Genomic DNA, 143,167 nt, shown 5'->3' with positions numbered 1-143,167 from the left:
CGAGACACAGCAGTCCCCATTGGATTCGGGTGAAATTTGTATTTTTGGCGAATATTTTAGTGAGAGGGACAATGTTTCATGAGGCTGGCTTAAGGCTGAGGCTAGGGTTAGGGTTAGGGTTATGGGGCTAGGGTTAGGGTTACGGTCGTCTTTTGACCGATTGACTCGAAATTGCACACGCATGTCCTCCTCACTGGTGGAATGAGGCTCGCCGGTTTTGGTTGGATTCCGGTGGAATTTGTATTTTTGGTGAATATTTTAAAGAAAAAAATGGCCTTTTTCATGAAAACGTCGGCCGATTTTTTCAATAGCTTCCAGGTCTTTGGACCGATTGACTCGAAATTTCTCCCAGACGTGGTCCTATGCTGGCTGAACGAGACACAGCAGTCCCCATTGGATTCGGGTGAAATTTGTATTTTTGGCGAATATTTTAAAGAAAAAATGGCCTTTTTCATGAAAACGTCGGCCGATTTTTTCAATAGCTTCCAGGTCTTTGGACCGATTGACTCGAAATTTCTCCCAGACGTGGTCCTATACTGGCTGAACGAGACACAGCAGTCCCCATTGGATTCGGGTGAAATTTGTATTTTTGGCGAATATTTTAAAGAAAAAATGGCCTTTTTCATGAAAACGTCGGCCGATTTTTTCAATAGCTTCCAGGTCTTTGGACCGATTGACTCGAAATTTCTCCCAGACGTGGTCCTATACTGGCTGAACGAGACACAGCAGTCCCCATTGGATTCGGGTGAAATTTGTATTTTTGGCGAATATTTTAGTGAGAGGGACAATGTTTCATGAGGCTGGCTTAAGGCTGAGGCTAGGGTTAGGGTTAGGGTTAGGGTTATGGGGCTAGGGTTAGGGTTACGGTCGTCTTTTGACCGATTGAATCGAAATTGCACACGCATGTCCTCCTCACTGGTGGAATGAGGCTCGCCGGTTTTGGTTGGATTCCGGTGGAATTTGTATTTTTGGTGAATATTTTAAAGAAAAAAATGGCCTTTTTCATGAAAACGTCGGCCGATTTTTTCAATAGCTTCCAGGTCTTTGGACCGATTGACTCGAAATTTCTCCCAGACGTGGTCCTATACTGGCTGAACGAGACACAGCAGTCCCCATTGGATTCGGGTGAAATTTGTATTTTTGGCGAATATTTTAAAGAAAAAATGGCCTTTTTCATGAAAACGTCGGCCGATTTTTTCAATAGCTTCCAGGTCTTTGGACCGATTGACTCGAAATTTCTCCCAGACGTGGTCCTATACTGGCTGAACGAGACACAGCAGTCCCCATTGGATTCGGGTGAAATTTGTATTTTTGGCGAATATTTTAAAGAAAAAATGGCCTTTTTCATGAAAACGTCGGCCGATTTTTTCAATAGCTTCCAGGTCTTTGGACCGATTGACTCGAAATTTCTCCCAGACGTGGTCCTATACTGGCTGAACGAGACACAGCAGTCCCCATTGGATTCGGGTGAAATTTGTATTTTTGGCGAATATTTTAAAGAAAAAATGGCCTTTTTCATGAAAACGTCGGCCGATTTTTTCAATAGCTTCCAGGTCTTTGGACCGATTGACTCGAAATTTCTCCCAGACGTGGTCCTATACTGGCTGAACGAGACACAGCAGTCCCCATTGGATTCGGGTGAAATTTGTATTTTTGGCGAATATTTTAGTGAGAGGGACAATGTTTCATGAGGCTGGCTTAAGGCTGAGGCTAGGGTTAGGGTTAGGGTTAGGGTTATGGGGCTAGGGTTAGGGTTACGGTCGTCTTTTGACCGATTGAATCGAAATTGCACACGCATGTCCTCCTCACTGGTGGAATGAGGCTCGCCGGTTTTGGTTGGATTCCGGTGGAATTTGTATTTTTGGTGAATATTTTAAAGAAAAAAATGGCCTTTTTCATGAAAACGTCGGCCGATTTTTTCAATAGCTTCCAGGTCTTTGGACCGATTGACTCGAAATTTCTCCCAGACGTGGTCCTATACTGGCTGAACGAGACACAGCAGTCCCCATTGGATTCGGGTGAAATTTGTATTTTTGGCGAATATTTTAAAGAAAAAATGGCCTTTTTCATGAAAACGTCGGCCGATTTTTTCAATAGCTTCCAGGTCTTTGGACCGATTGACTCGAAATTTCTCCCAGACGTGGTCCTATACTGGCTGAACGAGACACAGCAGTCCCCATTGGATTCGGGTGAAATTTGTATTTTTGGCGAATATTTTAAAGAAAAAATGGCCTTTTTCATGAAAACGTCGGCCGATTTTTTCAATAGCTTCCAGGTCTTTGGACCGATTGACTCGAAATTTCTCCCAGACGTGGTCCTATACTGGCTGAACGAGACACAGCAGTCCCCATTGGATTCGGGTGAAATTTGTATTTTTGGCGAATATTTTAGTGAAAGGGACAATGTTTCATGAGGCTGGCTTAAGGCTGAGGCTAGGGTTAGGGTTAGGGTTAGGGTTATGGGGCTAGGGTTAGGGTTACGGTCGTCTTTTGACCGATTGAATCGAAATTGCACACGCATGTCCTCCTCACTGGTGGAATGAGGCTCGCCGGTTTTGGTTGGATTCCGGTGGAATTTGTATTTTTGGTTAATATTTTAAAGAAAAAAATGGCCTTTTTCATGAAAACGTCGGCCGATTTTTTCAATAGCTTCCAGGTCTTTGGACCGATTGACTCGAAATTTCTCCCAGACGTGGTCCTATACTGGCTGAACGAGACACAGCAGTCCCCATTGGATTCGGGTGAAATTTGTATTTTTGGCGAATATTTTAAAGAAAAAATGGCCTTTTTCATGAAAACGTCGGCCGATTTTTTCAATAGCTTCCAGGTCTTTGGACCGATTGACTCGAAATTTCTCCCAGACGTGGTCCTATACTGGCTGAACGAGACACAGCAGTCCCCATTGGATTCGGGTGAAATTTGTATTTTTGGCGAATATTTTAAAGAAAAAATGGCCTTTTTCATGAAAACGTCGGCCGATTTTTTCAATAGCTTCCAGGTCTTTGGACCGATTGACTCGAAATTTCTCCCAGACGTGGTCCTATACTGGCTGAACGAGACACAGCAGTCCCCATTGGATTCGGGTGAAATTTGTATTTTTGGCGAATATTTTAGTGAGAGGGACAATGTTTCATGAGGCTGGCTTAAGGCTGAGGCTAGGGTTAGGGTTAGGGTTAGGGTTATGGGGCTAGGGTTAGGGTTACGGTCGTCTTTTGACCGATTGAATCGAAATTGCACACGCATGTCCTCCTCACTGGTGGAATGAGGCTCGCCGGTTTTGGTTGGATTCCGGTGGAATTTGTATTTTTGGTGAATATTTTAAAGAAAAAAATGGCCTTTTTCATGAAAACGTCGGCCGATTTTTTCAATAGCTTCCAGGTCTTTGGACCGATTGACTCGAAATTTCTCCCAGACGTGGTCCTATACTGGCTGAACGAGACACAGCAGTCCCCATTGGATTCGGGTGAAATTTGTATTTTTGGCGAATATTTTAGTGAGAGGGACAATGTTTCATGAGGCTGGCTTAAGGCTGAGGCTAGGGTTAGGGTTAGGGTTAGGGTTATGGGGCTAGGGTTAGGGTTACGGTCGTCTTTTGACCGATTGACTCGAAATTGCACACGCATGTCCTCCTCACTGGTGGAATGAGGCTCGCCGGTTTTGGTTGGATTCCGGTGGAATTTGTATTTTTGGTGAATATTTTAAAGAAAAAAATGGCCTTTTTCATGAAAACGTCGGCCGATTTTTTCAATAGCTTCCAGGTCTTTGGACCGATTGACTCGAAATTTCTCCCAGACGTGGTCCTATACTGGCTGAATGAGACACAGCAGTCCCCATTGGATTCGGGTGAAATTTGTATTTTTGGCGAATATTTTAGTGAGAGGGACAATGTTTCATGAGGCTGGCTTAAGGCTGAGGCTAGTGTTAGGGTTAGGGTTAGGGTTATGGGGCTAGGGTTAGGGTTATGGGGCTAGGGTTAGGGTTACGGTCGTCTTTTGACCGATTGACTCGAAATTGCACACGCATGTCCTCCTCACTGGTGGAATGAGGCTTGCCGGTTTTGGTTGGATTCCGGTGGAATTTGTATTTTTGGTGAATATTTTAAAGAAAAAAATTGCCTTTTTCATGAAAACGTCGGCCGATTTTTTCAATAGCTTCCAGGTCTTTGGACCGATTGACTGGAAATTTCTCCCAGACGTGGTCCTATACTGGCTGAACGAGACACAGCAGTCCCCATTGGATTCGGGTGAAATTTGTATTTTTGGCGAATATTTTAAAGAAAAAATGGCCTTTTTCATGAAAACGTCGGCCGATTTTTTCAATAGCTTCCAGGTCTTTGGACCGATTGACTCGAAATTTCTCCCAGACGTGGTCCTATACTGGCTGAACGAGACACAGCAGTCCCCATTGGATTCGGGTGAAATTTGTATTTTTGGCGAATATTTTAGTGAGAGGTACAATGTTTCATGAGGCTGGCTTAAGGCTGAGGCTAGGGTTAGGGTTAGGGTTAGGGTTATGGGGCTAGGGTTAGGGTTACGGTCGTCTTTTGACCGATTGACTCGAAATTGCACACGCATGTCCTCCTCCCTGGTGGAATGAGGCTTGCCGGTTTTGGTTGGATTCCGGTGGAATTTGTATTTTTGGTGAATATTTTAAAGAAAAAAATGACCTTTTTCATGAAAACGTCGGCCGATTTTTTCAATAGCTTCCAGGTCTTTGGACCGATTGACTCGAAATTTCTCCCAGACGTGGTCCTATACTGGCTGAACGAGACACAGCAGTCCCCATTGGATTCGGGTGAAATTTGTATTTTTGGCGAATATTTTAGTGAGAGGGACAATGTTTCATGAGGCTGGCTTAAGGCTGAGGCTAGGGTTAGGGTTAGGGTTAGGGTTAGGGTTATGGGGCTAGGGTTAGGGTTACGGTCGTCTTTTGACCGATTGACTCGAAATTGCACACGCATGTCCTCCTCACTGGTGGAATGAGGCTCGCCGGTTTTGGTTGGATTCCGGTGGAATTTGTATTTTTGGTGAATATTTTAAAGAAAAAAATGGCCTTTTTCATGAAAACGTCGGCCGATTTTTTCAATAGCTTCCAGGTCTTTGGACCGATTGACTCGAAATTTCTCCCAGACGTGGTCCTATACTGGCTGAACGAGACACAGCAGTCCCCATTGGATTCGGGTGAAATTTGTATTTTTGGCGAATATTTTAGTGAGAGGGACAATGTTTCATGAGGCTGGCTTAAGGCTGAGGTTAGGGTTAGGGTTAGGGTTATGGGGCTAGGGTTAGGGTTACGGTCGTCTTTTGACCGATTGACTCGAAATTGCACACGCATGTCCTCCTCCCTGGTGGAATGAGGCTTGCCGGTTTTGGTTGGATTCCGGTGGAATTTGTATTTTTGGTGAATATTTTAAAGAAAAAAATGGCCTTTTTCATGAAAACGTCGGCCGATTTTTTCAATAGCTTCCAGGTCTTTGGACCGATTGACTCGAAATTTCTCCCAGACGTGGTCCTATACTGGCTGAACGAGACACAGCAGTCCCCATTGGATTCGGGTGAAATTTGTATTTTTGGCGAATATTTTAGTGAGAGGGACAATGTTTCATGAGGCTGGCTTAAGGCTGAGGCTAGGGTTAGGGTTAGGGTTATGGGGCTAGGGTTAGGGTTACGGTCGTCTTTTGACCGATTGACTCGAAATTGCACACGCATGTCCTCCTCACTGGTGGAATGAGGCTCGCCGGTTTTGGTTGGATTCCGGTGGAATTTGTATTTTTGGTGAATATTTTAAAGAAAAAAATGGCCTTTTTCATGAAAACGTCGGCCGATTTTTTCAATAGCTTCCAGGTCTTTGGACCGATTGACTCGAAATTTCTCCCAGACGTGGTCCTATACTGGCTGAACGAGACACAGCAGTCCCCATTGGATTCGGGTGAAATTTGTATTTTTGGCGAATATTTTAAAGAAAAAATGGCCTTTTTCATGAAAACGTCGGCCGATTTTTTCAATAGCTTCCAGGTCTTTGGACCGATTGACTCGAAATTTCTCCCAGACGTGGTCCTATACTGGCTGAACGAGACACAGCAGTCCCCATTGGATTCGGGTGAAATTTGTATTTTTGGCGAATATTTTAAAGAAAAAATGGCCTTTTTCATGAAAACGTCGGCCGATTTTTTCAATAGCTTCCAGGTCTTTGGACCGATTGACTCGAAATTTCTCCCAGACGTGGTCCTATACTGGCTGAACGAGACACAGCAGTCCCCATTGGATTCGGGTGAAATTTGTATTTTTGGCGAATATTTTAGTGAGAGGGACAATGTTTCATGAGGCTGGCTTAAGGCTGAGGCTAGGGTTAGGGTTAGGGTTAGGGTTATGGGGCTAGGGTTAGGGTTACGGTCGTCTTTTGACCGATTGAATCGAAATTGCACACGCATGTCCTCCTCACTGGTGGAATGAGGCTCGCCGGTTTTGGTTGGATTCCGGTGGAATTTGTATTTTTGGTGAATATTTTAAAGAAAAAAATGGCCTTTTTCATGAAAACGTCGGCCGATTTTTTCAATAGCTTCCAGGTCTTTGGACCGATTGACTCGAAATTTCTCCCAGACGTGGTCCTATACTGGCTGAACGAGACACAGCAGTCCCCATTGGATTCGGGTGAAATTTGTATTTTTGGCGAATATTTTAAAGAAAAAATGGCCTTTTTCATGAAAACGTCGGCCGATTTTTTCAATAGCTTCCAGGTCTTTGGACCGATTGACTCGAAATTTCTCCCAGACGTGGTCCTATACTGGCTGAACGAGACACAGCAGTCCCCATTGGATTCGGGTGAAATTTGTATTTTTGGCGAATATTTTAAAGAAAAAATGGCCTTTTTCATGAAAACGTCGGCCGATTTTTTCAATAGCTTCCAGGTCTTTGGACCGATTGACTCGAAATTTCTCCCAGACGTGGTCCTATACTGGCTGAACGAGACACAGCAGTCCCCATTGGATTCGGGTGAAATTTGTATTTTTGGCGAATATTTTAGTGAGAGGGACAATGTTTCATGAGGCTGGCTTAAGGCTGAGGCTAGGGTTAGGGTTAGGGTTAGGGTTATGGGGCTAGGGTTAGGGTTACGGTCGTCTTTTGACCGATTGAATCGAAATTGCACACGCATGTCCTCCTCACTGGTGGAATGAGGCTCGCCGGTTTTGGTTGGATTCCGGTGGAATTTGTATTTTTGGTGAATATTTTAAAGAAAAAAATGGCCTTTTTCATGAAAACGTCGGCCGATTTTTTCAATAGCTTCCAGGTCTTTGGACCGATTGACTCGAAATTTCTCCCAGACGTGGTCCTATACTGGCTGAACGAGACACAGCAGTCCCCATTGGATTCGGGTGAAATTTGTATTTTTGGCGAATATTTTAAAGAAAAAATGGCCTTTTTCATGAAAACGTCGGCCGATTTTTTCAATAGCTTCCAGGTCTTTGGACCGATTGACTCGAAATTTCTCCCAGACGTGGTCCTATACTGGCTGAACGAGACACAGCAGTCCCCATTGGATTCGGGTGAAATTTGTATTTTTGGCGAATATTTTAGTGAAAGGGACAATGTTTCATGAGGCTGGCTTAAGGCTGAGGCTAGGGTTAGGGTTAGGGTTAGGGTTATGGGGCTAGGGTTAGGGTTACGGTCGTCTTTTGACCAATTGAATCGAAATTGCACACGCATGTCCTCCTCACTGGTGGAATGAGGCTCGCCGGTTTTGGTTGGATTCCGGTGGAATTTGTATTTTTGGTGAATATTTTAAAGAAAAAAATGGCCTTTTTCATGAAAACGTCGGCCGATTTTTTCAATAGCTTCCAGGTCTTTGGACCGATTGACTCGAAATTTCTCCCAGACGTGGTCCTATACTGGCTGAACGAGACACAGCAGTCCCCATTGGATTCGGGTGAAATTTGTATTTTTGGCGAATATTTTAAAGAAAAAATGGCCTTTTTCATGAAAACGTCGGCCGATTTTTTCAATAGCTTCCAGGTCTTTGGACCGATTGACTCGAAATTTCTCCCAGACGTGGTCCTATACTGGCTGAACGAGACACAGCAGTCCCCATTGGATTCGGGTGAAATTTGTATTTTTGGCGAATATTTTAAAGAAAAAATGGCCTTTTTCATGAAAACGTCGGCCGATTTTTTCAATAGCTTCCAGGTCTTTGGACCGATTGACTCGAAATTTCTCCCAGACGTGGTCCTATACTGGCTGAACGAGACACAGCAGTCCCCATTGGATTCGGGTGAAATTTGTATTTTTGGCGAATATTTTAGTGAGAGGGACAATGTTTCATGAGGCTGGCTTAAGGCTGAGGCTAGGGTTAGGGTTAGGGTTAGGGTTATGGGGCTAGGGTTAGGGTTACGGTCGTCTTTTGACCGATTGAATCGAAATTGCACACGCATGTCCTCCTCACTGGTGGAATGAGGCTCGCCGGTTTTGGTTGGATTCCGGTGGAATTTGTATTTTTGGTGAATATTTTAAAGAAAAAAATGGCCTTTTTCATGAAAACGTCGGCCGATTTTTTCAATAGCTTCCAGGTCTTTGGACCGATTGACTCGAAATTTCTCCCAGACGTGGTCCTATACTGGCTGAACGAGACACAGCAGTCCCCATTGGATTCGGGTGAAATTTGTATTTTTGGCGAATATTTTAGTGAGAGGGACAATGTTTCATGAGGCTGGCTTAAGGCTGAGGCTAGGGTTAGGGTTAGGGTTAGGGTTATGGGGCTAGGGTTAGGGTTACGGTCGTCTTTTGACCGATTGACTCGAAATTGCACACGCATGTCCTCCTCACTGGTGGAATGAGGCTCGCCGGTTTTGGTTGGATTCCGGTGGAATTTGTATTTTTGGTGAATATTTTAAAGAAAAAAATGGCCTTTTTCATGAAAACGTCGGCCGATTTTTTCAATAGCTTCCAGGTCTTTGGACCGATTGACTCGAAATTTCTCCCAGACGTGGTCCTATACTGGCTGAATGAGACACAGCAGTCCCCATTGGATTCGGGTGAAATTTGTATTTTTGGCGAATATTTTAGTGAGAGGGACAATGTTTCATGAGGCTGGCTTAAGGCTGAGGCTAGTGTTAGGGTTAGGGTTAGGGTTATGGGGCTAGGGTTAGGGTTATGGGGCTAGGGTTAGGGTTACGGTCGTCTTTTGACCGATTGACTCGAAATTGCACACGCATGTCCTCCTCACTGGTGGAATGAGGCTTGCCGGTTTTGGTTGGATTCCGGTGGAATTTGTATTTTTGGTGAATATTTTAAAGAAAAAAATTGCCTTTTTCATGAAAACGTCGGCCGATTTTTTCAATAGCTTCCAGGTCTTTGGACCGATTGACTGGAAATTTCTCCCAGACGTGGTCCTATACTGGCTGAACGAGACACAGCAGTCCCCATTGGATTCGGGTGAAATTTGTATTTTTGGCGAATATTTTAAAGAAAAAATGGCCTTTTTCATGAAAACGTCGGCCGATTTTTTCAATAGCTTCCAGGTCTTTGGACCGATTGACTCGAAATTTCTCCCAGACGTGGTCCTATACTGGCTGAACGAGACACAGCAGTCCCCATTGGATTCGGGTGAAATTTGTATTTTTGGCGAATATTTTAAAGAAAAAATGGCCTTTTTCATGAAAACGTCGGCCGATTTTTTCAATAGCTTCCAGGTCTTTGGACCGATTGACTCGAAATTTCTCCCAGACGTGGTCCTATACTGGCTGAACGAGACACAGCAGTCCCCATTGGATTCGGGTGAAATTTGTATTTTTGGCGAATATTTTAGTGAGAGGGACAATGTTTCATGAGGCTGGCTTAAGGCTGAGGCTAGTGTTAGGGTTAGGGTTAGGGTTATGGGGCTAGGGTTAGGGTTATGGGGCTAGGGTTAGGGTTACGGTCGTCTTTTGACCGATTGACTCGAAATTGCACACGCATGTCCTCCTCACTGGTGGAATGAGGCTTGCCGGTTTTGGTTGGATTCCGGTGGAATTTGTATTTTTGGTGAATATTTTAAAGAAAAAAATTGCCTTTTTCATGAAAACGTCGGCCGATTTTTTCAATAGCTTCCAGGTCTTTGGACCGATTGACTGGAAATTTCTCCCAGACGTGGTCCTATACTGGCTGAACGAGACACAGCAGTCCCCATTGGATTCGGGTGAAATTTGTATTTTTGGCGAATATTTTAAAGAAAAAATGGCCTTTTTCATGAAAACGTCGGCCGATTTTTTCAATAGCTTCCAGGTCTTTGGACCGATTGACTCGAAATTTCTCCCAGACGTGGTCCTATACTGGCTGAACGAGACACAGCAGTCCCCATTGGATTCGGGTGAAATTTGTATTTTTGGCGAATATTTTAAAGAAAAAATGGCCTTTTTCATGAAAACGTTGGCCGATTTTTTCAATAGCTTCCAGGTCTTTGGACCGATTGACTCGAAATTTCTCCCAGACGTGGTCCTATACTGGCTGAACGAGACACAGCAGTCCCCATTGGATTCGGGTGAAATTTGTATTTTTGGCGAATATTTTAGTGAGAGGGACAATGTTTCATGAGGCTGGCTTAAGGCTGAGGCTAGGGTTAGGGTTAGGGTTAGGGTTATGGGGCTAGGGTTAGGGTTACGGTCGTCTTTTGACCGATTGAATCGAAATTGCACACGCATGTCCTCCTCACTGGTGGAATGAGGCTCGCCGGTTTTGGTTGGATTCCGGTGGAATTTGTATTTTTGGTGAATATTTTAAAGAAAAAAATGGCCTTTTTCATGAAAACGTCGGCCGATTTTTTCAATAGCTTCCAGGTCTTTGGACCGATTGACTCGAAATTTCTCCCAGACGTGGTCCTATACTGGCTGAACGAGACACAGCAGTCCCCATTGGATTCGGGTGAAATTTGTATTTTTGGCGAATATTTTAGTGAGAGGGACAATGTTTCATGAGGCTGGCTTAAGGCTGAGGCAAGGGTTAGGGTTAGGGTTAGGGTTATGGGGCTAGGGTTAGGGTTACGGTCGTCTTTTGACCGATTGACTCGAAATTGCACACGCATGTCCTCCTCACTGGTGGAATGAGGCTTGCCGGTTTTGGTTGGATTCCGGTGGAATTTGTATTTTTGGTGAATATTTTAAAGAAAAAAATGGCCTTTTTCATGAAAACGTCGGCCGATTTTTTCAATAGCTTCCAGGTCTTTGGACCGATTGACTCGAAATTTCTCCCAGACGTGGTCCTATACTGGCTGAACGAGACACAGCAGTCCCCATTGGATTCGGGTGAAATTTGTATTTTTGGCGAATATTTTAAAGAAAAAATGGCCTTTTTCATGAAAACGTCGGCCGATTTTTTCAATAGCTTCCAGGTCTTTGGACCGATTGACTCGAAATTTCTCCCAGACGTGGTCCTATACTGGCTGAACGAGACACAGCAGTCCCCATTGGATTCGGGTGAAATTTGTATTTTTGGCGAATATTTTAGTGAGAGGGACAATGTTTCATGAGGCTGGCTTAAGGCTGAGGCTAGGGTTAGGGTTAGGGTTAGGGTTAGGGTTATGGGGCTAGGGTTAGGGTTACGGTCGTCTTTTGACCGATTGACTCGAAATTGCACACGCATGTCCTCCTCACTGGTGGAATGAGGCTCGCCGGTTTTGGTTGGATTCCGGTGGAATTTGTATTTTTGGTGAATATTTTAAAGAAAAAAATGGCCTTTTTCATGAAAACGTCGGCCGATTTTTTCAATAGCTTCCAGGTCTTTGGACCGATTGACTCGAAATTTCTCCCAGACGTGGTCCTATACTGGCTGAATGAGACACAGCAGTCCCCATTGGATTCGGGTGAAATTTGTATTTTTGGCGAATATTTTAGTGAGAGGGACAATGTTTCATGAGGCTGGCTTAAGGCTGAGGCTAGTGTTAGGGTTAGGGTTAGGGTTATGGGGCTAGGGTTAGGGTTATGGGGCTAGGGTTAGGGTTACGGTCGTCTTTTGACCGATTGACTCGAAATTGCACACGCATGTCCTCCTCACTGGTGGAATGAGGCTTGCCGGTTTTGGTTGGATTCCGGTGGAATTTGTATTTTTGGTGAATATTTTAAAGAAAAAAATTGCCTTTTTCATGAAAACGTCGGCCGATTTTTTCAATAGCTTCCAGGTCTTTGGACCGATTGACTGGAAATTTCTCCCAGACGTGGTCCTATACTGGCTGAACGAGACACAGCAGTCCCCATTGGATTCGGGTGAAATTTGTATTTTTGGCGAATATTTTAAAGAAAAAATGGCCTTTTTCATGAAAACGTCGGCCGATTTTTTCAATAGCTTCCAGGTCTTTGGACCGATTGACTCGAAATTTCTCCCAGACGTGGTCCTATACTGGCTGAACGAGACACAGCAGTCCCCATTGGATTCGGGTGAAATTTGTATTTTTGGCGAATATTTTAAAGAAAAAATGGCCTTTTTCATGAAAACGTCGGCCGATTTTTTCAATAGCTTCCAGGTCTTTGGACCGATTGACTCGAAATTTCTCCCAGACGTGGTCCTATACTGGCTGAACGAGACACAGCAGTCCCCATTGGATTCGGGTGAAATTTGTATTTTTGGCGAATATTTTAGTGAGAGGGACAATGTTTCATGAGGCTGGCTTAAGGCTGAGGCTAGGGTTAGGGTTAGGGTTAGGGTTATGGGGCTAGGGTTAGGGTTACGGTCGTCTTTTGACCGATTGAATCGAAATTGCACACGCATGTCCTCCTCACTGGTGGAATGAGGCTCGCCGGTTTTGGTTGGATTCCGGTGGAATTTGTATTTTTGGTGAATATTTTAAAGAAAAAAATGGCCTTTTTCATGAAAACGTCGGCCGATTTTTTCAATAGCTTCCAGGTCTTTGGACCGATTGACTCGAAATTTCTCCCAGACGTGGTCCTATACTGGCTGAACGAGACACAGCAGTCCCCATTGGATTCGGGTGAAATTTGTATTTTTGGCGAATATTTTAGTGAGAGGGACAATGTTTCATGAGGCTGGCTTAAGGCTGAGGCAAGGGTTAGGGTTAGGGTTAGGGTTATGGGGCTAGGGTTAGGGTTACGGTCGTCTTTTGACCGATTGACTCGAAATTGCACACGCATGTCCTCCTCACTGGTGGAATGTGGCTCGCCGGTTTTGGTTGGATTCCGGTGGAATTTGTATTTTTGGTGAATATTTTAAAGAAAAAAAATGGCCTTTTTCATGAAAACGTCGGCCGATTTTTTCAATAGCTTCCAGGTCTTTGGACCGATTGACTCGAAATTTCTCCCAGACGTGGTCCTATACTGGCTGAACGAGACACAGCAGTCCCCATTGGATTCGGGTGAAATTTGTATTTTTGGCGAATATTTTAGTGAGAGGGACAATGTTTCATGAGGCTGGCTTAAGGCTGAGGCTAGGGTTAGGGTTAGGGTTAGGGTTATGGGGCTAGGGTTAGGGTTACGGTCGTCTTTTGACCGATTGACTCGAAATTGCACACGCATGTCCTCCTCACTGGTGGAATGAGGCTCGCCGGTTTTGGTTGGATTCCGGTGGAATTTGTATTTTTGGTGAATATTTTAAAGAAAAAAATGGCCTTTTTCATGAAAACGTCGGCCGATTTTTTCAATAGCTTCCAGGTCTTTGGACCGATTGACTCGAAATTTCTCCCAGACGTGGTCCTATACTGGCTGAATGAGACACAGCAGTCCCCATTGGATTCGGGTGAAATTTGTATTTTTGGCGAATATTTTAGTGAGAGGGACAATGTTTCATGAGGCTGGCTTAAGGCTGAGGCTAGTGTTAGGGTTAGGGTTAGGGTTATGGGGCTAGGGTTAGGGTTATGGGGCTAGGGTTAGGGTTACGGTCGTCTTTTGACCGATTGACTCGAAATTGCACACGCATGTCCTCCTCACTGGTGGAATGAGGCTTGCCGGTTTTGGTTGGATTCCGGTGGAATTTGTATTTTTGGTGAATATTTTAAAGAAAAAAATTGCCTTTTTCATGAAAACGTCGGCCGATTTTTTCAATAGCTTCCAGGTCTTTGGACCGATTGACTGGAAATTTCTCCCAGACGTGGTCCTATACTGGCTGAACGAGACACAGCAGTCCCCATTGGATTCGGGTGAAATTTGTATTTTTGGCGAATATTTTAAAGAAAAAATGGCCTTTTTCATGAAAACGTCGGCCGATTTTTTCAATAGCTTCCAGGTCTTTGGACCGATTGACTCGAAATTTCTCCCAGACGTGGTCCTATACTGGCTGAACGAGACACAGCAGTCCCCATTGGATTCGGGTGAAATTTGTATTTTTGGCGAATATTTTAAAGAAAAAATGGCCTTTTTCATGAAAACGTCGGCCGATTTTTTCAATAGCTTCCAGGTCTTTGGACCGATTGACTCGAAATTTCTCCCAGACGTGGTCCTATACTGGCTGAACGAGACACAGCAGTCCCCATTGGATTCGGGTGAAATTTGTATTTTTGGCGAATATTTTAGTGAGAGGGACAATGTTTCATGAGGCTGGCTTAAGGCTGAGGCTAGGGTTAGGGTTAGGGTTAGGGTTATGGGGCTAGGGTTAGGGTTACGGTCGTCTTTTGACCGATTGAATCGAAATTGCACACGCATGTCCTCCTCACTGGTGGAATGAGGCTCGCCGGTTTTGGTTGGATTCCGGTGGAATTTGTATTTTTGGTGAATATTTTAAAGAAAAAAATGGCCTTTTTCATGAAAACGTCGGCCGATTTTTTCAATAGCTTCCAGGTCTTTGGACCGATTGACTCGAAATTTCTCCCAGACGTGGTCCTATACTGGCTGAACGAGACACAGCAGTCCCCATTGGATTCGGGTGAAATTTGTATTTTTGGCGAATATTTTAGTGAGAGGGACAATGTTTCATGAGGCTGGCTTAAGGCTGAGGCAAGGGTTAGGGTTAGGGTTAGGGTTATGGGGCTAGGGTTAGGGTTACGGTCGTCTTTTGACCGATTGACTCGAAATTGCACACGCATGTCCTCCTCACTGGTGGAATGTGGCTCGCCGGTTTTGGTTGGATTCCGGTGGAATTTGTATTTTTGGTGAATATTTTAAAGAAAAAAAATGGCCTTTTTCATGAAAACGTCGGCCGATTTTTTCAATAGCTTCCAGGTCTTTGGACCGATTGACTCGAAATTTCTCCCAGACGTGGTCCTATACTGGCTGAACGAGACACAGCAGTCCCCATTGGATTCGGGTGAAATTTGTATTTTTGGCGAATATTTTAGTGAGAGGGACAATGTTTCATGAGGCTGGCTTAAGGCTGAGGCTAGGGTTAGGGTTAGGGTTAGGGTTATGGGGCTAGGGTTAGGGTTACGGTCGTCTTTTGACCGATTGAATCGAAATTGCACACGCATGTCCTCCTCACTGGTGGAATGAGGCTCGCCGGTTTTGGTTGGATTCCGGTGGAATTTGTATTTTTGGTGAATATTTTAAAGAAAAAAATGGCCTTTTTCATGAAAACGTCGGCCGATTTTTTCAATAGCTTCCAGGTCTTTGGACCGATTGACTCGAAATTTCTCCCAGACGTGGTCCTATACTGGCTGAACGAGACACAGCAGTCCCCATTGGATTCGGGTGAAATTTGTATTTTTGGCGAATATTTTAGTGAGAGGGACAATGTTTCATGAGGCTGGCTTAAGGCTGAGGCAAGGGTTAGGGTTAGGGTTAGGGTTATGGGGCTAGGGTTAGGGTTACGGTCGTCTTTTGACCGATTGACTCGAAATTGCACACGCATGTCCTCCTCACTGGTGGAATGTGGCTCGCCGGTTTTGGTTGGATTCCGGTGGAATTTGTATTTTTGGTGAATATTTTAAAGAAAAAAAATGGCCTTTTTCATGAAAACGTCGGCCGATTTTTTCAATAGCTTCCAGGTCTTTGGACCGATTGACTCGAAATTTCTCCCAGACGTGGTCCTATACTGGCTGAACGAGACACAGCAGTCCCCATTGGATTCGGGTGAAATTTGTATTTTTGGCGAATATTTTAAAGAAAAAATGGCCTTTTTCATGAAAACGTCGGCCGATTTTTTCAATAGCTTCCAGGTCTTTGGACCGATTGACTCGAAATTTCTCCCAGACGTGGTCCTGTACTGGCTGAACGAGACACAGCAGTCCCCATTTGATTCGGGTGAAATTTGTATTTTTGGCGAATATTTTAAAGAAAAAATGGCCTTTTTCATGAAAACGTCGGCCGATTTTTTCAATAGCTTCCAGGTCTTTGGACCGATTGACTCGAAATTTCTCCCAGACGTGGTCCTGTACTGGCTGAACGAGACACAGCAGTCCCCATTTGATTCGGGTGAAATTTGTATTTTTGGCGAATATTTTAAAGAAAAAATGGCGTTTTTCATGAAAACGTCGGCCGATTTTTTCAATAGCTTCCAGGTCTTTGGACCGATTGACTCGAAATTTCTCCCAGACGTGGTCCTATACTGGCTGAACGAGACACAGCAGTCCCCATAGGATTCGGGTGAAATTTGTATTTTTGGCGAATATTTTAAAGAAAAAATGGCCTTTTTCATGAAAATACGGCCGATTTTTTCAATAGCTTCCAGGTCTTTGGACCGATTGACTCGAAATTTCTCCCAGACGTGGTCCTATACTGGCTGAACGAGACACAGCAGTCCCCATTGGATTCGGGTGAAATTTGTATTTTTGGCGAATATTTTAAAGAAAAAATGGCCTTTTTCATGAAAACGTCGGCCGATTTTTTCAATAGCTTCCAGGTCTTTGGACCGATTGACTCGAAATTTCTCCCAGACGTGGTCCTATACTGGCTGAACGAGACACAGCAGTCCCCATTGGATTCGGGTGAAATTTGTATTTTTGGCGAATATTTTAGTGAGAGGGACAATGTTTCATGAGGCTGGCTTAAGGCTGAGGCTAGGGTTAGGGTTAGGGTTAGGGTTATGGGGCTAGGGTTAGGGTTACGGTCGTCTTTTGACCGATTGAATCGAAATTGCACACGCATGTCCTCCTCACTGGTGGAATGAGGCTCGCCGGTTTTGGTTGGATTCCGGTGGAATTTGTATTTTTGGTGAATATTTTAAAGAAAAAAATGGCCTTTTTCATGAAAACGTCGGCCGATTTTTTCAATAGCTTCCAGGTCTTTGGACCGATTGACTCGAAATTTCTCCCAGACGTGGTCCTATACTGGCTGAACGAGACACAGCAGTCCCCATTGGATTCGGGTGAAATTTGTATTTTTGGCGAATATTTTAAAGAAAAAATGGCCTTTTTCATGAAAACGTCGGCCGATTTTTTCAATAGCTTCCAGGTCTTTGGACCGATTGACTCGAAATTTCTCCCAGACGTGGTCCTATACTGGCTGAACGAGACACAGCAGTCCCCATTGGATTCGGGTGAAATTTGTATTTTTGGCGAATATTTTAGTGAGAGGGACAATGTTTCATGAGGCTGGCTTAAGGCTGAGGCTAGGGTTAGGGTTAGGGTTAGGGTTATGGGGCTAGGGTTAGGGTTACGGTCGTCTTTTGACCGATTGAATCGAAATTGCACACGCATGTCCTCCTCACTGGTGGAATGAGGCTCGCCGGTTTTGGTTGGATTCCGGTGGAATTTGTATTTTTGGTGAATATTTTAAAGAAAAAAATGGCCTTTTTCATGAAAACGTCGGCCGATTTTTTCAATAGCTTCCAGGTCTTTGGACCGATTGACTCGAAATTTCTCCCAGACGTGGTCCTATACTGGCTGAACGAGACACAGCAGTCCCCATTGGATTCGGGTGAAATTTGTATTTTTGGCGAATATTTTAGTGAGAGGGACAATGTTTCATGAGGCTGGCTTAAGGCTGAGGCAAGGGTTAGGGTTAGGGTTAGGGTTATGGGGCTAGGGTTAGGGTTACGGTCGTCTTTTGACCGATTGACTCGAAATTGCACACGCATGTCCTCCTCACTGGTGGAATGTGGCTCGCCGGTTTTGGTTGGATTCCGGTGGAATTTGTATTTTTGGTGAATATTTTAAAGAAAAAAAATGGCCTTTTTCATGAAAACGTCGGCCGATTTTTTCAATAGCTTCCAGGTCTTTGGACCGATTGACTCGAAATTTCTCCCAGACGTGGTCCTATACTGGCTGAACGAGACACAGCAGTCCCCATTGGATTCGGGTGAAATTTGTATTTTTGGCGAATATTTTAAAGAAAAAATGGCCTTTTTCATGAAAACGTCGGCCGATTTTTTCAATAGCTTCCAGGTCTTTGGACCGATTGACTCGAAATTTCTCCCAGACGTGGTCCTGTACTGGCTGAACGAGACACAGCAGTCCCCATTTGATTCGGGTGAAATTTGTATTTTTGGCGAATATTTTAAAGAAAAAATGGCCTTTTTCATGAAAACGTCGGCCGATTTTTTCAATAGCTTCCAGGTCTTTGGACCGATTGACTCGAAATTTCTCCCAGACGTGGTCCTATACTGGCTGAACGAGACACAGCAGTCCCCATTGGATTCGGGTGAAATTTGTATTTTTGGCGAATATTTTAAAGAAAAAATGGCCTTTTTCATGAAAACGTCGGCCGATTTTTTCAATAGCTTCCAGGTCTTTGGACCGATTGACTCGAAATTTCTCCCAGACGTGGTCCTGTACTGGCTGAACGAGACACAGCAGTCCCCATTTGATTCGGGTGAAATTTGTATTTTTGGCGAATATTTTAAAGAAAAAATGGCCTTTTTCATGAAAACGTCGGCCGATTTTTTCAATAGCTTCCAGGTCTTTGGACCGATTGACTCGAAATTTCTCCCAGACGTGGTCCTATACTGGCTGAACGAGACACAGCAGTCCCCATTGGATTCGGGTGAAATTTGTATTTTTGGCGAATATTTTAAAGAAAAAATGGCCTTTTTCATGAAAACGTCGGCCGATTTTTTCAATAGCTTCCAGGTCTTTGGACCGATTGACTCGAAATTTCTCCCAGACGTGGTCCTATACTGGCTGAACGAGACACAGCAGTCCCCATTGGATTCGGGTGAAATTTGTATTTTTGGCGAATATTTTAGTGAGAGGGACAATGTTTCATGAGGCTGGCTTAAGGCTGAGGCTAGGGTTAGGGTTAGGGTTAGGGTTATGGGGCTAGGGTTAGGGTTACGGTCGTCTTTTGACCGATTGAATCGAAATTGCACACGCATGTCCTCCTCACTGGTGGAATGAGGCTCGCCGGTTTTGGTTGGATTCCGGTGGAATTTGTATTTTTGGTGAATATTTTAAAGAAAAAAATGGCCTTTTTCATGAAAACGTCGGCCGATTTTTTCAATAGCTTCCAGGTCTTTGGACCGATTGACTCGAAATTTCTCCCAGACGTGGTCCTATACTGGCTGAACGAGACACAGCAGTCCCCATTGGATTCGGGTGAAATTTGTATTTTTGGCGAATATTTTAAAGAAAAAATGGCCTTTTTCATGAAAACGTCGGCCGATTTTTTCAATAGCTTCCAGGTCTTTGGACCGATTGACTCGAAATTTCTCCCAGACGTGGTCCTATACTGGCTGAACGAGACACAGCAGTCCCCATTGGATTCGGGTGAAATTTGTATTTTTGGCGAATATTTTAGTGAGAGGGACAATGTTTCATGAGGCTGGCTTAAGGCTGAGGCTAGGGTTAGGGTTAGGGTTAGGGTTATGGGGCTAGGGTTAGGGTTACGGTCGTCTTTTGACCGATTGAATCGAAATTGCACACGCATGTCCTCCTCACTGGTGGAATGAGGCTCGCCGGTTTTGGTTGGATTCCGGTGGAATTTGTATTTTTGGTGAATATTTTAAAGAAAAAAATGGCCTTTTTCATGAAAACGTCGGCCGATTTTTTCAATAGCTTCCAGGTCTTTGGACCGATTGACTCGAAATTTCTCCCAGACGTGGTCCTATACTGGCTGAACGAGACACAGCAGTCCCCATTGGATTCGGGTGAAATTTGTATTTTTGGCGAATATTTTAGTGAGAGGGACAATGTTTCATGAGGCTGGCTTAAGGCTGAGGCAAGGGTTAGGGTTAGGGTTAGGGTTATGGGGCTAGGGTTAGGGTTACGGTCGTCTTTTGACCGATTGACTCGAAATTGCACACGCATGTCCTCCTCACTGGTGGAATGAGGCTTGCCGGTTTTGGTTGGATTCCGGTGGAATTTGTATTTTTGGTGAATATTTTAAAGAAAAAAATGGCCTTTTTCATGAAAACGTCGGCCGATTTTTTCAATAGCTTCCAGGTCTTTGGACCGATTGACTCGAAATTTCTCCCAGACGTGGTCCTATACTGGCTGAACGAGACACAGCAGTCCCCATTGGATTCGGGTGAAATTTGTATTTTTGGCGAATATTTTAGTGAGAGGGACAATGTTTCATGAGGCTGGCTTAAGGCTGAGGCTAGGGTTAGGGTTAGGGTTAGGGTTAGGGTTATGGGGCTAGGGTTAGGGTTACGGTCGTCTTTTGACCGATTGACTCGAAATTGCACACGCATGTCCTCCTCACTGGTGGAATGAGGCTCGCCGGTTTTGGTTGGATTCCGGTGGAATTTGTATTTTTGGTGAATATTTTAAAGAAAAAAAATGGCCTTTTTCATGAAAACGTCGGCCGATTTTTTCAATAGCTTCCAGGTCTTTGGACCGATTGACTCGAAATTTCTCCCAGACGTGTTCCTATACTGGCTGAACGAGACACAGCAGTCCCCATTGGATTCGGGTGAAATTTGTATTTTTGGCGAATATTTTAGTGAGAGGGACAATGTTTCATGAGGCTGGCTTAAGGCTGAGGCTAGGGTTAGGGTTAGGGTTAGGGTTATGGGGCTAGGGTTAGGGTTACGGTCGTCTTTTGACCGATTGAATCGAAATTGCACACGCATGTCCTCCTCACTGGTGGAATGAGGCTCGCCGGTTTTGGTTGGATTCCGGTGGAATTTGTATTTTTGGTGAATATTTTAAAGAAAAAAATGGCCTTTTTCATGAAAACGTCGGCCGATTTTTTCAATAGCTTCCAGGTCTTTGGACCGATTGACTCGAAATTTCTCCCAGACGTGGTCCTATACTGGCTGAACGAGACAAAGCAGTCCCCATTGGATTCGGGTGAAATTTGTATTTTTGGCGAATATTTTAGTGAGAAGGACAATGTTTCATGAGGCTGGCTTAAGGCTGAGGCTAGGGTTAGGGTTAGGGTTAGGGTTAGGGTTATGGGGCTAGGGTTAGGGTTACGGTCGTCTTTTGACCGATTGACTCGAAATTGCACACGCATGTCCTCCTCACTGGTGGAATGAGGCTCGCCGGTTTTGGTTGGATTCCGGTGGAATTTGTATTTTTGGTGAATATTTTAGTGAGAGGGACAATGTTTCATGAGGCTGGCTTAAGGCTGAGGCAAGGGTTAGGGTTAGGGTTAGGGTTATGGGGCTAGGGTTAGGGTTACGGTCGTCTTTTGACCGATTGACTCGAAATTGCACACGCATGTCCTCCTCACTGGTGGAATGTGGCTCGCCGGTTTTGGTTGGATTCCGGTGGAATTTGTATTTTTGGCGAATATTTTAAAGAAAAAATGGCCTTTTTCATGAAAACGTCGGCCGATTTTTTCAATAGCTTCCAGGTCTTTGGACCGATTGACTCGAAATTTCTCCCAGACGTGGTCCTGTACTGGCTGAACGAGACACAGCAGTCCCCATTTGATTCGGGTGAAATTTGTATTTTTGGCGAATATTTTAAAGAAAAAATGGCCTTTTTCATGAAAACGTCGGCCGATTTTTTCAATAGCTTCCAGGTCTTTGGACCGATTGACTCGAAATTTCTCCCAGACGTGGTCCTGTACTGGCTGAACGAGACACAGCAGTCCCCATTTGATTCGGGTGAAATTTGTATTTTTGGCGAATATTTTAAAGAAAAAATGGCGTTTTTCATGAAAACGTCGGCCGATTTTTTCAATAGCTTCCAGGTCTTTGGACCGATTGACTCGAAATTTCTCCCAGACGTGGTCCTATACTGGCTGAACGAGACACAGCAGTCCCCATTGGATTCGGGTGAAATTTGTATTTTTGGCGAATATTTTAAAGAAAAAATGGCCTTTTTCATGAAAACGTCGGCCGATTTTTTCAATAGCTTCCAGGTCTTTGGACCGATTGACTCGAAATTTCTCCCAGACGTGGTCCTATACTGGCTGAACGAGACACAGCAGTCCCCATTGGATTCGGGTGAAATTTGTATTTTTGGCGAATATTTTAAAGAAAAAATGGCCTTTTTCATGAAAACGTCGGCCGATTTTTTCAATAGCTTCCAGGTCTTTGGACCGATTGACTCGAAATTTCTCCCAGACGTGGTCCTATACTGGCTGAACGAGACACAGCAGTCCCCATTGGATTCGGGTGAAATTTGTATTTTTGGCGAATATTTTAGTGAGAGGGACAATGTTTCATGAGGCTGGCTTAAGGCTGAGGCTAGGGTTAGGGTTAGGGTTAGGGTTATGGGGCTAGGGTTAGGGTTACGGTCGTCTTTTGACCGATTGAATCGAAATTGCACATGCATGTCCTCCTCACTGGTGGAATGAGGCTCGCCGGTTTTGGTTGGATTCCGGTGGAATTTGTATTTTTGGTGAATATTTTAAAGAAAAAAATGGCCTTTTTCATGAAAACGTCGGCCGATTTTTTCAATAGCTTCCAGGTCTTTGGACCGATTGACTCGAAATTTCTCCCAGACGTGGTCCTGTACTGGCTGAACGAGACACAGCAGTCCCCATTGGATTCGGGTGAAATTTGTATTTTTGGCGAATATTTTAGTGAGAGGGACAATGTTTCATGAGGCTGGCTTAAGGCTGAGGCAAGGGTTAGGGTTAGGGTTAGGGTTATGGGGCTAGGGTTAGGGTTACGGTCGTCTTTTGACCGATTGACTCGAAATTGCACACGCATGTCCTCCTCACTGGTGGAATGTGGCTCGCCGGTTTTGGTTGGATTCCGGTGGAATTTGTATTTTTGGTGAATATTTTAAAGAAAAAAAATGGCCTTTTTCATGAAAACGTCGGCCGATTTTTTCAATAGCTTCCAGGTCTTTGGACCGATTGACTCGAAATTTCTCCCAGACGTGGTCCTATACTGGCTGAACGAGACACAGCAGTCCCCATTGGATTCGGGTGAAATTTGTATTTTTGGCGAATATTTTAAAGAAAAAATGGCCTTTTTCATGAAAACGTCGGCCGATTTTTTCAATAGCTTCCAGGTCTTTGGACCGATTGACTCGAAATTTCTCCCAGACGTGGTCCTGTACTGGCTGAACGAGACACAGCAGTCCCCATTTGATTCGGGTGAAATTTGTATTTTTGGCGAATATTTTAAAGAAAAAATGGCCTTTTTCATGAAAACGTCGGCCGATTTTTTCAATAGCTTCCAGGTCTTTGGACCGATTGACTCGAAATTTCTCCCAGACGTGGTCCTGTACTGGCTGAACGAGACACAGCAGTCCCCATTTGATTCGGGTGAAATTTGTATTTTTGGCGAATATTTTAAAGAAAAAATGGCCTTTTTCATGAAAACGTCGGCCGATTTTTTCAATAGCTTCCAGGTCTTTGGACCGATTGACTCGAAATTTCTCCCAGACGTGGTCCTATACTGGCTGAACGAGACACAGCAGTCCCCATTGGATTCGGGTGAAATTTGTATTTTTGGCGAATATTTTAAAGAAAAAATGGCCTTTTTCATGAAAACGTCGGCCGATTTTTTCAATAGCTTCCAGGTCTTTGGACCGATTGACTCGAAATTTCTCCCAGACGTGGTCCTATACTGGCTGAACGAGACACAGCAGTCCCCATTGGATTCGGGTGAAATTTGTATTTTTGGCGAATATTTTAAAGAAAAAATGGCCTTTTTCATGAAAACGTCGGCCGATTTTTTCAATAGCTTCCAGGTCTTTGGACCGATTGACTCGAAATTTCTCCCAGACGTGGTCCTATACTGGCTGAACGAGACACAGCAGTCCCCATTGGATTCGGGTGAAATTTGTATTTTTGGCGAATATTTTAGTGAGAGGGACAATGTTTCATGAGGCTGGCTTAAGGCTGAGGCTAGGGTTAGGGTTAGGGTTAGGGTTATGGGGCTAGGGTTAGGGTTACGGTCGTCTTTTGACCGATTGAATCGAAATTGCACACGCATGTCCTCCTCACTGGTGGAATGAGGCTCGCCGGTTTTGGTTGGATTCCGGTGGAATTTGTATTTTTGGTGAATATTTTAAAGAAAAAAATGGCCTTTTTCATGAAAACGTCGGCCGATTTTTTCAATAGCTTCCAGGTCTTTGGACCGATTGACTCGAAATTTCTCCCAGACGTGGTCCTATACTGGCTGAACGAGACACAGCAGTCCCCATTGGATTCGGGTGAAATTTGTATTTTTGGCGAATATTTTAAAGAAAAAATGGCCTTTTTCATGAAAACGTCGGCCGATTTTTTCAATAGCTTCCAGGTCTTTGGACCGATTGACTCGAAATTTCTCCCAGACGTGGTCCTATACTGGCTGAACGAGACACAGCAGTCCCCATTGGATTCGGGTGAAATTTGTATTTTTGGCGAATATTTTAGTGAGAGGGACAATGTTTCATGAGGCTGGCTTAAGGCTGAGGCTAGGGTTAGGGTTAGGGTTAGGGTTATGGGGCTAGGGTTAGGGTTACGGTCGTCTTTTGACCGATTGAATCGAAATTGCACACGCATGTCCTCCTCACTGGTGGAATGAGGCTCGCCGGTTTTGGTTGGATTCCGGTGGAATTTGTATTTTTGGTGAATATTTTAAAGAAAAAAATGGCCTTTTTCATGAAAACGTCGGCCGATTTTTTCAATAGCTTCCAGGTCTTTGGACCGATTGACTCGAAATTTCTCCCAGACGTGGTCCTATACTGGCTGAACGAGACACAGCAGTCCCCATTGGATTCGGGTGAAATTTGTATTTTTGGCGAATATTTTAGTGAGAGGGACAATGTTTCATGAGGCTGGCTTAAGGCTGAGGCAAGGGTTAGGGTTAGGGTTAGGGTTATGGGGCTAGGGTTAGGGTTACGGTCGTCTTTCGACCGATTGACTCGAAATTGCACACGCATGTCCTCCTCACTGGTGGAATGAGGCTCGCCGGTTTTGGTTGGATTCCGGTGGAATTTGTATTTTTGGTGAATATTTTAAAGAAAAAAATGGCCTTTTTCATGAAAACGTCGGCCGATTTTTTCAATAGCTTCCAGGTCTTTGGACCGATTGACTCGAAATTTCTCCCAGACGTGGTCCTATACTGGCTGAACGAGACACAGCAGTCCCCATTGGATTCGGGTGAAATTTGTATTTTTGGCGAATATTTTAGTGAGAGGGACAATGTTTCATGAGGCTGGCTTAAGGCTGAGGCTAGGGTTAGGGTTAGGGTTAGGGTTAGGGTTATGGGGCTAGGGTTAGGGTTACGGTCGTCTTTTGACCGATTGACTCGAAATTGCACACGCATGTCCTCCTCACTGGTGGAATGAGGCTCGCCGGTTTTGGTTGGATTCCGGTGGAATTTGTATTTTTGGTGAATATTTTAAAGAAAAAAAATGGCCTTTTTCATGAAAACGTCGGCCGATTTTTTCAATAGCTTCCAGGTCTTTGGACCGATTGACTCGAAATTTCTCCCAGACGTGGTCCTATACTGGCTGAACGAGACACAGCAGTCCCCATTGGATTCGGGTGAAATTTGTATTTTTGGCGAATATTTTAGTGAGAGGGACAATGTTTCATGAGGCTGGCTTAAGGCTGAGGCTAGGGTTAGGGTTAGGGTTAGGGTTATGGGGCTAGGGTTAGGGTTACGGTCGTCTTTTGACCGATTGAATCAAAATTGCACACGCATGTCCTCCTCACTGGTGGAATGAGGCTCGCCGGTTTTGGTTGGATTCCGGTGGAATTTGTATTTTTGGTGAATATTTTAAAGAAAAAAATGGCCTTTTTCATGAAAACGTCGGCCGATTTTTTCAATAGCTTCCAGGTCTTTGGACCGATTGACTCGAAATTTCTCCCAGACGTGGTCCTATACTGGCTGAACGAGACACAGCAGTCCCCATTGGATTCGGGTGAAATTTGTATTTTTGGCGAATATTTTAAAGAAAAAATGGCCTTTTTCATGAAAACGTCGGCCGATTTTTTCAATAGCTTCAAGGTCTTTGGACCGATTGACTCGAAATTTCTCCCAGACGTGGTCCTATACTGGCTGAACGAGACAAAGCAGTCCCCATTGGATTCGGGTGAAATTTGTATTTTTGGCGAATATTTTAGTGAGAGGGACAATGTTTCATGAGGCTGGCTTAAGGCTGAGGTTAGGGTTAGGGTTAGGGTTATGGGGCTAGGGTTAGGGTTACGGTCGTCTTTTGACCGATTGACTAGAAATTGCACACGCATGTCCTCCTCCCTGGTGGAATGAGGCTTGCCGGTTTTGGTTGGATTCCGGTGGAATTTGTATTTTTGGTGAATATTTTAAAGAAAAAAATGGCCTTTTTCATGAAAACGTCGGCCGATTTTTTCAATAGCTTCCAGGTCTTTGGACCGATTGACTCGAAATTTCTCCCAGACGTGGTCCTATACTGGCTGAACGAGACACAGCAGTCCCCATTGGATTCGGGTGAAATTTGTATTTTTGGCGAATATTTTAGTGAGAGGGACAATGTTTCATGAGGCTGGCTTAAGGCTGAGGCTAGGGTTAGGGTTAGGGTTAGGGTTAGGGTTATGGGGCTAGGGTTAGGGTTACGGTCGTCTTTTGACCGATTGACTCGAAATTGCACACGCATGTCCTCCTCACTGGTGGAATGAGGCTCGCCGGTTTTGGTTGGATTCCGGTGGAATTTGAATTTTTGGTGAATATTTTAAAGAAAAAAATGGCCTTTTTCATGAAAACGTCGGCCGATTTTTTCAATAGCTTCCAGGTCTTTGGACCGATTGACTCGAAATTTCTCCCAGACGTGGTCCTATACTGGCTGAATGAGACACAGCAGTCCCCATTGGATTCGGGTGAAATTTGTATTTTTGGCGAATATTTTAAAGAAAAAATGGCCTTTTTCATGAAAACGTCGGCCGATTTTTTCAATAGCTTCCAGGTCTTTGGACCGATTGACTCGAAATTTCTCCCAGACGTGGTCCTATACTGGCTGAACGAGACACAGCAGTCCCCATTGGATTCGGGTGAAATTTGTATTTTTGGCGAATATTTTAAAGAAAAAATGGCCTTTTTCATGAAAACGTCGGCCGATTTTTTCAATAGCTTCCAGGTCTTTGGACCGATTGACTCGAAATTTCTCCCAGACGTGGTCCTATACTGGCTGAACGAGACACAGCAGTCCCCATTGGATTCGGGTGAAATTTGTATTTTTGGCGAATATTTTAGTGAGAGGGACAATGTTTCATGAGGCTGGCTTAAGGCTGAGGCTAGGGTTAGGGTTAGGGTTAGGGTTATGGGGCTAGGGTTAGGGTTACGGTCGTCTTTTGACCGATTGAATCGAAATTGCACACGCATGTCCTCCTCACTGGTGGAATGAGGCTCGCCGGTTTTGGTTGGATTCCGGTGGAATTTGTATTTTTGGTGAATATTTTAAAGAAAAAAATGGCCTTTTTCATGAAAACGTCGGCCGATTTTTTCAATAGCTTCCAGGTCTTTGGACCGATTGACTCGAAATTTCTCCCAGACGTGGTCCTATACTGGCTGAACGAGACACAGCAGTCCCCATTGGATTCGGGTGAAATTTGTATTTTTGGCGAATATTTTAAAGAAAAAATGGCCTTTTTCATGAAAACGTCGGCCGATTTTTTCAATAGCTTCCAGGTCTTTGGACCGATTGACTCGAAATTTCTCCCAGACGTGGTCCTATACTGGCTGAACGAGACACAGCAGTCCCCATTGGATTCGGGTGAAATTTGTATTTTTGGCGAATATTTTAGTGAGAGGGACAATGTTTCATGAGGCTGGCTTAAGGCTGAGGCTAGGGTTAGGGTTAGGGTTAGGGTTATGGGGCTAGGGTTAGGGTTACGGTCGTCTTTTGACCGATTGAATCGAAATTGCACACGCATGTCCTCCTCACTGGTGGAATGAGGCTCGCCGGTTTTGGTTGGATTCCGGTGGAATTTGTATTTTTGGTGAATATTTTAAAGAAAAAAATGGCCTTTTTCATGAAAACGTCGGCCGATTTTTTCAATAGCTTCCAGGTCTTTGGACCGATTGACTCGAAATTTCTCCCAGACGTGGTCCTATACTGGCTGAACGAGACACAGCAGTCCCCATTGGATTCGGGTGAAATTTGTATTTTTGGCGAATATTTTAGTGAGAGGGACAATGTTTCATGAGGCTGGCTTAAGGCTGAGGCAAGGGTTAGGGTTAGGGTTAGGGTTATGGGGCTAGGGTTAGGGTTACGGTCGTCTTTCGACCGATTGACTCGAAATTGCACACGCATGTCCTCCTCACTGGTGGAATGAGGCTTGCCGGTTTTGGTTGGATTCCGGTGGAATTTGTATTTTTGGTGAATATTTTAAAGAAAAAAATGGCCTTTTTCATGAAAACGTCGGCCGATTTTTTCAATAGCTTCCAGGTCTTTGGACCGATTGACTCGAAATTTCTCCCAGACGTGGTCCTATACTGGCTGAACGAGACACAGCAGTCCCCATTGGATTCGGGTGAAATTTGTATTTTTGGCGAATATTTTAGTGAGAGGGACAATGTTTCATGAGGCTGGCTTAAGGCTGAGGCTAGGGTTAGGGTTAGGGTTAGGGTTAGGGTTATGGGGCTAGGGTTAGGGTTACGGTCGTCTTTTGACCGATTGACTCGAAATTGCACACGCATGTCCTCCTCACTGGTGGAATGAGGCTCGCCGGTTTTGGTTGGATTCCGGTGGAATTTGTATTTTTGGTGAATATTTTAAAGAAAAAAAATGGCCTTTTTCATGAAAACGTCGGCCGATTTTTTCAATAGCTTCCAGGTCTTTGGACCGATTGACTCGAAATTTCTCCCAGACGTGGTCCTATACTGGCTGAACGAGACACAGCAGTCCCCATTGGATTCGGGTGAAATTTGTATTTTTGGCGAATATTTTAGTGAGAGGGACAATGTTTCATGAGGCTGGCTTAAGGCTGAGGCTAGGGTTAGGGTTAGGGTTAGGGTTATGGGGCTAGGGTTAGGGTTACGGTCGTCTTTTGACCGATTGAATCAAAATTGCACACGCATGTCCTCCTCACTGGTGGAATGAGGCTCGCCGGTTTTGGTTGGATTCCGGTGGAATTTGTATTTTTGGTGAATATTTTAAAGAAAAAAATGGCCTTTTTCATGAAAACGTCGGCCGATTTTTTCAATAGCTTCCAGGTCTTTGGACCGATTGACTCGAAATTTCTCCCAGACGTGGTCCTATACTGGCTGAACGAGACACAGCAGTCCCCATTGGATTCGGGTGAAATTTGTATTTTTGGCGAATATTTTAAAGAAAAAATGGCCTTTTTCATGAAAACGTCGGCCGATTTTTTCAATAGCTTCAAGGTCTTTGGACCGATTGACTCGAAATTTCTCCCAGACGTGGTCCTATACTGGCTGAACGAGACAAAGCAGTCCCCATTGGATTCGGGTGAAATTTGTATTTTTGGCGAATATTTTAGTGAGAGGGACAATGTTTCATGAGGCTGGCTTAAGGCTGAGGTTAGGGTTAGGGTTAGGGTTATGGGGCTAGGGTTAGGGTTACGGTCGTCTTTTGACCGATTGACTAGAAATTGCACACGCATGTCCTCCTCCCTGGTGGAATGAGGCTTGCCGGTTTTGGTTGGATTCCGGTGGAATTTGTATTTTTGGTGAATATTTTAAAGAAAAAAATGGCCTTTTTCATGAAAACGTCGGCCGATTTTTTCAATAGCTTCCAGGTCTTTGGACCGATTGACTGGAAATTTCTCCCAGACGTGGTCCTATACTGGCTGAACGAGACACAGCAGTCCCCATTGGATTCGGGTGAAATTTGTATTTTTGGCGAATATTTTAAAGAAAAAATGGCCTTTTTCATGAAAACGTCGGCCGATTTTTTCAATAGCTTCCAGGTCTTTGGACCGATTGACTCGAAATTTCTCCCAGACGTGGTCCTATACTGGCTGAACGAGACACAGCAGTCCCCATTGGATTCGGGTGAAATTTGTATTTTTGGCGAATATTTTAGTGAGAGGGACAATGTTTCATGAGGCTGGCTTAAGGCTGAGGCTAGGGTTAGGGTTAGGGTTAGGGTTATGGGGCTAGGGTTAGGGTTACGGTCGTCTTTTGACCGATTGACTCGAAATTGCACACGCATGTCCTCCTCCCTGGTGGAATGAGGCTTGCCGGTTTTGGTTGGATTCCGGTGGAATTTGTATTTTTGGTGAATATTTTAAAGAAAAAAATGGCCTTTTTCATGAAAACGTCGGCCGATTTTTTCAATAGCTTCCAGGTCTTTGGACCGATTGACTCGAAATTTCTCCCAGACGTGGTCCTATACTGGCTGAACGAGACACAGCAGTCCCCATTGGATTCGGGTGAAATTTGTATTTTTGGCGAATATTTTAGTGAGAGGGACAATGTTTCATGAGGCTGGCTTAAGGCTGAGGCTAGGGTTAGGGTTAGGGTTAGGGTTAGGGTTATGGGGCTAGGGTTAGGGTTACGGTCGTCTTTTGACCGATTGACTCGAAATTGCACACGCATGTCCTCCTCACTGGTGGAATGAGGCTCGCCGGTTTTGGTTGGATTCCGGTGGAATTTGAATTTTTGGTGAATATTTTAAAGAAAAAAATGGCCTTTTTCATGAAAACGTCGGCCGATTTTTTCAATAGCTTCCAGGTCTTTGGACCGATTGACTCGAAATTTCTCCCAGACGTGGTCCTATACTGGCTGAATGAGACACAGCAGTCCCCATTGGATTCGGGTGAAATTTGTATTTTTGGCGAATATTTTAGTGAGAGGGACAATGTTTCATGAGGCTGGCTTAAGGCTGAGGCTAGTGTTAGGGTTAGGGTTAGGGTTATGGGGCTAGGGTTAGGGTTATGGGGCTAGGGTTAGGGTTACGGTCGTCTTTTGACCGATTGACTCGAAATTGCACACGCATGTCCTCCTCACTGGTGGAATGAGGCTTGCCGGTTTTGGTTGGATTCCGGTGGAATTTGTATTTTTGGTGAATATTTTAAAGAAAAAAATGGCCTTTTTCATGAAAACGTCGGCCGATTTTTTCAATAGCTTCCAGGTCTTTGGACCGATTGACTCGAAATTTCTCCCAGACGTGGTCCTATACTGGCTGAACGAGACACAGCAGTCCCCATTGGATTCGGGTGAAATTTGTATTTTTGGCGAATATTTTAGTGAGAGGGACAATGTTTCATGAGGCTGGCTTAAGGCTGAGGCTAGGGTTAGGGTTAGGGTTAGGGTTATGGGGCTAGGGTTAGGGTTACGGTCGTCTTTTGACCGATTGACTCGAAATTGCACACGCATGTCCTCCTCACTGGTGGAATGAGGCTCGCCGGTTTTGGTTGGATTCCGGTGGAATTTGTATTTTTGGTGAATATTTTAAAGAAAAAAAATGGCCTTTTTCATGAAAACGTCGGCCGATTTTTTCAATAGCTTCCAGGTCTTTCGACCGATTGACTCGAAATTTCTCCCAGACGTGGTCCTATACTGGCTGAACGAGACACAGCAGTCCCCATTGGATTCGGGTGAAATTTGTATTTTTGGCGAATATTTTAGTGAGAGGGACAATGTTTCATGAGGCTGGCTTAAGGCTGAGGCTAGGGTTAGGGTTAGGGTTAGGGTTATGGGGCTAGGGTTAGGGTTACGGTCGTCTTTTGACCGATTGAATCAAAATTGCACACGCATGTCCTCCTCACTGGTGGAATGAGGCTCGCCGGTTTTGGTTGGATTCCGGTGGAATTTGTATTTTTGGTGAATATTTTAAAGAAAAAAATGGCCTTTTTCATGAAAACGTCGGCCGATTTTTTCAATAGCTTCCAGGTCTTTGGACCGATTGACTCGAAATTTCTCCCAGACGTGGTCCTATACTGGCTGAACGAGACACAGCAGTCCCCATTGGATTCGGGTGAAATTTGTATTTTTGGCGAATATTTTAAAGAAAAAATGGCCTTTTTCATGAAAACGTCGGCCGATTTTTTCAATAGCTTCAAGGTCTTTGGACCGATTGACTCGAAATTTCTCCCAGACGTGGTCCTATACTGGCTGAACGAGACAAAGCAGTCCCCATTGGATTAGGGTGAAATTTGTATTTTTGGCGAATATTTTAGTGAGAGGGACAATGTTTCATGAGGCTGGCTTAAGGCTGAGGTTAGGGTTAGGGTTAGGGTTATGGGGCTAGGGTTAGGGCTACGGTCGTCTTTTGACCGATTGACTAGAAATTGCACACGCATGTCCTCCTCCCTGGTGGAATGAGGCTTGCCGGTTTTGGTTGGATTCCGGTGGAATTTGTATTTTTGGTGAATATTTTAAAGAAAAAAATGGCCTTTTTCATGAAAACGTCGGCCGATTTTTTCAATAGCTTCCAGGTCTTTGGACCGATTGACTGGAAATTTCTCCCAGACGTGGTCCTATACTGGCTGAACGAGACACAGCAGTCCCCATTGGATTCGGGTGAAATTTGTATTTTTGGCGAATATTTTAAAGAAAAAATGGCCTTTTTCATGAAAACGTCGGCCGATTTTTTCAATAGCTTCCAGGTCTTTGGACCGATTGACTCGAAATTTCTCCCAGACGTGGTCCTATACTGGCTGAACGAGACACAGCAGTCCCCATTGGATTCGGGTGAAATTTGTATTTTTGGCGAATATTTTAGTGAGAGGGACAATGTTTCATGAGGCTGGCTTAAGGCTGAGGCTAGGGTTAGGGTTAGGGTTAGGGTTATGGGGCTAGGGTTAGGGTTACGGTCGTCTTTTGACCGATTGACTCGAAATTGCACACGCATGTCCTCCTCCCTGGTGGAATGAGGCTTGCCGGTTTTGGTTGGATTCCGGTGGAATTTGTATTTTTGGTGAATATTTTAAAGAAAAAAATGGCCTTTTTCATGAAAACGTCGGCCGATTTTTTCAATAGCTTCCAGGTCTTTGGACCGATTGACTCGAAATTTCTCCCAGACGTGGTCCTATACTGGCTGAACGAGACACAGCAGTCCCCATTGGATTCGGGTGAAATTTGTATTTTTGGCGAATATTTTAGTGAGAGGGACAATGTTTCATGAGGCTGGCTTAAGGCTGAGGCTAGGGTTAGGGTTAGGGTTAGGGTTAGGGTTATGGGGCTAGGGTTAGGGTTACGGTCGTCTTTTGACCGATTGACTCGAAATTGCACACGCATGTCCTCCTCACTGGTGGAATGAGGCTCGCCGGTTTTGGTTGGATTCCGGTGGAATTTGAATTTTTGGTGAATATTTTAAAGAAAAAAATGGCCTTTTTCATGAAAACGTCGGCCGATTTTTTCAATAGCTTCCAGGTCTTTGGACCGATTGACTCGAAATTTCTCCCAGACGTGGTCCTATACTGGCTGAATGAGACACAGCAGTCCCCATTGGATTCGGGTGAAATTTGTATTTTTGGCGAATATTTTAGTGAGAGGGACAATGTTTCATGAGGCTGGCTTAAGGCTGAGGCTAGTGTTAGGGTTAGGGTTAGGGTTATGGGGCTAGGGTTAGGGTTATGGGGCTAGGGTTAGGGTTACGGTCGTCTTTTGACCGATTGACTCGAAATTGCACACGCATGTCCTCCTCACTGGTGGAATGAGGCTTGCCGGTTTTGGTTGGATTCCGGTGGAATTTGTATTTTTGGTGAATATTTTAAAGAAAAAAATGGCCTTTTTCATGAAAACGTCGGCCGATTTTTTCAATAGCTTCCAGGTCTTTGGACCGATTGACTCGAAATTTCTCCCAGACGTGGTCCTATACTGGCTGAACGAGACACAGCAGTCCCCATTGGATTCGGGTGAAATTTGTATTTTTGGCGAATATTTTAGTGAGAGGGACAATGTTTCATGAGGCTGGCTTAAGGCTGAGGCTAGGGTTAGGGTTAGGGTTAGGGTTAGGGTTATGGGGCTAGGGTTAGGGTTACGGTCGTCTTTTGACCGATTGACTCGAAATTGCACACGCATGTCCTCCTCACTGGTGGAATGAGGCTCGCCGGTTTTGGTTGGATTCCGGTGGAATTTGTATTTTTGGTGAATATTTTAAAGAAAAAAAATGGCCTTTTTCATGAAAACGTCGGCCGATTTTTTCAATAGCTTCCAGGTCTTTGGACCGATTGACTCGAAATTTCTCCCAGACGTGGTCCTATACTGGCTGAACGAGACACAGCAGTCCCCATTGGATTCGGGTGAAATTTGTAATTTTGGCGAATATTTTAGTGAGAGGGACAATGTTTCATGAGGCTGGCTTAAGGCTGAGGCTAGGGTTAGGGTTAGGGTTAGGGTTATGGGGCTAGGGTTAGGGTTACGGTCGTCTTTTGACCGATTGACTCGAAATTGCACACGCATGTCCTCCTCACTGGTGGAATGAGGCTCGCCGGTTTTGGTTGGATTCCGGTGGAATTTGTATTTTTGGTGAATATTTTAAAGAAAAAAATGGCCTTTTTCATGAAAACGTCGGCCGATTTTTTCAATAGCTTCCAGGTCTTTGGACCGATTGACTCGAAATTTCTCCCAGACGTGGTCCTAAACTGGCTGAACGAGACACAGCAGTCCCCATTGGATTCGGGTGAAATTTGTATTTTTGGCGAATATTTTAAAGAAAAAATGGCCTTTTTCATGAAAACGTCGGCCGATTTTTTCAATAGCTTCAAGGTCTTTGGACCGATTGACTCGAAATTTCTCCCAGACGTGGTCCTATACTGGCTGAACGAGACAAAGCAGTCCCCATTGGATTCGGGTGAAATTTGTATTTTTGGCGAATATTTTAGTGAGAGGGACAATGTTTCATGAGGCTGGCTTAAGGCTGAGGTTAGGGTTAGGGTTAGGGTTATGGGGCTAGGGTTAGGGTTACGGTCGTCTTTTGACCGATTGACTCGAAATTGCACACGCATGTCCTCCTCCCTGGTGGAATGAGGCTTGCCGGTTTTGGTTGGATTCCGGTGGAATTTGTATTTTTGGTGAATATTTTAAAGAAAAAAATGGCCTTTTTCATGAAAACGTCGGCCGATTTTTTCAATAGCTTCCAGGTCTTTGGACCGATTGACTCGAAATTTCTCCCAGACGTGGTCCTATACTGGCTGAACGAGACACAGCAGTCCCCATTGGATTCGGGTGAAATTTGTAATTTTGGCGAATATTTTAGTGAGAGGGACAATGTTTCATGAGGCTGGCTTAAGGCTGAGGCTAGGGTTAGGGTTAGGGTTAGGGTTATGGGGCTAGGGTTAGGGTTACGGTCGTCTTTTGACCGATTGACTCGAAATTGCACACGCATGTCCTCCTCACTGGTGGAATGAGGCTCGCCGGTTTTGGTTGGATTCCGGTGGAATTTGAATTTTTGGTGAATATTTTAAAGAAAAAAATGGCCTTTTTCATGAAAACGTCGGCCGATTTTTTCAATAGCTTCCAGGTCTTTGGACCGATTGACTCGAAATTTCTCCCAGACGTGGTCCTATACTGGCTGAATGAGACACAGCAGTCCCCATTGGATTCGGGTGAAATTTGTATTTTTGGCGAATATTTTAGTGAGAGGGACAATGTTTCATGAGGCTGGCTTAAGGCTGAGGCTAGTGTTAGGGTTAGGGTTAGGGTTATGGGGCTAGGGTTAGGGTTATGGGGCTAGGGTTAGGGTTACGGTCGTCTTTTGACCGATTGACTCGAAATTGCACACGCATGTCCTCCTCACTGGTGGAATGAGGCTCGCCGGTTTTGGTTGGATTCCGGTGGAATTTGTATTTTTGGTGAATATTTTAAAGAAAAAAATGGCCTTTTTCATGAAAACGTCGGCCGATTTTTTCAATAGCTTCCAGGTCTTTGGACCGATTGACTCGAAATTTCTCCCAGACGTGGTCCTATACTGGCTGAACGAGACACAGCAGTCCCCATTGGATTCGGGTGAAATTTGTATTTTTGGCGAATATTTTAAAGAAAAAATGGCCTTTTTCATGGCCGATTTTTTCAATAGCTTCAAGGTCTTTGGACCGATTGACTCGAAATTTCTCCCAGACGTGGTCCTATACTGGCTGAACGAGACAAAGCAGTCCCCATTGGATTCGGGTGAAATTTGTATTTTTGGCGAATATTTTAGTGAGAGGGACAATGTTTCATGAGGCTGGCTTAAGGCTGAGGTTAGGGTTAGGGTTAGGGTTATGGGGCTAGGGTTAGGGTTACGGTCGTCTTTTGACCGATTGACTCGAAATTGCACACGCATGTCCTCCTCCCTGGTGGAATGAGGCTTGCCGGTTTTGGTTGGATTCCGGTGGAATTTGTATTTTTGGTGAATATTTTAAAGAAAAAAATGGCCTTTTTCATGAAAACGTCGGCCGATTTTTTCAATAGCTTCCAGGTCTTTGGACCGATTGACTCGAAATTTCTCCCAGACGTGGTCCTATACTGGCTGAACGAGACACAGCAGTCCCCATTGGATTCGGGTGAAATTTGTATTTTTGGCGAATATTTTAGTGAGAGGGACAATGTTTCATGAGGCTGGCTTAAGGCTGAGGCTAGGGTTAGGGTTAGGGTTAGGGTTAGGGTTATGGGGCTAGGGTTAGGGTTACGGTCGTCTTTTGACCGATTGACTCGAAATTGCACACGCATGTCCTCCTCACTGGTGGAATGAGGCTCGCCGGTTTTGGTTGGATTCCGGTGGAATTTGAATTTTTGGTGAATATTTTAAAGAAAAAAATGGCCTTTTTCATGAAAACGTCGGCCGATTTTTTCAATAGCTTCCAGGTTTTTGGACCGATTGACTCGAAATTTCTCCCAGACGTGGTCCTATACTGGCTGAATGAGACACAGCAGTCCCCATTGGATTCGGGTGAAATTTGTATTTTTGGCGAATATTTTAGTGAGAGGGACAATGTTTCATGAGGCTGGCTTAAGGCTGAGGCTAGTGTTAGGGTTAGGGTTAGGGTTATGGGGCTAGGGTTAGGGTTATGGGGCTAGGGTTAGGGTTACGGTCGTCTTTTGACCGATTGACTCGAAATTGCACACGCATGTCCTCCTCACTGGTGGAATGAGGCTTGCCGGTTTTGGTTGGATTCCGGTGGAATTTGTATTTTTGGTGAATATTTTAAAGAAAAAAATTGCCTTTTTCATGAAAACGTCGGCCGATTTTTTCAATAGCTTCCAGGTCTTTGGACCGATTGACTCGAAATTTCTCCCAGACGTGGTCCTATACTGGCTGAACGAGACACAGCAGTCCCCATTGGATTCGGGTGAAATTTGTATTTTTGGCGAATATTTTAAAGAAAAAATGGCCTTTTTCATGAAAACGTCGGCCGATTTTTTCAATAGCTTCCAGGTCTTTGGACCGATTGACTCGAAATTTCTCCCAGACGTGGTCCTATACTGGCTGAACGAGACACAGCAGTCCCCATTGGATTCGGGTGAAATTTGTATTTTTGGCGAATATTTTAAAGAAAAAATGGCCTTTTTCATGAAAACGTCGGCCGATTTTTTCAATAGCTTCCAGGTCTTTGGACCGATTGACTCGAAATTTCTCCCAGACGTGGTCCTATACTGGCTGAACGAGACACAGCAGTCCCCATTGGATTCGGGTGAAATTTGTATTTTTGGCGAATATTTTAGTGAGAGGGACAATGTTTCATGAGGCTGGCTTAAGGCTGAGGCTAGGGTTAGGGTTAGGGTTAGGGTTATGGGGCTAGGGTTAGGGTTATGGGGCTAGGGTTAGGGTTACGGTCGTCTTTTGACCTATTGAATCGAAATTGCACACGCATGTCCTCCTCACTGGTGGAATGAGGCTCGCCGGTTTTGGTTGGATTCCGGTGGAATTTGTATTTTTGGTGAATATTTTAAAGAAAAAAATGGCCTTTTTCATGAAAACGTCGGCCGATTTTTTCAATAGCTTCCAGGTCTTTGGACCGATTGACTGGAAATTTCTCCCAGACGTGGTCCTATACTGGCTGAACGAGACACAGCAGTCCCCATTGGATTCGGGTGAAATTTGTATTTTTGGCGAATATTTTAAAGAAAAAATGGCCTTTTTCATGAAAACGTCGGCCGATTTTTTCAATAGCTTCCAGGTCTTTGGACCGATTGACTCGAAATTTCTCCCAGACGTGGTCCTATACTGGCTGAACGAGACACAGCAGTCCCCATTGGATTCGGGTGAAATTTGTATTTTTGGCGAATATTTTAGTGAGAGGGACAATGTTTCATGAGGCTGGCTTAAGGCTGAGGTTAGGGTTAGGGTTAGGGTTATGGGGCTAGGGTTAGGGTTACGGTCGTCTTTTGACCGATTGACTCGAAATTGCACACGCATGTCCTCCTCCCTGGTGGAATGAGGCTTGCCGGTTTTGGTTGGATTCCGGTGGAATTTGTATTTTTGGTGAATATTTTAAAGAAAAAAATGGCCTTTTTCATGAAAACGTCGGCCGATTTTTTCAATAGCTTCCAGGTCTTTGGACCGATTGACTCGAAATTTCTCCCAGACGTGGTCCTATACTGGCTGAACGAGACACAGCAGTCCCCATTGGATTCGGGTGAAATTTGTATTTTTGGCGAATATTTTAGTGAGAGGGACAATGTTTCATGAGGCTGGCTTAAGGCTGAGGCTAGGGTTAGGGTTAGGGTTAGGGTTAGGGTTATGGGGCTAGGGTTAGGGTTACGGTCGTCTTTTGACCGATTGACTCGAAATTGCACACGCATGTCCTCCTCACTGGTGGAATGAGGCTCGCCGGTTTTGGTTGGATTCCGGTGGAATTTGTATTTTTGGTGAATATTTTAAAGAAAAAAATGGCCTTTTTCATGAAAACGTCGGCCGATTTTTTCAATAGCTTCCAGGTCTTTGGACCGATTGACTCGAAATTTCTCCCAGACGTGGTCCTATACTGGCTGAATGAGACACAGCAGTCCCCATTGGATTCGGGTGAAATTTGTATTTTTGGCGAATATTTTAGTGAGAGGGACAATGTTTCATGAGGCTGGCTTAAGGCTGAGGCTAGTGTTAGGGTTAGGGTTAGGGTTATGGGGCTAGGGTTAGGGTTATGGGGCTAGGGTTAGGGTTACGGTCGTCTTTTGACCGATTGACTCGAAATTGCACACGCATGTCCTCCTCACTGGTGGAATGAGGCTTGCCGGTTTTGGTTGGATTCCGGTGGAATTTGTATTTTTGGTGAATATTTTAAAGAAAAAAATTGCCTTTTTCATGAAAACGTCGGCCGATTTTTTCAATAGCTTCCAGGTCTTTGGACCGATTGACTCGAAATTTCTCCCAGACGTGGTCCTATACTGGCTGAACGAGACACAGCAGTCCCCATTGGATTCGGGTGAAATTTGTATTTTTGGCGAATATTTTAAAGAAAAAATGGCCTTTTTCATGAAAACGTCGGCCGATTTTTTCAATAGCTTCCAGGTCTTTGGACCGATTGACTCGAAATTTCTCCCAGACGTGGTCCTGTACTGGCTGAACGAGACACAGCAGTCCCCATTGGATTCGGGTGAAATTTGTATTTTTGGCGAATATTTTAAAGAAAAAATGGCCTTTTTCATGAAAACGTCGGCCGATTTTTTCAATAGCTTCCAGGTCTTTGGACCGATTGACTCGAAATTTCTCCCAGACGTGGTCCTATACTGGCTGAACGAGACACAGCAGTCCCCATTGGATTCGGGTGAAATTTGTATTTTTGGCGAATATTTTAGTGAGAGGGACAATGTTTCATGAGGCTGGCTTAAGGCTGAGGCTAGGGTTAGGGTTAGGGTTAGGGTTATGGGGCTAGGGTTAGGGTCATGGGGCTAGGGTTAGGGTTACGGTCGTCTTTTGACCGATTGAATCGAAATTGCACACGCATGTCCTCCTCACTGGTGGAATGAGGCTCGCCGGTTTTGGTTGGATTCCGGTGGAATTTGTATTTTTGGTGAATATTTTAAAGAAAAAAATGGCCTTTTTCATGAAAACGTCGGCCGATTTTTTCAATAGCTTCCAGGTCTTTGGACCGATTGACTCGAAATTTCTCCCAGACGTGGTCCTATACTGGCTGAATGAGACACAGCAGTCCCCATTGGATTCGGGTGAAATTTGTATTTTTGGCGAATATTTTAGTGAGAGGGACAATGTTTCATGAGGCTGGCTTAAGGCTGAGGCTAGTGTTAGGGTTAGGGTTAGGGTTATGGGGCTAGGGTTAGGGTTACGGTCGTCTTTTGACCGATTGACTCGAAATTGCACACGCATGTCCTCCTCACTGGTGGAATGAGGCTTGCCGGTTTTGGTTGGATTCCGGTGGAATTTGTATTTTTGGTGAATATTTTAAAGAAAAAAATGGCCTTTTTCATGAAAACGTCGGCCGATTTTTTCAATAGCTTCCAGGTCTTTGGACCGATTGACTCGAAATTTCTCCCAGACGTGGTCCTATACTGGCTGAACGAGACACAGCAGTCCCCATTGGATTCGGGTGAAATTTGTATTTTTGGCGAATATTTTAAAGAAAAAATGGCCTTTTTCATGAAAACGTCGGCCGATTTTTTCAATAGCTTCCAGGTCTTTGGACCGATTGACTCGAAATTTCTCCCAGACGTGGTCCTATACTGGCTGAACGAGACACAGCAGTCCCCATTGGATTCGGGTGAAATTTGTATTTTTGGCGAATATTTTAAAGAAAAAATGGCCTTTTTCATGAAAACGTCGGCCGATTTTTTCAATAGCTTCCAGGTCTTTGGACCGATTGACTCGAAATTTCTCCCAGACGTGGTCCTATACTGGCTGAACGAGACACAGCAGTCCCCATTGGATTCGGGTGAAATTTGTATTTTTGGCGAATATTTTAGTGAGAGGGACAATGTTTCATGAGGCTGGCTTAAGGCTGAGGCTAGGGTTAGGGTTAGGGTTAGGGTTATGGGGCTAGGGTTAGGGTTATGGGGCTAGGGTTAGGGTTACGGTCGTCTTTTGACCGATTGACTCGAAATTGCACACGCATGTCCTCCTCCCTGGTGGAATGAGGCTTGCCGGTTTTGGTTGGATTCCGGTGGAATTTGTATTTTTGGTGAATATTTTAAAGAAAAAAATGGCCTTTTTCATGAAAACGTCGGCCGATTTTTTCAATAGCTTCCAGGTCTTTGGACCGATTGACTCGAAATTTCTCCCAGACGTGGTCCTATACTGGCTGAACGAGACACAGCAGTCCCCATTGGATTCGGGTGAAATTTGTATTTTTGGCGAATATTTTAAAGAAAAAATGGCCTTTTTCATGAAAACGTCGGCCGATTTTTTCAATAGCTTCCAGGTCTTTGGACCGATTGACTCGAAATTTCTCCCAGACGTGGTCCTATACTGGCTGAACGAGACACAGCAGTCCCCATTGGATTCGGGTGAAATTTGTATTTTTGGCGAATATTTTAGTGAGAGGGACAATGTTTCATGAGGCTGGCTTAAGGCTGAGGCTAGTGTTAGGGTTAGGGTTAGGGTTATGGGGCTAGGGTTAGGGTTATGGGGCTAGGGTTAGGGTTACGGTCGTCTTTTGACCGATTGACTCGAAATTGCACACGCATGTCCTCCTCACTGGTGGAATGAGGCTCGCCGGTTTTGGTTGGATTCCGGTGGAATTTGTATTTTTGGTGAATATTTTAAAGAAAAAAATGGCCTTTTTCATGAAAACGTCGGCCGATTTTTTCAATAGCTTCCAGGTCTTTGGACCGATTGACTCGAAATTTCTCCCAGACGTGGTCCTATACTGGCTGAACGAGACACAGCAGTCCCCATTGGATTCGGGTGAAATTTGTATTTTTGGCGAATATTTTAAAGAAAAAATGGCCTTTTTCATGAAAACGTCGGCCGATTTTTTCAATAGCTTCCAGGTCTTTGGACCGATTGACTCGAAATTTCTCCCAGACGTGGTCCTATACTGGCTGAACGAGACACAGCAGTCCCCATTGGATTCGGGTGAAATTTGTATTTTTGGCGAATATTTTAGTGAGAGGGACAATGTTTCATGAGGCTGGCTTAAGGCTGAGGCTAGGGTTAGGGTTAGGGTTAGGGTTATGGGGCTAGGGTTAGGGTTATGGGGCTAGGGTTAGGGTTACGGTCGTCTTTTGACCGATTGACTCGAAATTGCACACGCATGTCCTCCTCACTGGTGGAATGAGGCTCGCCGGTTTTGGTTGGATTCCGGTGGAATTTGTATTTTTGGTGAATATTTTAAAGAAAAAAATGGCCTTTTTCATGAAAACGTCGGCCGATTTTTTCAATAGCTTCCAGGTCTTTGGACCGATTGACTCGAAATTTCTCCCAGACGTGGTCCTATACTGGCTGAATGAGACACAGCAGTCCCCATTGGATTCGGGTGAAATTTGTATTTTTGGCGAATATTTTAGTGAGAGGGACAATGTTTCATGAGGCTGGCTTAAGGCTGAGGCTAGTGTTAGGGTTAGGGTTAGGGTTATGGGGCTAGGGTTAGGGTTATGGGGCTAGGGTTAGGGTTACGGTCGTCTTTTGACCGATTGACTCGAAATTGCACACGCATGTCCTCCTCACTGGTGGAATGAGGCTCGCCGGTTTTGGTTGGATTCCGGTGGAATTTGTATTTTTGGTGAATATTTTAAAGAAAAAAATGGCCTTTTTCATGAAAACGTCGGCCGATTTTTTCAATAGCTTCCAGGTCTTTGGACCGATTGACTCGAAATTTCTCCCAGACGTGGTCCCATACTGGCTGAACGAGACACAGCAGTCCCCATTGGATTCGGGTGAAATTTGTATTTTTGGCGAATATTTTAAAGAAAAAATGGCCTTTTTCATGAAAACGTCGGCCGATTTTTTCAATAGCTTCCAGGTCTTTGGACCGATTGACTCGAAATTTCTCCCAGACGTGGTCCTATACTGGCTGAACGAGACACAGCAGTCCCCATTGGATTCGGGTGAAATTTGTATTTTTGGCGAATATTTTAGTGAGAGGGACAATGTTTCATGAGGCTGGCTTAAGGCTGAGGCTAGGGTTAGGGTTAGGGTTAGGGTTATGGGGCTAGGGTTAGGGTTACGGTCGTCTTTTGACCGATTGACTCGAAATTGCACACGCATGTCCTCCTCCCTGGTGGAATGAGGCTTGCCGGTTTTGGTTGGATTCCGGTGGAATTTGTATTTTTGGTGAATATTTTAAAGAAAAAAATGGCCTTTTTCATGAAAACGTCGGCCGATTTTTTCAATAGCTTCCAGGTCTTTGGACCGATTGACTCGAAATTTCTCCCAGACGTGGTCCTATACTGGCTGAACGAGACACAGCAGTCCCCATTGGATTCGGGTGAAATTTGTATTTTTGGCGAATATTTTAAAGAAAAAATGGCCTTTTTCATGAAAACGTCGGCCGATTTTTTCAATAGCTTCCAGGTCTTTGGACCGATTGACTCGAAATTTCTCCCAGACGTGGTCCTATACTGGCTGAACGAGACACAGCAGTCCCCATTGGATTCGGGTGAAATTTGTATTTTTGGCGAATATTTTAGTGAGAGGGACAATGTTTCATGAGGCTGGCTTAAGGCTGAGGCTAGGGTTAGGGTTAGGGTTAGGGTTAGGGTTATGGGGCTAGGGTTAGGGTTACGGTCGTCTTTTGACCGATTGACTCGAAATTGCACACGCATGTCCTCCTCACTGGTGGAATGAGGCTCGCCGGTTTTGGTTGGATTCCGGTGGAATTTGTATTTTTGGTGAATATTTTAAAGAAAAAAATGGCCATTTTCATGAAAACGTCGGCCGATTTTTTCAATAGCTTCCAGGTCTTTGGACCGATTGACTCGAAATTTCTCCCAGACGTGGTCCTATACTGGCTGAACGAGACACAGCAGTCCCCATTGGATTCGGGTGAAATTTGTATTTTTGGCGAATATTTTAGTGAGAGGGACAATGTTTCATGAGGCTGGCTTAAGGCTGAGGCTAGGGTTAGGGTTAGGGTTAGGGTTATGGGGCTAGGGTTAGGGTTATGGGGCTAGGGTTAGGGTTACGGTCGTCTTTTGACCGATTGACTCGAAATTGCACACGCATGTCCTCCTCACTGGTGGAATGAGGCTCGCCGGTTTTGGTTGGATTCCGGTGGAATTTGTATTTTTGGTGAATATTTTAAAGAAAAAAATGGCCTTTTTCATGAAAACGTCGGCCGATTTTTTCAATAGCTTCCAGGTCTTTGGACCGATTGACTCGAAATTTCTCCCAGACGTGGTCCTATACTGGCTGAATGAGACACAGCAGTCCCCATTGGATTCGGGTGAAATTTGTATTTTTGGCGAATATTTTAGTGAGAGGGACAATGTTTCATGAGGCTGGCTTAAGGCTGAGGCTAGTGTTAGGGTTAGGGTTAGGGTTATGGGGCTAGGGTTAGGGTTATGGGGCTAGGGTTAGGGTTACGGTCGTCTTTTGACCGATTGACTCGAAATTGCACACGCATGTCCTCCTCACTGGTGGAATGAGGCTCGCCGGTTTTGGTTGGATTCCGGTGGAATTTGTATTTTTGGTGAATATTTTAAAGAAAAAAATGGCCTTTTTCATGAAAACGTCGGCCGATTTTTTCAATAGCTTCCAGGTCTTTGGACCGATTGACTCGAAATTTCTCCCAGACGTGGTCCTATACTGGCTGAACGAGACACAGCAGTCCCCATTGGATTCGGGTGAAATTTGTATTTTTGGCGAATATTTTAGTGAGAGGGACAATGTTTCATGAGGCTGGCTTAAGGCTGAGGCTAGGGTTAGGGTTAGGGTTAGGGTTATGGGGCTAGGGTTAGGGTTATGGGGCTAGGGTTAGGGTTACGGTCGTCTTTTGACCGATTGACTCGAAATTGCACACGCATGTCCTCCTCACTGGTGGAATGAGGCTCGCCGGTTTTGGTTGGATTCCGGTGGAATTTGTATTTTTGGTGAATATTTTAAAGAAAAAAATGGCCTTTTTCATGAAAACGTCGGCCGATTTTTTCAATAGCTTCCAGGTCTTTGGACCGATTGACTCGAAATTTCTCCCAGACGTGGTCCTATACTGGCTGAATGAGACACAGCAGTCCCCATTGGATTCGGGTGAAATTTGTATTTTTGGCGAATATTTTAGTGAGAGGGACAATGTTTCATGAGGCTGGCTTAAGGCTGAGGCTAGTGTTAGGGTTAGGGTTAGGGTTATGGGGCTAGGGTTAGGGTTATGGGGCTAGGGTTAGGGTTACGGTCGTCTTTTGACCGATTGACTCGAAATTGCACACGCATGTCCTCCTCACTGGTGGAATGAGGCTCGCCGGTTTTGGTTGGATTCCGGTGGAATTTGTATTTTTGGTGAATATTTTAAAGAAAAAAATGGCCTTTTTCATGAAAACGTCGGCCGATTTTTTCAATAGCTTCCAGGTCTTTGGACCGATTGACTCGAAATTTCTCCCAGACGTGGTCCCATACTGGCTGAACGAGACACAGCAGTCCCCATTGGATTCGGGTGAAATTTGTATTTTTGGCGAATATTTTAAAGAAAAAATGGCCTTTTTCATGAAAACGTCGGCCGATTTTTTCAATAGCTTCCAGGTCTTTGGACCGATTGACTCGAAATTTCTCCCAGACGTGGTCCTATACTGGCTGAACGAGACACAGCAGTCCCCATTGGATTCGGGTGAAATTTGTATTTTTGGCGAATATTTTAGTGAGAGGGACAATGTTTCATGAGGCTGGCTTAAGGCTGAGGCTAGGGTTAGGGTTAGGGTTAGGGTTATGGGGCTAGGGTTAGGGTTACGGTCGTCTTTTGACCGATTGACTCGAAATTGCACACGCATGTCCTCCTCCCTGGTGGAATGAGGCTTGCCGGTTTTGGTTGGATTCCGGTGGAATTTGTATTTTTGGTGAATATTTTAAAGAAAAAAATGGCCTTTTTCATGAAAACGTCGGCCGATTTTTTCAATAGCTTCCAGGTCTTTGGACCGATTGACTCGAAATTTCTCCCAGACGTGGTCCTATACTGGCTGAACGAGACACAGCAGTCCCCATTGGATTCGGGTGAAATTTGTATTTTTGGCGAATATTTTAAAGAAAAAATGGCCTTTTTCATGAAAACGTCGGCCGATTTTTTCAATAGCTTCCAGGTCTTTGGACCGATTGACTCGAAATTTCTCCCAGACGTGGTCCTATACTGGCTGAACGAGACACAGCAGTCCCCATTGGATTCGGGTGAAATTTGTATTTTTGGCGAATATTTTAGTGAGAGGGACAATGTTTCATGAGGCTGGCTTAAGGCTGAGGCTAGGGTTAGGGTTAGGGTTAGGGTTAGGGTTATGGGGCTAGGGTTAGGGTTACGGTCGTCTTTTGACCGATTGACTCGAAATTGCACACGCATGTCCTCCTCACTGGTGGAATGAGGCTCGCCGGTTTTGGTTGGATTCCGGTGGAATTTGTATTTTTGGTGAATATTTTAAAGAAAAAAATGGCCATTTTCATGAAAACGTCGGCCGATTTTTTCAATAGCTTCCAGGTCTTTGGACCGATTGACTCGAAATTTCTCCCAGACGTGGTCCTATACTGGCTGAACGAGACACAGCAGTCCCCATTGGATTCGGGTGAAATTTGTATTTTTGGCGAATATTTTAGTGAGAGGGACAATGTTTCATGAGGCTGGCTTAAGGCTGAGGCTAGGGTTAGGGTTAGGGTTAGGGTTATGGGGCTAGGGTTAGGGTTATGGGGCTAGGGTTAGGGTTACGGTCGTCTTTTGACCGATTGACTCGAAATTGCACACGCATGTCCTCCTCACTGGTGGAATGAGGCTCGCCGGTTTTGGTTGGATTCCGGTGGAATTTGTATTTTTGGTGAATATTTTAAAGAAAAAAATGGCCTTTTTCATGAAAACGTCGGCCGATTTTTTCAATAGCTTCCAGGTCTTTGGACCGATTGACTCGAAATTTCTCCCAGACGTGGTCCTATACTGGCTGAATGAGACACAGCAGTCCCCATTGGATTCGGGTGAAATTTGTATTTTTGGCGAATATTTTAGTGAGAGGGACAATGTTTCATGAGGCTGGCTTAAGGCTGAGGCTAGTGTTAGGGTTAGGGTTAGGGTTATGGGGCTAGGGTTAGGGTTATGGGGCTAGGGTTAGGGTTACGGTCGTCTTTTGACCGATTGACTCGAAATTGCACACGCATGTCCTCCTCACTGGTGGAATGAGGCTCGCCGGTTTTGGTTGGATTCCGGTGGAATTTGTATTTTTGGTGAATATTTTAAAGAAAAAAATGGCCTTTTTCATGAAAACGTCGGCCGATTTTTTCAATAGCTTCCAGGTCTTTGGACCGATTGACTCGAAATTTCTCCCAGACGTGGTCCTATACTGGCTGAACGAGACACAGCAGTCCCCATTGGATTCGGGTGAAATTTGTATTTTTGGCGAATATTTTAAAGAAAAAATGGCCTTTTTCATGAAAACGTCGGCCGATTTTTTCAATAGCTTCCAGGTCTTTGGACCGATTGACTCGAAATTTCTCCCAGACGTGGTCCTATACTGGCTGAACGAGACACAGCAGTCCCCATTGGATTCGGGTGAAATTTGTATTTTTGGCGAATATTTTAGTGAGAGGGACAATGTTTCATGAGGCTGGCTTAAGGCTGAGGCTAGGGTTAGGGTTAGGGTTAGGGTTATGGGGCTAGGGTTAGGGTTACGGTCGTCTTTTGACCGAATGACTCGAAATTGCACACGCATGTCCTCCTCCCTGGTGGAATGAGGCTTGCCGGTTTTGGTTGGATTCCGGTGGAATTTGTATTTTTGGTGAATATTTTAAAGAAAAAAATGGCCTTTTTCATGAAAACGTCGGCCGATTTTTTCAATAGCTTCCAGGTCTTTGGACCGATTGACTCGAAATTTCTCCCAGACGTGGTCCTATACTGGCTGAACGAGACACAGCAGTCCCCATTGGATTCGGGTGAAATTTGTATTTTTGGCGAATATTTTAGTGAGAGGGACAATGTTTCATGAGGCTGGCTTAAGGCTGAGGCTAGGGTTAGGGTTAGGGTTAGGGTTATGGGGCTAGGGTTAGGGTTATGGGGCTAGGGTTAGGGTTACGGTCGTCTTTTGACCGATTGACTCGAAATTGCACACGCATGTCCTCCTCACTGGTGGAATGAGGCTCGCCGGTTTTGGTTGGATTCCGGTGGAATTTGTATTTTTGGTGAATATTTTAAAGAAAAAAATGGCCTTTTTCATGAAAACGTCGGCCGATTTTTTCAATAGCTTCCAGGTCTTTGGACCGATTGACTCGAAATTTCTCCCAGACGTGGTCCTATACTGGCTGAATGAGACACAGCAGTCCCCATTGGATTCGGGTGAAATTTGTATTTTTGGCGAATATTTTAGTGAGAGGGACAATGTTTCATGAGGCTGGCTTAAGGCTGAGGCTAGTGTTAGGGTTAGGGTTAGGGTTATGGGGCTAGGGTTAGGGTTATGGGGCTAGGGTTAGGGTTACGGTCGTCTTTTGACCGATTGACTCGAAATTGCACACGCATGTCCTCCTCACTGGTGGAATGAGGCTCGCCGGTTTTGGTTGGATTCCGGTGGAATTTGTATTTTTGGTGAATATTTTAAAGAAAAAAATGGCCTTTTTCATGAAAACGTCGGCCGATTTTTTCAATAGCTTCCAGGTCTTTGGACCGATTGACTCGAAATTTCTCCCAGACGTGGTCCCATACTGGCTGAACGAGACACAGCAGTCCCCATTGGATTCGGGTGAAATTTGTATTTTTGGCGAATATTTTAAAGAAAAAATGGCCTTTTTCATGAAAACGTCGGCCGATTTTTTCAATAGCTTCCAGGTCTTTGGACCGATTGACTCGAAATTTCTCCCAGACGTGGTCCTATACTGGCTGAACGAGACACAGCAGTCCCCATTGGATTCGGGTGAAATTTGTATTTTTGGCGAATATTTTAGTGAGAGGGACAATGTTTCATGAGGCTGGCTTAAGGCTGAGGCTAGGGTTAGGGTTAGGGTTAGGGTTATGGGGCTAGGGTTAGGGTTACGGTCGTCTTTTGACCGATTGACTCGAAATTGCACACGCATGTCCTCCTCCCTGGTGGAATGAGGCTTGCCGGTTTTGGTTGGATTCCGGTGGAATTTGTATTTTTGGTGAATATTTTAAAGAAAAAAATGGCCTTTTTCATGAAAACGTCGGCCGATTTTTTCAATAGCTTCCAGGTCTTTGGACCGATTGACTCGAAATTTCTCCCAGACGTGGTCCTATACTGGCTGAACGAGACACAGCAGTCCCCATTGGATTCGGGTGAAATTTGTATTTTTGGCGAATATTTTAAAGAAAAAATGGCCTTTTTCATGAAAACGTCGGCCGATTTTTTCAATAGCTTCCAGGTCTTTGGACCGATTGACTCGAAATTTCTCCCAGACGTGGTCCTATACTGGCTGAACGAGACACAGCAGTCCCCATTGGATTCGGGTGAAATTTGTATTTTTGGCGAATATTTTAGTGAGAGGGACAATGTTTCATGAGGCTGGCTTAAGGCTGAGGCTAGGGTTAGGGTTAGGGTTAGGGTTAGGGTTATGGGGCTAGGGTTAGGGTTACGGTCGTCTTTTGACCGATTGACTCGAAATTGCACACGCATGTCCTCCTCACTGGTGGAATGAGGCTCGCCGGTTTTGGTTGGATTCCGGTGGAATTTGTATTTTTGGTGAATATTTTAAAGAAAAAAATGGCCATTTTCATGAAAACGTCGGCCGATTTTTTCAATAGCTTCCAGGTCTTTGGACCGATTGACTCGAAATTTCTCCCAGACGTGGTCCTATACTGGCTGAACGAGACACAGCAGTCCCCATTGGATTCGGGTGAAATTTGTATTTTTGGCGAATATTTTAGTGAGAGGGACAATGTTTCATGAGGCTGGCTTAAGGCTGAGGCTAGGGTTAGGGTTAGGGTTAGGGTTATGGGGCTAGGGTTAGGGTTATGGGGCTAGGGTTAGGGTTACGGTCGTCTTTTGACCGATTGACTCGAAATTGCACACGCATGTCCTCCTCACTGGTGGAATGAGGCTCGCCGGTTTTGGTTGGATTCCGGTGGAATTTGTATTTTTGGTGAATATTTTAAAGAAAAAAATGGCCTTTTTCATGAAAACGTCGGCCGATTTTTTCAATAGCTTCCAGGTCTTTGGACCGATTGACTCGAAATTTCTCCCAGACGTGGTCCTATACTGGCTGAATGAGACACAGCAGTCCCCATTGGATTCGGGTGAAATTTGTATTTTTGGCGAATATTTTAGTGAGAGGGACAATGTTTCATGAGGCTGGCTTAAGGCTGAGGCTAGTGTTAGGGTTAGGGTTAGGGTTATGGGGCTAGGGTTAGGGTTATGGGGCTAGGGTTAGGGTTACGGTCGTCTTTTGACCGATTGACTCGAAATTGCACACGCATGTCCTCCTCACTGGTGGAATGAGGCTCGCCGGTTTTGGTTGGATTCCGGTGGAATTTGTATTTTTGGTGAATATTTTAAAGAAAAAAATGGCCTTTTTCATGAAAACGTCGGCCGATTTTTTCAATAGCTTCCAGGTCTTTGGACCGATTGACTCGAAATTTCTCCCAGACGTGGTCCTATACTGGCTGAACGAGACACAGCAGTCCCCATTGGATTCGGGTGAAATTTGTATTTTTGGCGAATATTTTAGTGAGAGGGACAATGTTTCATGAGGCTGGCTTAAGGCTGAGGCTAGGGTTAGGGTTAGGGTTAGGGTTATGGGGCTAGGGTTAGGGTTATGGGGCTAGGGTTAGGGTTACGGTCGTCTTTTGACCGATTGACTCGAAATTGCACACGCATGTCCTCCTCACTGGTGGAATGAGGCTCGCCGGTTTTGGTTGGATTCCGGTGGAATTTGTATTTTTGGTGAATATTTTAAAGAAAAAAATGGCCTTTTTCATGAAAACGTCGGCCGATTTTTTCAATAGCTTCCAGGTCTTTGGACCGATTGACTCGAAATTTCTCCCAGACGTGGTCCTATACTGGCTGAATGAGACACAGCAGTCCCCATTGGATTCGGGTGAAATTTGTATTTTTGGCGAATATTTTAGTGAGAGGGACAATGTTTCATGAGGCTGGCTTAAGGCTGAGGCTAGTGTTAGGGTTAGGGTTAGGGTTATGGGGCTAGGGTTAGGGTTATGGGGCTAGGGTTAGGGTTACGGTCGTCTTTTGACCGATTGACTCGAAATTGCACACGCATGTCCTCCTCACTGGTGGAATGAGGCTCGCCGGTTTTGGTTGGATTCCGGTGGAATTTGTATTTTTGGTGAATATTTTAAAGAAAAAAATGGCCTTTTTCATGAAAACGTCGGCCGATTTTTTCAATAGCTTCCAGGTCTTTGGACCGATTGACTCGAAATTTCTCCCAGACGTGGTCCCATACTGGCTGAACGAGACACAGCAGTCCCCATTGGATTCGGGTGAAATTTGTATTTTTGGCGAATATTTTAAAGAAAAAATGGCCTTTTTCATGAAAACGTCGGCCGATTTTTTCAATAGCTTCCAGGTCTTTGGACCGATTGACTCGAAATTTCTCCCAGACGTGGTCCTATACTGGCTGAACGAGACACAGCAGTCCCCATTGGATTCGGGTGAAATTTGTATTTTTGGCGAATATTTTAGTGAGAGGGACAATGTTTCATGAGGCTGGCTTAAGGCTGAGGCTAGGGTTAGGGTTAGGGTTAGGGTTAGGGTTATGGGGCTAGGGTTAGGGTTACGGTCGTCTTTTGACCGATTGACTCGAAATTGCACACGCATGTCCTCCTCACTGGTGGAATGAGGCTCGCCGGTTTTGGTTGGATTCCGGTGGAATTTGTATTTTTGGTGAATATTTTAAAGAAAAAAATGGCCATTTTCATGAAAACGTCGGCCGATTTTTTCAATAGCTTCCAGGTCTTTGGACCGATTGACTCGAAATTTCTCCCAGACGTGGTCCTATACTGGCTGAACGAGACACAGCAGTCCCCATTGGATTCGGGTGAAATTTGTATTTTTGGCGAATATTTTAGTGAGAGGGACAATGTTTCATGAGGCTGGCTTAAGGCTGAGGCTAGGGTTAGGGTTAGGGTTAGGGTTATGGGGCTAGGGTTAGGGTTATGGGGCTAGGGTTAGGGTTACGGTCGTCTTTTGACCGATTGACTCGAAATTGCACACGCATGTCCTCCTCACTGGTGGAATGAGGCTCGCCGGTTTTGGTTGGATTCCGGTGGAATTTGTATTTTTGGTGAATATTTTAAAGAAAAAAATGGCCTTTTTCATGAAAACGTCGGCCGATTTTTTCAATAGCTTCCAGGTCTTTGGACCGATTGACTCGAAATTTCTCCCAGACGTGGTCCTATACTGGCTGAATGAGACACAGCAGTCCCCATTGGATTCGGGTGAAATTTGTATTTTTGGCGAATATTTTAGTGAGAGGGACAATGTTTCATGAGGCTGGCTTAAGGCTGAGGCTAGTGTTAGGGTTAGGGTTAGGGTTATGGGGCTAGGGTTAGGGTTATGGGGCTAGGGTTAGGGTTACGGTCGTCTTTTGACCGATTGACTCGAAATTGCACACGCATGTCCTCCTCACTGGTGGAATGAGGCTCGCCGGTTTTGGTTGGATTCCGGTGGAATTTGTATTTTTGGTGAATATTTTAAAGAAAAAAATGGCCTTTTTCATGAAAACGTCGGCCGATTTTTTCAATAGCTTCCAGGTCTTTGGACCGATTGACTCGAAATTTCTCCCAGACGTGGTCCTATACTGGCTGAACGAGACACAGCAGTCCCCATTGGATTCGGGTGAAATTTGTATTTTTGGCGAATATTTTAAAGAAAAAATGGCCTTTTTCATGAAAACGTCGGCCGATTTTTTCAATAGCTTCCAGGTCTTTGGACCGATTGACTCGAAATTTCTCCCAGACGTGGTCCTATACTGGCTGAACGAGACACAGCAGTCCCCATTGGATTCGGGTGAAATTTGTATTTTTGGCGAATATTTTAGTGAGAGGGACAATGTTTCATGAGGCTGGCTTAAGGCTGAGGCTAGGGTTAGGGTTAGGGTTAGGGTTATGGGGCTAGGGTTAGGGTTACGGTCGTCTTTTGACCGAATGACTCGAAATTGCACACGCATGTCCTCCTCCCTGGTGGAATGAGGCTTGCCGGTTTTGGTTGGATTCCGGTGGAATTTGTATTTTTGGTGAATATTTTAAAGAAAAAAATGGCCTTTTTCATGAAAACGTCGGCCGATTTTTTCAATAGCTTCCAGGTCTTTGGACCGATTGACTCGAAATTTCTCCCAGACGTGGTCCTATACTGGCTGAACGAGACACAGCAGTCCCCATTGGATTCGGGTGAAATTTGTATTTTTGGCGAATATTTTAAAGAAAAAATGGCCTTTTTCATGAAAACGTCGGCCGATTTTTTCAATAGCTTCCAGGTCTTTGGACCGATTGACTCGAAATTTCTCCCAGACGTGGTCCTATACTGGCTGAACGAGACACAGCAGTCCCCATTGGATTCGGGTGAAATTTGTATTTTTGGCGAATATTTTAGTGAGAGGGACAATGTTTCATGAGGCTGGCTTAAGGCTGAGGCTAGGGTTAGGGTTAGGGTTAGGGTTAGGGTTATGGGGCTAGGGTTAGGGTTATGGGGCTAGGGTTAGGGTTACGGTCGTCTTTTGACCGATTGACTCGAAATTGCACACGCATGTCCTCCTCACTGGTGGAATGAGGCTTGCCGGTTTTGGTTGGATTCCGGTGGAATTTGTATTTTTGGTGAATATTTTAAAGAAAAAAATTGCCTTTTTCATGAAAACGTCGGCCGATTTTTTCAATAGCTTCCAGGTCTTTGGACCGATTGACTCGAAATTTCTCCCAGACGTGGTCCTATACTGGCTGAACGAGAAACAGCAGTCCCCATTGGATTCGGGTGAAATTTGTATTTTTGGCGAATATTTTAAAGAAAAAATGGCCTTTTTCATGAAAACGTCGGCCGATTTTTTCAATAGCTTCCAGGTCTTTGGACCGATTGACTCGAAATTTCTCCCAGACGTGGTCCTATACTGGCTGAACGAGACACAGCAGTCCCCATTGGATTCGGGTGAAATTTGTATTTTTGGCGAATATTTTAGTGAGAGGGACAATGTTTCATGAGGCTGGCTTAAGGCTGAGGCTAGGGTTAGGGTTAGGGTTAGGGTTAGGGTTATGGGGCTAGGGTTAGGGTTACGGTCGTCTTTTGACCGATTGACTCGAAATTGCACACGCATGTCCTCCTCACTGGTGGAATGAGGCTCGCCGGTTTTGGTTGGATTCCGGTGGAATTTGTATTTTTGGTGAATATTTTAAAGAAAAAAATGGCCTTTTTCATGAAAACGTCGGCCGATTTTTTCAATAGCTTCCAGGTCTTTGGACCGATTGACTCGAAATTTCTCCCAGACGTGGTCCTATACTGGCTGAATGAGACACAGCAGTCCCCATTGGATTCGGGTGAAATTTGTATTTTTGGCGAATATTTTAGTGAGAGGGACAATGTTTCATGAGGCTGGCTTAAGGCTGAGGCTAGTGTTAGGGTTAGGGTTAGGGTTATGGGGCTAGGGTTAGGGTTATGGGGCTAGGGTTAGGGTTACGGTCGTCTTTTGACCAATTGACTCGAAATTGCACACGCATGTCCTCCTCACTGGTGGAATGAGGCTCGCCGGTTTTGGTTGGATTCCGGTGGAATTTGTATTTTTGGTGAATATTTTAAAGAAAAAAATGGCCTTTTTCATGAAAACCTTGGCCGATTTTTTCAATAGCTTCCAGGTCTTTGGACCGATTGACTCGAAATTTCTCCCAGACGTGGTCCTATACTGGCTGAACGAGACACAGCAGTCCCCATTGGATTCGGGTGAAATTTGTATTTTTGGCGAATATTTTAAAGAAAAAATGGCCTTTTTCATGAAAACGTCGGCCGATTTTTTCAATAGCTTCCAGGTCTTTGGACCGATTGACTCGAAATTTCTCCCAGACGTGGTCGTATACTGGCTGAACGAGACACAGCAGTCCCCATTGGATTCGGGTGAAATTTGTATTTTTGGCGAATATTTTAGTGAGAGGGACAATGTTTCATGAGGCTGGCTTAAGGCTGAGGCTAGGGTTAGGGTTAGGGTTATGGGGCTAGGGTTAGGGTTATGGGGCTAGGGTTAGGGTTACGGTCGTCTTTTGACCGATTGAATCGAAATTGCACACGCATGTCCTCCTCACTGGTGGAATGAGGCTCGCCGGTTTTGGTTGGATTCCGGTGGAATTTGTATTTTTGGTGAATATTTTAAAGAAAAAAATGGCCTTTTTCATGAAAACGTCGGCCGATTTTTTCAATAGCTTCCAGGTCTTTGGACCGATTGACTCGAAATTTCTCCCAGACGTGGTCCTATACTGGCTGAACGAGACACAGCAGTCCCCATTGGATTCGGGTGAAATTTGTATTTTTGGCGAATATTTTAAAGAAAAAATGGCCTTTTTCATGAAAACGTCGGCCGATTTTTTCAATAGCTTCCAGGTCTTTGGACCGATTTACTCGAAATTTCTCCCAGACGTGGTCCTATACTGGCTGAACGAGACACAGCAGTCCCCATTGGATTCAGGTGAAATTTGTATTTTTGGCGAATATTTTAGTGAGAGGGACAATGTTTCATGAGGCTGGCTTAAGGCTGAGGCTAGGGTTAGGGTTAGGGTTAGGGTTATGGGGCTAGGGTTAGGGTTACGGTCGTCTTTTGACCGATTGACTCGAAATTGCACACGCATGTCCTCCTCACTGGTGGAATGAGGCTCGCCGGTTTTGGTTGGATTCCGGTGGAATTTGTATTTTTGGTGAATATTTTAAAGAAAAAAATTGCCTTTTTCATGAAAACGTCGGCCGATTTTTTCAATAGCTTCCAGGTCTTTGGACCGATTGACTCGAAATTTCTCCCAGACGTGGTCCTATACTGGCTGAACGAGAAACAGCAGTCCCCATTGGATTCCGGTGAAATTTGTATTTTTGGCGAATATTTTAAAGAAAAAATGGCCTTTTTCATGAAAACGTCGGCCGATTTTTTCAATAGCTTCCAGGTCTTTGGACCGATTGACTCGAAATTTCTCCCAGACGTGGTCCTATACTGGCTGAACGAGACACAGCAGTCCCCATTGGATTCGGGTGAAATTTGTATTTTTGGCGAATATTTTAGTGAGAGGGACAATGTTTCATGAGGCTGGCTTAAGGCTGAGGCTAGGGTTAGGGTTAGGGTTAGGGTTATGGGGCTAGGGTTAGGGTTATGGGGCTAGGGTTAGGGTTACGGTCGTCTTTTGACCGATTGAATCGAAATTGCACACGCATGTCCTCCTCACTGGTGGAATGAGGCTCGCCGGTTTTGGTTGGATTCCGGTGGAATTTGTATTTTTGGTGAATATTTTAAAGAAAAAAATGGCCTTTTTCATGAAAACGTCGGCCGATTTTTTCAATAGCTTCCAGGTCTTTGGACCGATTGACTCGAAATTTCTCCCAGACGTGGTCCTATACTGGCTGAACGAGACACAGCAGTCCCCATTGGATTCGGGTGAAATTTGTATTTTTGGCGAATATTTTAGTGAGAGGGACAATGTTTCATGAGGCTGGCTTAAGGCTGAGGTTAGGGTTAGGGTTAGGGTTAGGGTTATGGGGCTAGGGTTAGGGTTACGGTCGTCTTTTGACCGATTGACTCGAAATTGCACACGCATGTCCTCCTCCCTGGTGGAATGAGGCTTGCCGGTTTTGGTTGGATTCCGGTGGAATTTGTATTTTTGGTGAATATTTTAAAGAAAAAAATGGCCTTTTTCATGAAAACGTCGGCCGATTTTTTCAATAGCTTCCAGGTCTTTGGACCGATTGACTCGAAATTTCTCCCAGACGTGGTCCTATACTGGCTGAACGAGACACAGCAGTCCCCATTGGATTCCGGTGAAATTTGTATTTTTGGCGAATATTTTAAAGAAAAAATGGCCTTTTTCATGAAAACGTCGGCCGATTTTTTCAATAGCTTCCAGGTCTTTGGACCGATTGACTCGAAATTTCTCCCAGACGTGGTCCTATACTGGCTGAACGAGACACAGCAGTCCCCATTGGATTCGGGTGAAATTTGTATTTTTGGCGAATATTTTAGTGAGAGGGACAATGTTTCATGAGGCTGGCTTAAGGCTGAGGCTAGGGTTAGGGTTAGGGTTAGGGTTAGGGTTATGGGGCTAGGGTTAGGGTTACGGTCGTCTTTTGACCGATTGACTCGAAATTGGACACGCATGTCCTCCTCACTGGTGGAATGAGGCTCGCCGGTTTTGGTTGGATTCCGGTGGAATTTGTATTTTTGGTGAATATTTTAAAGAAAAAAATGGCCATTTTCATGAAAACGTCGGCCGATTTTTTCAATAGCTTCCAGGTCTTTGGACCGATTGACTCGAAATTTCTCCCAGACGTGGTCCTATACTGGCTGAACGAGACACAGCAGTCCCCATTGGATTCGGGTGAAATTTGTATTTTTGGCGAATATTTTAGTGAGAGGGACAATGTTTCATGAGGCTGGCTTAAGGCTGAGGCTAGGGTTAGGGTTAGGGTTAGGGTTATGGGGCTAGGGTTAGGGTTACGGTCGTCTTTTGACCGATTGACTCGAAATTGCACACGCATGTCCTCCTCACTGGTGGAATGAGGCTTGCCGGTTTTGGTTGGATTCCGGTGGAATTTGTATTTTTGGTGAATATTTTAAAGAAAAAAATTGCCTTTTTCATGAAAACGTCGGCCGATTTTTTCAATAGCTTCCAGGTCTTTGGACCGATTGACTCGAAATTTCTCCCAGACGTGGTCCTATACTGGCTGAACGAGACACAGCAGTCCCCATTGGATTCGGGTGAAATTTGTATTTTTGGCGAATATTTTAAAGAAAAAATGGCCTTTTTCATGAAAACGTCGGCCGATTTTTTCAATAGCTTCCAGGTCTTTGGACCGATTGACTCGAAATTTCTCCCAGACGTGGTCCTATACTGGCTGAACGAGACACAGCAGTCCCCATTGGATTCGGGTGAAATTTGTATTTTTGGCGAATATTTTAGTGAGAGGGACAATGCTTCATGAGGCTGGCTTAAGGCTGAGGCTAGGGTTAGGGTTAGGGTTATGGGGCTAGGGTTAGGGTTATGGGGCTAGGGTTAGGGTTACGGTCGTCTTTTGACCGATTGACTCGAAATTGCACACGCATGTCCTCCTCACTGGTGGAATGAGGCTTGCCGGTTTTGGTTGGATTCCGGTGGAATTTGTATTTTTGGTGAATATTTTAAAGAAAAAAATGGCCTTTTTCATGAAAACGTCGGCCGATTTTTTCAATAGCTTCCAGGTCTTTGGACCGATTGACTCAAAATTTCTCCCAGACGTGGTCCTATACTGGCTGAACGAGACACAGCAGTCCCCATTGGATTCGGGTGAAATTTGTATTTTTGGCGAATATTTTAAAGAAAAACTGGCCTTTTTCATGAAAACGTCGGCCGATTTTTTCAATAGCTTCCAGGTCTTTGGACCGATTGACTCGAAATTTCTCCCAGACGTGGTCCTATACTGGCTGAACGAGACACAGCAGTCCCCATTGGATTCGGGTGAAATTTGTATTTTTGGCGAATATTTTAGTGAGAGGGACAATGTTTCATGAGGCTGGCTTAAGGCTGAGGCTAGGGTTAGGGTTAGGGTTAGGGTTATGGGGCTAGGGTTAGGGTTATGGGGCTAGGGTTAGGGTTACGGTCGTCTTTTGACCGATTGACTCGAAATTGCACACGCATGTCCTCCTCACTGGTGGAATGAGGCTTGCCGGTTTTGGTTGGATTCCGGTGGAATTTGTATTTTTGGTGAATATTTTAAAGAAAAAAATTGCCTTTTTCATGAAAACGTCGGCCGATTTTTTCAATAGCTTCCAGGTCTTTGGACCGATTGACTCGAAATTTCTCCCAGACGTGGTCCTATACTGGCTGAACGAGACACAGCAGTCCCCATTGGATTCGGGTGAAATTTGTATTTTTGGCGAATATTTTAAAGAAAAAATGGCCTTTTTCATGGAAACGTCGGCCGATTTTTTCAATAGCTTCCAGGTCTTTGGACCGATTGACTCGAAATTTCTCCCAGACGTGGTCCTATACTGGCTGAACGAGACACAGCAGTCCCCATTGGATTCGGGTGAAATTTGTATTTTTGGCGAATATTTTCGTGAGAGGGACAATGCTTCATGAGGCTGGCTTAAGGCTGAGGCTAGGGTTAGGGTTAGGGTTAGGGTTATGGGGCTAGGGTTAGGGTTACGGTCGTCTTTTGACCGATTGACTCGAAATTGCACACTCATGTCCTCCTCACTGGTGGAATGAGGCTCGCCGGTTTTGGTTGGATTCCGGTGGAATTTGTATTTTTGGTGAATATTTTAAAGAAAAAAATGGCCTTTTTCATGAAAACGTCGGCCGATTTTTTCAATAGCTTCCAGGTCTTTGGACCGATTGACTCGAAATTTCTCCCAGACGTGGTCCTATACTGGCTGAACGAGACACAGCAGTCCCCATTGGATTCGGGTGAAATTTGTATTTTTGGCGAATATTTTAAAGAAAAAATGGCCTTTTTCATGAAAACGTCGGCCGATTTTTTCAATAGCTTCCAGGTCTTTGGACCGATTGACTCGAAATTTCTCCCAGACGTGGTCCTATACTGGCTGAACGAGACACAGCAGTCCCCATTGGATTCGGGTGAAATTTGTATTTTTGGCGAATATTTTAGTGAGAGGGACAATGTTTCATGAGGCTGGCTTAAGGCTGAGGCTAGGGTTAGGGTTAGGGTTATGGGGCTAGGGTTAGGGTTACGGTCGTCTTTTGACCGATTGACTCGAAATTGCACACGCATGTCCTCCTCACTGGTGGAATGAGGCTCGCCGGTTTTGGTTGGATTCCGGTGGAATTTGTATTTTTGGTGAATATTTTAAAGAAAAAAATGGCCTTTTTCATGAAAACGTCGGCCGATTTTTTCAATAGCTTCCAGGTCTTTGGACCGATTGACTCGAAATTTCTCCCAGACGTGGTCCTATACTGGCTGAACGAGACACAGCAGTCCCCATTGGATTCGGGTGAAATTTGTATTTTTGGCGAATATTTTAAAGAAAAAATGGCCTTTTTCATGAAAACGTCGGCCGATTTTTTCAATAGCTTCCAGGTCTTTGGACCGATTGACTCGAAATTTCTCCCAGACGTGGTCCTATACTGGCTGAACGAGACACAGCAGTCCCCATTGGATTCGGGTGAAATTTGTATTTTTGGCGAATATTTTAAAGAAAAAATGGCCTTTTTCATGAAAATGTCGGCCGATTTTTTCAATAGCTTCCAGGTCTTTGGACCGATTGACTCGAAAATTTCTCCCAGACGTGGTCCTATACTGGCTGAACGAGACACAGCAGTCCCCATTGGATTCGGGTGAAATTTGTATTTTTGGCGAATATTTTAGTGAGAGGGACAATGTTTCATGAGGCTGGCTTAAGGCTGAGGCTAGGGTTAGGGTTAGGGTTAGGGTTATGGGGCTAGGGTTAGGGTTACGGTCGTCTTTTGACCGATTGACTCGAAATTGCACACGCATGTCCTCCTCACTGGTGGAATGAGGCTCGCCGGTTTTGGTTGGATTCCGGTGGAATTTGTATTTTTGGTGAATATTTTAAAGAAAAAAATTGCCTTTTTCATGAAAACGTCGGCCGATTTTTTCAATAGCTTCCAGGTCTTTGGACCGATTGACTCGAAATTTCTCCCAGACGTGGTCCTATACTGGCTGAACGAGACACAGCAGTCCCCATTGGATTCGGGTGAAATTTGTATTTTTGGCGAATATTTTAAAGAAAAAATGGCCTTTTTCATGAAAACGTCGGCCGATTTTTTCAATAGCTTCCAGGTCTTTGGACCGATTGACTCGAAATTTCTCCCAGACGTGGTCCTATACTGGCTGAACGAGACACAGCAGTCCCCATTGGATTCGGGTGAAATTTGTATTTTTGGCGAATATTTTAGTGAGAGGGACAATGTTTCATGAGGCTGGCTTAAGGCTGAGGCTAGGGTTAGGGTTAGGGTTAGGGTTATGGGGCTAGGGTTAGGGTTACGGTCGTCTTTTGACCGATTGACTCGAAATTGCACACGCATGTCCTCCTCACTGGTGGAATGAGGCTCGCCGGTTTTGGTTGGATTCCGGTGGAATTTGTATTTTTGGTGAATATTTTAAAGAAAAAAATGGCCTTTTTCATGAAAACGTCGGCCGATTTTTTCAATAGCTTCCAGGTCTTTGGACCGATTGACTCGAAATTTCTCCCAGACGTGGTCCTATACTGGCTGAACGAGACACAGCAGTCCCCATTGGATTCGGGTGAAATTTGTATTTTTGGCGAATATTTTAGTGAGAGGGACAATGTTTCATGAGGCTGGCTTAAGGCTGAGGCTAGGGTTAGGGTTAGGGTTAGGGTTATGGGGCTAGGGTTAGGGTTACGGTCGTCTTTTGACCGATTGACTCGAAATTGCACACGCATGTCCTCCTCACTGGTGGAATGAGGCTCGCCGGTTTTGGTTGGATTCTGGTGGAATTTGTATTTTTGGTGAATATTTTAAAGAAAAAAATGGCCTTTTTCATGAAAACGTCGGCCGATTTTTTCAATAGCTTCCAGGTCTTTGGACCGATTGACTCGAAATTTCTCCCAGACGTGGTCCTATACTGGCTGAACGAGACACAGCAGTCCCCATTGGATTCGGGTGAAATTTGTATTTTTGGCGAATATTTTAAAGAAAAAATGGCCTTTTTCATGAAAACGTCGGCCGATTTTTTCAATAGCTTCCAGGTCTTTGGACCGATTGACTCGAAATTTCTCCCAGACGTGGTCCTATACTGGCTGAACGAGACACAGCAGTCCCCATTGGATTCGGGTGAAATTTGTATTTTTGGCGAATATTTTAGTGAGAGGGACAATGTTTCATGAGGCTGGCTTAAGGCTGAGGCTAGGGTTAGGGTTAGGGTTAGGGTTATGGGGCTAGGGTTAGGGTTACGGTCGTCTTTTGACCGATTGACTCGAAATTGCACACGCATGTCCTCCTCACTGGTGGAATGAGGCTCGCCGGTTTTGGTTGGATTCCGGTGGAATTTGTATTTTTGGTGAATATTTTAAAGAAAAAAATGGCCTTTTTCATGAAAACGTCGGCCGATTTTTTCAATAGCTTCCAGGTCTTTGGACCGATTGACTCGAAATTTCTCCCAGACGTGGTCCTATACTGGCTGAACGAGACACAGCAGTCCCCATTGGATTCGGGTGAAATTTGTATTTTTGGCGAATATTTTAAAGAAAAAATGGCCTTTTTCATGAAAACGTCGGCCGATTTTTTCAATAGCTTCCAGGTCTTTGGACCGATTGACTCGAAATTTCTCCCAGACGTGGTCCTATACTGGCTGAACGAGACACAGCAGTCCCCATTGGATTCGGGTGAAATTTGTATTTTTGGCGAATATTTTAAAGAAAAAATGGCCTTTTTCATGAAAATGTCGGCCGATTTTTTCAATAGCTTCCAGGTCTTTGGACCGATTGACTCGAAAATTTCTCCCAGACGTGGTCCTATACTGGCTGAACGAGACACAGCAGTCCCCATTGGATTCGGGTGAAATTTGTATTTTTGGCGAATATTTTAGTGAGAGGGACAATGTTTCATGAGGCTGGCTTAAGGCTGAGGCTAGGGTTAGGGTTAGGGTTAGGGTTATGGGGCTAGGGTTAGGGTTACGGTCGTCTTTTGACCGATTGACTCGAAATTGCACACGCATGTCCTCCTCACTGGTGGAATGAGGCTCGCCGGTTCTGGTTGGATTCCGGTGGAATTTGTATTTTTGGTGAATATTTTAAAGAAAAAAATGGCCTTTTTCATGAAAACGTCGGCCGATTTTTTCAATAGCTTCCAGGTCTTTGGACCGATTGACTCGAAATTTCTCCCAGACGTGGTCCTATACTGGCTGAACGAGACACAGCAGTCCCCATTGGATTCGGGTGAAATTTGTATTTTTGGCGAATATTTTAAAGAAAAAATGGCCTTTTTCATGAAAACGTCGGCCGATTTTTTCAATAGCTTCCAGGTCTTTGGACCGATTGACTCGAAATTTCTCCCAGACGTGGTCCTATACTGGCTGAACGAGACACAGCAGTCCCCATTGGATTCGGGTGAAATTTGTATTTTTGGCGAATATTTTAAAGAAAAAATGGCCTTTTTCATGAAAATGTCGGCCGATTTTTTCAATAGCTTCCAGGTCTTTGGACCGATTGACTCGAAATTTCTCCCAGACGTGGTCCTATACTGGCTGAACGAGACACAGCAGTCCCCATTGGATTCGGGTGAAATTTGTATTTTTGGCGAATATTTTAGTGAGAGGGACAATGTTTCATGAGGCTGGCTTAAGGCTGAGGCTAGGGTTAGGGTTAGGGTTAGGGTTATGGGGCTAGGGTTAGGGTTACGGTCGTCTTTTGACCGATTGACTCGAAATTGCACACGCATGTCCTCCTCACTGGTGGAATGAGGCTCGCCGGTTTTGGTTGGATTCCGGTGGAATTTGTATTTTTGGTGAATATTTTAAAGAAAAAAATGGCCTTTTTCATGAAAACGTCGGCCGATTTTTTCAATAGCTTCCAGGTCTTTGGACCGATTGACTCGAAATTTCTCCCAGACGTGGTCCTATACTGGCTGAACGAGACACAGCAGTCCCCATTGGATTCGGGTGAAATTTGTATTTTTGGCGAATATTTTAAAGAAAAAATGGCCTTTTTCATGAAAACGTCGGCCGATTTTTTCAATAGCTTCCAGGTCTTTGGACCGATTGACTCGAAATTTCTCCCAGACGTGGTCCTATACTGGCTGAACGAGACATAGCAGTCCCCATTGGATTCGGGTGAAATTTGTATTTTTGGCGAATATTTTAGTGAGAGGGACAATGCTTCATGAGGCTGGCTTAAGGCTGAGGCTAGGGTTAGGGTTAGGGTTATGGGGCTAGGGTTAGGGTTACGGTCATCTTTTGACCGATTGCCTCGAAATTGCACACGCATGTCTTCCTCACTGGTGGAATGAGGCTTGCCGGTTTTGGTTGGATTCCGGTGGAATTTGTATTTTTGGTGAATATTTTAAAGAAAAAAATTGCCTTTTTCATGAAAACGTCGGCCGATTTTTTCAATAGCTTCCAGGTCTTTGGACCGATTGACTCGAAATTTCTCCCAGACGTGGTCCTATACTGGCTGAACGAGACACAGCAGTCCCCATTGGATTCGGGTGAAATTTGTATTTTTGGCGAATATTTTAAAGAAAAAATGGCCTTTTTCATGAAAACGTCGGCCGATTTTTTCAATAGCTTCCAGGTCTTTGGACCGATTGACTCGAAATTTCTCCCAGACGTGGTCCTATACTGGCTGAACGAGACACAGCAGTCCCCATTGGATTCGGGTGAAATTTGTATTTTTGGCGAATATTTTAGTGAGAGGGACAATGTTTCATGAGGCTGGCTTAAGGCTGAGGCTAGGGTTAGGGTTAGGGTTAGGGTTATGGGGCTAGGGTTAGGGTTATGGGGCTAGGGTTAGGGTTACGGTCGTCTTTTGACCGATTGACTCGAAATTGCACACGCATGTCCTCCTCACTGGTGGAATGAGGCTCGCCGGTTTTGGTTGGATTCTGGTGGAATTTGTATTTTTGGTGAATATTTTAAGGAAAAAAATGGCCTTTTTCATGAAAACGTCGGCCGATTTTTTCAATAGCTTCCAGGTCTTTGGACCGATTGACTCGAAATTTCTCCCAGACGTGGTCCTATACTGGCTGAATGAGACACAGCAGTCCCCATTGGATTCGGGTGAAATTTGTATTTTTGGCGAATATTTTAAAGAAAAGATGGCCTTTTTCATGAAAACGTCGGCCGATTTTTTCAATAGCTTCCAGGTCTTTGGATCGATTGACTCGAAATTTCTCCCAGACGTGGTCCTAAACTGGCTGAACGAGACACAGCAGTCCCCATTGGATTCGGGTGAAATTTGTATTTTTGGCGAATATTTTAAAGAACAAATGGCCTTTTTCATGAAAACGTCGGCCGATTTTTTCAATAGCTTCCAGGTCTTTGGACCGATTGACTCGAAATTTCTCCCAGACGTGGTCCTATACTGGCTGAATGAGACACAGCAGTCCCCATTGGATTCGGGTGAAATTTGTATTTTTGGCGAATATTTTAAAGAACAAATGGCCTTTTTCATGAAAACGTCGGCCGATTTTTTCAATAGCTTCCAGGTCTTTGGACCGATTGACTCGAAATTTCTCCCAGACGTGGTCCTATACTGGCTGAACGAGACACAGCAGTCCCCATTGGATTCGGGTGAAATTTGTATTTTTGGCGAATATTTTAAAGAAAAAATGGCCTTTTTCATGAAAACGTCAGCCGATTTTTTCAATAGCTTCCAGGTCTTTGGACCGATTGACTCGAAATTTCTCCCAGACGTGGTCCTATACTGGCTGAACGAGACACAGCAGTCCCCATTGGATTCGGGTGAAATTTGTATTTTTGGCGAATATTTTAGTGAGAGGGACAATGTTTCATGAGGCTGGCTTAAGGCTGAGGCTAGGGTTAGGGTTAGGGTTTTGGGGCTAGGGTTAGGGTTATGGGGCTAGGGTTAGGGTTACGGTCGTCTTTTGACCGATTGACTCGAAATTGCACACGCATGTCCTCCTCACTGGTGGAATGAGGCTCGCCGGTTTTGGTTGGATTCCGGTGGAATTTGTATTTTTGGTGAATATTTTAAAGAAAAGCGGCCATTTTTCATGAAAAAGTTTTTTCAATAGCTTCCAGGTCTTTGGACCGATTAACTCGAAATTTCTCACAATCGTGCTCCTATACTGGCTGAACGAGACACAGCAGTCTCCATTGGATTCAGGTGGAATTTGTATTTTTGGTGAAAATTTTAAAGAAAAGTGGCCATTTTTCATGAAAACCTCGGCAGATTTTTTCAATAGCTTCCAGGTCTTTGGACCGATTTTCTCGAAATTTCTCCCAAACGTGGTCCTATATTGGCTGAACGAGACACAGTAGTCCCCATTGGATTCGCGTGGAATTTGTATTTTTGGTGAATATCTTGGTGAAAAGGGACAATGTTTCATGATGCTTGCTTAAGGCTACGGTTAGGGCTAGGGTTTCGGTTTTACGGTCTTTTTTTTGCTAATTGACTCAAATTGATCACAAATGTTGTTCATACTGGCGAAAGAAAGAACAGCAGTTTTTAAATGGATTCCGGTGGAATTTGTATTTTTGGTGAATATTTGAAAGAAAATCGGCCATTTTTCATGAAAACGTCGGCCGATTTTTTCAATAGCTTCCAGGTCATTTGAGCCATCAACTCGAAAACAATGCCGACATGTCTTGTTATACTGGTAGAATGAGACACAGCAGTTTTTATTGGATTTTAGTGGAATTTCTATTTTTCATGAATATTTTGATAAAAAATCACCATTTTTGGCGAATACACCGCCTGATTTTTTCAATAGCTCCCAGGTCATTTGAGCCATCGACTTGAAATCAATGCCGAAATGTCTTGTTATACTGGTACAATGAGACATAGCAGTTTTTATTGAATTTTAGTGAAATTTGTATTTTTCATGAATATTTCAAGAAAAGTCACAATTTTTCATGAAAACATTGTCCGATTTTTTCAATAGCTCACAGGTTGTTTGACAGAATGACTCGAAATCAATGCCACATGTCGTCCTATACTGGTTGAATGAGACACACCTGTTTTAAATGGATTTTAGTATATTGGCTGATATTTTAATACTTTTCCCTCATTTTGATATCCATGCCCAAAAAACTGAGTCTCAGTTGTGCTCTATAATAAATGTCCCCTTTTCCTATTAACAAACATTCATAACTGATTATACTGTGTGTGTACATTTTCATTTTCTAACTTGGTGTAACCAGCAGAGGGCACTAATCCCTTGTGCTGTGCTACTGAAGACATCTAAGTTACTGTGTCACAACAGATCTCCCTCAAGATCACTAAAATATGTATTCTGGACCTTTTCCTTTTAGTAAGACTTCTGAACAGTGTGTACTGTACTGATGAATGAAGAGGCATGCACATTACAGTCATGTGACGCTGAAGGAGGCGTGTCCATGGTCAGGTAGTTCAGCAGGTGTGGTACCTCTCTGTTCAACATGTAGTCATGGCCTCTGGTTTTTGTGAGGACTGCTCCCAACTGCTCAAAGAGTTTGCTGCTTTTTTGAGGAAGGTTTGCAGAGAGTTTGGGCAAAAAGTCAGGGACGTTTTCAGAGAGCTTTGCCAGTGCACCTGCTTCAGGATTACACCTGAGAGGAGTTTCTTGACTGAGGACTCCAACTCTCTGCACCTTCTGTGTGGTAGGTGCATTTCCTCTGTTCCTGACAGCATTGTTATGGACAGGAGACACACTTACACATGCCCTGCCTGTTTTATTGCTGAGACTAAGTTTACCCAGTTGACACAGATGTAATGTTATGTTTTGTTAATTTAAATGTCGAAGATTAAAGTTAGATCAACAATGTGGTTGTTATCATAAAAGTACGGAAGCTCATTTCAGCCGAAAAGAAAAACAAATGATGAAAACTTAGCCTTGATTCAATTGTGGGGGAAAAAATGAATAATTATGGGAAAGAAAGTATAAATTATGAGATAAAAAATAAAATCATGAGTTAAATGTTGACGTGAAATCTCATAAGTATGACTTGTTATACAATAATTTGACTCTTTATCTAAAATATTTTACTTTTATCTCATAATTCGATCCTTTTTTCCAATAATTATGACTTTTTATTTCATAATTAAGACTGTCTATCTTATAGTTTGACTTTTTATCACATTATTATGACTTACCATGGGGATATATCAACCTTAGTTTTTCATCTCTTTTTTCTGTAATAAGCAGAAATGGGGCTCCATATAAATGCAAGGACTGGGTGATAAAATCAAATATCACAATATTTTTGACCAATTAACTCGATATCTGACAATGTTGGATTGGATGACAGTTGGTATTTTCACAAAATATTAACACAATGAGATTTTTGATAAATAATCAGCGGCAATGTGAATATAATGACTGAGGTGGTAGGTGAAGGGAGTGTATTAGAACAAGTAGAACAGTCTGGGAAGTTCAGAAAATTGCATCACTTAACTGTAATGCAGCCTTTGAAACCAGGAAAAGACAACATTTATGATAAGATATAGCCATATCCAAAATCTAAGATGATGTGTAGTATCTTGTTCATTTTAGACTGATTATCATCCCCAGGTTTGGGGACAGTCATCATTGTCTATCTTGTTTCTCTCTCTTAGATGCTGAAGCTCTACTTAACCAGGAAAGTCTACAGGTACTGAACAGACTCTCAACCTCAGAAAACACTGATCTACAGATGACTGCAGCCATGTATTATTTACATCTCAGTCATAACTGTGAGTAAACAGGTCAAAACTGATTTTTATGTTGCTTCTGGTAATCTTCATGATAGTCTGAATTGCAGATCAATGGCACATGAAATGAAACAACTGTTTGCACTTCAGGTTTCTCATATCAGTCAGTGTGAGGATAACCTCCACAACGGGTACGACCAGTATGCAAATTCTCAACCGTTTTTTGTTCCACTGTTGGCAGATAATCCCCAGCATGTGTGGGCTTTAGTTTCATTATGGAGAGAAAACTTAATTGATTTTATTTTGAAATCCCACCATATTATATCCTTTATTATTATAAACTGGCAGCTGCAGGAGGAGTGGGTTCATATAAAGTGAATGTGTTCCTTGTATTTCAGTTTTCTCTTTAATCAGAGCATTGTATTGATAAGGTTATGACCAGTAGTGTGCAAATGTGTGACCACATGTTGTATTTTGCATATAAGTGGCAGTTGACTGATTGCTGTGTTTACTTGGTAAAGGTTGATAGAACAAAGGTTGGACATCTTTTTTAGGACATGGGTTTAAAACCAGCCATAGTTCAAATATTTCGTGTTGATAACCAACTTTTGCCTTTATTTAATGAGACCAACATCTAATTTAGATTGCGTTCAACTTTTTGATTTTTCTTGGTTATTCTAAAAAATACGTTAGCTGTGAATAGTTTTTGTTTTCATTTTATTCTTTTTCCCCTTCCTTTCTGATCGTGTTACAGTGGAGTCTTCCTTACCAGATGCCTTCATGGAGCCAATCATGGCCTTACTTCTATCAACTGACTTGCATGTGCAAAAGACCATCTCTCTCTCCTTGGTCAATCTGTTAGTAAAGAATAATGGTAAGAGATAAGAGTCACATGGTATTTAAATTATCGTCTTTTGTTCATTCACTGTATTTAAAGTGTTTTAATAGGTCAAATCAATCATTACCACAGATGCATCAGATGGTTATTACTGTCCATAATGAAATCTGGTTTCAGTGTGCAAAGAGTTAGTGATTGAAATGGGGGTGCTGGTGCCCATATTGGAGCTGTTCCAGTCTGGTGATGCCTCTGCCCAGTGTCACTCATGTGCCTGTGTCATCCTGCTGGCCTCCTCAGGTTTGTACAGACAGGGAGGACTTCTTCTTCCTTCTTTGTCTTCCTCTCCTCCCTTCTTCTTTAGATTCCTTTTTCTTCCTACTTCTTTGTCTTCTCTCTTTTTCCTTTTCTTCTTCTGCTTGTTCTGCATTTTCTTCTTTGCTTTCTTCTTCATTCCTCTTCCTTCTTCTTCAGCATATTCGTCTTCCTTCTCCTTCGTCTTCCTTCTTTTTTATTCCTCGTCTTCTTCCTTCTTCTTCGTCTTCTCTCTTTTCCTTCTTCTTCTGCTTGTTCTATATCTTCTCTTCTGCCATCTTCTTCTTCCTTCTTCTGTGTCTTCTTCCTTCTTCTTCTTCCTTAATATTATTATTAGTAATAGTTTTAGTTGTAGTATTTTATAGTTCCGAAACATGTCTGTAAAATAAATAATTTGAATATGGTTTAACTTTTTAAAAACAGAAATAGAAACCAAAAGAAATATGAGTATACTTTAAGTAATACATAAACACAGAAACCAATGTGACCAGCCATTCATCTAGTGTTGGAACAGGCTTTTACACCACAAGCTTATGTGTTTTTTCATCAGTTATTCTGTAAAAATAGCAGTATGTTGCATATATAGTATGTTATATTATGAACACCGTCATGTACTGTATGAGGTTGCATTGCAAGATAAATGGGAAGAATTAGATGATGGCATGTTAACAAAGGATAGAAAAGTGAAATAGAAAATATGCTCCATAAAATGTCTCTGTTTTTCTTTCTTGTCACACAGAATCAAACAGAGAAGCTGTCATGGTGGATGGAATCATACCACTGTTGGCTTTAGCAAAATCCTACGACCCACAGGTGCAAAAGAACGCAACCTGGGCTCTGTTACATCTCACACAGTCAGGTGGGATTGTTTTCTTCTAATCTCAATGTCTACGTGTTTTTCGTAAAACCCAAAGCAGCCTTGTTCTCGTTCATATTATGTTACTTTTCTTGAATTTCTCTTCTTTTTCCAGACTGGTCAACAAGGATTTTATGTCAAGCAGGAGCCATTCCTGTCCTGGTCCTTCTGCTGCAGTCCTCAGATTCAGAGGTTCAGTTCTACAGCTGCACTGCTCTGTGTAGCATCGCTGCTATCCAGGAGCACCACCCAAAGCGGCTCAGCATTGGAGGCCATTTTTTGTTAAAGTCTCTTCTGACCCTCATGTCTTCCTCTGTGCAAAAGGTAAGTGTGAACTGTAGTAGCTGATGGATACATTTTAGGTAAATCAGCTGCAATGCTCACTAAAAATGTTTTTTTTTTATTCCTTTTTTCAGAATTCAACCCAGGCATGCAGATGCCTCCAAACTCTCTCAAAGAATGGTAATTATAAACAATGAAACCTAACGACATTATACTCAGAGCAGAGGCTGTTAGTGATTTTCCTGTGTAGTTCTGATCCAGGATCAGCTGATGGAACTGGACTGTGTGTCGCCTCTGAAGGCGCTGCTGAAAACGTCTTCACCTGAGTCAGCCATAACTCTACTGTCTGCACTGTCTGCACACCCACCAAACAATGTACGGTTTCCCACGAAAGTTGCTAACTATCTGTTGTGTGATGCAACTGTGAGGTAGTGAAATGTATCTGTGAATGCATCGGGATATTCTTTTTCCTTTTCTTGAACTCTGATAATAAAAAAAAAACGGATAATATTTTTTTGGTTTGTTTCCAGGATGTCCTGGCTAGTGAAGGTCTGCTGGATGAGATCGGTCAGCTGCTTCATCATCACAGGTCCAGCCCAGTTATAATCACACACAGCTGCAAGATAATCACTGACCTGTGCAGCTCCTGCGTGGGTCAGCAGGTACACCGAGGCTGCAGTTTAATGAATCCATGTCACATGTCTGTAGTAAATAGGCCGACATGATTTGTTTGTGCATGGCGCCTAATATAGATAAAGTCATGTTGATTCCTATCATTGTTATTCTAGGCTGTGATGGAAAGTCTGTGTTTATCAGGACTCCTTCGGGCGCTTCTGTCTCCCGCCTTGTCAGATGACACCTTGCTGCATGTGACATCACACTTAGATCACCTGATGACTTGGGGTAAGAGATGTGGACATCTGTTCCGTTTTGAATGTTGCTACCACTCTACGAATCTCTTTTCATACGAATCATGTTCATAATGTGTCTCGATTTGCCGCTTGTCATTTCAGATGAACTCAGGTCTAAGTTGTCAGTGACGATAACATCAGAACAAGTTTCAAGACTGGTGAAGTTGTCAGGACAAATACAAACTCCTCAGTTGTCATACAACAGTGCGGCCATCATCAGCAAACTAGAAATTAATGGTAATGTCATGTCATGCAAGTGTATCGCTTATTTTTGTGAATTACATGACTTTTCTACACTCAACAAAAAACAACTATAATTTTCATGGCGAAGGAGAAGTGCTCCCTGACACAGATTAGAATTAATAAAAAATCTAAGAGAGATAATTCTTTTGTGTCCAGGAAAAAGTCTTCAATCTTTTTACTTTCACTAGAAAATTCCTGGATCCGTCCCTTTATCTGGATCCACACCAAAAGTACATGGGCCGAGTCCCATCCTCCATCCAAGTTTCGTGGAAATCTGTTCAGTACTTTTTGTGTCACCTATATCCGTTTGTTGACAAATCAACGAACGGATATAGGTGAAAACATTACCTACTTTGCAGAGGTAAAAATTAAATATAAAAGTTTTGTTATGCATATGAAATCTAATTTAAATGTGTTTCCACACTATTCACCCAGATGATAGGGTCCAGCTGCTGAGACCTCACTACATCACCATGTTGGACTACCTGCTGGTTTACCTCAAACAGAAAGATGTTAAGTTCCAGCAGCTTGGCATAGTGACAATATTCAACCTCAAGAAAGGTTTGTATTTATTGGGCAGCAGAGGATACTTCAGCCATTTAAATGATTTTATCAAAGCAGATATCCTGAGGTCATTGTAATTCAGGAGTTCTTAGCCTGCTTTGTGCCGTCTTCCTCTGCAGATGGAGACTTTTCATCCCTGTTGGCTAACAGTGAGTTGGAGGTTCAGCTCAGGAAGGTGCATGCGCAGACGGAGGAAACCAGACGGCTGCTGCAAATGATTCAGCCCCCCCTGCTATCTTCTGTTAACCCTTAAAGGATAAGTTTACCCAAAAATGAATGTGTAGTCATTAGACCAACTACTCACCCTCATGTCGATGGAACGTTAGGTAAAGATTTGTAGTCCACAAAACATTTCAGAAGCTTCACAGCAAACCAGTGTTGCAGCATTCTCCTAGACAACTGAAGTGAATGGGGACTTTATTTACACCCTCTTTTAAGCAGGATTTTCACTGTTGCTGCTAAGCTACTGTAGAAGCCTTAGCTCACACCCCGTCTGAAGTGGGCGCACAAGCTCGACCGTGCAGGTGTGAAAAATGCCTTTCAAATCAGTTTCAGATCTCATGGCTTCCAGAGACTTGGATTACACCAGGCGAGCTGTTAGGAGGCATTTTATGTTTAGGTTTTTTAAGGTTTTCAAACAAGTCCCCATCTACTACTAGATAATGACAGAATTTTCATTTTTGGGTGAACTTAACCTTTAACCTTCTCATTACAAATACCAAAGGATGTGCACTGTGGGGACTGGACGAGATGTTTACATTCATGCACTGTATGGACAAGCAGCATTTTTATAATGTGTTTTAATGTGTTTATTTTACATCAGTTTTTATGTTTACAGTCAACAAATTAAGTGAAAAACAAGGCAGAGATGCAGCATAGTATCAACTTTAATTAAATATGGCATATATTTCAATTTTACCAGGATAACAAATGACAGGTATAAGCAATACTTAAACTATAAGATCAAATATTGATGATCAGTTACATTTGTTTTTGTATGCTTTTATTATAATAAACTCACCTAACCTCTACGCCTCTAAGATTGCTTTGTAATGTGATTGCGCAATAATCAAACAAAGCAACTGTCAGTGCAATAAACGCTTTGTGCATCGTATTCTCTAAAACAACACTCACAAAACTGAAGCAAAATCTTTGGAAACTAAGTTCCTTAGCAGCTTTGAAATATGTGATTGCCGTACTTGACAAAACCATAGGGTAAGATAGGACTTTATGCAGGAAGTGAGCTTTCACCAACAACCTAAAGTCTTGTGTTGTCAGCGCAAAACAGCCACTTGAGCTATTCTAATTCCACAGTGACAAAACTGAGGAAGGAAAAGTGCTTAGATGGCAAGAAATATCAGGAATAAGCAATAAGCATATGGCTAACATATGTTGTGTTTGTTAGAATGGCTATTCCTAGTATTTCACAGAGGCAACTCTATCCAGCAAACTATCATTACCACTGTCTACGTCTACTGTTTTATATTTTGGGATAGTCATTATTAGTTCAGAAACCTGCGGTACTGAAGAATAACAAATAGCTTGCCCGAGATTTGTGCCACTGGTTACACACAGAAAAGTGAGCAAATGCTGACGTCCTCAGTGAGAGGCAAGGCTGTATTTTACATGCTCTTTCAAGGTGCCGAAGGGCAGCACAATGGCTGTACTGCAGTAATTGCTGTGGTTCGCGGTGAAATCACAACTCTCCAACGAAGTTTACGATCGTCTGCCCACGTGCAGGAGCTCAGATGACCTCTGAAGAAACGAAGCAAGATATAAAAAAGAATCAAATGAAATGTTTCAGAGACAGTAGAGAGGAAAGGCCACTGACAAAGTTGAAATATTTTAAACATTAATATAGCCGCAAACAACTATTTGCTTTGTAAAGATATAATGGAGTAATGGCAACCTGACACAATCCCTCTTTGCTGTTGTCTTAGCTTCCTGTAGGATTGGGCGATGTCTAGCTGTAGGGACAATCTTAGTAAAACATCACAAAGGACGATAACATGGGTGGGGTGAAGGGTTACAATGTGTTTCTGGATTTTTGTAGTATGTCCCCTCAGAGTTGTCTTAAGGCCCGAGTTGCTCATTAGCACACCACTGTGGTCAGTATTGCGTCACCGTGGCTGGATTTAAAAGCGTCTTTGTGTCTGCACTACATTGCCTTAGCTCATACTAATGTGACAAAAATGTATCCTGCTAGCTGTAATGAGAAAGTTAAGCAAACATAATAACAGTGGCATGATCGAAAGGAACAAACTAAACAGCTGTCTGCAGAAAAGAAACACCACTGCCACCAGTGTAACCAAGCATCGTTATTCACCTAACTGGGCAATAAGAACATAATAAACCGGACATGAAGAGGCAGAGATAACATTAGTGCATTGAGCAGACACAAACCTCTTTTCATTTTCTCTACCACGTGTCACAAACCAACAACTCCTGACATACTCCTATTTAGTAAATGATGGCCTCTTCCATCAACTCAACCCTACTTCTCTGTCCTTTGGTGTGGTAGCTGGCACGCAAGTCCCTCTCTTTCCTCCCCACATCCATGACAAATAAACCTATTTGCACTAATTTGATCTGCACTGCCTCGTGTCACGCTTTGAGTGTGGTGGGCAAAATTTTGAAGCAAAATGGCCGCCGTCTGTTGACAAATTTTCTGTGAAAGTGAAAAAGAGTAAGAAATTCAAACAGAATCTTGATTCATATTTGATCAGCGCTGCCTAGTTTTGACAGTTTGATCCGGGCTTTGTGAGCACTGTCTGTTCAGATGCAGCTTTCTTTTTTTTTCCAGCTTTACTGGGTGAACGACATGCGCATTTGTTTTGGTCTGACATCCTGAGCTCTAGTGTGATATCTAGCACCAGTGAATGTCATATATTTCACCTCTGAAGTAACTTTTTCACCTGCAATGTTTTCATCGGGCAAAACCAGGCAGTATTCAAAGCAAACATGTCTTTGTCTGGCTATTCCTGAGAAAGACCTGCTTGGTGGTGCTTGGTATAATTTCCCACCCTGAGCAAAAGCGCTCTCACGTGATCTGCTGCTCATGTCTCACCTGCTCGTTGGTGGGTCTGGATTTCATCCAGGCCTGTGAGAGTCCTCAGAGACCTACGTTCTTTGAAGGCCACAACAGGTACCATGTCCTCCTCATTGTTCAAACCCAGCTGGGAGGTTTTAGTCACCTCTGGCAGCTTGACTACATCTTCTATAGTGCCATTGTGCACGGGATGCGTGTTTTCCTTTGGTTGCGCTTCATTTGGCAAGGGTGGCAAGGTCCTCACTGGTGCAGACTTCTGTTAAAACAGGTATTAACCCATGTAGTCAAGGACAAGCTGTTTTTTTGTTTTTGTTTTGTTTTTTTGTTTTTTTTTTAAGCTGGTTAGTTATAAGTGGATGCTGGTTGTGCGTCATATGAGCCCTGGGGCGATGTACTTTTTTAAAAACCGAAGAGTAAATCTCACCGTATCTGGAGAATCTGTCCTTCTGGTTCTCCGCATGATCTCCTCAAGTCGCTGGAAAAGAAAACAGCTTTGTTAAACATTCAGTTCCCTTGATAAGGCAGGACTTTTGATGTTGTTCACTTGATGAACACAGTTACAGTGATCTAACGTTTTCATCAAACATTTTCAACCTTTTTCCTTGCTAGGCGCGCTGCCTCCTCTTTCTGTGCGATTATTTCTCGCTCCTGTTTGATCTGTTCAGCCTTCTCCCTCTCTTTGGCTTGTTCCTCCTCTCTCTGTATCAGACAAGAAACAAGAAAAAAAAAGACACATTAGAAAACAAATTAGTAAAAGAAGATGTGTCCACAAGGACTGTTTGCATTTCCCACCTGTTTCTGCAGGAGGGCGGCTTCCTTCATAGCCTGAGCTCTTTCTTCCTCAGCTCGTCTCTGCTCCTCTTCCTCCCTCCTCATCTTCTCCTCAATGAGACGTTGAGCCTCGGCCTGCTGGCGTGCTCGCTCCTCTGACCTCCTGCGCTCCAGCTCTTCACGACACCGCCTGGACATGTCATAAATTGCAATATAACTATCGTAGTGGCCTGCCGTTGCAGTGTTTCCATCTCATAGGGAGACATGCTTGTTACCTTTCTTCCTCCTCTTTTTGCAGGCGCTCCTGCTCCTCTTTCTCCCGTTGGAGCCGGGCCTCTCTCCTCTTTTCAGCCAGGAGACGTGAAGCCTCCTCTCGGTCTGTAGTCCCACCTGAAGGCTTGGAAGTGACTTGAGGAGTCTCTGGAGTTGAAGGAGGAGGTGTTCGGAGAGGACCTGAAGAGAAATCAACTTTAGTATATACTCGTAACGCCTGAAATACTGCTCTTTGTGTTTTAAGTGTTTCTTTATCTTACTTCCATCTGCTGCTGCTCTGGTTCTTGCTTCTGCCTTGTTTTGAGGCAGGTTGGAACATGGAGTCTCAGGTGTATTCTCTCGCTGACCTTCAGCTGATGTCCTGACAGGCCTGGAGTTACCGGGAGATAGGGCAGCGCTACAAACAGAAACATCCTCCTCAGGGACGGATGGGAGCTCAAGCTGCAGCGGGGTTGAATGTCTGCTGATCGATCTTCGGGGGGTCCTTGAAGAACAAGTAGGAGAGAACAGATGTCCCACTTTGTTCAGATTACTGTGCACTGTGGGTATTTTTGGTCACAAACTGTTCACCTACCGTTCAGGGGAGGGTGGGGGGGAGGGTCTGCTTTTTGTAACAGTGGCTTTTGTAACTGTGGCCGGTTTGACCCTGGTGTTGGCGGCAGTTGATCTAGTACTTAAGCCACTGTTTGAGTTCTTCTTATTTTTAGGAGCATCTTGTTTTTTTGGTGATTTGATCTAAAACAAAAAGAAGAGAAAGAAACTCAGAAATAATTTCTTACTGAATAATCCCGTCTTTCAGTTCAATAATCTGTGAGCAGTGGAGAAAGGAACAGGCAGACTCACCTGTGCTAGATTGACGCTTCTCTGCTGGCTTTTGTTGGGACTAGGGGAGGCATTTCGAGTATTTGAGACTGTGTTTGAGTTCTTCTTAGGAATGTCTTGTTGTCTTGGTGATTTGTACTAAACCGAAACGAAGAAAAAAAGCAAGGCAAGGCAAGTTTATATATATATAGCACCATCAGACACAAGGCAATTCAAAGTCCTTTACAAGGACATTGAAATGCATTAAAATACCACATTAAGAACATGTTAAAATTGCGTTTTGGCATTCTGAACGAGCTGCAGCTGTTTACTGAGAACTGTGAACACATAATTACAATAGTTTGGCCTTTTGAAGAAAAATGCATGAACAAGTTTTTCTGGTTCTTGTTGGGACAAAAAATCCTTTAATTCCTGCTGTGTTTTTAAGGTGGTAGAAGGCTGATTAAGTAAGTGACTGTGTGGTGGTCGAAATCCAGATCTGAGTCCATAATTATGCCAAGACTTCTGACTTGATTTGTAGATTTCAGTGCCAGGGATTCGAAGTGAGAACTGACTTTTAAATTGTTTGGGGCAAGAAACAATCATTTCAGTTTTCTCTGTCTTCAGCTGTAGAAAATCCTGTAAGGGACTGTAGTCATGTGGTGACACTGTTATGCAGAGCTGTAGTCATGTGGTGACACTGTTACGCAGAGTTGTGTGTCAACCCATTAGTGTGGTAGGAGATGTTACAATATGCCATAATTTGAGCGTGGGGGAGCGTGTAGATGTTAAATACTGTAGAAGAGACCCCAGCATAGACCCTTGAGGAACCCTGCATGATTTTGTTTGCTCAGATTAATAATAACCAATTGACACAAAGTAGTCCTTTGCTTCTAAGTATGATTCAAACCAATTCAGCGCCAGTGCCAGAAAGTCCGACCCACCCAAGAAACTATCCTCAGAATTCATTTTATTCTTAATCTTTCCCCTCTTCCAGTCCAATAAATCTGACTGAACAGGTAAAGACAGTCCAAAGGAACAGCTTGACTTACCTGTGCCAGATTGATGCTTCTGTACTGGCTGGGGATCGGACTGGGGGAGGTATTTGGCCTGTTGGGGACTGAACCGGAGCGCTGGGGTTTTTGAGGAGTGATGGTGGTGGTGGTGGTGTTCATGGAGTGGAATGAAACTGCACGACGACAAATATGAACAACTGATCCAGTGATTTGTGCCATAATTATGAAGGAAATAGGGACAAATGGTGGAAAGAGTGATGGAAATGTGAAGTGGCAAGTAAACAGAGAGGAAAGTGAGCAGCGTTAGTATTCAAAGAGCTGGAAAGATGAATTGAATTAGTCTCTTCAAACCATTAGTATTGCATTGCTATTACATCAAAGCAAATGGGTGCATTCTGTTATCATGAGGGAGAGTACCTTCTTCTCCTGACTGACAACCAGCACTCTTGCTCCTGGCCAGATAAGAGCATGTGGGGGTAAGGAGACGACTGACCAAGTTCTTCTCCCATGGTGTCAGTGGTAAGCGACGTGGAACTAGCGTATTGATCAGTATAAAGTTTTAGTGCAGCAAAAACAAAAGATAAGGCACTCCAAGAATTGTTGTGTTAAGATATGTTACAAAAAGAACAGATACTGTTAAGTAGGGCTGCAACTTTCGATTGCTTTTATTGTTGATTGAAATGTCCAAAAATTGTGAAAAGTGCTCATCACAATTTCCCAGAGCACACTGAAGTGACATCTTTGAATTGCTTCTTTTGTTCAACCAACAGTCCAAAACCAAACGACTCTTTATGACAAAGAAAAGCAGCAAATCTTTAAAAATGTAAGTAGCTGCAACAAGCAAATATTTCTTAGTCATCAATTAATATTCTTTAAAATGACTAATCGATTACTCAACAAATCGTTGCAGCTCTACTGCTGAGTATGGCGTTATGAGTTTAGAAAGATCATGTTAAAAGAGAGGGAAAAAAGGCGACACATTCATCTCTACTCACCGTTCTTGGCAGGCTTCCTTCCTCTTGAGTTCTGACCGGGGCTCTGCTGGGCCTTTTGGCTCTTCTCCTGCGTCCTACGCACTGCTGATTCATGGCGCTCCTTAATTCAGGAAAAACAAATATCAGTGTTACTCAAACCAGAGCTGTGAAATCATCACCCATACTAAAAATAATAGATTTTTTTTATTATTATTTGAAACAAACACAACTCACTTTCTCCTCTTTCAGTCTCTGCTTGCGCTTCTCTTCCACAGCAGTACGCCTCCTCTCCTCTTTGAGCCTCTGCTCCAGGAGTTTCTTCTTGCGTTGCTGCAGTTGCTGTTCAAAGTACTGCCTGGCCCGCTGCTCCCGCTCAATTCTGCTCAGCTCCCGAGAGGCTGAGGAAAAACAGTTAACCAGTATAAATAGATTAATCAGTAATGTATGGTGATCTTACGAGAAATTGAGGACAATGCATTAACAGTAGGGCCTTACATACCAAGTGCCTTCTCTTGCTCTTCTCGTCTTTCCCGTGCTGCTTTCAGCCTCTCATCAAGGTTTTGTCCATTAGCCACTAGAATGCCAAAATAAGAGTTTGTAGTCACTGGTTTGATGCCATCAATTACTAATATTAGTTATATTCATTGATGGAAGTAGGGAGAAACATGGGGGAACACTGCTCCAAGAGCAAACGATTCTAAATGTCCTAGTGATATTCAATGTTTTTATTGGGTGCTGCTGTCGGTTTTGGAGGAATTAAAATGTTCATGTTCATATTTTTGCTACTGTCAATCCAGAGGAGGATCTCTCTTCCTATGTGTGATGTGCTCCTTCACTCTGCTCTGATGACGATGCGCTCAAAAGTCTGGTTAAACATTACTTGAGTCAATGCAGCAATTACAGCGCAGTGTCTTTTGCATTTATCGGCAGAAACAAGGGCAAAGTTTTCAAACATCCAGCGTGAGTGCATCACATACATACAGGCGGAGTGCATTCATGACTACAATCAGAAATGGATGTTCAGATATTCACACTTCCACTTTCAGGGCACTCAGAGCACCGTCTGTACGGAGGATATTTTTGGTCATAATTAAAAGTCAAAACAGAAAAGAAAAAAGAGATTCTTAATAATCAATCAAGAGATTATTATTTGTATTACACTATGGGGAATAATCAAGCCGTAGTGACCAAGTGTAAAATATATATATTTCACTACACTACACTAATACAGCAGAATACCTTAGTCAAACAATTATGCACAGTATGATAGCTGTCAGTTTTTGTACCTGCATGCATAAAACCAGTATACCGCTGCAACCCCATTATCCAATTTCATAATATTTTGACAGCTGCTTGATGAAAGGGTGAATATGATAGCTCTGTCAAACCTGCAGCGATCCGTGAAGAGGCAGAAACGGCTGTTTTCTTTGCCTGTGAATTTGGTTTGCAATTGTCTAAAAGTGAGGGAAAAACAGCACGTTATTTGGTTAAAACACAGCAATACCTCTGTTTTTATTCTTTTATTCTATATCTATAATATACTTAGAATTCTACCATTAAATTAATCTTTTAGCACAACAGATGACGCAAAGGGGCTGTTGCATTTAGACTAAAAAACAAATCAGCTTAAGGAATCTCTCCCAAACAGTGGCTGTTATGGACTGTGATGGCCTTAGGGGTCAGCTGCACATAAAAGAGGCATTATAAAGTGCTTGCGTATCAAAGGCGAGGAGAACATGGTAGCACCTGACCAGTCCTCATGAAAGATGACTAATACAAGCAGTGGAAAAAGTCAACATATAACATATTGATGTTCGTAGAAAAGCACAAGGGGAAAAAATCACATGGATATATCCCTTTAGGGATAAACAATATCAGGATGCTGAATATTCTATGTATGTTATGTAATCTGTGTCCACAGATGCCCCCTGATGTCATCATTTTTATGGCAGCTATACCTCAATTAAAAAATGTTAAATGATTTCTCTGTATATTCGATTAATGCGTCATCAAAATGATCAGATGATCCTGTTTTTATGATCTACAGTCATGCTGGCTTTGCTTCAACAAACAGCTTGTTTTGAGAAGATAACATACAGATCCTTTTTAAACAAGAGCACAGATAAAGCCTACTAACCTCCCGTTCTTTCATATCCTTTCCCCTTCCTCTGGTTCTCAATGGTACGTGTAGATAGTGGTCCCTGCGATGGAGGGACGACACTCTGTTTCTTCTGCACAGCCATGCTAGCTAGGTATTGAGCCTGGCATACCAATGCTCTCACTCAAAATACCCCTCCTCTCTCTCCTCCTCCTCCTTTGAATTTCTATTTCAAGATGCCTTCGGGTCCTCGCTTTCCAAGTGCATTGCCCTCTGCATCAGCTGCTTGTCCATCTGTGCCTTACAAACCAAGCATGAAAACAAAGCATCCACTCATACCCCTTTCCACTGGGCTACAGATAAATTGAAGCCAGGTTATCCACAGAGGAAAATCACTGCTGTCTCCTTTAAGGTTATGGAAGTCTGGAGAGATTCTGATCCTCACTGAGTCTCATCTATAAAAAGGATACTCCCCCCCCCTTTAAAGATCTCACCCTTGTGAGCTGCTCTGCTTTACTTTCAACATAATATAGCTGTGTCACTTTAACTCCCCCACCACAGTGCCTGCCTGCTAGATGGAAGCGGCCAAAGGGATGCAGGGTTTCCTGGAGACAGGGGAAAAAATGGAAGCAAAGCCGAGAGCCTGTCTTCATGAATTATTACCATGACAAATGCGGGATAATATTCATTGACATACATTGTTTGGACATTAACTCACTCTGATGGAGTCAGTGTCCTCAATAGCTGAGACAAAATTATTGAGTGTTTTTTTTTTTTTTCTTTTACCCGGGATCCCCCCTTGATGAATGAAATGGTATGACCACTAGATGGAGGTCTTTCTTTCTAGAGAACAAGCTCAAGTCAGCCTGGTCTTTAAAGGGTAACTCCACCAATTTGACACATTAATGTGTGTTTTCAGATCTTGGGGAGTACTGCTAGGATTATAAAGCCTTCAGTGACAGCAGAGGAAGATGCACGTAATGTGATATATCATCATCATATATGATTTGTCCGAAGGTTTTCTCTCATCTGGTGAAATATATCAACATCTACATCACTTTCAAACAAATGATAAATCCTAAAAACTGTGGTGACCCTCTGACTTCTTTGGCCTTTGTGATGCTCTTTGCTTGTGGTGGAAGGAGTATTCATATCCTTTACATAAGCAAATGCAGCACTGTGGAAATACCAGAGTAAAAACCCTGCAGTCATAATTATTAATTCATTATATCAGCAATATGTAGGTAAAAGTACTAACTATGCAGGAGCATGCAGCATTACTGTGTGTTTCACTGCTGTAGATGTTTAAGTTTAGGATCTTTTTCACTACTTTATATAGCCTACTGTTTAACCTACAGCGACACAAAAGAAAATAAATAAATAAGATTATTTTAACTGCCTTCCAGCTACCCTTCATTGAAAAGTACAGTGCAACCTTCACAGCGATGACACCCCAGCGCCCCTAAGGTGGTGCTCCCATTCATTTCTGTGGCAACAACAGGTTGCGTTAGCCCATGTACACTAAGTATGGTATGTTATGGACAGACTATTTGTGCAAGAGGCCGGCCTTACCACATTCATCATGACAGCACTGGATGGAAGACAGAGTAGATGTAATCTATTTAACTTCCTTAATAAGCCCATTTGGGAGCCATTTGAGAAAGTGGATGCACGATGGAGGCAAAATTGTGCCATAAATAGGCCGAACCTTTTTGTCCATGTAAGTAACGCAGCATGCAAAGTTTTGGTGATACAGAAGACATTTCAATCCACAGACCAAACAAACCAATCATTCAGATTTTGTGCAATGAATTTTAAGTAAGTTTCTGGGGTCATGTGAGGTCAAATCCACCTGGGCCCTACGTGCTTGCTGTCGAGTACAATGTCCACCCCCCCAACCGACACCAACAATAACAATGCCCTTTGGCTGTGTTTCACTGATGAAGCTTGCCAAACTCCTCCATCCAAAAGTCTGCAGTGTGTCATAAGGATACTCTACACCATGGTCAGCTGGTGCGCCCACAGAGTCACTGGAGCACAAACAAGATGGTGATAACCCGCCTACAACCAACCGCCAAAAAAGGACTTTGGACACTGGACCTACATGGGATAAGATTGCATGGTTAGTATCAAGTAATTCTGTGGCTCACCCTAGACGGCATTGTCAAAGGTGTCAATTTAAGGGCTTGGTTGCTTTCTCATGCATATTCATTAGTGTAACCTAATTATACACTCAAAATTCAAATAATAACTCTCCTCCATTTTGCATATATGTCAGTATTCTTAGCTGATGTCTTGCATCTAAGAGGACTCATTTCTTCTTAGAGGTTATTTGATATAATGCAAGGTTAATTGTTAATGTAATAATTGTTGTCTTCATCAAGTTTTTTCTCTTTATCAGACGCGAAAAGTCACCTGTGATACATCGCTTTGGTGGCTGATGTCAACTTCAAAGTGTTTAAAGTTGCATACGATGACAGCACCCATCAGAGAATGAGGTTAGTATATTAGACTACAGGGGCGACCAGTAACTTTGCACGATTGGTGACATGGTTACCGGCCTTCCTGGAGGAACCAGGACATCTCCTCAACCCCTCGTAGCTGTTATTGAATAAGGTAATTAAGGGCAGAATCCCTCAACAGATTGGTCAGGTTGGTGTCGCTGAGAGTATCACACACTTCCAGGTGAGCAGGAAAAGGATGCATCGGTCACAGTTATAGGTTAAAACAAGACAACTAGTTGCATAAAGTTAAGCACACTGTTTTGTTTAAAACACATCCACTAAATATTGATTTATATATGTATTCTTGAATGTAGAATACTACATTTCCTAAAGTGAGTGAAACATGATGATATTTACGCAGTTTAATAATAATGATAATGTGTTTCCCTGTTATTCCCTCTGACTAAAATGTATTTCTTTTGTTGTGAACAGTGATACCTCCTCATAATGAGGATGCCACATGCAACACTGACTGGAGCCTTTAAATAATTTAGAGCCTTGTTTCATCTGACACCAGCAACTTTAGACTTTGACGTATGGCTTACAGACTGGCTGTATGTGTAATTGATGAGATGATGAGTTGTACTTCGGCATTCAAAAGAAGTTGCATTGAATAGAAGTTGCTAAAGCATGCCGCATGTTAGCAAAATAAACATAATCAGTGCTTTTAACACTGCTTTCTAAAGTTTGTGGAGGAACATGTGGCATGTTTTTCTTATTCGATCCTTGTTTATTCAAGAAAATAGCATGAAGCAAAACATCATACCAACAGCACCGGTGTGATTCAAGAATGGCTTCAGTTGTTTAGACGCTAAGGGTCAAACCTGAATGGATTCGAAACACAAGGCATTGCAAATAAGTACAGACACAGTTGGGTGATTCCATGACAGAAGACAGTGTGTCTGCACGGAGGCCTAATTTGGAGCCGCATCCTGTTAAAGATTAAAAAGGGAGCATTCTTCCAAGTAGGCTGAGCTGACATTTTGTTTACTTCCATGAAATTCTATCACCAGTGACGAGGCAGTAAATTGATTACCTCATGCTCACGCGTTTTGAAGCTTTTTGAGTGAAGTACTGTTTTCATAATACAGTAATAAATAAATGCAACGTGACAAAATGTTTTTGAATATAACCTGCAAAAGGCAACATGTTGTACCTTGTGACTATTCATTACTTTAGTTAGGATTAGACTTTTTGAACAACTTATCAGTTGGATTAATGTGATGTATGTTAAAGTTGCTGGTTGGCTTTTCAGCGGTCCTCTTAAAGGATGATTTAGTATTTAAAAAAGTTGTATCTTTTCTTTTGTTTTGTGCACAGCCTATGTGGATTGGCAGACTCCGCTCACAGTGACGTCTCTCAGCAGACCCTAGTTATAGTTACCAGTCTCGGGTTCAACACTCATGCACTATTCATTGGTGTATCACATCACTCCTGCCCAACTTCAGACCTGGACAAACCCAATTCTTTTCTGTACAACTTTACCTTGTTGCCTTATTCTTACTGCTGTGTAAATGTCTGAAATGTGTATGTAGTATTGCTTCCATCTTAGAGAGAAAGAAGACGTTGCTGTTTCCCTTGGAGGGAACCTCTTGGAGCTACTCACAGGAAGGAGACGAGAGCATCATTTTCTTGTATGGTATGTATTATAACATCATAATGTTTCATCTGCTACATCGTGTCAAGTAGAGATCAGGTGTAATAAACAAAGTCTTGGTGTTGAGGCCTCAAAGTTTTGCAGAATACTTGAAAGACAGTTTCTTTAAAGAGGGATTTTCTGATGACTTATATTTGTGCTTTTCTGTTGTCGAGCTAATTGTTTTTGTTTGGATGCGACAGAAATATTTAGATACTTATATTTGCATTCTAGGTCTTTTGCACTTGTTTTGAATTGCATACATTTTGGCTATTATAAACCTCTTGAGTGTTTTTCTGTGCAACATGCAGCTCAAGTCAGCTCATCATGTCCATTCTTTATTTTGCTGAGCTCCTGGTTTCAGCAAAGTTTCAAGTATTGTGGGACGCGTTAAAAAATATGTGGTGCTTGTTTTACGCTTTGTTTTACGCGTGCTTTTGCTCTTTTTTTTACTTTTACACAGAACTCTGAAAATGTAAAGAAGATATTCCAAAAGTGAATAAAACATTAGGGAAATAAGTGTCAGCACATTATGAAGGGCTGTAGGTCATTTATGTAAATCTTTGACAAATGCCGATCTTGAAAATAAGTAAGACTTATTATGATTTGTTTAATTTAAACTGTGCAAAGGGCACTTTGCTGATTAATGAGAGTGGGGTAATTATTTTATTATTAGAGTATTATTTTTCACAATGCATGTGAAATGTATCCTGTTTAGCTGATGTATTAAGGTCAGCTGATTTGAATAATTGAAAGCCCCTTTTGAAGGATAAACCAGGCAGTGGTGGCACACAGTCACCCCTCTTAAAATGACAGCGTCAATTATCTACTTGAATTCTGTTATGGCATTTAGAAATATGTGTCCGATTTCATATGTTTTGGATTAGAATAAAAATGCATTCAATGATTTAGATGCTCTTAAATATTTAGGCATTTTCCAATTGCGCTACTTGATAGCAACCTGATAGCAATTAGTTATCAGCCGCCTTCTATCTCTAAGACATTGGAGGAGAGCGTCGTGGTTTAGTTTTTTGTCGTAGCTTTACTCTCCTGTTTTTGAGCTGTTCTGACAGCAGAACATGCATTGAGTTGAGATTATCGTGCATAAAACACTGGTCAACTTCTTTGGTTTTCAAATAGTTAAAAGTAGGGTATAAAAGAGATGTTCAAGTAGTTGCATCAACAAATGTATAGGACTGTTTTCTTGACCAAAGTGCAAACCTGTTGTTTCTTTCAATTTCTTTACAGAGCAAATAAAGGATTGTTTTGAACCATGAAGCGCAGTAAGCACCGTGGACACAAGGAGGACAGGAACGGAGGTATCAGTAGCTAAGATGGATGACAGAAGATAAGGCCAAATAAGCGAGGAAGTCCTGGCTAATATTACAAACTCATATTGGTTTACAACTCCTATCATAGTGCTTCAGCCAACTAGAGAACTGTTAGTTAAACCAAAGTACCAAAGATTGTTTTATTCTGAAAAATGCAATGCAGTAGTTACGTGATTTTCCTAAATGGCATACTGTAGGTTTTTCCTTTTTGGGCCTGTATTGACCAATCTTGCAGTAAACTAAAATGCAATTAGATGTTATCATCATCTTTATTATCTTATTTCTAATTTTAAATGTTATGTATGGCCATTTCCAACTTTTATTGAAAAAAAAAAACAAATTCCCAGAATGAATTTCAAAATAAAACACAATAAAACAGAATGTCTGAGCAGCAAAGCTAGTGTAAAACTGTAAAAGCTTCCACTGTCACCATTTTTAGGCACACTGATTTTAGTAGTAAGTTGTCCTTATTGTGTCCTTCATGTGATCTCCAGACGAGCCAGCTATTCTCGAGACAGAGAACCTGGATCGTCAGGGCATGTTCATGGGAGGAGGCCCAGATCCTGACACCATCTCACTGGCCTCAGTCACAGCTGTCACTGACAATGTCTCAAATAAGAGGCAAGCATGTTTCTTCTGTGCATACAACTGCCTTTTAAACATTATGTGAATCCGTCTAAAGATTCTCGCTAATGTCTGATCTCATTGTCTTACAGATCAAAACCAGACATAAAGATGGAGCCCAGTTCTGGAAGACCAGTAGATTACCAAGTAAGAGAAATCTTGCCAATCATTGTATTGTTCCAGTTCTCTATAGTTCTCTGTGTTGATGATTTACTGACCTTTTTTTTAGGATATAATAAAATTACTTTGTTGATCTTAAGTTTAGGTCATGATTGGGACATAATCAGCCGGTCACAGTCTTGATCATTTGATTTCAGGTCAGCGTGACAGTGGTTGAAGCCAGGCAGCTGGTGGGACTCAACATGGATCCGATGGTCTGTGTGGAGATCGGAGAAGATAAGAAGTACACCTCAATGAAGGAATCAACCAACTGCCCCTACTACAATGAAGTCAGTCATTACAACATAGTGTATCAACAACCCAACAACAAAAAAGTTGTGGCGCTGTGTAAAACATAAATTAAAACAGAATACAATAATTTGCACACAAACTGTGTTTACCCAAGTGTTTCTGAGTCAATGTAGTAACATCCATTATACAGTGTATCACAAATGTGTGTGAGCGACTTAGCCATGTCTTACACTACGTCCCAACTTTTTTGGGATCAGGGTTGCATATTAATTTCTGTTTGGGGAAAAACCTCACTATGTATATAAGTACAGGGTTAATGCTAACAATGTTGTCATTAACTCTTTCTTTCTCCAGTATTTTGTGTTCGACTTCCACGTCCCTCCAGACGTTATGTTCGACAAAATCCTGAAGTTGTCTGTAAGTTGTGTAACATTAAACTGATTTATATGATTCCTTGGGTAGACAAGACTACTGTATTTAATGTCACCATGTTTGTTTCCCTGAACCAAACCCTTTAGGTAATTCACTCCAAAAATCTTCTGCGTAGCGGAACACTGGTTGGATCTTTTAAACTGGATGTCGGCACGATCTACTCCCAGCCTGGTAAAGAATCAATAAAAATCAGCTTTCTTATTAGAAAATTGATTGTACTGATATTACAGTGAATTTTTCATCTTGTTTGTCTTGCAGAACATCAGTTCTACCACAAGTGGGCTTTGTTGTCTGACCCTGATGACATCTCAGCGGGCTGTAAAGGCTACGTTAAGTGTGATATTGCAGTTGTGGCCAAAGGAGACACTATAAAGACTCCACACAAGGCCAATGAAACAGATGAAGATGACATAGAGGGGTAACTACATTCTAATTAAACATTATTGTTTATTATTGTCGAAAAGGACTCCTGGTGAAATTTGAAGATTTTGACAGTGTTGTTTTGGAGTGTAATAACCGTTTATCAATCTAACATTTGAGTTAACCTAATTCAGAAAAGCATTTTTAGCTCAGATGTTAAGTTGTTTGTTATTAATTAATTGTGTCCAATTTCTGTTACAGCAATCTTTTATTACCAGAGGGGGTGCCTGCAGAGAGACAGTGGGCTCGTTATTATCTGAAGATCTACAGAGCTGAGGGACTCCCCAGAATGAACACCAGCATCATGGCCAATGTCAAAAAGGCCTTCATAGGAGAGAATAAGGACCTGGTTGATCCTTATGTACAAGTGCAGTTTGCTGGGCAGAAGGTCAGTAGTATGTAAAGATCCTGAAACATTCATTGCCCTCAGTTTTAAATATGAATTACACTGACAGTACAATTTCTGACTTAATTCACATATCCTCATGATTGTAATGTGTGATTAAAGGGGAAAACATCAGTTCAGAAGAGCTGCTATGAGCCCATCTGGAACGAGCAACTTGTTTTCACTGAGATGTTTCCACCACTGTGCAAGCGCATGAAGATCCAGATCCGGGACTCAGATAAAGTGAATGATGTTGCTATAGGAACACACTTCCTGGACTTACGGACGCTTTCTAATGATGGGGACAAAGGTGACATATCATTTTTGTTTCCATTTTTCCTAAATGGGTTAGGGTTAGGATTGTTTACCTTGTAGTCAGATCTATTGTGTAAATCTGTCTGATCAGTAGATTATCAGATGTAAATCCTATTTATTCTTTATTCTTCAGGCTTTCTTCCCACGCTGGGACCTGCCTGGGTTAACATGTACGGCTCCACTCGTACCTACACCCTGATGGACGAATACCAGGAGCTAAACGAAGGGCTCGGAGAGGGAGTGTCCTTCAGGGCCCGTCTGCTCATCAGCCTGGGCATGGAGATCCTGGACCCGTCCTCACCTGAAATTACCAGCTCCACAGAGGTGCAGCTGGAGGGAGTACCCAACATCTCAGAGGTGGGTCCCTGCTTGGATGGGCAGCCATGCAGAGGAAGCCAATTGTCAGTCCTGCTGACAGGTCATTGTGCTGTGGTTATTATGAATTATTAATCATCTTTATTTAGCCCACCTTGTGCATTATTAACATGCCTTGTGCATTAATGTGGCTTCTTCTTTTGTTGGTGGACAATGTAAGTCACACAGCAAACGCAATTGAGCACAGTCCCCAGGGATACCATTGGCACTGTCCAACAGCTTGTATAGCAAGGTTGTCACTACGTTACTTTATGTTATCCAGTCAAAAGTTGTCGATTAAAGTCTCCTATTATTGTCTAAGTTTGCAAGTTTTTTCGATTAAGAAAAAATTAAGACAGTGAGGCAATGTTTACCCACATTTACTCACACTGGTTTGTCTTTCTTTTCCAGACCGCTACCGGAAAGGTTGAGGAGTTTTTCCTCTTTGGCTCTTTCCTGGAGGCAACAATGATTGACAGAAAGATTGGTGATAAGCCCATCAACTTTGAGCTCACCATAGGTATTTTCCATTACCATCTTAATATCTAATTTCCCTCATTTTCACTGTAATAGGTGAGCATAATGTAATGACAAATGTTAATCTCTACTGCTGAGCTTGATTTACGATTTATCATAAGTTATTAAAGGATAAACTCTGCCCCATTATTACATATTTTGGGGCCTAAATGACTCATATACTGTAGGTACCAAAAGTCATTGACACATCAAATAAAGGAGAGGGCACATGTTTAAAAACACCAGAATTTCCATTAAATGTAATAATAAAGCTGTAATTCATATGAAAGTGTGCTGTTCTGGAGAAGTACATTTATCATCATGAGTTGAAGGTGCAGCGCATTTAAGGAGTGTGACCTGTGTGCCAGGTTATTACGGGAACGAGATCGACGGGCTTGCCAGGCCAAACACAAAGGGTAAGAAGGGGGGAGGAGACGGAGAAGAGGAGGAAACTGAACTGATCCACAACTCCAGTGAGGAGGAGATGGACGATGACGGGGACCTGACTTCAGTGGCGACTACTCCTCCCATGAAACCTGTCATCACTGATCGGTCAGAGCAAAAATATCATGATTATAGAGTGACAGCGCAAATAATACCAAACAAAATAAATAAATAGTACTTAGTTACCAGTACAGGTGTCTTTTGAATTTTGCACTTTAGAGTTTCTTCCCTCCCCTTTTTGCGCCTCATTCAACATCACAGTTTATCCTGCCAAGTTTTTATTTCTTGTTTTCCAGTTTGATGTATTTCTCATTTTTATCCTCAGAAACTACTTCCACCTGCCATATTTTGAGAGGAAGCCGTGTATCTACATCAAGAGCTGGTGGCAGGACCAGAGGAGGAGGCTGTACAATGCCAACATCATAGACAACATCGCAGATAAACTGGCAAGAATCAAACTTCAACTCAATAACTAGATGAGCAAAGTATTAGAAAAGTTAGTATGTACTATTAATTTGCAGTTCAATTGTGCTCACTGAGCCTCGACATCTCCCTTTGCTACCACAGGAGGATGGACTGAATGATGTGCAAGAGATCATTAAGACAGAGAAGACCTATCCTGAGCGCAGACTGAGAGGCGTCCTCGAGGAACTCAGCCAGGGCTGCAAGTGTGTAGTCATGAAACTTAAAACCCTGATTTCAAAGAAGAAACAGAACTTTGCAGATCCTTTTCAAGATTTTTCACATGCAAATTAATAAACTTGATTGTTTATTTGTACAAATGTGTGCCTGCAACACACAATGTGAGAAGAACCACATTGTCCAAACTTTTTTGAAATTTGGATTCGTAGTCATTTTGAACATTAAGTCTAATAGGTTAAAAGAGATTTCGTCACTGACTGAGCTCTACTCCTTTCAGTCAGTTTGTTGCACTGGCGAACAAGGATCCGAACCAGTCCGGCAGAACTAAACTTGACAGGGAGAGGCTGAAGCTGTGCCTGTCAGAAGTGGTACGTCAACTAAAAAAGGAGCTGTTGTTTGTTTTCTTCTACTTGTTGGTTATTGGTGTTTGCACTGTCTTGCTAAATGCTCTGCTGTCTCTGGGTGTAGGAGAGCATCGGCCAGCAAGCTAAAGCCATGAGGTCGCAGGTGAAGAAGAGCACAGTGAGAGAAAAAATCAAGCTGGCTCAGAACTTCCTCACAAAGCTGCGCTTCCTGGCTGATGAAGTGAGATCTACAACAATTATGTCATTTACAAACAATGTTTGCTGTACCTGCTTGTTTCACTTTGGTCCTTTCATGTCTAATGGTGTGAGCCTTCGTTCTTTCTGCAGCCTCAACACAGCGTTCCTGATGTTTTCATATGGATGATAAGCAATGGGAAGCGCATCGCTTATGCACGTGTTCCCTCCAAAGACCTCCTTTATTCCACCCTAGAGGAGGAGAAAGGGAAGGACTGCGGCAAAGTCAAGACAATCTTTCTGAGGGTGAGCTTACACCAAATATAATGTAAATCTTTTTGAATGTTTCAGCTTCTGTAATCATGCTGTCTTTTCCCTCTTGTACTAAAGATCCCTGGTAAGAAAGGTTTTGGGCCTGCTGGCTGGACAGTGCAGGCCAAGATAGAGATTTATCTGTGGCTGGGTCTGAGCAGACAGCGTAAAGACTACCTGAGCGGCCTGCCCAATGGATTTGAAGAAAATAAGTTGTCCAAAGGACCTGGCATGCCGTGCTCACCTCCCATCAGCCTCACGTACATGAGTAAGACCATCAACCAATTCAATGCTTCTTAGATGTTAATTTTAAAGACAGCCTGAAATAAAGGATTAATGAATAAAAAGAGATATCTGCCATTTAAAAAATCAGATACCTTCTTTTACAAAATGTTCAGTATGTTATCAGTTGACAAAACAATGATATTTCACGTTATACACCATTTAGAGCTATAAAATTAAGATAATTCTAATATAATCTTTACAAATCTCTGTACATTGATGGAACAGATCAAGTATAGTAGGAACAGTTGATATTGAGAATCTTAATCCATCCACAGTGAAGCAGATCTTCCAGCTGAGGGTCCACATGTACCAGGCTCGCAGCCTGTTTGCTGCTGATAGCACAGGTCTGTCTGATCCCTTTGCGAGAGTCTTCTTCTCAACACAAAGCCAGGTCACTGAGGTGAGCACTCAAAATGCTTTTAAGGAAGTCAGCTGTCAACCTAAAATGTGAGTAGGTGCATCATAGATCCTGAATCTTCATCAAATGTTTTGTGCACTTCTAGGTGCTGGCTGAGACGCTGTGCCCGACATGGGACCAGCTGCTGGTCTTTGAGAATGTGGAGCTGTTTGGAGAAGCCACCGAACTGAGAGATGACCCTCCTATTATCGTTATTGAAATCTATGATCAAGACACAGTGGTAAGAGTGGTTTTGTAACAGAGATGCCCGTCTCTTTCCATTTGTATTAATGTGAGCGAACAGTCTGCCTTCACACAGCTTGAATTTCCAGATAGCAATCTTCCGTCCTTATCATCCTAATAATTTAAGAGCCTGCCTGTCTTCAGTTGAGATGTAAGAGTAAACATGTCACATAATGAGTCTAAAACCAGCGTGTGATGTTACTTTATATTGTAATTAATATTAGAGCTATACCACTTTTGTTAGCGTTAATGACAACCTGATATGATTTATATTTGAAAGAATGCTTTTGCTGACTGTCAATTCTACATTTGCTCCTGGCAATGACACCATTGTTTTGGATGACCCTTTGGATAAGTAGAGTGTGGATTCTGATGGCTTGATATACTGTTGCAGCGCTGCAATGTGTGCAGAGTAGATTGTATTGAAAGGCATGCAAGAGGAATAAGCAATGTCCATAAGGATAGATGGACCCTCCTTGATCAACTTAAACCTGTTGCATCCCTTTAAGTTAAACTTTGTGCTTTTTGTATGTGGCCGACAGAGAATTTGGACTCTTCATAACCACTAACTGCAAGAGAGAATTAATATTGTATTTTTTTTGCAAGGTAATCATCCAATGATCGTTTGACATCACATAAACACACGTCTGTTTTGCAGTTCACTGGTTATTTTAACAATGTTGTTTTTGTTTACTTTTGTCTTCCATGCTTTTTTATGTAGTCTCCCTAGAAACATGTGCATGTCAAGCCATGTTTCTTCCTTCTGACAGGACAAATCAAATAATTAATGATTACGCCATAAGCGACCATGTTATATGAACTCTGATGGATTGGAAATGGTAGGCTAAAAAGACCATTCTTTCAAATAGTCAAACCAGAATTCATGTTTTATGGTGTGATGTTTTTAAGGTTTCTTTTGCTCCTATGCTTCCAGGGTAAAGCAGACTTCATGGGCAGAACATTTGCCAAGCCTGTGGTCAAGATGGCGGACGAGCACTATGGTCCGCCACGCTTCCCTCCGCAACTGGAGTACTATCAGATCTACCGTGGAAACTGCAGCGCTGGAGAGATGCTGGCAGCCTTTGAGCTACTCCAGGTCAGGCTGTCAGATACACAGGGTACTGTTTACTAAAGTTGTCTGATCATATTGAAAGTGAAAGATCGCTTGTGTCTTATATCTACCTAGATTGGCCCCAATGGGAAAGCTGACCTGCCTCCCATAGATGGTCCCACAGATATGGACCGTGGCCCAATCCTGCCTGTACCACTGGGGATCAGACCAGTGCTCAGCAAATACAGGATTGAGGTGAAGTCTTTGTCTTAGCTCTAACTTGTCAGCAAAATGTGTTTAAGTAAGAAAATGAAAGTACAATGACAACAAAATCACTGAACCTCCCCAACTCTCAGGTTTTGTTCTGGGGCTTGAGGGACCTGAAGAGGGTGAACCTGGCCCAGGTGGATCGGCCTCGTGTGGACATCGAATGTGCCGGAAAGGGAGTGCAGTCTGCCCTCATTCCCAACTACAAGAAAAACCCCAACTTCAGCACCCTTGTCAAGTGGTTTGAAGTGGTATTTAAATTAATCCAATAGATCATATTTATATTCCAAGCACATTAGAAAACATGAATTGAGTGTTTTGCTGATATTCAAAAAGAAATTCCCACAAAAATGACGATCAAATTAATTCTGGATTTCGTGTGTCAGGATTTGCCTGAGAATGAGTTGCTCCACCCGCCGCTGAACATCCGAGTGGTGGACTGCAGGGCTTTTGGCCGCTACACTCTGGTTGGCTCTAACGCCGTCACCAGCCTGCGGAAGTTCATCTACAGGGCAACAGACAAGCAGGCCAACAACTATTCCACATCAGGTATAAAAAACCTCAAATCTGGGGACATTGTACATCACAGTGTATTTTCTCTACATTGTTGTTAATTAGGAACAACATAATCCAAAGTCCAGACAACAATGCCAAGAAAGTAGAGTACGTTACACGACTTTTCAGTAAATTAGATGCATAACTTCTAGATCTGTGACGATTTATCTACATGCTTTTTGTCTTTAAATGCACTTTTAATCTATTTCTATGCCCCTGTATGGCACTTTGAATTGCCTGCCTTGTGCCTGAATGGTGCTTTATTGATAAACTTCCCTCGCCTTGTTATCTTTTCATCTTTCAGAGGAAATTATTGTCGTCAGCATGGAAAATGAGCCTTCTTTTAAGAAGATGGATACTGTGGTCAAGCTTGACTCTGTGAGTTCTATCATTCAATCTTTATGTAACCTTTATTCAAAGATTTAAACCCAGTGTGTATAGTCATTCTCAAAAAGGGCACATTTAGAACAGACAGCTTCAAAAACAGGACCAAAAAATAAATAATTATTATGAAAACTATGTTTTGCACTGAAGGATATTGTCACATGATGTGACATTATGCAATTTGTTTTTCTACCCAGTGCTCTGATGCTGTGGTCAAAGTCGAGGTGAGCGGAGTGCTTTTTAAAGATTTGTTGTGCTGTTGCAAAAGCCCTAAAGCTCTACTGACAACATGTTTATTGCATTTTGTGTAAAAAAAAAAAAAAAAAAAAAAAAAAAAAAAGGACGATGATAAGGATGGAAAGGGGAAAAAGAGGAAGAGGAAGAAGGGCGATGAGATCGAAGAGGAGGAACTTGATGAGAGCATGTTGGACTGGTGGTCCAAATATTTCGCCTCCATTGAAACTTTGACAGAGGTGAGTAACAGGAAAACAGCACGGCCGTTTTGATTCTTAAGTCAACTCAGATCGTAACCTGGATCTCTTTCTTCTTGATAAATCCTGTTGAGATGTTACCTTCTGCTCCCACAGGCTCTAAAGGCTCAGGAAGCTACTCTGTCAGATTCAGAGGACAAAGATGACATGGACATTGCAGACGGTGGAGGTAAAGCCAGAGAGTTTGTTTCCTGTCATCATTTAAAGTTTTTACGCATGCTTTCGTGTACCTCCGTGCCAAGTAGTAGCCACAAGTTCTCTTTGCTTTGGTGGATTAGCAAATCTGTGATGTTTTAAAGTCATATGACAGAGAGGAAAACAACAACAAATGCACTCAGATACTAGTTTGTCTGTTGTTCTCTGCATGTTCATGTTTTACGAGCTGACTAACTCTGATTGTTGTTTCCTTCTACAGTGCAGTAGTGAACCTCTTAGATCCTCCTAGCCCGAGATTGCCTCCATGTAGATGCTGACATGAATCCAAATTCCCATACGTGCGACCGCCGCCTTTTTCCCTCCCACACGTGCATATTATCCGTATGCTTACCATGAAAGTTGTCAATGAGAAAAATAATCAAAAAACACAGACAATGCAGTTTGGTGATTTAATTTAGTAATATCAAAAGAAACATATTTGATTCTGTGCTGTGCCAACCAGGCTCTACAGAATCAACTATTTATAGCATGCGTGCAAATGTAGTGTACTGCACTATATGACGTCACTGTGAATTATAATGAAAGGAAACAATTGTGAGCTTCTCTTTACTTTCAAGAAGACCGCTGCCTGTCTGGAGGTTCCTGTCCCACCACCAAGTATCCCCACTGAACTATATACTTCAATAGTATATAATTCACTGGTATGCTTGTTGAAAGCAGTAACAGCTGGTTTTTGGCAACTTTCATGTAGAATTCATGTCTCGAGTGCTCTGTTTCTTCATCCCCCGCCCCGCTCCCCCCTCTTCACGCCGTCCTCACCGCTAACCTGTACTCAGATATCAAACCTGATGACTCTCCTGTAAAAGGCACCAAGAGAGGAAAAGGCAAGAAGAAGAAGATGCCAGATCCGTTTGAGAAGAAGAAGCCAAAGCTGGATGAGCTGAAGGTACGGGACTCGGCATCTATGCTACAGCTCGAAGCAATTCTCATTCAGTGTGAAGTGTCATCCCGGATAAAAGTGCCCCATTCTGAGAAAAACATATCATCCAAAGCTAAATTGATGTTTTGATCATTTGTGTGTGTAGGTGTACCCAAAGGAACTGGAGAGTGATTTTGACAACTTTGAGGACTGGCTCCACAGTTTTAACCTGTTCAGGGGGAAAGGCGGCGATGATGACGACCAAAACGTGACGGATGAGGACAGAATTGTTGGAAAATTCAAAGTAAGAACACAATGTTTAAGTTATTCTCATAAGGAACTCATCACAAGTTGCTCGGCAATGCTTTATAATGCCAATAAACAATAATTTATAGTAAATTAAACATTCATCATGTTTTTGTCCAACTGTTTCCCTTTAGGGCTCACTGTGCATGTACAAAGTGTCGGATGACATGTCCAGAGACATGAGCTTCGACTCCAACATGGGAATGTTTCAGAACATTCCTCACAACGACCCCATTAATGTCCTCGTCCGCATCTACGTTATCAGGGTACATATTCTGCACTTTACTACAGTTTAATGAGAATACTGTTGTCGATGTCTCAGATGATGAGATTATTCATTTCATTCTTAATTTATCCTATTTTTTGGTAGGCAACTGATCTGCATCCAGCTGACATTAATGGGAAAGCCGATCCATACATTGCAATCAGACTGGGAAAGACAGAGCTCAAGGACAAAGAGAACTACATCTCAAAACAGCTGAACCCTTTGTTCGGCAAGTAAGTGGAAGTTCTTTATTTCTGATCAAAGTATCTTTACTATATGATCCAAGTGTTACTGCCTGTTTTAATATACATGAAAACCAGACAAATGACGTATTTCTCATCTTATCAGATCCTTTGACGTGGAGGCCACATTCCCAATGGATTCCACACTCACTGTTTCAATTTATGACTGGGACCTGGTGGGAACCGATGATCTGATTGGAGAAACCAAACTTGACCTCGAGAACCGTTTCTACAGCAAACACAGAGCCACATGTGGCGTCACGAGTAACTACGCCATGTAAGAACCAACGGCTAAATATCGCAATTCCTAATTGTAGGGTTATCATAGATTTATATAAAGCATTGCTTTTTATATAATTGTAACTGCTTTTGTGCTTTCCTGTAGCCATGGTTACAACGTGTGGCGGGACCCAATGAAACCCACACAAATCCTGGCTAAGCTGTGTAAGGATGGCAAGCTCGATGGGCCTCACTACGGCCCTGGAGGAAGAGTGAAGGTGGAGAACCGTGTCTTCATGGCACAAACTGAGATAGAGGATGAAAATGGTAAACATTAATTTCACTCAAACCCTTTTGTTTTTCCCACTGAATTTAACTGATTATCTACCATAGAGTAAGAAACCTCTGTACCTCTGTACTTATTTGATATTTCGCTGGAGCGTGTGACTAAAAACGAGTGTTAACCAATTGGTTTTCTTCAGGCTTGAAGAAGCAGACAGAGGAACATCTGGCTCTGACCGTGTTGAAGCACTGGGAAGAAATCCCAAAGGTCGGCTGCAAACTCGTCCCAGAACACGTGGAAACCAGACCACTGCTACACCCTGACAAACCAGGAATTGAACAAGTATGTCCTTCAGTGTGCTCATGCTGGCTCTATTCCTGCCTTTTAATCAAGACTCTTTATACTGCAAAGTTTTGTGTGCATACTTTTAGACCAACATCTCCTTATGTTCAACTGCCTTTAGGGGAGAATTGAGATGTGGGTGGATATGTTCCCGAAGGATATGACTGCACCTGGCCCCGCGCTTGACATTTCACCAAGGAAACCAAAGAAGTATGTCCTCTGTATACACTACAGTATATACAGTTTTAGCCAATCCAACAGCCAGAGGAGGGCTTTTATTGAAAAAAATGTTTAATCAAATCTTGTGTGCAGGTTTGAACTGAGGGTGATCGTCTGGAACACAGATGAGGTCGTTCTGGAGGATGATGATATCTTCACCGGCGAGAAATCCAGTGACATATTTGTTCGAGGGTACTTATAAGCTTTATATGATTTAGATGGTGAAGAAAACCATTTATTTAAAACAATGCTTTGTTAAATATTGTGATCTATCCTTCACCTTTTACTGTAACAGCTGGTTGAAGGGGCAGCAGGAGGACAAGCAGGACACAGATGTCCACTACCACTCCATCACTGGGGAGGGCAATTTTAACTGGCGCTTCGTCTACCCCTTCGACTACCTCATGGCTGAGGAGAAGATCGTCATCTCGAAAAAAGAGTCCATGTTTGCCTGGGATGAGACTGAATACAAGATCCCAGCTCGTCTCAATCTGCAAGTGTGGGACGCTGACCATTTCTCCGCAGATGACTTCTTAGGTGCAGTGAACAGTCATTTATGTTAACATTTGGCTTTTGGTACATCTTGCAATCAAACTCATCAGACCTATTTACATGAAGATACGGGTCTGTCCATGCACTCCTTCTTTTCATTCCATCATGTTCAATAATGTCTCTTTATAGGTGCAATTGAGCTGGACCTGAACCGTTTCCCACGTGGTGCGAAGACTGCCAAGCAGTGCAGCATTGATATGGTGACAAATGAAGGAGAGATGCCCATGGTCTCCATCTTCAAACAGAAGAGGATCAAAGGCTGGTGGCCATTTGTGGCCAGAAATGAAGAGGACGAGTTTGAACTCACAGTAAGCGAAAGTTAAAAGCAACCAAAATGTTGGTCATGGCTGAATGTATGAAAAGCTGGACAATAGCTTAAAACCACATGTTTTTGTTGTGCTTTTAGGGAAAAGTGGAAGCAGAGCTGCACCTTCTGACAGGAGAGGAAGCAGAGAGAAGCCCGGCTGGTGAAGGACGAAACGAACCAGAGCCACTGGAGAAACCCAAGTATGAAGGATGCTCTGTCACCACCCCGCTGCCAACATTTTTATTACTGACCACTCTTTATCTATTTTTCTTAAAGAGGACCTATTATGCTTTTTATTTTTGCTTTTAGCCATGCAGTTAGCAGTCCTATTATATGACTCTCCCCACCTCGGGCCTGAAAACCACCCAAATCTCCCTTGCTAGAGGTATAAACACCTATCCCAGTCCGAGCAGAGTCAGCTAATAGGACCTCTAGCTGTTGCTGCTAACTGAGCTAAGTAAGCAACAAAAAAAACTATGCGTCTGCCAAGAAACTCCCCTTTTCCTTCAGCATAAAACATGATAAGTGTTTGATGTCCAGTCAAAAGAAAGTGGGCTTTTAAGGGAAGGGGCCTTGAAGAGACAGAGACTAAGCAGTGAGTTTCAGACAGAGGATAACTGAGAGGCTGTATAATGGACCAGTATAAGATAAATAAGGATTTTTTCTTAACTTTGAACCAGGAAAAGTTATTTTAGTGGAATCACAGAATAAAAATAAGGAGCTGGAAATGTGCATAATAGGTCGCCTTTAATAATGTTGTTGAGTTTATTCTATGGCTTGGCTACCTTTCACCCTTGAACACACAGACACGCAAATGCAGGCATACATAGTGTTCAGCTACTTCAAGTGACTAAAAAGTGGTCTAATGTGGAAAAGACCAAAAATAACAAAATAAATCCTATGATAAATAAATCATCATAAACACATGAATAAATACAAAGATAAATCATTCATAAACAGAAGAACTCGGATTTCCTAACAATCATAAAACAAGCATAAACATATTCCTAAACATCTATAAAGTTACTTAATAAAAAAAACAAAACAACCACAATAAGCAATATCCTGAATTGAGGAAAGACATTTATTTGGATTTTACTTCAACCAAGTTCTGGACTTATCTCTACGATCTTCTTTCTTTACATGGTAAGTTGCTTTTCATATCTTTTGTGAGTCATCTTCAAGTTCTCAAAATACTGTAAATTGTTTCTCTGTGTTTTGCTTTGTCCTTGTATCAGTAATCTCAACTATATTTACGTTAAAATTAACCTCAGAAGAAAGCAACATTAGATCCATAAAGCTAAAAGTCTGTGTTACTGAACATCTGTGTTTTTTTTTTTATCTTTCCAGCCGCCCAGACACCAGCCTTCTGTGGTTCCTCACTCCCTTCAAAGCCATTAAACACTTGATCTGCACCCAGTACAAGTGGCTGGCCATCAAGATTGTCACTGCTCTCCTGCTGCTGGCCTTGCTGGCTATTTTCCTCTACAGCATGCCTGGTTACATGGTCAAGAAAATGCTGGGAGCTTGAGATGTTGCTCAGACACATCTGCAGAAGGTTCCAGCAGTTTCACTAACCAGATGGCTTCTAATCCTCTCTCTTCTTTCTTTTTATCTACAGTTTCTCTTCAATGATAGCATTTTAAAAACTAAATAGCACCAGTAATACAATTTAAATAGACCACAAGTCATTTTATGAGCCGAGATGAAAGAAACAGCAAAATAACGTGATTTGAGAATGCGTTAAAGAAAAACATATTCTCCCCTCAATATTAGGATTTAGTCTGCTGGGTTGGATATAACTGTATTGACTCTCAGCAATAAGGTGACGAAAAACAGATTTTGTTTCACCTGAAAATCTACAGTTTATGATCCAAATAAAGTGTGACCAGTAAAACTACTCTGAAGCGTTTCTGAAAAGGAACCATACGTTTTCAGTGCACCAGTTCAGTTTAGCATTAAAGTGGAAGTAAATACTTGATGTGGCCTCGTCAATCTGCATTCAGAGTGTCCGATAAGCCAAAGGCAACACGCACACCACCTGATTTTTTTGTAGTGCAGGAAATCAAATCCCCCATAACAACTAACTGCAGGGACTGCAGTCCTTTTCCCCTCTGCATTAATGGATTTATTCCATAAATATAGATTCATCAATGCAGAGGTGAAGATTTTGTGCCAGAATTACTCATATCACTTAATTCGGAGTGTATTTCACTTGATCAAGAGGTAATTACTGTAAGAACACTGCAAGCAGCAACTGAACTGAGTGATTTAACCCTCCCTGTAGTGACGCTTACTCTGGAGTAATTATCAATATTCTGGTCATGCTTGCACTGTTTTATTTTGGTTTAAATGAATGTTCATTTGCACTTCAAAATTGGACAGTATTTGTGAATAAAGTTGCAAAACAACCAAACTCTCCCTTACCTCTAAGCAGTGTGTAAATGAGAATTTAGAGATCTGAGAAAGATCTAACTGATCTTGACGGCTATGTTCAGATCTTAATACAATACTTACATGTCCATATGCGTATTAAAAGAGTTACTGTTCTCTGTAATCATTCCTCCTCTCCATGGCTTTGAAATGATGCCTCAGTAATGTAACTTCAATGAAAGTGATGTTGGGCAAAATCCACAGCCCTCAATCCGTGCAAAAAATAAAAACATGAGAGGTTGTAGCCATCCGAGTAGCCAAAACAAGTGTGCGTCTACTGAAGTTTGTATGTTTAGTATGAAATGAACTCTTTATGTAGTTTCTTGCAGAGCTGCAGTGCATGCATAGTAACACTTAGAGGGAAATTCTTACTTAAAAGACTGAAACATTGGGAGATAAACCCACTTGATTAGACTTAAATGCAGCCTTGTATGAGCTTTAGAACTGGATTTTGTCCCCCATTTCTTACAGCAGAGTCACAAATGAAGTGATTATTTGAGTTGATGCTTTGTATGGACAAGGGGAATGACGAGTCGCCATTCACCTTAGAGCTATTCAACATTCAAGCAACGTTTCTCTAGCAATAAGGCTCAAACATGTGCACTTCATCCAACTTCCACACCAAAAGGAATATCATCCCTGGTGTGGAATCTCTGTTTTGAATCGTGACTGTCTTTGGCATTGCCTAATTCTGTCTCTGTGCCCCACCAGCCGTCCAGACATCGCCCTCCTCTGGTTCCTCATCCCGTTCAAAGCTGCAAAACACCTGATATGTGACCAGTACAGGTGGCTGACCATCAAGATCGTCACCGTGCTCCTGCTGCTGGCCATCTTGGGTCTTTTCCTCTACAACATGCCTGGTTACATGGTGAAAAAAATGTTGGGGGTCTGAGATATCTGCTAGATATTGCAATTTTACGCAAAAAGAAATGTAAATTAAATTATTACTGTTATTATTATAAATATTATTATTATTATTATTTGTTAATAGGTTATAAGGCCCTTGTAAGATGTTATTAGGATCATTGTCTAAATACAACTAAATTAAGTGTTAATAATAGCATCATGATTAAGAATATTAATAAAACCCTTATGAGTTTCTTATAATTGTTTGTAGTCACATTTCAAACACATTTGGTGAGTTAAACTTGCCTATTACTTTATTGTTAAATCTTTACTAAGCCTTTTGAGCTTTATTATGATTAATACATAATTTATTATGAATTTATTAGTGGTCAACTATTACTTAATAACAGTTAAGTATTATTTTTGCTAGGTTAATAAATCCTTTATTGTGCATTTATTTACAGTTAACTAATAAGACTTGAATTAATGTTCTTAAACAGTCTGTGAACTGTTTCATATACACTGTGTTAGTGTTGATAAAGGTTATATAATCTAACAATAAATGTGTTTACGATATGCTATTAATTTTATTTACACATAATAATGTAATTAAGCATCTGATAAGGACTTGCAAGGGCCTCATTATCTAACAACTAACGCTTATCATCTCAACATCAAGCATTGCCTTATTATGTTTATCTTGTGGTTGTTGCTGTTGCAAAGCTGTCACCTTTGTGCTGATTTATTGTGAACTCACCGGTGTGCAGTATTGACTTTTGATTTGTGAATAAAGTGATGACTGCAAACATTTCTAATCTTAACTACATATTTGGTGTTCTGTTCACACACATATCAGTGCGCTATTAAAAGAGGACCACAATGGCATTACTAATGATATATTGTGTGAACAAATCTCAAAATATAGCTACTTTTCAAGTGATAACTAAGTGGTTTTTCTTGTTTCTTGAAATGTGGTGTCATTTATTCATTTGTTGTCCATTTCTCACCTGTTACAACTACAAAAAGTGAGATTATTAGCCTAGTTGTCTAACAATCTAACTTTTTTAATTTGCTGTTCATATTGTCTTGCTTGTACAATGTTTTGTCGTGTTTATGTGTCTATGTTTGATATTTCAAATTTGTGCATAAATTGACCTCTGAACCCTCCAAGTTCCAGTAGTCCTGTTATCTATGTATACATGTCCTTGTTTGTGTTGTATGTTTGAGATTATTTTATTATTTGTATTTAAATTAACCCCCTTCTTGCTAGCAGAGTGACCAAAATGTATCCCCCTTGTTAGCAAAATGGTCAAAATGTACCCCTCTTGTTAGCAAAATAACCAAAATGCATCCCCCTTATTAGCAAAATGGCCAAAATGTATCCCCCTTGTTAGCAAATATCCAACATGTATCCCCCATATTAGCAAAATGGCCAAAATGTATCCCCCTTATTAGTAAAATAATCAGAATGTATCCCCCTTGTTAGCAAAATAACAAAAATGTATCCCCCTTGTTAGCAAAATGGCCAAAAATGTATCCCCCTTGTTAGCAAATAACCAAAATGTATCCCCCTTGTTAGCAAAGTGGCCAAAATGTATCCCCCATATTAGTAAAATAATCAAAATGTATCCCCCTTATTTACAGAAATGCATGAAAAAAACAGAAGAGTCTAAGAAAAGTCCTTACAATTTGTAACCCTTGAAAAAAGGGGATTATTATATCGGGTATAAGTACTTTGAAACAGAACCAGTGGATATTTCATTTGCGATAAAATTTCTAACACACTTTTTGTCTCTGTGCTCCACCAGCCGTCCAGACATCGCCCTCCTCTGGTTCCTCATCCCATTCAAAGCTGCGAAACACCTGATATGTGACCAGTACAGGTGGCTGACCATCAAGATTGTCACTGCTCTCCTGCTGCTGGCCATCTTGGGTCTTTTCCTCTACAATATGCCTGGATACATGGTGAAGAAAATGTTGGGGGCCTGAGATATCTGCTGGAATTTACTGTTTCACACACAGAGAAATTGTTTCACTTGTAAGTTTGTATTGTGTTCTTGAAAGAGTTTTGCCACTTGACAGAATACACCATCAAGTTGTAGATTATAAATGTTGCTACAGTACTCAATACGGCAAGCTCATTCTCATATTGACGTGTAATCACTAAAATCCATTACTGCAATGTAGTGGTGAAAATTTGTTATTATTTCACAATGATGTTTTATCTTGCTTAAATTATTATTATCATTATTATTTATTATAATTATTGTGGTTGTTGCTGTTGCTGTTGCAAGACTGTCACCTTTGTGCTGATTTATTGTGATCTCATCAGTGTGCAGTATTTGTCTGTCTTTTGAATTTGTGAATAAAGTGGCGACTACAAACATTTATAATCTTAACGTCATCTGTTCACACATATGGCTGTAAAGCTCTCCAGCGTCGCCCAGTGACAGCTGCTTTCACTGGGTCTTAAACATAACAAGTTATTTATTGACAAATTTAAGACTTTTCAGTCTTCTTTTATAGAAAAAAATATATATTTTAGCCGGTATTTTTTACAAAAATGCTGTTTGTTTTGGTAGGCTAATTTGAGTTATATGCATTGCTGTGATGGGAAAAACTGGGAAGTAGTCAACAAGTAGTCAAATAAAGTTGTACATGAAGGAGGTATCAATTTCTGTACCTTTGGCATTATTCTGGAATTAAAAATCTTTGGCATCATACTGTTTTGTCAGTATTACTTTACCTACTATCCTTCTGCAGACACCATGTCTAGGGTACAATTGGCGATGAAATTGAGAGGATGACATGGTTTTGCTAAGTTTGACACAAAAGTGCGACTAAAGGTTCATTTGGAGGATGCGGGCATCGATCCCGCTACCTCTCGCTTTGCGCTTACTGCATCCTGCCTTGTCCGCCAAAGTAAGCCCAAAGTAAGCCCAAATCAGCCAATCACGTTCGTCCTGTGGGCTTACTTTTAACCAATCACGTCCCTCCTTGTTCTGCCGCCGATCTCTCGATCATTCCTTCTCTGACAATTCGTCTGTGATAGTGATTTGGTAAGTAGTGAATTACTCTGTTATTTAACGTAAACTTTTACGGTTTTAGACAGTAAATAAACAGAAAAACGTGTCACTTAAGTTAATATCAAATGTAGAATCAAATATTAAAAAGTAAAGTTAGAAAAATAGCCGCTGAGTAACGTCAGTGTTTGAATAGTGGTACAAAATGGCCGGTAACGGGACAGGTAACTTCACCATAATCACACCGATTAACTGAGTCGGTTGAAGGCACAGGTGTGTTAAGAGCAATGATTTATTAATAGTTCATTAATCAATATGGACGGTACAATACGCCCGTATGGACAATAAACTGTATTCCCGTCCATATGAACGATAAACTGTATGTAACGTTATGTAGGACAAGAGATTGTAGCCTACCATAATTTATGTGATGTATACCAATAAACTCAGATTAAGAAAATATGTACACTAAATCACAATTAATTGCTAATCTTGTTTGTTTGCGAAAATTACTGCAATGTCACATTTTCAGTGTTGTACCGAATGATATACAGTATTCACATATTATAATTTTATGTGATTTATCAAGTGGGGACACTAAAATGTTGTGCCTCATCTTTGACCCATATACAGGTATCTTTCAGATAACTAGAGCTAACAGTCTTTTCTTTTTTCATTCAGATAATGTATGCGTACCCAGTTTTTCGTCGCCAGTCAGCCACCTCAACCAGGCTGCTGATGGCGCACTCGGAGGAGGCAAAGACCCTCACAAACACCGGGTCTGGTCTCTACCATTTGAGCTAATCCCCCTCCGTAGTGTCTTTTTTGTGATATCAAGTGATCGATTTTGAAGGAGACCTCTTTTCTAGGGGCTATATGTTGTGTTATGTTTGAAGGGTGCTTCATAGTAGGCCTTTTCGCAAACTTTCATAGATATCTATAACTTTCACAGGCTCCCTCAGAGAAGATCCCATCATATACGGTGCTGTGGTGCCATCTGCTGGTATTAAATGGGACTGCAGGTTATATATTCAGCCAGCTCTGTATTAACACTGAGGCTCCGGTTGGGACTGGTAGGTTAATATTCTGTGCAAAAGAGATTAACTTTTGACGCGTTATGGATCACAGCGAGACTTTATAATATATTGAATAGGACTGATGGGACAGTATGCTTGATATTTTTGTATAAACTCTGTGACGCACTTTAGAAATGCTGTTTTCGTTGAAGGCTCTCCTCCTAAGATGAGCTCATGCGTGCGTGCATGCGCGTATGCGATGGTCGCTGGCATGCACGCACACGGTCACGTTATGTTTAACAATTATCAATCAATTCACAAAGACTACCGACATCTTTTAAGGTGGAACATTTCCTTGCATGCAGGGTTGTAGCCAGGATTGTATGAATACTGATGTCGTGCATACCAGAAGGCGCAGCATTGAAAAGGAATTAGAAAATCTTTTTAATTTTAACAGAGTCAGAGTAAGAGTCAGAGAGTTGTGAGTTAGAAATTCAAATGATGACTTTTGTATCTCAATTTCGGTTTTTGTTTAATAATTATGAATTTAACCCATACTTATAACTGTCATCTCATAAATTCAACTATTTTATCTAATAACTTTTGACTTTTTATCTCGTAATTATCACTTTTTATGTCATTAATTTAATTATTTCCCCACAACTTTGCTGTTTTTTTTATATCTCATAACCACACTATGTCTCTCATAATTATGACTCACCATGGGAATATTTATTAATCAGTGTTAGTTTTCATCATATCCATTGTACTATTATAAAATTATATACATTTCATATTTATTTAGTGGTTGAAACAGTGTCTGGTTAAGAAAAGAGGTATTGGAGGATGCGGGCATCGATCCCGCTACCTCTCGCATGCTAAGCGAGCGCTCTACCATTTGAGCTAATCCCCCTCCGTAGTTTCGCTTTTGTGATATCAAGTGATCGATTTTGAAGGAGACCTCTTTTCTAGGGGCTATATGTTGTGTTATGTTTGAAGGGTGCTTCATAGTAGGCCTATTCGCAAACTTTCATAGATATCTATAACTTTCACAGGCTCCCTCAGAGAAGATCCCATCATATACGGTGCTGTGGTGCCATCTGCTGGTATTAAATGGGACTGCAGGTTATATATTCAGCCATCTCTGTATTAACACTGAGGCTCCGGTTGGGACTGGTAGGTTAATATTCTGTGCAAAAGAGATTAACTTTTGACGCGTTATGGATCACAGCGAGACTTTATAATATATTGAATAGGACTGATAGGACAGTATGCTTGATATTTTTGTATAAACTCTGTGACGCACTTTAGAAATGCTGTTTTTTTTGTTGAAGGCTCTCCTCCTAAGATGAGCTCATGCGTGCGTGCATGCGCGCATGCGATGGTCGCTGGCATGCACGCACACGGTCACGTTATGTTTAACAATTATCAATCAATTCACAAAGACTACCGACATCTTTTAAGGTGGCACATTTCCTTGCATGCAGGGTTGTATCCAGGATTGTATGAATACTGATGTCGTGCATACCAGAAGGCGCAGCATTGAAAAGGAATTAGAAAATCTTTTTAATTATAACAGTCAGAATAGAGTCAGAGAGTTGTCAGTTAGAAAGTCAAATGATGACTTTTGTATCTCAATTTCGATTTTTGTTTAATAAGTATGAATTTAACCCATACTTATAAGTGTCATCTCATAAATTCAACTATTTTATCTAATAACTTTTGACTTTTTATCTCGTAATTATCACTTTTTATGTCATTAATTTAATTATTTCCCCACAACTTTGCTGTTTTTTTTATATCTCATAACTACACTATTTCTCTCATAATTATGACTCACCATGGGAATATTTATTAATCAATGTTAGTTTTCATCATATCCATTATACTATTATAAAATTATATGGCCTACATTTCATATTTATTTAGTGGTTGAAACAGTGTCTGGATAAGAAACGAGGTATTGGAGGATGCGGGCATCGATCCCGCTACCTCTCGCTTTGCGTTTACTGCATCCTGCCTTGTCCGCCAAAGTAAGCCCAAAGTAAGCCCAAAGTAAGCCCAAATCAGCCAATCACGTTCGTCCTGTGGGCTTACTTTTAACCAATCACGTCCCTCCTTGTTCTGCCGCTGATCTCGCGATCATTCCCTGTCTGACAATTCGTCTGTGATAGTGATTTGGTAAGTAGTGAATTACTCTGTCATTTAACGTAAACTTTTACGGTTTTAGACAGTAAATAAACAGAAAAACGTGTCACTTAAGTTAATATCAAATGTAGAATCAAATATTAAAAAGTACTTTGCTGTTTTTTTTATATCTCATAACTACACTAGGCCTATTTCTCTCATAATTATGACTCACCATGGGAATATTTATTAATCAATGTTAGTTTTCATCATATCCATTATACTATTATAAAATTATATACGTTTCATATTTATTTAGTGGTTGAAACAGTGTCTGGTAAAAAAAAAAAAAACAGGTATTGGAGGATGCGGGCATCGATCCCGCTACCTCTCGCATGCTAAGCGAGCGCTCTACCATTTGAGCTAATCCCCCGTTAGCAACATATTGCTACATGGCATTTATAAACATAACATGTGAATGGTTGATCTTTGTTTACGTTCTTGTCGCTACTATATTGCATTTAAATTTTCTGCTACTTTATACAACTCCACTACCTTTCAGGAGCAAATATTGTAACTTTTACTCCACTAAAGTTATTCGATAACTTTAGCTACTGTAGTGTTACTTTGCAGCTTGCATTATGCATCACAGCCAAATTACCACATTTTGAAATTAAATAGTAGACAGGCATACTAACAATTTTGATACTTCAGTACATTTCATATCAGATACTTTAAGACTTTTACTCAAGTACTATAGGTATGGGTAACTTTTACTTTTACCAAAGTAATATTTTAACACAATATCTTTACTTTTATTCAAGAACCTTTTGGTACTTTTTACAACACTGCAGTGATGGGAACACACCCATTAAAACTCTCACCTGCACACAAAAGGAGATCTCAGGTTCATCCTACTCATCTTTTGTCCCTCTCAAGATATAGTAAATTAAAAACAAAATGTTTTAAAAAATGTATAAGTTGTAGGCTAAATTTCACACATGTTGCTCGTGTGAGCTTGCAAACATTCTTGCATCACAAATCCATTCTCACCCAAATGAACCACAACCATTTATTTCACAACTGTTTATTTATTCAAAACTCAAAAGATGAGTGTTCTGTTGATGTTTACATGGTCGATGAATGCAAGTTCCAGAGCAGACGACAGCCAGTTTGCAAAATAAAAATAGCTGGGGAAGGACTGGGAGACTTCCTTGGTGTAACTGGATGCTGATGATGACCAGTCGACTGGTCGCAGATTTGTTTATACCGGCTTTCTTCCAAACTTCAACTCATACACCCTGGGCAACCCAGAACAGCAAATTAAAAGTGTAAACACAAGATCAGCAAGAAACACATGATTAAAGCTGTCATGTGGAAATGTGTTTGTATTAATTCTGTGTCAGGGTCCCTTATATTTTATAATAAAGCATTAGAACTGCTACAATCTCTAACCACGTTGTCAGTCTGTAGGTGGCTTTCCACCTCTAACTTTTAAACTTATAGGCGTCTTCATGTCGGCCTCAAAGACACGACTGCAGTTTACCAGGATCGTGCGACATCGGACAAAAATCTCCACACAAAAATACATACATATACAAAATATCACTCATTCACAGTCAATGTGTAACATTCTCATGCTCAGATATGTTGCTGATCAATAACGAATAATCGCAGAGCACTGATCACACGCCTTGAGTCATTACACCAAAGAATTTCCTTCAGCGTTTCTACATGCCATGAACCCACCATAACAAAAAACTAAAAGCTTGATGCTGACTCAAGCACAAACCACAACTCAAAAAACAAACATGGCCTCAGCTTTCAACTCATGTACAGTAGGTTTTGCACCAATTTTGCTACAGATAGTTAATCTAAAGGAAATATAAGTTAAATAAATAAGAAATTACTATTAAAAAGTCACTTTAGTTACAGTTTTAGTCGCTCAGGGAGTGTCCTGATGGCAAATCGGAGCAGCGTTGTTCTGTGCTCTAATAGAAAGTATTACAGCGCACCAAAGGCAAATAAATAACTCCATAATGAGCAAAGACATTGTCCTCTCAGAAATCACAATGTCGGTAATATTTACAGACTTAAAATTCACTGTTTTCCATAATAACCTCCATGCCAGTCTTGGTTCTGTGTTACTCATGCTGAAATAACTGGGATATGTGGTACATTACTGTTGTGTAGGCAGGGAGGAGCAGCAGATGATGATGCAGAGTAGTTGTGTGTGTGTATAGTATGAAGACGGCCAGAGGGCGGATGGGGGGAGGTTAAGAACAGATATACATATGAGGAAGAAAGGAAAAGACAGACTGAGAGCAGGGATAATGGTGGAGTATTTATAGAGCGTGCAGAGTAGAAAACAAATGAGGGCAAAAAGAAAAGGAAAGGGAAGATGGAGATGGAGATGGAGATGGAGATGTCAGGGTGGAGGGAGATGAAGGGTTCAGTATTCATCCTGGTCCAGGTGAGCTTGTTCATCGAGGTCTTCATCCTCTGGAGGCGCAAAGCCTTCCTAAAAACACACAAAATAAGGTATTAATCAAGTTATTTTCTATTCACGATAACATTTTCCACTGTTCCACTCGCTTCTCTTACTCCTTGCAATTTCTTACCCTGCAAGCCTAACTGCTAAAAATGTATTTATACATAACTATCATAAGCTATTTCATTGAGTGGCCTGGAAGTGAAATAGTCTTGACAGAATGGAACAAAACTTTGTTCAGACTACGGAGCCTCGTGTCAGTATTTTAGTTTTTGGTCACTTCTGTTACCCGACCAGCCCACAAAGCCATATTCACAAGTTCAACTTCCGTCAACTTCGTAAACATTCTTCATTCACGTTCGTGCTACAGCTGCAGCTGGATATACAGTACCACTCAAATGGGCCCAAAAAAAACATTATTCTAATCTAAACATATGGAACAAGCCAAACAACATACTGTTGAGAAGGGTTATTTCCCAAGGCAGATTAATAGTAATTTGTCTAATTAAAAATGTTTGAATCAGGTTTATTTAAGAGCAAAGAGGTTGAGATTTCACTTTGACTCTCTGTAGTCTCTCTTGAATCTTGACTGAAACTGTGTAGTGCAGCATGTATTTGTTGCTGATTATGGGAAGATACCTCTGTTGCGTAGAGAATGTCAATTATCTTGCTGAGGATGGGGTTGTTTTCACTCTCGTGTTCCTGGCAGATCAGCTCAATGTCCCGTAGTTTGCTGAAGTAGAAGTCTCTCTCCTTCTCTAGTCCGTCTACAGTCAACTTCAGCTCCATCAACTTGGACAGGAAAGAAAACAGTGAGCGACCATGCACAAAAACATAGATGGTGTGGGTTCAGAGTATAGTTGTCCTTCATCTCCAGGCAACTCTACCTGTTGATTTAGCTCCATGATCTCGGCATCGCTGCCACCGTTTCTAGACAAAGATGGATTCTTCCTCATAACTGGAACGTTGTGTTGGACCCGCTGTGGTGTTGGCATGTTTTTGGGAACTGTTGGAGATGTCCTCTGTGGTCCTGGAGCGGTCAGAGATGTTCAGACATGTTTTTTATTTGAGTTAAAAGGGATTGGCTGCATTAATATTGGCTGTGTAGCATTGTGGCGATGGATATAGCACATTATAGAGAGCTGATGCTATCAGCTTATAGCATAATGTTGTGCCTTTGGTATGCCATTTTTGTGAAAGGATTTCAAATTGTTTTTTTTACAACAGAACTGCTTTAAAAGACACAAATTTGGATTGCCAGATTTTAAAAATCCGAATTATGAATAAAAGCTTGACAATTACTTTAAGAGGCCTCAAAGTCAAACTGATTTAAGTCAAAATCTTTTAAGACAAAAACATCTGCGTCCTGCCAAACCTCTATAAGTGCTTCAGCAGAGGTGTTTCAGATCAACTCAAAACATGCCAACAAAATGCTGTTGTTTTAAAATGCAGTCTGCCCATTAACAACCACACTGCTTAACCAGGCTTATGACACACTACAAGTCAAATTAGGTTGTTTGCCATGATTTTCAAGCAAAAAGCTTTCACAGAGACATAGCAAGGCTGTTCAAGCTGACATTACTCTTGTTAGTAAAATGAAAAAAAAAACTCTCTTTTCTTATCAGCCCAGCTTTTAGAGAGAGATGGAGCTGTTGCATCAGCTGCTTGATGCAGGACTTCTGGCATCACTGACCATGATCAATTAGAATTGGGAAAGCAAATAACAACTGGAGTTGCATGTTTTGGTTTTTTCAACCCCATGAATGCTGCATCCCAATAGTCACTGTGGTGATTATCCCAGCAGTGACTCAGTCATACCTACACAGTGCCATCATGTTGCTTGTGAGTGCCGGGCAGTGAGATGGATCTAAGAGGACAGCAGTCATTCTGTGAATCGTGCTGCTCACACCACTTGCTTGCAGGGAGCGCTTTCGAGCCATCCAAAGCTCAGGAAGACCGTGCAGCAAAGGCAAAACTGTGTGGTTTACCTGGATTTCTCTTTGGTTTGTGGATAAAGTGATCACCTGGGTTGGGGGCGGGGGCCACGTCCTGGCCCTGTCTGGCTAGTAAAGGGTCGTACTCCTTGCCGTCGTAGTTGGCGTCGAAGAACTTCTTGAACCACTGCACAAATTCAAAGTTGTCCTGGAACTTCCCTTTTACGAGCTTTTCTACAGGAATAATCTGGAGGGTGGAAACAGGAAAATGCTGTGATTTAACACGCAGTTTATGCCACTGTTACACAATACAAACGTAGGAAAATTATCAACAAATCGTCTTCAATATGATCAAAAATGATGATAAAAGTGTTCTGACTTTGTCGACACTCATCCTTTTGAAGGCTGCCTGAAGAACTTTGAAGTTGTGTATAAATTCGTGCTCCAGCTTGGCTTGAAATTTGACCTTCTTCAGAAGGATACAACCTGGAAACAACATGTCCATGAACTGGCAATATGCCGCTCCTGGAAAACACAAACACACAACAATTAGTTTTCGATGTCTTGTTCTGCTGAGCAAAACTGATCATGAACCATCTGGGGAAATACATGGACCTGTGGATGTAAAATACATGGATACATAGGGGATGTGCAGTATACTACCATAATTTGGATTGTGATGATACTGATGATGGCCGCTACAGATGATCTTAGGCTATTGTTGTTTCAGAGATTGTTGTGTTTTAAATGTGTCTACATGTTCTGCCTCTCACAGCATTGTACATTTGTCCAAAGATTAAGTCTGTTTTTAATTACAACTTTAGCCTTACCTGAACAGAGCTGCTCAATCTTAGTGTAGGTGAGATGCAAAGAATCGTTGACCCATGCCAGCATGTCATGTCGGCTGAGGTTGTCAATGGACACAGATGTTGCGTACACATTCACTGCCATCCCCTACCTGCAACCAACAACAGAGGAAGAGGGAGTCAGTCGATCAGTTTGTCTGTTAGCTGAATCTCACAAACTTTAAATGGACTTTGGTTGACAGTTGGGTCACGGGGCAAAGAACAACCTAAAACAAATCACAATATTTCAAACTGATTACTTCACGTGTCTTTGATTGGCCACTGTATGTAAACAGATATACACAAGTTGCTCTAATCCTATAATCAAGTGGGGCCCTTCTCAATCTGTCAAGATCCAACCCCATACTGAACCAAGCTGCCCACCATGTAAGCTTGACCCAACCTTCATGGACTTGAACTGAAATACTTATTTAGAGCTACAAGTAAGGATTATGTCAATACTGATCAATCTACTGATCCTATATCAGTCTGTAAAAATATCTGTTACAACTTCCTAAAGTCTAGCTACAGTATGATGACTATTTCATAGTGATGTGCATATTATGCCTTGTATATATGTTCGGTTTGTATATATTACACATTTATACAAATACATGTGTCATATGTATAAATCATTTTATATGTGACATACATGCCATGTTTGTATGGGCTGGACATGTAAGTCAATATTTGAAATTGTTTCATATATGATTTGTACACATATATCGTATATTGGAATTCCATATGTACATATATTATATTTGCGTATGGGTGTGTATATATCAGCCGATATATCACTATCTGAATTCCTTTACTCAGTACAATATTAACATCGGTATCGGCATCAGCCCCAAAGACTGAGTATCAGTTGGGCTTTAATAGTTTCAGCTCTAGATTTAATCATGGACCTGCTTTATTTGACTTATTTCAATTAACCCATTTCTTGATCTAATTGTTAATGGGGGATGTACTATGGTAGTACTAATTTCAACCCTACTGTTATCTATGCAAACTGTTAAAAATATCTGTCAGTGTGTTGGGAGGATCGCTGTACTTTCTGGAGTGTTCTGGAAGTGGAGATTTTTGGCTGGGTCAGAAAGCATTGCAGCTGTGCAAGGCAGGGCCCGTAAACCCACTGACACCGAGCGAAATACCCTCGATTTGGGACTGTAAACACAGTGGCCTGAGATGCATCTTTACAGTTTCAGTTTTAATCTACACATGTGTTGTGCGCATAATCCCCCCTAGATTAAACAGAAATATCCTGATGTTTGTGAGCAGCTTTACACATCTGGCAGCACCAGCCCTCACCATCCTCCGTGCTCACTTTGCCTGCCTTGCTAAACCCCTTCCAGCGGTGTCACGTCAGAAACACGGCCTGTAACACCTTGACACCCACTTTAGACTTTTAAACTGTGAAACGATGATAGTTAAGAGATCACTCTCGACTCTGGGAGAAATTACAGCATGTCACCACATTTTCTAGTAACAACTGAATCACGCGTCCCTGCAGCAGCAGCCAGCGTAAGCGGTGATTTCTGGTGATGGTACCACTAATAATAATATTGTGCATGCACCCTCAGCAGCGTGCGCTACACCAGCAGCGGGCTCCCATGGGGGCTTGGCTAGCCAACAATTACATGATTATAACTTACAACCAAATAACAAACAATACGTCATGTTAGTGAGACGAATCCACGCAGGGGCCAGCTGCGGCAGGCGCATACACTGCAGTGTGTGTTTATTTCCGATAAATGATCGTATCGAGAGCGGTGCATGAGAAGAAAAAGCAGATCTATTCTCCAAAAAAATGTGCCAGGCCTGTGAGAAAGCTCCGGTAATGACTGCAGCAAAATCCAGGGCGCAAAGCCCGGAGTCTAGCGAGGACAAATGGGCGGGGGGGGCGGGGGGGGACTGACATTTCCAAGCCCGAGCTGAGAACAATAAATGTGGCCGTTTGCTGGGTGCCTTTTGGGTAAAAAAAAAAAAAAAAAAAAGCCGCAACGCTGGCTGCTGCTCCACCAGCGGCCCCCTCTACAGGCCTCCCGGAATACCTCAGGACTGTCAGTGCACGGGAAATATCCTCCCTGCGTGGGAATAAAACACCGCTCCCCCCGCAAACGCACGCACAAAAAGGAGGAACAAACAACAGGAAGCGGGTGAAAGGATTCTTCACGATACTCACTGTATTCAGGAGAGTCTGTGTTGTTATCACGCTGGCTGTATTCCTTATGTCAATGCCCGCTGCTGTCGTCGTTGTCAGACCCTGCGCGGTGCAGTGCTTGCTTGGTAACGGGCCGCCCTGTCTGGGGCTGCAACAATCCAGCTCCCACCGCGCATGCGCCCGACTCCATGCTGTTAAAGGTTCATTATAAATAGGACTTTGGCCTGTTCCAGCTAAGAGACACATGATGTGTGTGGTTGGATTTTTTAAAGGCCTGCTGGTGACTGAGGTTTTAGTGAGATCAGGCCACACTGCAATGTTTTATCTGCTGCTGGAGAGGAAAATTGTGGAGGAAGTGTTAGATCAGTTTCTCAAGCTGAAGTGCTAATAGGACAGTGAGGGCTGAAGCTAGAGATTGTTTTCATTAGCTTTTGATTACATCAATTAATCTGATGATTGTTTTTGTAATAATTAGTTATCCTAAAATCCATCCATCCATCACAATCTCTCAACAACCCACTCACCAGAGTAAATGTTGGCAAAGTTAAAACTTTTGTCTTTCTTTATGATGCAACTTTACATTTCTTTAGGTTCAATTTGAATTTTTTCTCGTCACATTGCTTTGCTTTTGCTCTGGTTAGATAAAAAAAAAAAGACAAATTGTGCCTCTCCAAGTCACAAGATAAACCTGAGGAGTTGTGAAATGAGATGAGCGAGTGGGAAAAGAGAACACAGTAGGAAGTGCTGGATGAATTTGTATTGAATTTTTGTATTCAGTTTGTTCACATGTGACTTTGATGCTTTTTTGTTGAAAGTCACAAGCCACGGAGGTCAGAAACACTCACGGCTTTTGAAGCAACCGACGATACGTTGCTGTCAAGTGTATCCAGTAAAAACACGGAGGATTCAGTTGGAGATTTCATTGTGGTTTATTTGCACTCAAATCATGTGATAAAGAGCTGCAAGACAAAATAAGAGATAAAAGGAAGTCAATGTGATGACACATTGTTCAGCACCAGTGTACATTTGGGAGGAGGAGGAGGGGGGAACACAGGAAAATTCACTGGAGCTGCTAAAGATCAGAAAGTGAAATCTTTTCCAGAAAAACAAACAAACAAACACAGACTTAGGACTTTAACTGTAACATGATGATCTCCTGAACATAACTGGGTCTGAACATGAGTAAAACCTTGTGTGCACCCCTGCTTACACTGCAGTGTTGACAAAAATATAACAAAACTACAAAGACAGTTATTCACAAAAGACGTTCTGCAACTAAAAACAAACAATAAAAATACAATAGTAGTAGTAGTAGTAGTATCAGTGCTTTTATATTTGCTGAATAAGCATGCCTTCCAGGTGTGATGCTGAGCTTCCAGTGACACACAGTATGAAGGCATCTGATCCCCCCAAGAGATGCTATTAATTGACTATCTCTGTGAATGCTAAAGAGGATCTCTCCACCTTCTCTATATGCTTCACAGTGGTGTGTTACATCGGGAGTGTCGATCAGAGGAACATTTTAAAACCGTGCCATTTCAAAGCAGTAAAAAGTGTGCCTGCTGTAAGAGAAACGACAGCGATCTACCGTGTCACGATCTGCACCGGCTGTACGGGACGATGTGTTTGTGGGTGTCAGTGTTCTCAGGTGAGAAAAAGGCAGTTTGGGTGAGACTTTTTGCTCTCTGTGGAAAATGGATACGATCACGAGGAATGCCGCGTAACACGAGCAGTATTAGTGCTTACAACAGTAGTTCTAACTATGCTACCATGCAAAGTACACACAGCATAGGTTCATTCACATTTGGTGGGGGTGGAACAGAAGTCTATTCTGCTATAAGGCTGTAAACATGATCTGAAATGCTAACGAACTAAAAAACAAAGACCATCATTCTAACCACAAATAACGAAATATAAAAAAATAAATAAAACAAACATTTAAAAGGTTAGCTTCCATTATGATATTATTCATCCACTGGTCAATTGCAACTACATTTTTTTTTCATAACTGACATCTTAATGTCATGCCGACACCCTTGTAATAATTTATTACATTTCATTTCACCATGGCTCGCAGTAAAAAGACATTTGTGATATTTGTGACATTAAATCATGTAAAAAGGCATCTAAATAGTACATGATACAAGTGCAAAATCGTATTTTACAGTGAGGTAACACAATCGCATCATAAAAACCATGACTCACCTTCATAATCCTAAAACTATTAGTAAGATATTTCCCCTAACGTAATCCATCAGACAAAGTAATTCACTGGCAACTTGTTTTTTTATGTGCTGCTTGTATTTGGTTAACATTTGACTGAAATTCTTTACCTTGATCCGTATTCCAATATTATCACGGCGGTGTCATACAGTTTAACATTTTACGGCCCTATTTAACTGAGTTCAAAACAAAAACATGACTTTGTTACCCCAACACACATTCTACGCTTCCAGAAAGAAAAACAAGTCATCCTGCTTGGCCATACGTTTCCCTCGGGTATCATTCTTCTGCTTCGTGTAATGGCCCGTCTGATTGGTTACCAGATCCCGCTGGATCTCCCCCCAGGAGGAGCGAGGATCCTGGCCGAGGATCTCTTTGGGATGTTGTCATCGATCTGGGCCCCTAGAGATGCACATGCACACAGTGAAACACAATGATTTACTATTTCCCGGTAGTGTTTACTATATGCACAGCTATATAACAGTTTTTGTGGTATTGTAAAGGCTTCTTTAAACAGCTTATGGCTGACATAAAGAAGCCCAAGAAATGCTTTTAAATACCATGGACTCAGCAATTTGTTACATTCTTATATAAAGTGCTATATATTTCCAAATATGTCTTGGGAAAAGCATAGCAATCCTGTGAAATTAAGCTAAAACCTCAACATTACATCCTCCACAACTGATGCAGGCATTTACTGGGCCAACAGCAGACTGTATGGGGTCCTCAAGAAGCTGTGTCCCTCCAAATTTCTTTAAATATGGCGCCCTCATCAGGCAAATAAGTGTATCTTTTAAAAGTCAAAAAGGCAGTGACAAAATACAGCATCCTCTCAAGTTTCAGCAAAAGTTTTTCAGTCAGCAGTGTATGACAGAATACCTACACACAACCTTAAAAATACTTCATCTTTCACTTATAGTATCATTACATGAAAGACTAATCTAAGTTTTACTGGTATCTGACTGGATTTGTTGATTCTTACCGGACAGGCTGAAGCTGGACTCTTGGAGGTCTCTCAGGCCCCCGTGTCGGGTGCAGGGGCGCGTTGGAGTGTCCAGATCTGCAGCCCCAAAATCCCTCTTTCCTGAGTTGGCCACCGCAACAACATCACCTGTGTAGGGCTCCCGTTCAACAGCTTTCACAGCCTGGCTCTGGTAGTCAACATGACAACACACATGCACATAGGAGCTTAGTTAAATATGGACACAATGACAGCCAGACAGTAAGATTCAACACAAACAATATGAGCTTTGAAGGCTGATGACAGCCACAAAATGCTTTATTCCACTTCATTACACCGACTCTGTGTATGGAGCATGTCTGACTCCAGATCAGAAAGTTGTGTGATTATTAGGGTCAAATCTTGTGCTTACTTGTAAAGATCACAAAAATAGAAGGAATGGTTTAGAGTTTGTGCAAAAGTACACAAAATAAGCACCCAGGGTACTTTTTCAGCACATGCACAGTCAGAAAACGTGTAGTTGGCAAACAAGGAAAGGAAACAGGGAAAAAGAAAAAGTTAGAAGGAAACATGTCCAAAATAAGATGAGGAGGAAGATGAGGAAAGAAGGAATATGTGAGGGAAAAAAGGAAACAAAAGAAGTAGGAAAGCAGGAAGCTAAAGAGAAGGTCACAAAAGGAGGAAAGAAGGAAATGAGTCAAAGGAAACAAATGTGGAAGGAAACAAGGATACAGAAGAAGAAAACAAGGAAGAGAAAGAAACAAAAAACAAAACCAGTTGTATACCTGGCTGAATTTGTTATCACACTAAAATAAGTCACTCTATAGTTCCATTAAAGTCCACTAAAGAGGGCTATAACCTGTTATTCATTTCTAACTCCTCAGTCACAGAATTAATAACTAGTGGCAGCACTAAAATCCTTCAGTGTGCAGGATTTAGTGGCATCTAGTGGTGAGATTGAAAACTGCAACCAGCTGAACTTCCCCTGACCACCCACATGGTGGCCATTTACACCTCGGCTTAACACCGACTCTGTGGCGCAACGGTAGCGCGTCTGACTCCAGATCAGAAGGTTGCGTGTTCAAATCACGTCAGGGTCAATTCTTTTGATTGTTCATTAAAAATCAAAATAACAAAAGGAGAGGTATGTTCATACAAAAACATACATCCAGTTTGAGTTTCTCGCTCATGGGCAGTTGATACACTTGTTCTGTAGTCAGTCCAATCAAGGGAAAAAACAATAAAGGAAAGGAAACAAGAAGAGAAATAGCAAAGAAGGATTCACTGGGTGCATCCCATTTCCCTCAATTTGCATCTATGTTTCTCTCACTTGCATTTTCTACTTTCCTTTCCTTTTCCCTCCAACCGAGGAGGCATGGAAAGACGCAAGGAAACCATGAGAGGAGAGAAGAAATGAGGAGATATGTTTTAAGAGAAAATAAAAGTACTTAATGAAACAAGAAAAGAAGGAAAGGAAATGAGGTAATTGATCAAGGGAAGAAGAAAAATATGTGGGAAACAAGGAAACGAAACAAGAGAAGGTAACAAAAATTAAATATAGCGGTCAGGTCAGTTTTAATGTAGCCGTCATTAAAGCAGTCGTGGCAGTAGCCATAGTAGTAGTAATAGCAATAGTAGTGAAGGTAGAGTTTAGTGTCTATAAAGTGAATTGTTTTATAGCAGGTTCACTCACAATGTAATTATGCAACATGCTGTTTATCCAAATATGTGAGTGAAATGAATAAAAGACTAGACTTCAACCTGAACAGCTGTCTCATATTCAATGTTTTATCATGATAATATTTAATAAATGGCTTCTGCTATCACACGATCAAAGGCTGAATTACTAACTAGCTTTCTATGTGGATGCTTCTGTCAGGTACCTTTTCCCTTTGAACCATCTTCTTGTAAAGGTAATCTGGGAAGGTTCTCAAGGGGCAAAACTTTCCAGAGCCCTCAGCACATGTGAATATGCCGTTTTCATAAACGAGACGGCCACGGCTGATGGTCACCAGGGGCACACCATGACAACGCAGACCCTCATACAGGTTTACATCTCCTCCCTGGACCTGGTTATCCACAGAAATGGTCCTGAGACAGAGATGAAAAAAAACAACGACAACCTAATAAGCTTCGGAGAGCAGAGATAAAAGCTGCAGCGAGACAAGCCCGTCGATCAATAAAATGGATCAGGTTTCATACTTGGATCCCTCGGGGTCCCAGACCACCACATCAGCATCTGCTCCTGCGATGATCCTCCCTTTCCTGGGGTAGAGGTTGTAGATCTTGGCTGCGTTTGAGCTTGTGACTGCTACAAAGCGATTCTCATCCATCTTCCCTCCAATCTGTGAATTATAACAAAGACACAATTTAGTATTATGTTTGTAATCTTAAGGACAGAATCTGCCTGATGGAAGATGTTTTTGTGTCTCTGCTGTTTGTGTTTTATTTTTTTTAAAGTTCAAATCGATAACCAGCAAACCAAAACAGATGTCCTACTTGTGGAAGCTCTCTGGCAGCCAGACAGGAACAAAAGAGCTACACATACCACTCCTTTCTCCCAGATGACGCTCATGCGATCCTGAATTCCTGGAAGCCCATGGGGGATCTTTGTGAAGTCGTCCTTGCCCATGGCTCTCTGTTTGATGGTGAATGGACGGTGGTCGGACGCCACGACATTCAGAGAGTCACTGCAGCCGAACAGAGCGAGACAAGGGGTTTTATTTATGACATCATGCTACATTTAATGTGAGATTTTATGGTGTTTGCCTCACTTTCCCAGCAGGCTCATTAGGTAATTGGGAGTACTGGGGTCCAGGCGGAGAGGGGGCACGGTAACGTGGGCAGCAGCGTGGGCCCAGTCCTGATGATAGTATTGCATGCCGTTCAGCACAGCGTGGGCTGTGGTTGTTTCACCGTGGACCACCTTACCTGTGATCAGACAGTACAATATGGATGCACACTGGATCAGATGATAGAAAAAAGGGGCAGAGATTAAAGAATACATTCACCCAAAAAAAAGAAAAATTCAGTCACTATCCCCTCACCCCCTTGCAAAAGGAAAGTCAGGTGAAATTTCATAGTCCACAAAAAATTTCTGGAACTTCACAGTAAAACAGAGTTACAGCGTTCTCCTAAACAACTGAGTAATGGCTCCATACTGCTCCAATCCAAGTCCCAAATTTTAAAAGGCATTATTTACACCCTCTACGTATGGTCGAGCTTGTGCACCCACTTTAGACAGGGTGCCCGCTGACGCTTTTAGCGGCTACAGTGAAGATTTTGGCTTTAAAGCGGGAGTAAATAGACGTCTTTTCAAATACATTTTGGGATCTCTGTGCTTCTGGAGACTTATGGAGCCATTTTATGTTTTTTAAAACAAGTCCCCATCTACTTCAGTTGTTTAGCAGAATGCTGCAACGCTGTTTTGCTGTGAAGCTCCAGAAATGTTTTGTGGACGATGAAACTCCATCCGACTTTCCATCTGCAAGGGGCTGAGTGGATAATGACTGAATTCTTATTTTTGAGTCCTGTCCTTTAAGCAAGGAAACCATGACTCAGTATAGAACGCTTAAAAAAAAGCTTACTGTTTCATTGAAAAAAGGCCTTACCTTGCATCTTGGCTGTCGCAACTTCTTCTCCTGCAGGCATGCTGGACACATTGACAAGATAGATCGGGCAGTGGGCCTAACAGAAAGCACACACAAGGCACAGTATGTGGTATATTAAAACTGATCTTCTCTTTTCACCTTCATATATTTGTTTATTGTGCTAGAGAGATCTCGCTCACCCTGTTGGCGATGGTAATTGCCCTGTGGGTCGCTTCTGCTTCCAACTGTAAAGAAACAGAAGGAAGTGAGGAATCATAGTGAGGTACGAAGATGAAGACAGGATTTATTTCACTTGAGAAATAAAATGTAATACTCCTGACAAGAGTATGGATATAATAAAAGTTTATTTTAAGCAGGATAATCCTGATTATCATACCTCTTCAGGCCTGCTGATTTCAATCCCCTCTGGGCCACTGATGCCCAGGTCCAGTGCTTCTTTTGCACCCTGAGAAGAATGCCATGAATTATGCATACAACAAATTAGTGCGACATAACATAACAGGATAAATGAAAATCAATAAAACTACAGATGAAGTTCATTAACACAAGCATTTAGCAACACGTACAATCGACAGAAATATGAACGAGAGTGAAGTGAAATGTTTCTCGCTCACCTCTGCCACCAGTTCCCCGTTCTCAGCGTGTACTCTCGCTATAGCCCCGATGTCCTTACAGTGCTGCAGAGCCTGGAAGAGCTCGCCGTCCCTCAGCATGAACGTGTCCTTATAGGCCATGAACATCTGGAAGGAATTCACTCCTTTCTCTCTCACCAGCTTTTCCATCTCAGCTCGTACCTGCAGGGAGGGAACAGTTTGTCAACGAGATGACACCAGAACTACTTTTCCATGAATTTCCAAGAAACTAGGATGGAGGATTGGTCTCATGCCTATAAAAGATGCCTATAACATGTCAAAAAGGTTTCTAGGAATTGGAAGTATCCATAAGGAGAAAGGCAGAAACAGTTAACGGTTAAACAGTTAAATGTTAACCGTTCTCTAACAGCTAAATATTAATCCTTTTCCTCATTAAAAAACATGATTGTGGGTAAAATATAATCCTGTGTAGACGCAGGCTCAGTGTTGGAGTACCTTGGGTCCCCACCAAGTAACTCCCACGTGCAGAGCGTAGTCGCAGCAGGCTTTGGAGTCGGCAGAGCTGCGGCAATTCTCGTAGGCTTCCAGCAAAGAGTCATTCTTCTCTGGCAGAATGTGTCCGATCACCATGGTTGTACCTCCAGCGAGAGCAGCCTGGAAGAAATCCACAACATTAGCTCTCAAGTAACTTCAAACGTAGGATGTAACTCTGCGATTAAACATGCAAAATTATTGTATTTGTTTGTCAGGTTTTTGCATTAGTGTGTTAACTCTTCTTTTAATTATTTGCCATTAAAGACGAAAATGAACTGAGGTTAACTGAAATGAAGATTAAACTGAGGCATCAACCGATGTTGATAAAGAAGCAGACATTGATTTATTGGGCCCGTGAACGCTAAAGTAATCTGCTAATCAACGCAGCCCCTGCTCTCAGCATATAAGTCAAAGCTTCAATTGTCCTTAATGCTTATCTTTATGGTTATTAGCAGACGGCTGCTGAAGGAAATACTATAAATCCCTTGGTAGTTAAAGCACAGGATTAACTGCCCATCACAGTACAATCAAGAGACCTATAAAGCAATAACTTCACAATTTCTTTGCGGCGTCAGCACTTCTTACTTTTTATCCTCCATTAAAAAAACAAACGTAGATGTTCTGAATTGACACTACAATAAATTTTTAAAAAACAATAACGTGAAGACAGAGTGTGTTTTGTGTATAAGTGCATGCTTCACCGAGCATCTGTCAGCTGACCCTAGAGAGTGGAGTGGTGTGTAGTGGGAGGGAGGACGAGGGGGGCGTGGGTCTGAGAACCATTGTCTCCAAGCACAATGGCGCGAGTGAAAAGGCTTTGCAGCAGTCTTTGCAGCAGCCCCCCGGTATCCATGGAAACAGATACTGATCCGCATTTGTCTCTGGGCTCATTCTGGAGCATGGCCGCGGCAGGGGAGGGGCGAGGAGAGAGTGACGGAGAGAGGAATGAGGGGTGAAGAGAGCGGCGGAGAATAGTGTCTGTCACCGGCGTCTACCGGCTACAATCTGCCTGAAACAACCGGAGCACAGCAGCCGTCATCATCTCTCAGCCTCCATCATCTCAAAGTGCTACAGAGTGATGAGTCATCATGGTGCCCTGAAGCAGAGTGGGGGTATCCCGTCTTATCAGCAGCCATGATGACTCCCATTGCACAGTTTCTGGCAGCCTCGCCAGCAGCAAAGTGCCAAATCATCTTTGTGTGATGTTGTGAAACACAGACTGTGCAACTCTCTGACTCTTCCAAAAAATAACACATAAAACTGCCAAGTAGGGCAGATTCATTTATTCATTTATAAGCTATTTATCATTTTGTCTGTAAAATGTCCAGGCCCATCACAAAATGCCAGGCTTGCACCTGCTGTTTTAGCTCTAAGCTTGTTTTTACATTTCAAGTATGTATGTACAGCATATGATTTCTGCCGCTAGGGGTCTCTCAATCAAAACAACAAAGACAAAAGACAGCTTGATGACGTCGTGAAGTAGCATGTGATCATGGGAGTCATCTTCATTATTAAATCAACCACCATTCCCCATAAAAATCTATCTGCCATGACTCACGTCACCCTCTTTCTTCCTCACTCTCTGACAAATCGTGTGATCATGTGAGTATAAATACAGATTTCTCAGGGTTTTAACATTGCTGGAAACCAGGGTGACCAGACATCCTGAAATATTCCTGTCCTAACTGCCCTGGAGATTAGACTAAACCAGAGTTTTGAGTAGTTATAGCTCCCCTCACACTTTTTTTGGTGTCACCCTGCAGCCAGCTCTGCATTGGCTACAGCAGCTCATATCCTACATGATTTATGATTTATTATGTTTTTCTTAGCTGTGCACAGTAGTGTCACAAATTAATAAACAGCTACTGCGAGGAAATTAACTATCCATCCCTGACATGATGGCTCCATGTCAGCTCCATTATTAATGACACTTGAGTTAATGAATACAATTATTTCAGCGTTTTTGTTTTTTGGAGTTTTGACGTTTTCGTTTTTAGACATTTTAAAGCAGAAATGACATATTATGCCTATGAAGCAATTATAATAATGTCTTAATCATCTTCTATCACTTTAATAATTACTAAATCAACTTATTGTGGGGCTCTAGCTCCAAGATTGATGCCTTGGCTGTCTAATTACTAAATAACTGAGCGTTCCAACTGCCAACATCATTTGCCTAGTTTAAATAACTTTTAAACTAGCTGTTTTGCCATTTTAATGCTTTACATAATAGTTTTATTTTTATGTTCCAATTCAATCATTTTACTTAGACAGTGAGAGAGCTTGTGTCTAAAATAACCAGCATATTTGAAGCCAAAATATTGAGAAAGATGTTTCATCTCATCAGAACAGGACTGGAGAAACATCACTGACATCTCGGCTAAAGTTAGCATCAGTGGAAAGCTGTCACTGATCCGTCTGATAGAAAAAAACCCACTTGTGATCATACGCAATATCAAACTCAGGGCGCCATCCAAGAGAGTTCAGGTAAATTTAGCACAAAAACTGCACTGAAAAGATTGAAAAACATGCTGTGACATTAAGTTTTGCTCTTCTCTACAATTAGGACACTGCAAGTTGCCCTACTTCCAATCTGAACCCTATTTTCCTTCTTCTGTCTTTCTATTTCCAGCAAGACGTTTACCTTGGTGCCGCTGTAGAAATCATCTGCCGTGGTGGCGTTCATGAAGTTCTCCTCCAGGTGGACGCTGGTGTCGATGCCTCCCGGGAGGACCAGTTTCCCCGAGGCGTCGATCACTTTTGCTCCACCTGGAATCATCAGTTCCTTCCCCACCTGCTGGATGATGCCGTTCTCGATGTAGACGTCGGCCTCCTGGGTGCAGTCGTCGTTCACCACCTTGCCGCCCTTGATCAGGATCCGCACCATCGCTGAGCTGGAAGACATGGCTATAGCTCTGCGTGGAAGAGAGAGAGAAAAAAAAGGGTTAAGTGTTGTGTTTTGTCAGGCATTGTAGGCAGCTGCTAAAGCTGGTAAACTGACTAGACGTAAAACCACTTAACTACAAAAAATGTAATCTCCAGCAACATTTTCTATAAGAAACTTGACGAAAATAACTTTTTACAGTACCTCATCCTGACACAGTGTAGTTAGTCTAGCAGAGACAAGAATCAGTGGTGCTGCTCTGTGGCCAGTCAGTCAGGCTGTGACTGACATCAGCCACAGGACTGAGTAGGCTGTGTCAGTCACTGCCTGTGACCTGACGTCCCAGTGAACAGTGACGTAGTGGTAAAAAGAAAGAAGCTGAGTCCAATTGTGGATCACAATAAGAGAAGAAGGGTCAATGAGGCCATTATTTTGAAAGGCATAAAGCTTACAATGATGCTCACTCACTATTAAGCTACATAGATCATAATGGTTGAAAAATATGAATTAAGTAAGTTGAGGTGGGTTTTATTCCACCACACACTTGCCAAACAGCTTGACTGTACTTCTCTGCTACTAACAATTATGTCCATTGTTTATTTATCCATTGATTGTATTCTTGATCTATTAGTTGTCTGTAGAATATCAGACAATGGTGAAAATGTTGCTCAGTGTTTCAGAAGACATCCTCAAATGTCATGTCCTTGTCCTTTCCTTCTGTGTTCAGATTCTTGTGCATGTAAAAGATTTTGAAAGTTAAAAAGCCCAAAGTCTGCGCCAACGGGAGCTCCTCTCTCCCACAGAAAACACTGCTCCTGAAACATCTCGTCAGTTGCCCCACCTTTAATTCTGTGACTTCTGGACATCACCATGTCAGACATTTGCATAATTCCTGCCTACATTCATGGTAGAAGTGATGTTAACTGGAAGCTGAAAACACGACAGAGCCGACAGGAGACACTATGAGCGGTGCTGGCTCAGGCGTGTGTGAGCTGACCAATCAGAGCAGACTGGGTATTCAGGAGCGGGGCTGTAGCACTAGCACTGGTAGACAGTATGAAAAAACTGATGCATATTCTGAGTATTAAAGCATGTAAACCTACACTTACAGTACTCTAGTAGTAACCAAACGCAAAATGATGAACCTGAAAATGAGCATGTGAATGTCAATTTGTATGAACTTTTCTCTATTCTTTGGTTTTTTCTTGCAAAATATTGAATATCAGTAGTTTTACTTTTCGGCATAAAAAATGAGCTCACGAAATAATCTGAAAAGTTAAAATCAGCGTTGAACTGATCACAGCACATAGACACGCATCCTGTGATGAGGGTTCAAAGGTGCAGCAGACCGCTGAGGACAGGGAGGTCATGTCCTCAGTATTTTTCTGTGAATTTCAGAATTTTAGCAACTCGTCATGAGTTTACATTCACCTATCATAAATGCAGTACACATTGTGGGTATTTTAAAGACCAATTCCTCTAGTTCTTGCCTCAGTAGATTTGAAAATTGAATCACTTTTGAACCACAAAAAAGGAATATTGGACTCAGCATCCCGAGCTGTGTTCTTTGGCAGTGTGGAGAATTGAATCGTCATTTATATCTCCCTGCTCTGAAATTCAATTTGCTGAACTGCAGGGGGTGGATTTTGGCAAGGGGTGAGGGTGGGGTCTCATGATGACCTCACTATTTCTAAAAATGTAATACCCCGGCTATATAATCCACTCTGTTCTCCTCTCTGAGCACAAAAATCACAGGCAAATCCCAATATGATTATGTGATCATCATCATCAGTGATCATCCATTCATCAATAACAAAGAATCTCCCAGATCTGCCTCCTCCCTTCTTCCCTTCCCTTTTTACACCACTGTATTAACGATGTGATGTATTGTGTGTGCGTGCTTTGCGTGCGTGTGTGCGTGCAGGATGCGTACGTATGAGGGTGCGGCAACTTTACTGCATGGCATGGACTCCTTCACACATCCAGATCTGATGGCTGATAGTGGAGGGTGCTTCCACCTTAAAAACAGCCCTGCATCCACACTATAACAGGCTGGACGGCAGAGGGGAAGACACTCGGATGTTTCCCTCTTTTGCCTGGAGGCAGCTACAGGCTATAGTAGAGTTATTATTATAATATAGGGCCTATTGATCAGGAACTACTGAGGAAGTTGACGCCGGTTAGTCAATATTAACAGGTGAGCTTGTGTTACCTGTTTTAAGACTTGCAGGATAAATAATTGCGAATAAAATTCTATTATGAATAAAACATAAATTGATTGCAGACTCAATATATGCCACTACAGTTAAGCACGTGTTTTAAATATTCACTTTGGAGCACATTTATATAAAACTACAGGCCCTGGTGCTATCAAACGTCTTCAGTGTGGTGCATTTGTCCTTTAAAATCAATTAAATCCCTGCTACAAATCAAATGCAAGCTGAGAATCAGCGTGAAACAGAAGAATTATCCGATAAATAATGTAATTTCAGTGCCACAGTGCGATCGCACTGAGATGATGACACTTCCACTTGTGCGACTTGACACAAAGAAACCGGTCTCCATCCGGCATGATCGGCTGCACAGCCTTCATTAAGCGACCTAGAATCCGCCTTCCCCAACTCTCCCTCGTCCTTTGCTCTCCCTCCTCCACAACGCCGCCTGACGCTATAATCACACAGCCAGGTTTAAGGTTAAGAGGTGCGGTTAGTTGTACTCCAGGGTGTGTTTAGATCCAGGGAGGGTGGCAGGCGCAGCAGGCAGGGCAGACACCCAGACGTGTAGCCAGGGGGGCATGGAAACAAAGTGTCCAGGATTTCCCCCCCTCCCTCCTCCAGACAGACAGACGAGTGAGAATAAACCTGATGGTGTGGAGCACATACCTCCTCTATGGGCCCTCTGCTGCTGCTGCTGCTGCTGCTGCTGCTCCTCTCGGCTCTCTGCTTACTTTCTGACAGGAACAGAATGCAACACAATCCGTGGATGGCACTTCCCAAGGAGATACACACACACACACATACACACACACTCACACACACGCACACATACACATACACCAGATGGATACCTTCCTGGCCGGTCCGGGACCAGCAGCATCATCATCGTCAAGTCAGCAGGGAGGTATGAGGGAGACTTCCGGTCATGGCTTTCGAAATAAAATCGAAATAGTTTTCTGTAGTTGGCAATTTATGAAATACTTGATTATTTCAATTTAAAAGTCATTTTCCTACATCTACTTTGGACATGCCCAGCATTTAAAGGCTTATTTTTAAAGTCCTGAACAAAAAGTCCCTACAAATTATAACTATTTTGATTATTCTCGGCCTTTTCAACAGCTAAACCAAGTCCTCCTTACAGATTTTACTACCAGCCAAAGTCAGATCTTCAGAAAACACCTTCTCCTGACATGCACAGGGAGAGAAAATGCCTTACTTAAGTCCGCTAGGTTAGGCTACTGCCTTAAAATATAATTTTGGAAGTGTTCATACATAATGGCACTCTGTGAAGATATAAAATATAAAATAAAAAAATCATATTTGTTTTATTTTGCTCATTTCAATGTATAGTTTCCTAAAAACATACATACATTTCATGAGCAGGAAGGAGAAAAACTTAAATCACATGCCCCTTTAATAATAATAACATAAGATACTGTAAATACAGATAACCATGTGCTGTTGGCATATATAAAGCAGACTCTATCACAACAATTTGGATGAATTTCACATGATTAAATGCAAATATTGGTGAGGCCCTTCTGTCTTCTTTGCCTTACAATGCCAGCAAAATGATGAACTAATGTCCTCTGAAAGCGCATACTGGCACACGCGTCTATGCTTTTATTTTCTAGGTTAATCTTCAGTCTTCCTGTACGTCTCCATCTCACTTTCGTTGACTTGACGCAGCTCGCAGCATCCTTGGCCGTGCGACGGTGCGACGCTCCAATCAGCGGCGCTGAGTGAAGGCTTGGTCGCATATGCAACCAATTACTTTGGACTTAGGGCGTGTCCACTGTGAGGAGGCTGTACCACTATCAGAGGGAGAGGGTGGCATACAGATAACAGCATAATAGATTATTATTATGCCTTATCATCACTATTATCATGAAAATGATGGCTTACATGTCTCAATGAGCTTTAACCGGATATATTAATAGCCCAGTCTTCTTTCTGTCTCACCTGACATGACCTGGGCTTGATCTGCCACAAATATGACTGAAGAAAAATGAACATTAAAATAGATAAATTATATATTTATGAGCACATGGCATTAGTAGGAAATGTAAGGGCAAGCCCACACACTCAGGGTATATAATAGACTGTAGAGTTGCTACATGTTCAGGTCTGATCAGAGAGGAGCTGCAGGGCAACACCCTTATTTAAAGCACTGTGGGTGCCGAGGACCCAGGTGTCAACACATTGAGAAACAGATCCCCCGCTTGGGGGCATGATGGCACGGAAACAGGAGCTAATATCAATGTCCACATCTCCTCTATCAGCCCTCTGACAATTAGAAGCCAAAACAGAGTCGTGTGATCATTAATTATGGGCGGATTTCTACAATATCTTCACTATAATGAGACAATTAGGTGCAATGGAAGTCATCCAAGAGGAGTTTATCATCATCAAGCAGTTTTCTCCCTGAAATGTGTACAATATTGTATCATTATTAGGGGATAGTTTGACGAAACCACAAGATTTCTTGTTAGATAGTACATCATAATTTTGACTTACTTTTCATAAAATATAAAAATGCTGATGGACACTTAAATAGAATAGCCACATCCTTAATGTTATTAATAACACGTTTATGAGAAACTAAGTGAGAATTATTTTGTACCGTTTCTTATCTAGCAAATATTATGAGATAATAAGTCATATTAATGGGGAAAAAAACGCAATGAGAAAAAAGCCTTTTAAAGTGGCAGATATTGTCTTCCATGTGTGCAACAGACCTTCTTCCCTGCAGACATTTTGACGTATCGTAGCAGGAAAAGCACAGGTGTTATTAATAATGTTACTAATGCCGCTGTTCTATTTAAGTGTCCCGAGAGAGCAATACTTCAGCAGTACACCTTATTCCCACTACATTCAAAGCACTTTTTGAGTAGCGTTTGAGTTGTGTTCAAAATAGGATTTACACTTGTGCTTTTACTATGGAAATAAGTGACAGTATAACTGAAATATGTGGTAATGAAACTGAATCAAAGCACCTGTGAATGTGTGAATGAGATATTTTCTGTTTTTTTTCTGTACTACTCACATTGGGTGCAGAACTGGAAAAAGGTAATGTCATGTGTCATGTCAGTATTCAGCAGATTTGAATCTGATGACATTTTCTGGGTTGTTTGCTAATGTCGCAGGTTAATGTCAATGAAATCAGATCAAAGCACACCCAAACAGTCCTGATAAGGCAGATCATTTGTGGAGGTTATGCTTTCAGCTGTGTCTCTTTGTTGGTTGGTTGGTTTGTCAGCAGGATTACAGAGAAACTACAGAACTGATTTCCACGAAACATGGTTGTAGGATGGGTCTTGGCCCAGAATAAACCCCATTAACTTTTGGTATGGATCCAGGAACTTTTTCTCATTTTCTTTAACATAGCGATATAAGGTGTTCATTAATTTCTCAGGGAATATTGCATGAAGAAAATCAGGCGCATTTGATATTGGATTAGGCTTGATTGGAGTGTTGGGCCTTGGCAGAGCAATGAGTGCCATTCTCAACTCTCGTAAGCTAACATTGTAACTTGTGTTTTTTGATTGAGGCATATTTAATACTACGCATTGATGCTCTTAATTTGGAAACAACACTTTCAGGGGCTATAGCGTAATTTCAAGTTTTAAATCTGACTGAAAAAAGGACAGGAAATTTCGGATTTTTGCACAAAAACAATACATTTATTCAAGTGTTCTCCAGCACAAGTACATACGGAGCCTTTATCTTCTCTCTGGACACTAAACATAAGTATGGGGGGAGGGGTGGGGCGGAGAGGGGGGGGTCAAAGTGGAGAATGACTGCTACATTTGCTGTACGAACTGGTCTTGAGGAAAAGCGTATAGGCCATAAACAGTTATGACAGAAAGAAAGTAACACAGAGTGTCAACAGTATCACCGAATATAGAATTATTGACCTGCCTTGAACAGTAAAAAAAATGTTGTTTCTGATAAAAAAAAAAAAAAAAAGAAGGAAAAAACAATCAATTCAAAACAACATTTCATGGAGAATAGTACGGCATGGAATGTAGGATTAAGAAGCAATGCGTATTAAGCATACATTATGCTACAGTAAAGTTATTACCGTTTTTTTTTTCTCACACGATTTTCCCACAGATAAGCACCAACTACAGCAATCTCTAGTCTAAAACAATATAGGAAACCTTTCATTATTTGTTATCCTTATTTTTTCAAGTACAAAGTTAAAATGCCTTTGTTAATATATTTATATGAGTGAAATAATAGTTGTTTTTTTTCCATTACTACAAGGAACTTAAAAACAGTCATTGTCAAGACGTGTTTATTTCTCTTCCAATCAAATATACTTTTTCTTGATTAGATAAAATTTGTAGCACCATCAGAAACACCTACAATCCCTCTTTTTAAAGTCTTAAAAAAAGAAACAGAAGCATAAAACAAAAACACCACCGTGTAGGGCTGTGCAGTGAAGTAGAGACCGTTCATCTTAAAGCTGTCCATAGGCCACTATTAAGATCACATGACACTAAATCTGGATTCACTTGACACAAACAAATCAGTACGATAAAAGTCGACTTGGAGTCTCCCTACGTCTAAATGCTCAAAGCAAGTTTTGAATCAAATTTGTCACTTGATTTTTTTATTTTTTAACCTAAGATTTTTTCCCTAATTTGATGATATATATTAGCAAAGAATTATATTTGTACATCTCATACGTAATAAAAAAAAAAAAGATAAAAACAAATTGAAAACAGCAACCGGAAAACTCTATGTACAAAATGTACAAACATGAGGGGATGTTAAGTATTATAGGAGGAGGAGGAGGGGAAATAACATCTGGGTAAAATATCACGAGAGCTCATATTGAGCCCTGTGTGCATGGACAAAAATGATGGCAATAAGGTCACTTAAGAAATTAATTACATTAAGAAATTAAATTTCAAATTTTTGAATCTTAAATATGATATAGATAAGCGATAACATCTGTTTTTATTACCCTCTTTAAACTCTTTGAGTGCTGACGTCTTTGTTAAGCACCGTGTCAGTTTTTCGTTTTGACAAACTGCAGCCTAAATCCTCCATATTTAGCTTAGAGGTTACAATCAAGAGAATTTAGTTTGTGAATCCAAAATTTGGATCAGCACTTAAATTTGTCAACATGGCGACTACGATTTATCAGGGCCGACTGTCCTTCACAGGGGACAAAATATTATACAAGGCGCGTGACATAGTTCTTTAACTCTGTCTTACATTTTACAATCTTAATAGAGATAGACATTCTTTGAATCTGGGTAGTAACATACTGTATCGCTGCTGTCAAACAGAGACCAATATGGATGATGGAGGAAGGGAAAGGGGTTACAAATGTCAATCCATCTACTGTACACTGAGTCAAATAACATGGGTTTCACATATCAAAATCCATTCTTTCACTTCTATTGGCACAGCCCTACTGTATACAAAAAGTATTACACGAGGGTAGATCAGTTCACATCATAAAACCAAAAAACAATTCACAAGAAACAATATTTTTTTTTAAAAATATCAAGAAAAAAAGAAAGTATACATATAAAAGTGCTTTATAATGTTGATAAAACAGCACAAAATTGCTATAAAAAAGGTAGAAGAACTTTGTGAAGCCGCACCATATTGTTGAGGATTTTGCACCTGACAGTTTTTTTCAGTTTACAGAGGTGGACGCTGAGGAGCCGAGGTTCAAACACTCCCTCCCTCCTTTCAGCGACCACACTTGCTAACAGTTGTACAGTAATGTCATTGGTCAGGATGAAACTAGAAAAAAAAAATAGTTTCACAGACGTTTGATCTTGTATACTTTTTTTTTCTTTTTTTTTTTATCGAATGACGGAAAACATCATTTCCCATGTGGCTAGCTTCACTTTCTGTTTGTGCAGATCCAGGTAGTGAGCCTGAGCGTGGCGAGGCTGAGAGATTAAATGAGCACCAGTACAAACTGTATAAAAGCTGTAAAATGCAGAAGAGAGACTACGCTCTGTTTTGCAGTCCAACACTCCGACTTTGAAGTGAACAAAACGGCACAAAACAGTTTTTTTTTTTTCCGTTAAGTGTAAAAACATTGAGCACATGTTTTTCCAGCAACAGGTTAAACAGCTCCGTATTGTCTAAAGTGCCACATGGGCTATGATGTTTCTCATCATCTTGGAGCACCATGGTATTGTAACCATATTACAGTAGTACCTTTATTACCTTCAGTTGTGTATAGAAACTGTAAACAAAGAGGTATATGTGATCTGGTGTTTTGGATTCTTAGAGACTTAGAGGCTCTCCTGACACTGAAGAAAATCGCCTTTCTTTTCACATCTCTGTGAGGCTCAGTAGCTGGAAGCATGGCTGCCCGACGCACGGTACGCTCACACAGCAGAAATATTTCACATATCTCAAAACCGTTCCCTATCTTTCTGGTTCTTTCCCATCGCGTCACCGTCTCTTTTAAAACACACGTTTAGCACTTTTCTGTCTCAGTGTCTTGAGAAGAAAGCATAGTCTCAAGTATAGCTTGCACAAACAAATCAACAATACTTGATAACACTGCTAAAAGGTAAAATGACATATCAAAATTAAATAGAATAAGAATTACAATTCAAATACAAGAAATAATGTGAAATCTACGTCAATGTTTCGCTCGCAAATTATACAGGAGTATAATTTGAGGATCAAGGCTCTTATTTCTAGTCACAACGTACAGTTGCAGTTCCTAAAATGGTTCCGAGTTTTCTCGTTGCTCAAACACAGGCAAAGTAATCTTTGAGTGGTGCAAACAGGTGGCGGATAACCGGGACGCTCCATGATCTGCCCAGGAGCCTCTGCCTCCCCAATCGGCTCATGTTGGACACGTCCGTATAGTGGACTGGGAAGCCAAAGACCCTGACAGAGAAACCAGCCAGACAGACAGACAGACAGACAGGGAGCAGAACAGGGGAAGACACAGGAAAAGATTGAGATTTAGATCCCTGAAAGAGCTGTGGAAGGTAGTTTAACAGACGATATTTACGCTTACATACCTCTCCATCTCAGTGCACCAGAGTATGTCCTCCTTCTCATTCATATAGACAGGGAAGTGCTGGTCCTTGCCCTGCTTGATGGAGTTAGACCTGGTGGTGATGGTCCTCACCTTGTCAAACTGACACATGAAAAAGGGGAACAGGAGACATATTAGTGCAAGAGTCTAACCAGCTCTGTGTTTGACACACAAAAGCTGCAGTAAAACCAAAAACAAATCAGATCGATTAAACATGAGAATTCTGTGTGTAGTTAAGCTGGCAACAGACACGTTTTTTACTTTAACGTATCATCACTGGTTCCCTATGAAACCTCGCATTCACGGTGCGTTATGGTCTGCCACCGGGCACGAAATCTCCCGGTAAAATGAATGCTGACTGAAGATCCAGTCAGGCTGGCAGCCTGACACCATTTCTATCTGCTTTCATGTCTCCATTAGAGACTAAATGAATTAATAAATTAATGTTTTGTAGTTGCTAAGCTGAGGAAAACAGAAAGCAACTTGGTTGTCTTTGCCACAGTGGTGCCTACAATATTACTACTAGGAAACGCTTGTCAGTACTGACTGATGGGCTACGACTGTTACCTTATGCTGCCACTGGGAGCCGCCCATGTGCAAAGTTGCTTACTCTTGCTCTGAGCATTAAATTCAACTTTTATTTTGTTGCTTGTTGATTGAAGCAGCATTATGTAACTTTTTCACCTTAAATAACAGCTTCAAAATCATGATGTTACAGTGTCTTGTAATAGGGTGAATGGTGTCTCTGTCACAGCCACGCTGCCCCCCTTTCACTTGTTTTTGCACTATGTAAGAGGGTAGGATCACAGGATCATTTATCTTGCTGCAATCAGATTTTAAAATGCGTTTACAAAAGCCTCCCCCAAAATCAATGTACTGTTTGGAACGTAAAGAACTGAAGGATCCACACTTGCATCCAGAGCATGCAAAAGATCTAACATGTTGTTGACATTTCACTTAGTGATGCATGCACCTTTGCTGCGATACATTTGTTCCATCAAGTATAAGACAAGTACCTTCGCTGTCCTGCCGTGCTCTAAACAGTCCTGGAGGTCCACCCTGTCATTGCACATAGCACTCAAAGGCCTGCAAAGGAGAAAAAGATCAGAAGCCAACATTTATGTTTAGACCTACTGCTTAACTTTGGACTTTATTTAAGAAATGTGATGCTCGGCTAAGTACAGTAATTGCAAATTTTTTGCTCTGATGACTGTGGTATGGAAAAATCTGGAACATCAATTTAGCTTCTGGGGGCAACAGCCAATGTTTCAGGGCGTCTGGTGCAGGCAGCAGGTATCTGGGCCAGGGCTTCCTTTTCCGTGCACCAGTCCGATTAGCAACTTCACACACAAGAATGGGCTAATCGGGGAATCATTATGAACAGATAACTGCATATGAATGCAAATAATTAAAAAAAACTAAACAAAAAAGTTTCACCATCATCAGACGGGAGCCATTGCATTCCACCTCACATACACCTGATTAGATATACACTCAACTCGGGCTGCATTGGTAGTTCAGATAAGTTTAAAATAAGGCCAGAATCATGCTTCATTATATATCTACAGCAGCTATTTTTAATAGCTGTAAATGAGGTTCAGGATTTTGGACAATCAGGTCATGTCATCTTCTAAATGTTTGTCAGTTATTGCAACTGTGTTTCTTCCTTGAACTGAGCTCTGGAGATGCAGTCTGGATGTGCAAGGTTATAAATATAAAGTGCCAGTCATATTAACAAAAAACAAAACAGAACATTTCTTAATTTAGCAAATATAGAACTAGCATTGTCACTACCTTAAGTAGTCTAGGGTTTTTTCTTATCTCCGCCAAGGAGGTTATGTTCTCACCTGTGTTTGTCTGTTTGTTGGTTTGTCAGCGGGATTATACAAAAACTACTGAACATATTTTCATGAAAACTGGATGGAGGTCTGGTCTTAGCCCAGAACAGACTCTGCAACTTTTGATGCGGATTCGGATAGAAGGACGGATATACTTTTGAGATTTTTAAATATTTTTCATTTATTAGGCTTATTTACGTATTTAAGTACAAAAGGGGACTGTTGGGCCTTGGTGGAGGTATGCACTCTACTGACTGCCATTCTAGTTCCCCTGTGTATATCACAGGCTGTTGCTACCCTCACCATTCGCACACCAACCTGTTCATGCCAGGAAGGTTACCCCAGAAGTAGCGAGCGCGGTGGGCAGCAGACACTTCCTTGGCATCGATCATCACTGGGTTGCACTGAAATCCAAGTAAAGCAGAGAAGAAAAGACACCAGTCAGAGAGGAAGGCTAGATGGTATTCCCCCAAACATTAAACTACCATTTAATAGCACAGTGTTACTGATACTGAGAAAAATCCTCGTATAGTTGAAAAATCAATTTAGGGTCTGGTGAAAACCAACTCCAAAAATGTCATTTCTCACTGTATCTCAACTGTATGTTTGTAAAAGCCAAACAAAGTCAAGTCTTTACAGGACATATTGCAAAATGGAGATGAGTACATTAAAGCATGTTAAACACAGCTCATTAAAACGCTTGCATCAAGATTAAAAGAGTGAGTGTTCCCCTCCAATGATCTGTATCTAAAGATAATAAAATAGGGCCACAAGGGGGCATTCATAATCCATCAGTCCCTTTGTCAGTGCTGTCACATCATACTGTCTCTACACTACAGTCCCAAGATTAAACTAGATGGTAGAAGTTACAACCTGTGGGATTAGATAAACTCGTTATTTAGCAGCAAGTTGTGCCGACAGAGGGAAGCTGACCTCTAAGAAGCGAGATATGTCCCTCTTATCGCTGACACCCATGGCAACCACATTTTCAAAGAGCCAGAAGAAAGGCCGGTCGTCCCCCTCCTTCGGTCGAGCCTCGTGGAGCAGCCTGTAAAACTCAAAGAACAGGCGGCCAGTGCCTTCTATGGGACAGAAACATTGAACAGAGATGAATTACAGTTAGGGGCACATATTGATGATATTTGACTAAAGAAAGTCTTGGGAGTGAATAGTAAACCTACCATAAAGACCTTTCCTTGCAGGATTGACTATAGAGAGGTCATTGCATGGGCTGCCACCAATAACTAGGTCAAAAGGACCCCACTCATGTATCTGTACACAGATAAGATACAAAGTCAGAAACACAGAGATAAAGACAGAGACAGTATAGATAATGATGTGTTGTAGGATGCAGTGATCCAGCATCCACACAGTTTTCACGTATATTCTGCAATAAAATAACTAATTCAGTTGCATTTGCAGCATCTGGTGGAGGCTTTAGTTAGTTTAATGTCTTTATTGTGTTCCAGTCTCCAGTTTCTACCTTTAATGACTTCATGCACTTTAGCAATGACATTTTTGTTTTTCTCCTGGAATTAATGAATGCGAGTGGTCAGCATTCACGTGATACGAGGTCAGTAAAATGGTACATCTGGCATGTTAAAGAGGCTTGATAGTCGAGATTATAGATTATATGTTTGGATTATTATTATAATTAAAGATGTGTGACAGTCAGGAGATAAAATGATTCAATGTTAGGTGTTGAGAAATTCTGATACTTTAAACTACACATTGTTTTCATTATGATTACTATGTTAAACATGTGTCACATGTCCAACTGGAGCTGTAACGATTGACAACACACACAGATAATGATGAAAACAAAACTGCCCAACAACAGCAATCAAACAGGAAACGAGTGTGACATAAAACAGTCTCTGCTGCCTTCTAATTCAAACATGGTGTTTTTCCATCCTTTTTCCCCCCATTTTCTGCACAGGATGCAGTCTAAATTATAAAAATTTAATTAATGTGTGTTTCTGTTTTGGTACCGAAACATGCTCAAATACACGGTCTTGCAGGATTTGCCTAGCAACACATCTGTAATCATGGCCACCAATCAGTGCGTACTCACGCAGTCGTTCAACATGTGCTCACTTCCCACATTTAAGACTCAAGAATCTGGTGCAATGTGACCTGTTTTTGTAGGTTTCAGCTACTCTTCAGGTCTGTTTTTGCTCTTTAGTGTTCAGCACAACAAAACTGCTCCTTGCATGAATGTAAAGCATGCTACAACTGAAAAAGACCGTGACCAATTCACACAACCACCTACAAATACTAAATTAAACTCACATGTTTGCGTGTGACGTTCCTCACGTCGCCAACATACATGATGCGACCCTGATGCCGGACGATACCCACAGTGATGGAGTCTTCGCACACTTCCGAAGCTACGTAGCGATCTACCTCGATGCCAAGTTCTCTCAGCACCAGGAGCCCTGCAGAGTACGGGGACAAAGGTCAGGTAGAACATAGAAAACAAAAAAGGACATTTCTGACTAAAGAGAGGGGAGAAACTGAAAATGACCACTCATATCCCTAATATACTCACAGTATCTGAAACACACTCGACCTCAATCACTGTCCCTTCATCGATATAACGTTTCGATTTCAGTTCCATTTTGACCAATAAAACCTTACAATGACTAAGTGAATAGTGTTATTCAATGATTTCTTTATGTGCGATTATTGATTGACCATAAAGTTACGACTAGAAAAGCATGTAAAAAGCAAATATTAGAATTATTTTCATGTTTTTTAATCCATTAAGAGTATATTTCATGACATGGAAGTCTTCTTAAAGGATGACATTTTCTATTTTCTCTTGGTTTGTTGTGGATATAAAGAAAGGAGGAATATGGTGTAAATGAATACAAACGGCACATTTCGTGCTTTCACAGTTCTCGTCTAACCTGTTGCTATGCCATCAAATAGCGACAGGACACGAACGGGCTTCCTCTTCTCCACCATGACTGGGGGGTAAATCTTTGGTGTTTCCTGAAATACAACACCGAGAGAGAGTGGGAGGAAGAAAATGAGACACGTGGGGGAAAAGACTATTTGAGTGAGACAGTTAGTGGTCCAAAAGGTGCATTACTCACAAAATCTTGGTCATGATTATTTGCAAAGAAGTGCTGGAGACGGCTGGGCCAGTCAGTGCGGCGCCCCAGTAGACCGAACGCACCCTTCTGACTACACATGTAGCAGTTCCACGGGTCCTCTTTGATGGCTGTTTGCGCCGCTCCCTGACCAACGAGGAGGTCGACACACTCCACACAGAAACACCTTAGCACAGGCCGAAGATGTTCATTAGTACAAGTGATCATCATTGACACATCGGTGGTTTCCTGTCTGTTGCAAGTCTTATCCTTAAAGTAGGCTGTTCAATAACTGATTGAAGGCTCTCTCCTCTTTAAAGCAGAGGTCAGAAGCAGGGCACACAGTTACAGCATCAGCCTTAGTTTTATATGTACAATGTTGAGTTGGTTCAAAAAAGGTTTTGAATGAGGTTTGGGAGTTTTGAGTTATCATCAAAATGTCATGCAATGTTAAACAGCATCATATAAACACACAGAGAACTACTGTCTGCTGATTGAGTCCGGCATTTGATGACAAAGCTCAATCTGTTCTCTATTTCTGGACTTTAAACTGGTCTTCTGGCCGTGGGAGCACATTTTATGAAACTATTTCTTTATAATTATAATTAACAGTGGTCTATTCAACTGACACACAACCACACTTTTTATAATATTTGTGATCTTCTTCACGGGACCTCCATGATGGCGTCTGACATCACTGCTATGGGATTCGTTACACCCCTACAAAGCCTCTATTGTGTATTCAATATGTGCAAAGACGGCACAATCCTGCTGTCTGTATTAGAAAAACAACCGCACAATAGAAGCTACTACTAATTTATATAAAAATGGCGGCTATGGAGATTTAACTGAACAATTTGAACAGAACATTTAAGGGTACAGAACATTTTTGGAAATATTTAGTGCAAAAAACTCTCAAAAACAATTAGATGAGTTGTTAACTGCTCAGTAAACACTACTTAGCCAATCAAATCTGTGTATTGCATTAGGAAATTTGATTGGAGTAAGACAAATACGCACAGACGAGAGACGGGACAGGACAAGACAAGAGACAACAGTCAAAGAAAATAGAAAATAATAAATAGTTAATAGCTTTAAATCAATAATGGCCTCTTAGCCTACGTGTTCATTCTTCCCACTAGTAGGTCAACATCAGTATGGCTCATATCTGACACCACAGCGATTATCAAACAGCGCAGAGCATGTTTTGAGCAAACATACCCACTCCAATCTGAACTAAAGGCCCAGGAAATAAAATATTTTATATGGCACTGAATCATAACTAATAATTATGAGGTTCCTGGGGGCGTCCCCCCTGTTAAAAATATTCAAACTGCCTACTGCATTTAACCCTGAAATTATGTAACACTTGCTGCCATGTGCCATTCATTTCTTTTTAATCAGTAAGTGCGCTTGAATTCATTTGACTGCATTCACGTGCTGCTCGGATGTTC

General features: G+C 42.1%; 6 protein-coding genes across 8 annotated transcripts; 2 read left to right on the top strand and 4 right to left on the bottom strand.

The window, feature by feature from the left end:
- Positions 1–67,281: 67,281 nt before the first annotated feature.
- Positions 67,282–73,541, top strand: LOC311253718 (uncharacterized protein; the record flags this gene model as incomplete). Its single annotated transcript, XM_084384203.1, has 13 exons — positions 67,282–67,474; positions 68,430–68,546; positions 69,259–69,378; positions 69,520–69,639; positions 70,394–70,513; positions 70,626–70,834; positions 70,927–70,972; positions 71,043–71,167; positions 71,323–71,454; positions 71,581–71,695; positions 71,806–71,940; positions 72,382–72,507; positions 72,630–73,541. 13 exons carry the CDS (start codon positions 67,282–67,284, stop codon positions 72,761–72,763), a joined length of 1,692 nt encoding a protein of 563 aa, XP_084240329.1. The 3' UTR covers positions 72,764–73,541.
- Positions 73,380–82,027, bottom strand: map7a (microtubule-associated protein 7a). The gene is made up of 16 exons (XM_084384202.1): positions 81,532–82,027; positions 80,783–80,848; positions 79,894–79,968; positions 79,629–79,792; positions 79,416–79,515; positions 78,838–78,954; positions 78,457–78,617; positions 77,447–77,563; positions 77,178–77,338; positions 76,864–77,087; positions 76,606–76,783; positions 76,352–76,520; positions 76,154–76,258; positions 75,984–76,034; positions 75,578–75,815; positions 73,380–74,265 (listed from the first exon to the last, which is right to left on the bottom strand). Exons 1-16 carry the CDS (start codon positions 81,635–81,637, stop codon positions 74,255–74,257), a joined length of 2,043 nt encoding a protein of 680 aa, XP_084240328.1. The 5' UTR covers positions 81,638–82,027; the 3' UTR covers positions 73,380–74,254.
- Positions 82,028–86,905: 4,878 nt separating this feature from the next.
- Positions 86,906–103,165, top strand: LOC311253716 (otoferlin-like; the record flags this gene model as incomplete). The annotated part of the gene is made up of 41 exons (XM_084384201.1): positions 86,906–86,951; positions 87,458–87,584; positions 87,680–87,734; positions 87,905–88,036; positions 88,353–88,415; positions 88,517–88,601; positions 88,689–88,848; positions 89,052–89,238; positions 89,359–89,545; positions 89,684–89,907; positions 90,316–90,424; positions 90,789–90,972; positions 91,190–91,310; positions 91,432–91,532; positions 91,784–91,874; positions 91,975–92,091; positions 92,199–92,351; positions 92,436–92,625; positions 92,918–93,042; positions 93,146–93,280; positions 94,217–94,378; positions 94,469–94,588; positions 94,690–94,851; positions 94,987–95,149; positions 95,460–95,533; positions 95,737–95,763; positions 95,881–96,012; positions 96,127–96,199; positions 97,023–97,132; positions 97,272–97,409; positions 97,546–97,677; positions 97,782–97,909; positions 98,025–98,195; positions 98,304–98,464; positions 98,620–98,762; positions 98,884–98,972; positions 99,075–99,173; positions 99,277–99,518; positions 99,663–99,841; positions 99,940–100,040; positions 102,985–103,165. The coding sequence occupies 41 exons, from the start codon at positions 86,906–86,908 to the stop codon at positions 103,163–103,165; spliced, it is 5,379 nt and encodes a 1,792-aa protein (XP_084240327.1).
- Positions 103,166–110,356: 7,191 nt separating this feature from the next.
- Positions 110,357–116,872, bottom strand: LOC311253720 (microtubule-associated protein RP/EB family member 3-like). 2 transcript variants are annotated; one of them, XM_084384205.1, is made up of 7 exons: positions 116,741–116,872; positions 114,541–114,668; positions 114,090–114,235; positions 113,765–113,957; positions 112,664–112,806; positions 112,416–112,568; positions 110,357–111,806 (listed from the first exon to the last, which is right to left on the bottom strand). In XM_084384205.1, exons 2-7 carry the CDS (start codon positions 114,659–114,661, stop codon positions 111,738–111,740), a joined length of 825 nt encoding a protein of 274 aa, XP_084240331.1. In that variant the 5' UTR covers positions 114,662–114,668; positions 116,741–116,872; the 3' UTR covers positions 110,357–111,737. The 2 variants fall into 2 exon arrangements, with proteins under 2 accessions (XP_084240331.1, XP_084240332.1); XM_084384206.1 differs by having other exon boundaries at positions 113,801–113,957.
- A 757-nt stretch (positions 116,873–117,629) lies between these two features.
- dpysl5a (dihydropyrimidinase like 5a) lies at positions 117,630–130,552 on the bottom strand. Of its 2 annotated transcripts, none has more exons than XM_084384208.1 (13): positions 130,408–130,552; positions 127,286–127,556; positions 124,603–124,761; positions 124,129–124,308; positions 123,891–123,959; positions 123,694–123,738; positions 123,515–123,590; positions 122,678–122,834; positions 122,452–122,593; positions 122,106–122,248; positions 121,787–121,994; positions 119,925–120,093; positions 117,630–119,344 (listed from the first exon to the last, which is right to left on the bottom strand). In XM_084384208.1, the coding sequence occupies exons 2-13, from the start codon at positions 127,544–127,546 to the stop codon at positions 119,259–119,261; spliced, it is 1,695 nt and encodes a 564-aa protein (XP_084240334.1). In that variant the 5' UTR covers positions 127,547–127,556; positions 130,408–130,552; the 3' UTR covers positions 117,630–119,258. The 2 variants fall into 2 exon arrangements, with proteins under 2 accessions (XP_084240334.1, XP_084240333.1); XM_084384207.1 differs by lacking the exon at positions 130,408–130,552 and adding an exon at positions 127,730–127,820.
- Positions 130,553–133,693: 3,141 nt separating this feature from the next.
- Positions 133,694–141,942, bottom strand: LOC311253719 (DNA (cytosine-5)-methyltransferase 3A-like). Its single transcript, XM_084384204.1, has 9 exons — positions 141,717–141,942; positions 141,528–141,612; positions 140,908–141,053; positions 139,797–139,887; positions 139,549–139,697; positions 138,919–139,019; positions 137,794–137,863; positions 136,761–136,879; positions 133,694–136,623 (listed from the first exon to the last, which is right to left on the bottom strand). Exons 1-9 carry the CDS (start codon positions 141,939–141,941, stop codon positions 136,482–136,484), a joined length of 1,128 nt encoding a protein of 375 aa, XP_084240330.1. The 5' UTR covers position 141,942; the 3' UTR covers positions 133,694–136,481.
- Positions 141,943–143,167: the final 1,225 nt, after the last annotated feature.

Source organism: Pagrus pagrus (assembly GCF_965226575.1).
Source record: "Pagrus pagrus genome assembly, contig: HAP1_SCAFFOLD_37, whole genome shotgun sequence".
NCBI lineage: Eukaryota > Metazoa > Chordata > Actinopteri > Spariformes > Sparidae > Pagrus > Pagrus pagrus.
The sequence above is the reverse complement of the archived record's forward strand: the minus strand, read 5'-3'. Positions and strand labels throughout refer to the sequence as shown.

Bases quoted from the DNA above. Each gene is read 5' to 3' on its own strand.
- map7a (XM_084384202.1), bottom strand. From the start codon at position 81,637: ATGGCTGTGCAGAAGAAACAGAGTGTCGTCCCTCCATCGCAGGGACCA. The intron at 76,784-76,863 runs GTAAGATAAAGA...ATTTCTCTTCAG, and splicing joins CAGAGCAGCAGCAGATGGAA to GTCCTCTCCGAACACCTCCT. The intron at 75,816-75,983 runs GTGAGATTTACT...CTGTTTTAACAG, and splicing joins GGACAGATTCTCCAGATACG to AAGTCTGCACCAGTGAGGAC.
- LOC311253720 (XM_084384205.1), bottom strand. From the start codon at position 114,661: ATGGCAGTGAATGTGTACGCAACATCTGTGTCCATTGACAACCTCAGC. The intron at 113,958-114,089 runs GTCAGAACACTT...TCCACCCTCCAG, and splicing joins AAAGGATGAGTGTCGACAAA to ATTATTCCTGTAGAAAAGCT. The intron at 112,807-113,764 runs GTAAACCACACA...TGACCGCTCCAG, and splicing joins CAAACCAAAGAGAAATCCAG to GACCACAGAGGACATCTCCA.
- dpysl5a (XM_084384207.1), bottom strand. The intron at 123,591-123,693 runs GTGAGCGAGATC...GCTTTCTGTTAG, and splicing joins CAATTACCATCGCCAACAGG to GCCCACTGCCCGATCTATCT. The intron at 122,249-122,451 runs GTATGTGTAGCT...TATAATTCACAG, and splicing joins TCATCTGGGAGAAAGGAGTG to ATTGGAGGGAAGATGGATGA.
- LOC311253719 (XM_084384204.1), bottom strand. From the start codon at position 141,941: ATGATCACTTGTACTAATGAACATCTTCGGCCTGTGCTAAGGTGTTTC. The intron at 139,698-139,796 runs GTAGGTTTACTA...TCTGTCCCATAG, and splicing joins TGCAAGGAAAGGTCTTTATG to AAGGCACTGGCCGCCTGTTC. The intron at 136,880-137,793 runs GTACTTGTCTTA...TTCATGTGTCAG, and splicing joins AGCACGGCAGGACAGCGAAG to TTTGACAAGGTGAGGACCAT.